The sequence below is a fragment of the Amia ocellicauda genome, chromosome 6 (genome assembly GCF_036373705.1).
Source record: "Amia ocellicauda isolate fAmiCal2 chromosome 6, fAmiCal2.hap1, whole genome shotgun sequence".
Lineage (NCBI taxonomy): Eukaryota > Metazoa > Chordata > Actinopteri > Amiiformes > Amiidae > Amia > Amia ocellicauda.
The window spans coordinates 48,470,770-48,613,825 of NC_089855.1; the positions used below are offsets into that span (position 1 = coordinate 48,470,770).

Below are 143,056 nucleotides of genomic sequence, written 5' to 3' on the forward strand. Positions count from 1 at the left end.
ATAATAATAATAATAATAATAATAATAATAATAATAATGAAAATCAATTCACATTTTCTACAGTGTGTTAAACTGAACAGAATTTGTAAAAGTAATAGTGGCATTAAGCTTCAATAGTGCTACAGTAGTTTCATGTTGGGGAACTATTTCTGGAATTGGGACTAGACACAGTTATCGTATTTTCAAGTGCATTGTGAGAATGCCGAGGCTGGATTTCTATCATTTAAGAGAATGGTCCCAAAATTATTTTAGGTCATATTGATAGTAGATAGGGTCCCCTTTAAACCTACAGTAATGTTATGCTGGGTCAGTGTTTGTGGAACTGAGAATAGGCACCCAAACAGGTGGTTTACCCCATAACACAATTTAGTGTCTTATAGTGCATTGTGAGCGTTCTGAGGGTTGTTCTCTAATAATTAAAAGAAAGCCACCAAAACCATTCCTGCTCCCTTTGATAGTAGAAAGTAGGGTTGGCCAGCTCCAGGACCAGAAGCCAGAGCGGAGCAGGACAGTTTTTGTTAGTTATGCTCTGGAGCTGGAGATCAGGGCTGGAGCTGGAGCAGAGGTAATGGAGCTGCTCCACTCTCCCCCCCCCCCCCATTAAACACACCCAGATTTTCTTGTACAGTTTTCTTGAATTAAAAAAATATATAACTTCATATGTATTGTTATATGGGGATATAAAATAAGATCAGTTCTCACTCCAGCTATTAGTACATAATATATATTTTTTTTGTATTATTAATTGTAATTATATGTGAAGAACCCAGTCTTGATGCACAGATGATAACATTTATTTATATAACATGCCAGGCCTGCGAGGGCCCAACATGGGAGCTCTCCAGCAGAGACTCTCACTGAACGACGATTTTATACACTGCATGACATGTGAGTCTGTGGGCAGGGACAGTCACTGGTTTCCCAGGGTGTTATCTTGAGGTCAGATTTCTGACCCTCGTAATGTTCATGGTAGTTTTCCTTGGGAGAGGTGTGGGATCCAAAGAACAGATGTCTTCCTTTGATATACTGCGAAAGGTTCTATCCCACGGATTTTATTTTAATAACTGTCAATCTCTCATTAACAAAGACAGTTCCTGCCTGTCTGGGGAAGCAATTTAAGTCCACAAACAGACTTTTAACAAACAGCTGTGGGTCCTCTCTCTCTCCCTGCAGTTTGATTATTTTATTATTGACAAGAATGTCTAGAAGATATGCCATGAACAACTTACAAAGTGGTTGTTGCTAGCATAATATTTACTTTGCTTGGTCTGCATATTATTATAAATATAAAACATAATACAGTTTACATAAAACATTAATAACGACTCTTCAATATGACACCTTCATTTTTTCACTCACCTCTGAAGCCACTCCACAGCCAGAGACAGCAAACTTGGAGCACTGCCAACCCTAGTAGAAAGGGTCCCCTCCTGAAGTACAGTATTTTTTGGGTTGCAATTTGTGAAAGTGGTAATAGGCACCGAAACAGGTGTCCCCCATGCCTAGATGTAGTGTCTTACATTGGAATGGGAGCGTTCCGAGGCTGGCTTTTTATTTATTAAGAGATTGTCCCCAGAACCAGAACCAGAACCTTTGGATAGTAGAAAGCATCCCCTTTAAACTACACTGGTTACATGCTGGGGAGCTATTTGTGGGACTGGGAATAGAGAGCCAAACTAGTGTCCCCTGTGCCACCAGTTTGTGTCCTAAATTGCATTAGGGGTCCTCTGCCTCAAGTAACATACTCCTGAAAGTATGCAGAAAACGCCCCTGGCCACAGACTAGATGAGGAGAAGGTTATATTATTATTATTATTATTTTTATTTCTTGGCAGATGCCCTTATCCAGGGCGACTTACAACATAAGTGCAAACAAAGTGCAAAAATACAGAAGTACAAGGCGTCAATTAATACAAATTAAACTAGATAAAACATAGCAATTCAAAATAATACATTTTACAAGTTCCAATTTCAATTTACACAAGTACAGTAAAAGACTCCCTACATCCTGGACGGTGAAGCTAAGTGCTGTCAAGATGTAGGGTTACAGACGAGGACTACGGGAAAGGGAGCAAGAGGAGAACAATCAAGAATGCGAGGAGCATAATAATATATTGTAGAGCTGTACAGAGCCTCTCTTACCTGAAATGGCACTGGATACACCCAAAGCAGCAAGGCCCCACAGGCAACAGGTTCTTAACAGAGGACACTGTAAAATTTAACATTCAATAAAAGTCCACTGTTTTGACCATTTTCAGCTGAATTAATCATTATATATATATATATATATATAATATAATTGAATTAATAATTTTAAGCACTCTTGCTATTAGAAATAACTAAGATGAAGGCCTAAACTGGCTATAACTGGCTAGTAACAGTTTAGAAAGAAATGGTTTTCTGTGAGTGTGCTAAAGAATTGAACTTCTCATATCTACAGTGCATCTGGAAAGTATTCACAGCACTTCACTTTTTCCACATTTTGTTATGTTACAGCCTTATGCCAAAATTGATTAAATTCATTATTTTCCTCAAAATTCTACAAAAAATACCCCATAATGACAACATGAAAGGAGTTTGTTTGAAATCTTTGCAAATTTATTAAAAATAAAAAAATAAAATAGCACATGTACATAAGTATTCACAGCCTTTGCCATGACACTCAAAATTGAGCTCAGGTGCATCCTGTTTCCACTGATCACCCTTGAGATGTTTCTACAACTTGATTGGAGTCCACCTGTGGTAAATTCAGTTGATTGGACATGATTTGGAAAGGCACACACCTGTCTATATAAGGTCCCACAGTTAACAGTGCATGTCACAGCACAAACCAAGCCATGAAGTCCAAGGAATTGTCTGTAGACCTCCGAGACAGGATTGTATCGAGGCACAGATCTGGGGAAGGGTACAGAAAAAATTCTGCAGCATTGAAGGTCCAAATGAGCACAGTGGCCTCCATCATCTGTAAATGGAAGTAGTTTGGAACCACCAGGACTCTTCCTAGAAGCTGGCCGCCCGGCCAAACTGAGCGATCGGGGGAGAAGGGCCTTAGTTGGGGAGGTGACCATGAACCCGATGGTCACTCTGACAGAGCTCCAGCGTGTTTCTGTGGAGAGAGGAGAACCTTCCAGAAGAACAACCATCTCTGCAGCGCTCCACCAATCAGGCCTGTATGGTAGAGTGGCCAGACGGAAGCCACTCCTCCGTAAAAGGCACATGACAGCCTGCCTGGCACCTGAAGGACTCTCGGACCATAAGAAACAAAATTCTCTGGTCTGATGAAACAAAGATTGAACTCTTTGGCCTGAATGGCAAGCATCATGTCTGGAGGAAACCAGGCACCGCTCATCACCTGGCCAATACCATCCCTACAGTGAAGCATGGTGGTGGCAGCATCATGCTGTGGGGATGTTTTTCAGCGACAGGAACTGGGAGACTAGTAATGATCGAGGGAAAGATGAATGCAGCAATGTACAGAGACATCCTTGATGAAAACCTGTTCCAGAGCGCTCTGGACCTCAGACTGGGGCGAAGGTTCATCTTCCAACAGGACAACGACCCTAAGCACACAGCCAAGATAACAAAGGAGTGGCTACACGACACCTCTGTGAATGTCCTTGAGTGGCCCAGCCAGAGCCCAGACTTGAACCCGATTGAACATCTCTGGACAGACATGAAAATGGCTGTGCACCGATGCTCCCCATCCAATCTGATGGAGCTTGGGAGGTCCTGCAAAGAAGAATGGGAGAAACTGCCCAAAAATAGGTGTGCCAAGCTTGTAGCATCATACTCAAAAAGACTTGAGGCTGGTATTGGTGCGAAAGGTGCTTCAACAAAGTATTGAGCAAAGGCTGTGCTTTTTCATTTTTTATTTTTAATACATTTGCAAAGATTTCAAACAAATTTCTTTCACATTGTCATTATGGGGTATTTTTTGTAGAATTTTGAGGAAAATAATGAATTTAATCCATTTTGGAATAAGGCTGTAACATAACAAAATGTGGAAAAAGTGAAGCGCTGTGAATACTTTCCGGATGCACTGTATCATTACAGTGAACTAACTGGAATACGTAGTATACACCTAACAATTGCTTAGAATGAAATGCTTTTCTTTATGAAATGTAAGATTAATCTATATTTCTACCTGGTACTATACTAGGCTAGCAAAAGTAATTTAACCATAAATTTTAACATAGACAATCTACACAGTCTGAATTAAACCTTCTTGACTGTGTCTCACATGTACCAACTTTTAAAATCTCAATTTGACTTACTAGTAAAAGTTACAAAGTGAGAGGGATTTAACCAAAGACGAAGAACTGCATATTTTTTAAATTAAACCTTAATAATTTTTGCCATTATCAATAAGTTGAATACCTAAACTGAGCACAATGTCACCGCTTAGTTAGAAATGGTTTTATTTAAAGTGACTTTTGTCTTTACACAAAACTAAGTTGAAGACCTAAAATGTGCACATAACAGAAATATTTACACAGAAATGTGCTTCCTTATGAGACTAGTGAAGTAAATGCTTAAAAGTGATAATAATAATAAAAAAGAAAGAAATGTGTCAATATTGGGCTCTTAAAGGGAACTGTATAGAAACAACTCATTTGTGCTTGTAAAATAAGTCAACTGTGCGACAATAATTAAACTGCTCTGTAGTAAAAGCTATGAAACCCGGTCTGATTACATATTATTATTATTATTATTATTATTATTATTATTATTATTATTATTTTTATTTCTTGGCAGATGCCCTTATCCAGGGCGATTTACAACATAAGTGCAATAACAAAGTGCAAAAATACAGTTAAATATAAGGCATCAATCATTACAAATTAAATTTACATAGAACATAGCTATTCAAAATAGGAGGAAAACATGGGATGTGATGAGGGGGCCCAGGGAGTGAGTGTAAAGAGAGAACAGGAGCGGGCCCAGGACGGAGCCTTGGGGAACACTGGTGAAGAGAGGTTGGGGGGTGCATGAGGAGCCTCTCCATGTCACTTGGTTGGACCGGTCGCTGAGGTAGGAGGAGAACCAGGTGAGAGCAGTCCCAGAGATCCCAAGGTCAACGAGGCAGGAGAGGAGGATGGAGTGATCGACGGTGTCAAATGCTGCAGAGAGGTCAAGGAGGATGAGGGCTGAGGAGAGGGAGGCAGCCCGAGCACGGCTGAGGGAGTCAGTGACAGCCAGGAGAGCCGTCTCAGTGGAGTGAGCTGTGCGGAAGCCAGATTGTAGAGGACATTGTCCCATTGTTGGGACAGAAAGTCAGAGAGCTGACGGTGGACCTTCTGCTTGAGTTTCTTTGAGATATTTTTCTTTCAGTCTCGTATTTTGTTCAGCTTCGTGTATATATATATATATATACGTAAAACGAAATGGGAGGGAAGAAATACGAGACTGAAAGGAAAATATTTATTTAATGTTTAATATTTAATGAATGGCTTTTGCCAATTTCCCACAGTTGTATGTGTACGGGACAGAAGCTGTCTCTGCGCTCCTGTCCAGCTTCCTACACACTGTTTAAGATTCCCAGTGTTGTCATATATGAAATATATTAGGGCTGTCAATTAAACTATTTGATCGGTTAATCAATGGGCATTGGTTGATTAATCGGGCACTTATTAAAATAAGTGTAACAGACTAAGTGGTTGTGCCACACAATGATTTAATAAATACTTGGCATTGATAGTAAAGTATAACAACGCTGTGACATTAATGGTAAAATATATACAGTGAGGGAAAAAAGTATTTGATCCCCTGCTGATTTTGTACGTTTGCCCACTGACAAAGAAATGATCAGTCTATAATTTTAATGGTAGGTGTATTTTAAAAGTGAGAGACAGAAAAACAACAACAAAATCCAGAAAAACGCATTTCAAAAAAGTTATACATTGATTTGCATGTTAATGAGGGAAATAAGTATTTGATCCCCTATCAATCAGCAAGATTTCTGGCTCCCAGGTGTCTTTTATACAGGTAACGAGCTGAGATTAGGAGCACTCTCTTAAAGGGACTCTCCTAATCTCAGCTCGTTACCTGTATAAAAGACACCTGTCCACAGAAGCAATCAATCAATCAGATTCCAAACTCTCCACCATGGCCAAGACCAAAGAGCTGTCCAAGGATGTCAGGGACAAGACTGTAGACCTACACAAGACTGGAATGGGCTACAAGACCATCGCCAAGCAGCTTGGTGAGAAGGTGACAACAGTTGGTGCGATTATTCGCAAATGGAAGAAACACAAAATAACTGTCAGTCTCCCTCGGTCTGGGGCTCCATGCAAGATCTCACCTCGTGGAGTTTCAATGATCATGAGAACGGTGAGGAATCAGCCCAGAACTACACGGGAGGATCTTGTTAATGATCTCAAGGCAGCTGGGACCATAGTCACCAAGAAAACAATTGGTAACACACTACGCCGTGAAGGACTGAAATCCTGCAGCGCCCGCAAGGTCCCCCTGCTCAAGAAAGCACATGTACAGGCCCGTCTGAAGTTTGCCAATGAACATCTGAATGATTCAGAGGAGAACTGGGTGAAAGTGTTGTGGTCAGATGAGACCAAAATCGAGCTCTTTGGCATCAACTCAACTCGCCGTGTTTGGAGGAGGAGGAATGACCCCAAGAACACCATCCCCACCGTCAAACATGGAGGTGGAAACATTATGCTTTGGGGGTGTTTTTCTGCTAAGGGGACAGGACAACTGCACCGCATCAAAGGGACGATGGACGGGGCCATGTACCGTCAAATCTTGGGTGAGAACCTCCTTCCCTCAGCCAGGGCATTGAAAATGGGTCGTGGATGGGTATTCCAGCATGACAATGACCCAAAACACACAGCCAAGGCAACAAAGGAGTGGCTCAAGAAGAAGCACATTAAGGTCCTGGAGTGGCCTAGCCAGTCTCCAGACCTTAATCCCATAGAAAATCTGTGGAGGGAGCTGAAGGTTCGAGTTGCCAAACGTCAGCCTCGAAACCTTCATGACTTGGAGAGGATCTGCAAAGAAGACTGGGACAAAATCCCTCCTGAGATGTGTGCAAACCTGGTGGCCAACTACAAGAAACGTCTGACCTCTGTGATTGCCAACAAGGGTTTTGCCACCAAGTACTAAGTCGAAGGGGTCAAATACTTATTTCCCTCATTAACATGCAAATCGATTTATAACTTTTTTGAAATGCGTTTTTCTGGATTTTTTTGTTGTTATTCTGTCTCTCACTGTTAAAATACACCTACCATTAAAATTATAGACTGATCATTTCTTTGTCAGTGGGCAAACGTACAAAATCAGCAGGGGATCAAATACTTTTTTCCCTCACTGTATGTATATATTAAAAAAACACCAAATCATTATAATATAAACTAAATTATAATTGCTACAGCAAATGGGTGTTTTGCTCACACTGCCCTTGTAAGAAAAGCATTCCATGCAAATGAAACAGAAATCCTTTCCCTGTCTTCAATAATTCTTTACGAATCGAGTTTGAATCCGAAGTTTAGTTTCCCATTATCGTCTTGTAACCCTGCAGATACTGTACTGTAGCTCTAGTGATGGGATACCTTTATCATTTAATACTAAGCGCTCAGCTGTTTAGTTTGACACATTTAATTTGAATTACTGTTTTCCTGAATACACTGCGGATACTCGTCCATGACTTTTCCTAGATATACACTCACCTAAAGGATTATTAGGAACACCTGTTCAATTTCTCATTAATGCAATTATCTAACCAACCAATCACATGGCAGTTGCTTCAATGCATTTAGGGGTGTGGTCCTGGTCAAGACAATCTCCTGAACTCCAAACTGAATGTCTGAATGGGAAAGAAAGGTGATTTAAGCAATTTTGAGCGTGGCATGGTTGTTGGTGCCAGACGGCCGGTCTGAGTATTTCACAATCTGCTCAGTTACTGGGATTTTCACGCACAACCATTTCTAGGGTTTACAAAGAATGGTGTGAAAAGGGAAAAACATCCAGTATGCGGCAGTCCTGTGGGGGTGAAAATGCCTTGTTGATGCTAGAGGTCAGAGGAGAATGGGCCGACTGATTCAAGCTGATAGAAGAGCAACTTTGACTGAAATAACCACTCGTTACAACCGAGGTATGCAGCAAAGCATTTGTGAAGCCACAACACGTACAACCTTGAGGCGGATGGGCTACAACAGCAGAAGACCCCACCGGGTACCACTCATCTCCACTACAAATAGGAAAAAGAGGCTACAATTTGCACAAGCTCACCAAAATTGGACAGTTGAAGACTGGAAAAATGTTGCCTGTTCTGATGAGTCTCGATTTCTGTTGAGACATTCAGATGGTAGAGTCAGAATTTGGCGTAAACAGAATGAGAACATGGATCCATCATGCCTTGTTACCACTGTGCAGGCTGGTGGTGGTGGTGTAATGGTGTGGGGGATGTTTTCTTGGCACACTTTAGGCCCCTTAGTGCCAATTGGGCATCGTTTAAATGCCACGGCCTACCTGAGCATTGTTTCTGACCATGTCCATCCCTTTATGACCACCATGTACCCATCCTCTGATGGCTACTTCCAGCAGGATAATGCACCATGTCACAAAGGTCGAATCATTTCAAATTGGTTTCTTGAACATGACAATGAGTTCACTGTACTAAACTGGCCCCCACAGTCACCAGATCTCAACCCAATAGAGCATCTTTGGGATGTGGTGGAACGGGAGCTTCGTGCCCTGGATGTGCATCCCACAAATCTCCATCAACTGCAAGATGCTATCCTATCAATATGGGCCAACATTTCTAAAGAATGCTTTCAGCAACTTGTTGAATCAATGCCACGTAGAATTAAGGCAGTTCTGAAGGCGAAAGGGGGTCAAACACAGTATTAGTATGGTGTTCCTAATAATCCTTTAGGTGAGTGTATGTATAAAATGTGCCTACGATGTTTTAGCTGCACAAACACAAATCACATTCAAGTCGCAATCTATACCTCACCTACAGGCTACAGACTTTCATGTGCTTGAAAAACACATGCATTGTACAGCATTACAAGTGACTTCTTACAACTGTAGTCAGATTGAGTGGACACAGACGAAACAAGTATTTATTTGCGGTCTAATCACTCTAAGCGTTTTGACACATAGTTTTTGTACCCGTTTAGAAAATGTCATTTATAGCAATCATTGTTATGTTTAATGTTCATATTTCCATTTAAATACACTACTCAATTTGCACTAGTTTTATTCGATGGTTTGCCTATCATTATTATACTATAGTTTTGGCTCTTGTAGGTAGAAATGTCTACGCTTCTAGTGTTAACCATATAATCACCAGTCACTTAATGGACATTATTTGTACAATGTTTACAATATTGTTTTTGTTTTACATTAGTACAATATTTCATGGTTTACCTCATAAGGCCATGATTTCATGGCCAGATATTACCTTTGATATTTTATTTGCTCTATAATTACGTGAATATTTCCATTCACATGAAGGAATCAAGAGCATCTCTAACCTCTAGACACCTAATGAAGTTTAGACCCACAATGATTTAGTGCATTTGGAAAAGCTTTGAGAAGCAGCCAGAGCAGCAGTTTCCAGCTCAAGAGTGAGAGGACAGTGTAGCAGCTTTGGTCTGAAATCTCCTACAGGAAACCAGACATACAGAGGGACGAGGCTGCCCTGACATTTTTTAACATCATGTCATTTTAGGTTTCTTTGTTAGGTGTGCGTGTGCTAGATGAATACCTGTGCCAAACATATCTCTGTGGATAAACCAGTATAAACATGTTTACTGTGACATGTTTTTTTTTTAAGATTTCAACTTGTTCTTTAAAAAGATTAAAACTTGTTTACATTTAGGGTAAAATACTGCACACCCCAAACTGCAATACCGACTAAGATTACAAGAGAGCATAGTAAGTGTAGCATGGTAAAATAATAACGTACAAAATACTCATTCCATTTAGACAGATAGTGAGATACACATATATTTAAAGGTAATCCATATATACACAATTTAGTTAAATAGGGCATGTCTAAATTCCACGGTACACTATGCAATTTCTATGAAATCATATTTCATGAAATCCGAATGTGTGAAATTGCACGCTATATAGAGGTGTTTGGGATCGAGACACATGGTGCAGTTTGTCGTTTTGAAAGAGAAAAGCAAGACAGAAGATCCAGAGTGTAAATACTGTCTACAGCCATGTTCATGTCACCGCCTATGGGGTGCGTAGGGGCGACACGCTCACGCCACCTCTTTTGTTTGACGAGAGAGGACCTCATTCACCCCGTCAGTTCTCTCCCCGGGTGGCTCGACCGACCCCAGAACAGCACCACATGGAAGGCAAGTTCACAAGAAGTAACAATTTATTATATTTAGGTAGAACAGGGCATGAAGACTGTACTAGCTCAGAACCCTAGGAATTTGGCAAACATGTAATTCTAAAACCAATATTAAAATGCCTTTAATAAAATTGACACATAAAACACTAAAAACCCTACCCAGAATAACAAAAAAAGAAAAGAAAAGACTAAATGTGCTTTGATGTACACAGTCACATGGTTGAAATGGGTGACAGTCCTGCTGGGCTGGTTCAGTCTGGGCAGCTTTTACCTGTGAATGGACAGCTTCGATTGCATATGTTAGTCCCAATCAAAAATAAACAACATAGCATCTTCCTTACAGGTGTAGCGTTAAGGGCGGGGGGGTGTATTGTGATAAGAGCATTCTAGCCCTGAGCTTGAGCTCTGATCTAAAGAATCCAAAATTACCAGAATTCCTGAGCTCATCGGCCCATGAACTGTTCTACGTCAAAGTGACAGTTTAGGGAGTCGGCCCTACAATGGGCCAAATGGCTTGGAATCCCAGCTGTGAAAATGTCTGGGGAACATGGCCTGGAGGTCATAAACCCCTTTTGAAGCGGGCGAGAGCCGAAATCCTGAAACAGAGATGGCATGGATTGACATCAGGCATGAATCGAGCCTCCTTTGTTCCAAACCACACGGACCTCGTGCCGTGTGCTGTTATCTGAGCCCAAAGCCAGAGAGGCCTCTCTGCGACGAAGTTCAGATAAGTTTAACAGTCTGGAGTTTATTATTCATGACATTTGAGAAATCAATTAGAAATGTTATTCTGTGAGTCATAAACTTTAGAATGTGTAATATCATTTAGTTTGACAATTTTAGAAATAAAATCTGTCTTTGATTTGTTGATCTTGAGTGAATTTTAATTAGTTTTTCCCTTTTTGTATAACTAATGTTATATTGAGTTCTACAAGATTCTAGTCATCCCATAATAATCTCATGAAGATTTTTTTTTTTTTTTTCGATTTGCTGACAGTCTCATTGTCATTAGGGCTATAGGAAGGGCATCTGGACATTTGAGCCCTGTGTGCACATTTTAGCCAGTTTATTCTTTAGCACCCCTTAACAGTATTTTAACTACTGTACTGCATCAGCCTTCATACAGGGATTGGCTTTAACCCATTTTAGAAAACATTTCCATTATTACAAGTATATATTCATAACCAAAACATTTAGACATTTTGACACAATCTATTTGCATATGAACAAAAACACACCAAGGAGGAAGATTTGCAGTTGGTGTGAACTGTTACTATGAAACCTGGGACATATCAATTTAAAAAGACTGCTTTAGACCCCTACACATCTTCCCCCTCTTGCCCGTGTGGCCAACATGCGCCAGACAAGCAAGCCAGGGAAGGGGTGCCCGTGCGGCAACCTTGCCTTAGAATATATTTGAGCTCTCTTATGGAAAGTGCAGTGACCAGTTGCAATTTCCTGGAGCTTTTCACAGCGCATCGCAGATTGTTTTTATCCTGTCCGAGTCATAAGGGTCAAATATCAGTTTCATCTGGATATGATTCGCAATGTGCATATCAGATATATTCATAAGATCTTATTAATATCAGTTGTCATTATAGCAACTCCTTAGACAATATAGTTAATAATTATTAGGTCAATATTTGCAGTTATTAATCAATTATTATTGTTTCAGTTTGTTTTAAAACACTCCCATAAACATACATTTGTAATAATTTTCATAGTATTAGGAATAATTCCCAATATAATTTTGAATACATTTTTTTTCCATCTAGTTTTTTTCTTATTCGTCTGTATCAACATCAGTGTTATTATTATTAATAATAATGCATCCATTACTATCTCTCTCTGTCCTCTCAAGCTGCTTGGCAGGCAAGCGGGGGGAGCTGAGCCCACAGACACTGCACAGTCATTGCCCCCGCCCCCCCCCCGCCTTCTCTCTCCGATTGGGGGGGGGGGGGGTTCTTATTTCTTCTGCCTGCTTGATACTTTCTGAACCTGATAACTGCCAAACAGTTTCGTAACTTTAATCTTATTATGACTGTCTTATTGAATTATTTATAGGACATTGCATTAATTTACACCAAGCAAATTCCTTATTTTCCTTCGTATTCTCTGTCAATTACCTTCAGAACCTTGTGTGCTGAAAACAGCAGCACATTATTATTAGTCTTTTTCAAAACAAACTCCCTTTCCAGCTTCTCAAGCCTTACCAACTCTCTTACTCTTATTCTGTATCATGTAATACAAACATACAAATAAACACATACTAATTTATATCCAAAGTAAATTTGGATACTAGTTTTGTTGGGCATGTTTTGAATGTTGACCTGCAGTATCTCAAATTACTCTTATTTATTATTATTATTATTATTATTATTATTATTATTATTATTATTATTATTATTATTATTTATCTATTCAATTCCCACAGTATCTTGAGGACTTTCACTAATACAAAAGACTTATTTTTCATTTGTCTTCGGGGCATTCAGCTTAGACTAGATTGTATTTTGCCTTTTTTGTTATTTTCTTTTTTCTAATGAATGTTCTAAGTTAGTTAGCTTTAGTTTCTCATTTCTTACCACTGTATATTACATATAGTTTTGAAGGTTTCGTTTGTGTCCTATACACAGATTTTTTATTTTCAAAGTCGTATTGTTTAACTGATACAGTGTACTATGAGAGATAGACACTTAGCTTCTAGTCTTTAATTTACTCTTACATCTTATTTTTCTTTCTTTGGTCGTAAGCCAGCTTCTGTCTTCATTACACATGTAAAAATCCTGTCTTGTAGTACAATTAATTATTCCCACCGATTCTCAGGTACTGCTTCAATTCAATTCCAGTCATAACAGCAACACATAAAGACAAACAAGAAGAGTGATATACTCACAAACACAAAGATTTCCTGCTTCAGATGCCACACATCAGCACAGCACAATATCTTAGTACAGCCATCTAGTCCAGTATATTTTGAATACAATTAGTCAGCAGCTCTTGGTTACAGCACTAAAGCATTTGGAGTCTGTTCACGTAATTCTAACAGCCCTCTAGTCCATCATCCCTGGACTAGGATAACAGTGCTGTCAGTGCAGGATGATGGATCCTCCACAGGACACGACTTTAGACACTTTGTTTCTCCTGCATCAAGTCTCAACTGTTACGCGCAAGATACAGTATCGTACTTCGATACAATCAGCCTCTGATTCACACCCAGTGAGCAGTTCTTAGGGTACAGCACAAAGGCAATAAAGAGACCACTCACAATTTGCAAGGATACAACCGGCAAGCAGTTCTTAGGAAACAGCACAAAGGCAATAAAAGGAACTATTCACCGATTGTATCCCGGACGAGCCCCTAATTGTTAAGGTACAAAGCTTCAGTTGAAGCAACCCTTCGGATCCCAGTGAATCAGGCACCCCAGTGAGCGCTTCCAGTAACAGTGTAGACTCTCAGCAGGAACAGGCCCAGGAAGTAAAGTCACTGACACAATGTCTGTTCGTTTATCTTCATTTATTGAAAGTTTCACACAGCCGTTTATACATCTATAAGCAATATTTCAAAGGAGGATCGGGGCCGTCCCGAACCTGGATGATATTTTCTTGGCATATGTCCCGGGGCAGTTCATAAGGTATTCTTTCTAATTGGGGAAACAATATTTCAGTCAGACATGGAAGCACTGGTACCAAGGACACAGCACACACTATACTGATAAGAATGTGTTATATAGTTTCGGTTTGTTAACTAATGAATGTCCATGGCAGCAGAAATGATCTCTATCTGCCATACAGATAAGTCTGAGCAGAGAAATCCTAATAAGAACAAGTTTCAACTAGTAACTTAATGGAAAGTTTCTTATATTTTCTAACAGTTTACAGTGGGTACGTACAATACATAGGGGGCAATTGTAGCCCAACACTAGGTAAATGTGTATAGAACTTATTTATTTTCATGTTTATGCAGTTAAAACGCAGTAGAGATATTTATTACATAAGCTCTGCGCTTCTAGTTTTAAGTGTATGTCAAAGAAATTATTTTTTTCAAATAGACTCTAGGGCCAGAGCAAACAGCCTCAGGGGTCGTATATGGCCCGGAGGCCGGACGTTCCCACCCCTGCCCTAATTTAAACAAGTAAACTGTCTAACCAAGCAGTATTAGAAGGATATTTGTATGCTATGTTCATATTTCCTGTGCAGGTTTGAGAGCTGAAGTAGTTTTCATTAACTGTGTGCAACTGGAAACTATTGTCCCCCCATACTCTATACTGCCCTGGGTGACTTCTAATCAGAAATGTGTGAATCATGATGATTACATATTCTATCCAATCAAATGCAGGTTGCTATGTTATTAAATTATATTATTTATTTATTGGCAGATGCTCTTATCCAGGGTGACTTACAAAACATAAAAGCATAATAAAAGTGCAAAAATACAGTACAGTTCAAAGCATAGTACAATTTATGAATTCCAATTTACATGCTTGTATAGGAAATATACAGTAAACAATACAAGTTCTACATCCTAGATAGTAAAAACTAGTAAGTGCAGGCATAATTAAGAGCTAAGGGAAAGGAGGCATAGGGGACATAGAAATAAGTAATGCCAAGCAAGGGGTATGTCAAAGCATTATGTTGAATAAGTGCAATTTTACGGGATAATAAAGGACTAGATTACAAATAGAGTCTGAACAGATGTGTTTTGAGTAAGTGCTGGAAGGAAGTCAGGGACTCTGCTGTCTTGGCTTCAATAAGAAGGTCATACCATCACTTGGGGGCCAGGGATGAAAAGGAGCGGCTCTGGAGGAAGGGGAGTGGAGAGGAGGCAAGATTAGTCTTCTGGCACCAGAAGACCACAGTGGTCTGGAGGGGATGTACAGAGAGATGAGGGACTGAAGGTAGCACGGCGCAGTCTGGTCGAGACAGCTGTAGGTGAAGGTCAATATCTTGAACTGATTGCATGCCGGGAGCCAGTGGAGGGAGCGGAGCAGTGGAGTAGCATGTGCGAATCGGGGCAGAGAGAATACCAGACGAGCCGCAGAGTTCTGGATGAGCTGGAGCGGCGGGTGGTAGTTGCAGGCAGGCCGGCCAGGAGGGAGTTGCAGTAGTGGTGTAGATCACTGCTGTAGTGGTGTAGATCACACAGTGTGTTCTAGTGATAAGGAGACCCGCATGGTATCTTGCCTGCCTGGTGCTCAGGTTGCAGATCTCCCTAAACGAGTAGACGGGCTACTGGCCAAAGCCGGGGGTGAATCCACTGGTCATGGTCCACATTGGAACCAATGACATAGGAAAAGGTAGAACAGAGTTTGTGTAAGACAACTTTAAAGAGTTAGGAAAAAAACTAAACAGCGGAACCTCCAAGGTAGTTTTCTCCTAAATATTTCCGGTACCTCGTGCCAGGCCAGGGAGACAGGCAGAGATTAGAAAGTTTAACACGTGGCTGAATCTTGGTGTAGGGAAGAGGGTTTTAGATTTATGGAGCATTGGTCTTTCTTCTGGGATAGATGGGACCTGTACAAACCGAACAGTCTACATCTAAACAGAAGGGGGGCTAATACATTGGGAGAGCGAATGGGCAGAGTAATTGAGCTATAGAGCTCTGACAATGGGAGATTTTCCACTAAGGAAAGAAAACAAAGGGAAACTGCTGGGATGTCCTGAAATGTTTGTACCTCAATGCCAGGAGTATAAAGAACAAGATGTTAGACCTAGAAGCCATAGTGCTGGCGTGTGACTATGATGTTGTAGTAGTGACAGAAACATGGCTTACAGAAAATGATGGGGATGAGTACAAGTTGAAAGGATACACTAAGTTTAGGAGAGACAGGCAAAACCGAACTATCTGGGATAGTTGGCAAACTTGTCAAATTTGCAGATGATACTAAAATAGGTGGCTCAGCAGATACAATCTCGGCAGCACAGGCTATTCAGAGGGACTTAGATAATATTCAGTTGTGGGCGACACCTGGCAGATGAAATTCAATGAGGACAAGTGCAAGGTATTACATGCAGGTAACAAAAATGTCCACTATAATTACACTATGGGAGGAATAGAACTAGATGAAGTAACGCATGTGAAAGACCTAGGAGTCTATGTGGACTCCTCACTTTCTCCATCCACACAATGTGGGGAAGCAATAAAAAAGGCAAACACAATGTTAGGGTATATTGTCAAAAGTGTAGAATTGAGAACAAGGGCAGTGATGTTCAGACTGTACAATGCACTAGTTAGAGCTCATCTGGATACTGTGGACAGTTCTGGGCTCCACACTTCAAGAAAGATATCGCTGCTCTAGAGGCAGTTCAGAGGAGAGCAACCAGACTTATTCCAGGTCTGAAGGGAATGTCCTACTGAGAGACTGAGGAACTGAACCTTTTCACCCTGGAACAGAGGAGACTACGTGGGGACTTGATCCAAGTCTTCAAAATCATGAAAGGCATCGACCACATCAAACCAGAGGAGCTTTTCCAGATCAGCAGGGACACACGCACCCGGGGACACAAATGGAAATTGGGCTTCAAGGCATTCGAGACAGAAAACAGGAGACACTTCTTCAAACAGAGAGTTGTCACAATCTGGAGAGGTCAGCAGAAGGTGAGGGGGAGTGGGGGAAAAGATGAGATCCAATTTGTAGAGGTTGAGCTTGAGATGATACGAGTACATACAGGTGGAGATAGCAGACAGACAGGAAGAGATGCGAGAGGGGATGAGAGGGTAAGAGGAGGGAAAAGACAGGAAGATCTGGGCATCATCTGCATAGAAATGGTAGGATAAACCATGGGATGTGATGAGGGGGGCCAGGGAGCAAGTGTAGAGTGAGAACAGGAGGGGGCTTTGGTGTATGCCTGTGAGGAAAGGTTAAGGTGTGGACAAGGAACATCGCCATGCCACTTCATAGGTCCGGTCATTGAGGTAGGAGGAGAACCAGGTGAGAGCAGTTCCAGAGATTCCAAGGTCAGCGAGGAGAGGAGGATGGAGTGATCAATGGTGTCAAATGCTGTGGAGAGGTCAAGGAGGATGAGGACTGAAGAGAGGGAGGCCACCTGAGCACAACTGAGGGAGTCAGTGACTGCCAGGAGAGCCGTCTCAGTGGAGTGAGCTGTGCAGAAGCCGGATTGCAGAGGGTCTAGAAGTGAGTAATGGGAAAGAACTGATGGTGGACTGCACGCTCGAGGGTCTTTGAGAGGAAGGGAAGTAGGGAGACAGGGCAGTAGTTCTGAGGAGAGGTGGCATCAAGGGTTGGTTTCTTGAGCAGTGGGATGACAGCAGCTTGTTTAAATGCAGAGGAGAAACAGCCAGAGACGAGTGAGGAGTTGAGGAGGGAGGAGATGAAGGGCAGAAGATCAGGGGTGGTTGCTTGGAAGAGGCGAGTGGGGAGAGCATACCAATACATGCTGCAAGTCATGATTATAGATAAATTATATAAGACAATTACCCTAGCTTTCTGATTGCCTGTTCCGGATTTTCCCTATATGGTCTTTAATTTATAATTAAAAAAAATACTTGAAAAACAGTCAATTCAGTTGTATTCTGGTGACGTCCTCAGTGATCAGAAATAATTAACCTAACAAGTAACATAGTTTAGTTAAAAAAGAGTTACATGTAAGTTTTGATTATATGTCAGTGAATGTGTTAGAGAAGACATAACTGAAGATATTGTAGCGACCTGGCAAATTGACTGTAAATAGGGGATGGGGTAGGGCTGTGTGTATGTGTATGTGTGTACTGTCTGTGTATTGGGGGTGGAGAGGTTTATAGTGCTGCGTGTTCTACTCATGTGGTGCGTGTGCTTGTGTTATAGCAGGAAAGTTCCAGGGTTAAGGGTTGGCCCCTTGCAGGAACATGGGAGGCGCCGTGATTGGAGGAGCCACTCACGGGGCCAGAGAGCATAAATAGGGAAGCCTGGTTCCCGCGCAAAAGCAGTTCGGTCTGTGCAGAGTTCCAGTCAGTTCAAGTTTTGGAGTGAGTTAAGTGGGAGAGCTGAGAAAGACGGTCGCTCCAGCCTGACAGTGCACTGTGCTCAATAAAGTTCCTGTTGTTCAAATCCTGTGTCCCCTCCATTATTTGCTGTGACGATTTGTGACATATTTTCAAGTGAAGAGTGTCCAGTAGAAATAGCATAAAGGGTGGCCTTACACTCAGTCACCCACATAAAACTCGGCAATAGCGAGCTGTGCAGCAACTGACCCGATCAACTCACCAGTGCAGACTGTCGCTGAACTATAAACGAACAGCGATGGAGCCTGTTTTAGGGGAGCAGTCCCTTGGTGGTTTGAGGATCCCTCTCCTCATAACAATATTCTTAGTCGGGCATTTGGTTTCAGATGTTGCTATCACCCGTGACACTTGGATTGCAAGTTTTGGATTGTTAGCTGTTTGTCGTGTTCATCATTATGTTTAGTGAGGGATCTGTTTCTATGTGTTTAGGTGTACTCAAAGAGTAGTTTCTATCTGTTTTTGTTTTGGCTTCACTTGCTCACTGTAATAAACTTGCACTATGGCACTTTGTATATGTTTTCACTGCTTTCAGTTTTTCTGTTCTGGCTAATACAGGTGCCCTGTATCTTACGCCCCAAGAACAAGCAGGCACTAAAGACAGCTGCAGTGCAGGCCTTTCAGAGCATCACCAGGAAAGAAACTCAGCATCTGGTGATGTCTATAGATTCCAGACTTCAGGCCGTCATTGACTGCAAAGGATTTATAACCAAGTATTGAAACTCACAATTAAATTAATTATTATGTTTGTATTTCCAAATACTTTTGAGCCCCGAAAATTGGGGGACCACATATACAAATGGGTTTAATTCCTACACCGTTCACCCAATTTGAATGTAACTACCCTCAAATTAAAGACGAAAGTCTACACTTAAGCAGATCTTGATTGTTTCCTTTCAAATCCACTGTGGTGACATACAGAGCCAAAATGATGACCATTGTTTCACTGTCCAAATATTTATGGACCTAACTGTACTTAGATTTTCGATTTTATTATTTATTATTTTATGGCTGTGCTCTTAGCAGATTGGCAGTACTTGCATTTGTATTTTTTTTAACAAGCAAGATGAATATCATTTTCTGCATCGTCAGCTGCCCCTGATCCCTCTGCTGATGCTGCTCTTGTACTTTCAAAGAGCGGAACTGCTTCCCCTCCGAGCATTGAGCGAACAGTACTTCTCCGGTCCATTCTTTCATAACGGTGTCTCCTACTGATATGTAATTTAATTGCTAGGTTTCTTGCTGCTCTGCGTAGCCACTGTCTAAATCGTCTTGCCAATCTCTGCAATATGTTTCCTGAAGGTCTTTGACTTGTGTTTTCATTCATGAAAAGTTCAGCCTCACTTACAATCCTCTCCTGCTCTTCTGCAATGCCTGATTCTGCCTCCTGGAACATTTCATTAGAGTAAAAGTCTCCATTGCTCCTAAGCATGCTCTCTATCTTTTCTAGTAGCTCTCTGACCTGAGGATGGCTGCAAAGGTTGTTGTTAAAAAGGTGATATCTCTTCCCACACTTCTCTACAAGCTCTTTTAGATGGTCATTTTTCTCAACAAACTCCTCAATAGTCTGGTTTCCCAGCTCGTCACCTCTGGTGAAAAGAACCAGACTGAACCTCAGAGCCTGTGCACCAAACATCTCCAGGAACTGCTTGACTGCTTTAATTTCTTCATTTGTCTGTCGTCCAAGCTGTTTGACCAGCAGGAATGTATGTGGTCCAGGGGCAGACAGAACAATACATCTAAAAATCTCCTGCTTTAAACTGTCGTCTGAAAGCTCTGTGTCAAAAAACCCTGGTGTGTCAACCACAGTGACCTCTCTACCTTCAATTATTTTCCTTCTACTTGCACACTCCTGTGTAAGTGAATTAGGAGACATTGAATATTCAAACACATCTTCATTCAGGATAGTGTTCCCTGTTCGACTTTTTCCACTTCCGGTTTTTCCAAGCAGCACAATCCTGATCTTTCTTAAGGTGTCGGATGATTCTGTGAACAACATTATTATTATTTGCCTGCAGATAATTGCATACTCCATTTATTGTATAGCAAACAACACTGTTTCTAAATGGAAACATGCATATCATTTTAATGCATTATTTGTGCATAAAGTTGTGTGGTCCCATTCAATTTCACAATGCATTTTACACCTGATAATTGCATAGTGCTCTCCACTTCAGTAAAGTTCAGACTTCAAAGACATTTTACATTCTTGGCAGAAGAAGAACAAACAATCAATAGAAAGGTAACCAGCTTATCTGGAGTGATCTATTAAACTTCACTCTTCTTTAAAAACTATTATTAATATTTGAGGATCATGGAATTACTGGAATAAAACAGTAAAAGTGAGCCATTTATTTGTGAAACTTAGATGTTGTTATTAATTATGTGGCTAACCTTCAATATCGATGGATGCTCCATTCCCTGTCACCATGCCATCTATCTTGTTCAGCAGCTGTGTGACCTGAGTGCGGTCAGCAGTGTCCCTGTTCCTGAACACGTGGGTCCGGCCCCCACAGGCCTTTATGAGCTGCTGCAGCCCCCTGCCCTGGCTCTCAGTGTACTCCTGCAGGGTCTTGTCCTCCAGGTCCTCCCCCCTGGTGAACAGCACTAGGGTGAATCTCAGAGCATCCTGCCCAAAAACCTCCCTGAAATCCTCCAGCAGCCCCTGCAGTGCATCTGTGGGGGCTCCCACAGGAAGCACCAGGAGGAAGGCGTGGGGTCCCAGGGCAGAGAGAATTTTACATCTATATTTCTCTTTTATGAGCTCTTCTTCAGGGAGCCCTGGACTGAACAGGTCTGGAGTGTCGATCACACACAGCCGCCTCCCTGCAGCATCCCCTCTGCCCTCCTCGCACTGCCTGGTCACCAGCTGGGCCCAGGGCCTGGATGTGAACTGCTTCCTGCCCAGGATGGTGTTCCCAGAGACGCTCTTCCCCACTGCAGTTCTGCCCAGCAGGACCACCCTGAGCTCAGAGCAGCCCTGAGGGTTGGGGGCCTCAGTGGACAGTGAGGAAGGGTTAGCACCTGTGGTGGAAATTAAAAATGTGTAAATAAGGCAATACTAAAAAAAAAAAAAAAAAGTTATTGATACATTATGTTACAATTGACTGTAATGTAACAGTACATACAGTTATAAAGTTAATCGTTTAATTTTTAATGTTTCTAATATATGTTGTGATAAGGGGCAGGTGCCCCCCCCGCTCTCACGGAAGAAAACTCCTCCGCACGACTTCACCATCAGGATCTATTTTGCCTGGGGCCCCCACATACCCTAGAATCGCCTCTGATCAGGGGCCCACTGGCAATCGGGAAGTATGGGAGAATCCCCGTTGGACTGGTCTGTTTGAACCTGCGTAGGCTGTAGGTGTATATTTTATGTAGCCTCAATAATATAGTCCATTCATACATGGTGTCACAGGCATAATGTGCAAGATCTTTTTAAGCACACAAATCTTAGTTTGTGTAGTAAAGCAACTGATCACAACAGCGCTGTTGCAAACACACAGCAACCGACCACGAGAAACAAAGTCAGCACTGTGAAGCACAGCAGCAACTCATGAAAAACATAACTGATTGACAAATACAACTCACAGATTTTAACCTGGATTTTTTTTATTTATTTTTTGGCAATTGCAGTACAGATAAGATACACTACACTACTCCGGAAGACTGATTAAACATTTATCGAGCCCTACCAATGGTCACGGCTACAGACCAACACGCTTCTCCAAGTCCAAGCACTTCCACTTTCCACTTTCCACTAGATGCCGCCATCCCCCTTCCTTGTCAGTCACTTCTCCCAGCTCCCTTCAAATCAACATTCCTGAAACCCTTGTGCAGTCCTGTGATCACTCCGTGCTCCCATTCGCCCTGCACCTGTCATCTTGTTTCCCTGCTCCACATATAAACCCTTCACTCACTCTCAGTCACTGTGATGTTTTGTCAGTTTACACTACATTTCCAAGCATTCTCCGTGAACCTTACAACCTTTTGAATCATTGACGTCTTGCTTTCCCCCTCGCCTGATCGCCTGACCCTTGCCTGTGACCATGACCATGTCTTTGCCTTGTCCTTAATTGCCCTGTCGTGCCGGTACCTGACCTACGCCTGCCTGACCATCCCTCTACCATGGCACCACAACTGGGTTCCCCTGTTCCCACTGTAACGGTTCCACTAAGTTGGGCACCAGGTGTGATAAAATCACACCAGAAAAGACAGATAGTAAGGGAAAAGTGTAAGAAATTGTGGAACATCACCAGGACACAGGTATAGCGAGAGCTTAGGAAACAGGAAGTGAGAGTAAGAAAAGACCAAGAAAGAAAGATCACATTACCTGTACCCTGTGCTGACTAACCAAAGCCTAAGACCTATAGGGTCAATAACTATACACGCATTTAAACTTTTCAGTTCATAAGTAGTTTAAATCAAGAAAAATATAAAGGAAAATACAAAAACAAAATTCAAATTCAACATTTACATTAAATAAACACTGTCCCAGTCAAAAACAAACAAAAATGTTCAATGAGTAATGATGAATCATAATAACACATTTACAACACACAGCACAAAACAAAGCATTCAATTTCACTTTTCAATTCAAAGATATGTTATTATTTCCCTCTCCTAGGTGAGCTTAACCTAATTGTAAGGTACACAAAATAGGAAAAAAAATTCAAAAAGAGAGAGAAAGATGTATGATTGTGTGTGGGTGAATGGGTGCATGTGTGTGTGAGAGAGACAGCAAAAATACACCTGCAGAAAATTGACAATTACAAGAACAGCGAACTCCAGAGAGCAGTGGGGTGAAGATAGCAGACCAAGCCTATAATGTGCCTGCACTATAACAAACACACACAGACAGGGTGTACAAGAGAATAAACAAACTACAGACATATTATTAATGTAAAGTATTATAGGGAAATAAGCCTAATAAAAGAGAAGAAAATAAATAATTAAACTTCTAAGTAGAGATATGAGAAATTGGGTTTTGATCCATGGAGTAAAGACAAAGGAAAGGTTTGGCAGTGTTGGGCCTAGAAAACACACACGAGAAAATACAAGAAGGGCAGAAAAGAAGAAAGAAGAACATGGGAAAGTCACGACAAAGAATAATAATGATAATGATAATAATAGCAGAGAGGCGCAGGGAATGGTAGCGGCAGTTCAGGGAAGAAAAATATAGAAACAAAGTCAAACCAGATGCCAAGTAGAGAGTGCCAATGCATGATCCAGTCCGCTCCCCATTAGCAGAGGTCCTCTTCCAAAGACTTGGAGCCAGGATACGCAGACAACGTTAATTTGTGGCAACGTGATGAAGAGAAAAAACGAGGGCTGCTCGAAATTCTGAGAGAAAGTCTTTTGCAACGGGTCGTAGTAGGGACATTTTATAGGCTTCACAAAATGCAAAAAGTCAACTGCCATAAAGTGACAGGGGCGAATGCAAATCGTCACACCATGCCCTGTGGTACATTACACCAATGACTGTGTTTTACAGAAAAAAAAATACTGACTTTTTAGGTTCGAGGTGTGGGAAATTGTTTTGTGTGTGTGTGACGGGGAGTATTGTATTAATTATATTGTCTGCCTATGTATGTGTGCATGAATGTGTATGGGTGTTACGTGTGGGGCATTATTGTGTTGGGTTAGGGAGTAATGGAGAGCAACCTTTAAAAAGGCGAGGTCGCTACATTTTGTGTCAGAATAAAGGATATGAATTACACATGCAGAAGGGAAGGAGAATGGCCATTCCACCGACAAAGGGAGAACAACTACTGGGAGCCATGCTGAGGAGGCACCCAGAAGGAGAGAGTGCATGAAGAATATTAGAGGAAATCCAGCAAGAGGTGGAGAGGAAGAGAGAGGTGCAATGAGACATGGCGCAACAGTGGAGAGAGGAGATCGGCCAGGAGGCGCAGGATGGGACCAGGCCCACCATGTTGCCACGGGCGGAAATACAGCACCGGAAGAGCGTCCATCATGGTTTGCAGGACAAGGCGGCCCCCGTGGAAGACGCAGCACTTGGTAAGCCTACAGAAGAGCAGCCTAAAACCGAGATGGGACAAGACCCGTGGACTGCGCATACACAGCTTTTACAGCTGATCAAGAGACTGAGTCCCACCGAGCCCGCACTGATACAGCCGCTAATAGAAGACAGCCTGTAAGTACTGAAACTGTACAACAATGTGTGCATGTGTTAGCAGGGGGGGTACATAAGCCTCGATATAGGCACCTTTCCGATAGCGGCGGGGAAGTAGGGCATGAGACTGTCCGGGTCTCGATTGCACAAGGCGCCGCTCAGGCCCCGGAACCACGCCCTTCACCGCAGACCTCATCCCCGGGCTGCCCTGTGCCAATGGCCGTCCGGAAGGAACTGAAGGCGGAGCGTTATGATGGAAAGGTCTCCTGCGAGGCCTACAAGGCCAAGTTTGAGATGGTGGCTCAGGCCAATTCGTGGACTGCTGAACAAAAAGCCACACAGCTCTCGGCCGCATTAGAAGGGGAGGCATTGCAGATATTGTTGGACATTGGAGACGACGAACACCTCGACTATGAAGTGGTCAGTCAAGCTCTAACCTACCACTTTGGGGGTGCCAAGCCCGCCCTTCTCCTGCATCAGCGACTGTCTGCCCGTTTACGGTGCCCCAGGGAGCTTTTAGGCCAATACGCCACGGATATTCGCCACCTAACACCTAACACCTAACCTAGCTGTAGATGCCTTCCTCCGCGGCCTCACTCCCGATGTGGTCCACCACCAAGTCTACCTTGCCACCCCCCTAACACTCGACGCTGCACTGAACCAGGCCAAGCTGGTAGAGGTTATCCTGGAGGAACAGTCACCGCGGCCCCGGGCTGTTCCTTCGCTGCCCCGCTTCAATGCTTCAACCCGGCCACCTGCACCTCTGCTAGCGGAAACCCCACCAGTGCTGAAGAAACCTGACACCCGCATTTGTTGACAATGCGGGCAAATAGGGCACATCCATCGCGACTGCTGTAACGTCCAACCTGTGCTGCCACGTCCCCTGTTGGGAAACGAGCTGGGGCCGGTGTAAGAGGGACGCCGCCGGTCCAGAAGGATGTCCCAACCCCGTCTTCGTCGGCCTTGCCGCCTGCTCCAAGCCTGCTGGAAACTTCGGGCCCGGTTGTGCCCCGGGTCAACAACCTATGCCCCCGGAGCAGCATGGGCCGGTCGCTGGGTTAGTCTGGGATGGTGGGATACAATGACTGTTATGTGATGCTCTGTGTCGACGGTGTCCCTTGCTACGCCCTGCTGGACACCGGCTTGACTGTCACCCTTATTAACCCCGGTCTCTTGAGGGAGAGCAAGTAATTGCTGCCGGTGCGGGCTGCCCTCATCACTGCGAGAGGCAAACAGGCCACCATGCACGGACGGGCCTGGATGCGTTTGGACATCGGAGGCAAGACCTTCCTGCACGAAGTCTGAGACGCTGCCATACAAGAACCTTTTATCCTAGATTTTGACTTTTTATAGCCATCCGGAGGCCTATTGGATCTGTGGGCTCGCAACATGCGCTTTGGAGAGGGACTGGTCCCACACCTCGTACCAGGAGCGGCGCAAATGCTGCGGGCCCAGGCCATCCTCATGATGTCTCCGAGACCCCCCCTTGCTGACAAAACCACTGCTACTGCTACTGCGGTCGCCAGGCAGGTATGGGCCACAAACCAGGAAGGCCTGCAAGAGGGACAAGGTGAGCAGTTGTGTGCCCTGTTACTCGAGTTCCGCCACAGTTTCGCCACGTCCTCTGCACATACTGGCAGGACTCACGTTTTGCAGCATCATATTGACACTGGTGACGCCCACCCCATTAAACAAATGCCCCGCCGGATCCCAGTCGCCCATCAAGCTGCAACTGACCAGGCTTTAGAAGAGAAGGAGGCCGCCGGCATCATCGAGCCCTTTCACAGTCCCTGGACCTCCCCCGTGGTCCTGGTTCCGAAGAAAGACGGGACCTGGAGATTCTGTGTGGATTACCGGCAGCTTAATGAGGTGACGGTCGAAGATTCCTATCCCCTGCCCTGGATCGACGAGTCACTGGATTTAATTGCCGGCTCCACCTGGTACTCCTCTCTCGACTTGCGGAGCAGTTATTGGCAAGTGGCCCTGACTCCCGAAGCACGGGCCAAGACTGCTTTCTCCACCGGTCGGCGGCTGTGGCAGTTCTGCGCCATGCCGTTTGGTCTCTGCAATGCCCCTGCCACGTTCGAGCACCTGATGGAGAAGGTGTTGTCGGGGGTGCCATCGATGGAGTGCCTGGTCTATCTTGACTACGGAAAGTGCTGGAACAACTGCGCCAGGCAGGCCTCAAGTGTCGGCTGTTGCGACGAGAAGTCTCGTTCCTGGGCCACCGAGTCAGTCAGGCCGGCATCGAGGAGGACAAAGTGGAGGCTGTGAGAGACTGGCCCCCCCTGCCTATCTCCGCCAGTTGCGTGCTTTTCTTGGCCTCACCTCTTACTACAGGCCCCCTTCACAGTCTGATCCGCAAAGGCGCCCCCTTTGAATGGACAGCTGCCCGCCAAGAGGCCTTCGACACCCTGAAGCAAGCCCTCTGTGCTGCCCCTGACCTCACTGCACCTGACACCCAGAGGCCCTTCATCCTCGACACGGACGGCGGTGATGACGCCATCGGAGGGGTGCTGGCTCAGGAAACGCCGGAAGGTGAGAGGGTGGTGGCATACTTCAGCAGGATGCCCAGAAAAGCCGAACGCAACTACTGCGTCACCCACCGGGAGCTGCTTGCTGTGGTGGAGACCACCCGTCATTTCCGCCATTACCTGTGTGGGTTGCCGTTCACCATTAGGACAGACCACGCAGCGCTACACTGGTTTATGTCTTTCAGGGAGCCGGAGGGGCAGGTGGCGCGCTGGATTGAGCAGCTACAGACCTTCCAATACACTATCCAGCACCGGAATGGAGCGGCTCATCTGAACACCGACGGCCTGTCCAGAAGACCCTGCGCTGATCCTTGTGCTGGTTGTACATGGAAGGAGACTCGGGAGCAGGAACTGACGGGAGAGGCGACACTCACATGCCGGGTCCTACTTTCGCCATCGGGGCCTGATTGGCAGGCCCGCCAAGAACAGAACCCTGAGCTCAGAGAGGTCCAACGATGGGTGGCCAGCGCTTGTCAGCCCAGCTTGGAGGAGGTCGTCACAGGGACAGGTTAGCCTACGGAGCCTGTGGACCCAGTGGCCGGGGAAGTGCTGAGAGCATGAAGGAGTGCTGAGACGCAGGTGGGTGGAGCCAGCCACCGGGGAGGAACGGTGGCAGATTGTGGTCCAAGGGGCCTTCCGGGAGTTGGTGCTTGCGGTCCACCATGGCACCCAAGGGGCTGGCCACTTTGGAGTGACGAAAACACTCCGCCACCTGTGACAGGCCTTTTACTGGGGGCAGTGTCAGTGGGATGTCACCGATTATTGCTGCCAGTGCGATGCCTGCACTGCCCGCAAGGACCCCCAGGAGCAGTCACACGCCCCTCTCCAACAGCACGTGGTCAGAGTGCCCATGGACTGGGTGGCGGTGGATGTGCTGGGCCCCTTTCCACGCTCAGCCTGGGGCAACAGATATGTGCTGGTGGCCCTCGACTATTTCACTAAATGGCCTGAGGCATACGCCCTTCCGGACCAGGAAGCAAAGACGGTGGCCGTCGCCCTGGTGGAGGGATTCTTTAGCTGATTCGGAGTCCACACGCAGCTCCATTCAGACCAGGGAAGAAACTTCGAGTCCCGGGTGTTCAAGGAGCTGTGCAAGCGCCTGGGCGTTCAGAAGACCAGAACCACCCCGCTACACCCCCAGAGTGATGGCCTCGTCGAGAGGTTCAATCGTACCCTTGGAGCTCAACTGGCCCTGGTGGTGGCAGCGTACCAGAAAGACTGGGAACTCCATCTGCCCCTGGTCCTCCTGGTCTGTCGCATGGCCGTACAAGAGTCCACGGCCTGCATCCCTGCACTCCTCATGCTGTGATGGGACCCCCACGGCTGTCGCTTTTGGACAACCCCCAGACGCACCGACAGCCGACGCCGGACCCGAGAACAACCGAAGGCTGCAGGACCAGCTCAAGACAGCCCACCAGTTCGCTAGCCAGCAGTTGGAGGCTGCGGGGGTGCGACAGAAGCGGGGGTATGACCTCCGCTGCAAGGGGCCACACTTCAGCACTGGGGACCTGGTCTGGGTCTTCAGCCCGAAGCGGGTGAAGGGATGCTGCCCGAAGCTGGACAGCAAGTGGGCAGGCCCCTGTCTGGTGCTGGAATGGTTGGGGGAGGTGGTGTACCGGGAAGTTACACTGTATTCCTATGATGCACACATCATTTGAAAGCTTATTCTCTTGGCTACCAGTGCGCTTCATTCTCAACCACATCCGATCTACATTTTCCATGTTGCCTGCTGTCATTCAGAGCCCGGGGGGTGAACGTACAGTCTGCTCTGGGGGGTCTCATTCAGACGATCACAGATCACTCAGTTTCGATCGTATTTCTTTGCAAATAGGCTTGTTTTGTTCAGAACAATCCAGTGTATATTATTTGATGTTCTATCAAACACAGAGAAGTTCAGATCCAATTATGTACTGTGGCATTTGGGGGTTTGTTGTCTGCCACAAGGGTTAGTATAGTCTCCACGCCACCCTCTAGACGATCAGAGGAGAGGGACCTCTCGTTCCAGATTAGTAACCCAAGATTCCCCACAACAAGTATACTTCAATTAAATGAAGAAACCAGGAGTAGGTGCACTGTAAAATGGTATATATACACATATATTTATTTAAACAAACTACAAAGACTAAAACCATACAAATAAAAAACAGTTAACACTTAGCATAAAATACCAATTAAACCCCAGTTTAGTCTGATCAGTAAAAGGTGAACTTTTCGGTTCTTACTTAAACGTCTCATCAAAACTGAAGCTGAGAAAGAACAGCTACCACAGTGCAAAATGAACTAACAATAATAATAGTGAAAACAAGTGAATCAAACCACAACCATGTTACCAAAGAACTACTAACAATAAGGCAAGTATAGAAAGTTAAACAGAATAATAAACACCAACACCATACAAATAAAAAGACTAAAATCAACACACCAAGTGAAGCTAATGGCCAGGTACAGGAAATGCAAGAATCAGGTGTCAAAAGAGAAAGCAAAGGTCTGGAACACAGGGAGGCACAACTCAGAAGTAAAGGCTCAGAAATGTCGCTGAAGGCAGAACAAAACTGCACAGAGTAGTAAGGGAGCAGTGGTGTGTCAATGCAGGGGCAGATTAGCTGGGAGATGAGAGACAGATGAGGTAATTGATAAATGACAATAATAATTCAATAATTGAGTGACTGAAGAGAAAGATTAAAGGAGAAAATTTGACAGAACTGGAGCAAGTCCGACATCTAGTGGTGAACTGAGGGGGAAGTCACAGTTAAGCCCTGACAGGGTGGGTGGGGGTAATGACTATTTGAATAGTTGCAGAGAAAAGCTGTGGAATTATCGATAGTCAAAATATTTGTCATGCACATCCCTAGTTTAAATGTACATTCTCTGTATTATGTACAAAAACAAAAAACAGATACAACAATCAATGAACAATCATACAGACACTGGTAAAAAATACCTAAGGGTGGAGACCTGACAAAACAATTCATATATTTATGGACTTATACTGATCAAATCTATTTGATTAATGTCATCACAATCTGGAACAAACTCCCTAGTGATGTGGTAGATGCTGAAAGTTTGGGAACATTTAAAAATAGACTGGATAGGATCCTTGGATCACTCAGTTATTAGTGGACACCAAATGAGCAGGATGGGTCGAATGGCCTCCTCTCATTTATAAACTTTCTTATATTCTATGCTCTTATGTAATGTGATGCTGTATTGTAATATTGCAGTGTATCTTTAAGATGTTTATTCTGTCTTGAGATTTACTGAGCATGGGATATTTTTCTATGAACAATCATACAGACACTGGTAAAAAAGACAGGTGAAGACCTGACAGAACAAAACAGACAAAATAAAGTACTACAGTACTGTACTGGTGGTCATTAACTTAGCAGGGGTTGGTATAGTGTGGGAGCACAGTATTCTAAGTACCACTTTCTATCCACCAGTGCCTTCATACATCATAATCAGACAGAGCTCAGAACCCACACCTTGCTTTTTGTTCAGCAATTTCTGGAGCACCATCGTATTTTACAGAAATGTCCTTTTCCACAACCCCGTGGTCAAAAGTGATTGTTGTGTCTACTATTTAATAGTATTATTTTCTGCTACCATATTAATTTCTAGCGATCTCCTGCCGAGTTCTACCTTCCACCGGATAGGTGGCAGTATACCTTACACAATATACATAATCATATACTGTACTCTTTTGTTGAACAGATATAGTACAGTAAAGGAAAGTGCTGCCATAATGAGCTAGTTTCTGACATTACAAAATAAGCTAACTGCAATATGCTTGCTCTTATATTTTATTTACTACATCGGTCACTACAGGGATGAATCAGGAATGCTAAAACCCCCGAAATGTCCTCCTATCTTATTTACCATTGATCACTATAAACTATGTTGTCAGCTGGTTATTAGTTGCTCAATTAACACAAACAGCCTTGTGATATTGACTGCAATTTGAACTCCAAACTTGTTCACAAAGCTTGAGATTTATCAATTTATTGATTTAAAAGAAAATAAACATGAAACAACATGAAATACAAAAAATAATAGATATGGATGGAACTGCAGCTGTTAAGGCTACTGAACCAGCCCACACACACACAGTACCTGAATCAGGGAGTCCTGCACTGTCTCTACAGGCACAAAGCCAGAGAATCTGAGACGCTCACCTGTTCTGGGCGTCTCTGTGTTCGGGAGTCCTGTTGTGTGGAAATCCTCAGGATGATCTGACAGCACAGTCACAGCTTTCTGCACAGCCTGGACACAGACAGCAGGGACACTGGGTCAGGCCGTGGATTTATAATGTCACATTATGTGACCTGAACAAACAGTAAATGAAGCACATTCATGCTTTGTTCATATTCCAGTGCTGAAGCTGTGATCGTTAACTATATTGATTAACACTGCAAAAATTACTTAATACTGAATTACATCTTAATATTAACAACATTAGTCTGACACAAATATCCACTTGCATTACGAATCTCACTAATATTTTAAACAACAGAACTAACAGTAAAAGTAAAAAATCACTATGAGTGGATTCACAGGGTACTGTTTTTTAACCACCCCCCCTGAAAGTGTACAACTAAATGTTGATGATCTATTGTCTACTAGATTTGATTGATATAAAAACATTAATTTAATATTTAATGATATTGTATATATTATCATTAAAATAATAAAAAAACTCCATGGCATGTCAATTTGAAATATTACATTACATATACACTCACCTAAAGGATTATTAGGAACACCATACTAATACTGTGTTTGACCCCCTTTCGCCTTCAGAACTGCCTTAATTCTATGTGGCATTGATTCAACAAGGTGCTGAAAGCATTCTTTAGAAATGTTGGCCCATATTGATAGGATAGCATCTTGCAGTTGATGGAGATTTGTGGGATGCACATCCAGGGCACGAAGCTCCCGTTCCACCACATCCCAAAGATGCTCTATTGGGTTGAGATCTGGTGACTGTGGGGGCCAGTTTAGTACAGTGAACTCATTGTCATGTTCAAGAAACCAATTTGAAATGATTCGACCTTTGTGACATGGTGCATTATCCTGCTGGAAGTAGCCATCAGAGGATGGGTACATGGTGGTCATAAAGGGATGGACATGGTCAGAAACAATGCTCAGGTAGGCCGTGGCATTTAAACGATGCCCAATTGGCACTAAGGGGCCTAAAGTGTGCCAAGAAAACATCCCCCACACCATTACACCACCACCACCAGCCTGCACAGTGGTAACAAGGCATGATGGATCCATGTTCTCATTCTGTTTACGCCAAATTCTGACTCTACCATCTGAATGTCTCAACAGAAATCGAGACTCATCAGAACAGGCAACATTTTTCCAGTCTTCAACTGTCCAATTTTGGTGAGCTTGTGCAAATTGTAGCCTCTTTTTCCTATTTGTAATGGAGAGGAGTGGTACCCGGTGGGGTCTTCTGCTGTTGTAGCCCATCCGCCTCAAGGTTGTATGTGTTGTGGCTTCACAAATGCTTTGCTGCATACCTCGGTTGTAACGAGTGGTTATTTCAGTCAAAGTTGCTCTTCTATCAGCTTGAATCAGTCGGCCCATTCTCCTCTGACCTCTAGCATCAACAAGGCATTTTCCCCAGGACTGCCGCATACTGGATGTTTTTCCCTTTTCACACCATTCTTTGTAAACCCTAGAAATGGTTGTGCGTGAAAATCCCAGTAACTGAGCAGATTGTGAAATACTCAGACCGGCCCGTCTGGCACCAACAACCATGCCACGCTCAAAATTGCTTAAATCACCTTTCTTTCCCATTCAGACATTCAGTTTGGAGTTCAGGAGATTGTCTTGACCAGGACCACACCCCTAAATGCATTGAAGCAACTGCCATGTGATTGGTTGGTTAGATAATTGCATTAATGAGAAATTGAACAGGTGTTCCTAATAATCCTTTAGGTGAGTGTATATCAATGTAAATTAACTTCATTATCGCTCATGTTGGGCTCAGATCTAATGCATAGATCTATAAGAACAGGGGTCAGCAAATTGCGGCTCTTAAGACCTAGGCTAACATGCAGCTCCCGACAGCAATCAATTTATCATTATTATTATTATTATTATTATTATTATTATTATTATTATTATTATTATTATTATTATTATTATTATTGCCAGCATACATTTAGTTAGTAGTTTTTTTATTGAAAAGACAATATTATTATTATTATTATTATTTTTATTTCTTGGCAGACGCCCTTATCCAGGGCGCAATAAGTGCGAAATACAGAGAAGTACAAGGTATCAATCATAACAAATTTAGCTAAGTTGAATTTGTTATGATTGATACCTTGTACTTCTCTGTATTTTGCACTTATGTTGTAAGTCGACCTGGATAAGGGCGTCTGCAAAGAAATAAAGAAAAATAAATAAATAATAATAATAATAATAATAATAATAATAATAATAATAATAATAATAATATTGTCTTTTCATTTTGAATCAGATGTCTAAAACTTGTTCATGGGTGGATTTAATACTAGAAGCGCTGACGTTTCAAATTAGGCTACCTAGTACAAGCAACAAAACGATAGGTTGTGTATGCAACCCCGGTTATCTGAAAAAGGAAGCACTGCCCAAGGGGGTGGGGTTTCTGGGCATTGCCATAGGAACCTGATCGAAACGTCACTCTATCAAAGCTGCCATTGGCCCCTGCGCTCATCACTCAAACAGGTCCCTTCCCACATCCTGTTCCATAAAACATAATGTCAGCGCTTTTGCTGGGAGCCAGGACTCCCGCGCGACCTTGCAACCCTTGGGCAGTGCTTCCTTTTCAGATAACCGGGGTTGCATTTGCAACCTATCGTTATCTTTCAAGTCAGAAGCACTGCCCAAGGGGGAGGGGTTACTGTATAATAAAACCGTCGCAAGGAAGGAGGCAGCAAGCTGAAAAGGGAGCCTGCCCTGAGGTGCACCGCTAGGGGCCTTGGCAACACAACTCCAGACAGTAACCTCAGAGCCCCCATAGGGCCGCACCTGAGCCACCCACAATATCAAGCAACTTGTGCAGTCTCCACACATTATCATGGCAGTGGATCCCTGATCCAATAGCAGCGGGGCCACAGACCCAATGAAAAAACAACAGAATACATAGCCGGCTAGTCAACGGAGTAGCCAAGCTGAAAAAGAATATACAATATGTACACATCACATGACAGCAAGACCTTCATGCTTGTCAGCACGCAGCACAGGAGCATCCAACTCAATAGTACAGTGTGGAAGAGCTCTATTGTACTGACAATTAGATTTCATACAAATGAACTATATACACCACGGGGTGCAGGAGCCTGCTCATGTGCCACACGTGGGATGTCATAGTGGTGACCGCTTGCTCCACTAGCACAGCTAGATCCAAGGCCAAACCAGCTTGACCATGTTGTGACAAATTAACTATATACATCACGGGGTGCAAGAGTCAACTTATGTGCCACACGTGGAAAACAGGAGCAGTTGACACCTGCCGAATAGCGCAGCTAGCGCTGGCCAACTACAGCTCTTACCGTGTGAATAAATTAACTATGTACACAGAGGGGCACTGGTGAAACTCAAGCTCCATCCGCTGGAGGACAACAGCAGCGGTCCCCTTGCTCCATGGCATACATAGCCAGAGCGGGCTACAGACCTGCTGACCAAGGAACTATATACACAGCGAGACAGTGAAACTCAAGTGCCAGCAGCTGGAAACAGCGGCAGTGAGCTCTCTGCTGCACAGGTCACACGGAGCCACAGTCCTGCTGTCTAACACATATTATACATATATATATATATATATATATATATACAGAGTGGATACAGGCCAGACACATGCACCACCGCAACACAATGCATAATGAACGAACTACATACAGGGTGGCCTCGTAAGGCAACGTGCCTGTAGGTCGCATAACAGACCCTGGGAACACATCGACAGTGCTGTCAATAAATCCAGGAGCAGCTCACTTGGGTGCTCGACTGGAAGGCATAGTCCAGTGGAAGGGAAGACACTAGCTCCCTCAGGATGCACTTAACAGGTCTCGACGTCTCGAGTCGAGTGGGCCACCAGGTGTTCAGGCACTGGGGTCCCGGTAGACTCGTAGGCCATGGTAATGGTGTCCACAATCCAATGCGAGAGACGCTGCTTTGAAAGCACCTGGCCCTGTGTCCGTGCTCCATAAGACACAAACAAATGGTCCGAGCGCCGAATGTCCTTAGTGCGTTCCAAACAGCACCTGAGGGCCCACACAGGGCAGAGCAGGTGAAGCCGACTCTCTTGCTCTGAAGCGAAGGGAGGAGGATGAAAAGCCATCAACTCAATAGGCCTGTTGACATGGAATGCAGACAGCACTTTCGGGAGGAAGGCAGGGTTAGGTCGTAGCGTGACCCTGGAGCCATCTTCCACAAAACAGACACACGATTTTAGAAAAGCAAACCTTGAAGGTATGAGGCAGCACTTAGAAGAGGTAGACTGGAGCACACTGGATACAGAGTCCGTTGAAAATGGATGGGTATATTTTAAGAATATACTACTTGGGGCTCAGGAGCAATTTGTACCAAAACTTAGCAAATTGAGGAACAAAAAACACTGGCCAAAATGGTTTGATAGAGGTATGCAAAAAAATATAAAGAGGAAGAAAATGTTGTATAGCGCATACAAAAGGGATAGTTACAAAACAAAATACATAGAATATCTTGAGCTGCAAAGAAATCTTAAGAAAGGGATCAGAAAAGCAAAGAGGGAAATAGAAAGAAACGTAGTTCTTGGAGCTAAAACTAATGCAAAGAGATGTTTTCACTATTACAAAATTATATTAAGGGCAAAAATGTAGGTATCTTGGAAAATGAACAAGATGTGTCAAATGTTCTAAATGAGTATTTCACAGAGGTTTTTACAAAAGAAAAAACAGATGACATGCCACAGGTTAACAATCAGTCCAGTCAAACCCTAAGAGAGATCAGGATAAATGAGGAGGAGGTACTAAAGGGACTAGCAGAATTAAAAACAAACAAATCACCTGGGCCAGATGGGATATTTCCAACAGTACTTAAAGAAATTAGGGAAATGATTTATAGGCCGCTAACTCAAATATTCCAAATGACACTTAGAACAGGGGATGTGCCCACTGACTGGAAGACAGCAAATCTCATACCAATCCACAAGAAAGGGGACAAAACTGAGCCAGGAAATTACAGACCAATCAGTCTCACCTGCATCACCTGTAAAATGTTGGAAAAAATGATTAGACAGAAAATAGAGAAGCATCTTAATGAAAACCATATTCTTGGAGATAGTCAACATGGGTTTAGACGAGGCAGATCATGTCTTACTAATTTATTCAAATGTTTTTAACATGCAACTGCAGCTGTAGATCATGTGAAAGCATATGATATGATATACTTAGATTTTCAGAAAGCTTTCGATAAGGTTCCACACCAGAGACTGATCCTCACATTGGAAGCTGTAGGCATTCAGGGTAATGTAAGTAGATGGATTATGAACTGGTTGATGTCTAGGAAACAGAAGGTGTCGATTAGAGGAGTTGCTTCTAACTGGAGTGAGGTTGTTAGTGGAGTTCCACAGGGATCAGTACTAGGGCCTGTGCTTTTTCTAATCTATATTAATGATCTGGACTCTGGGATAGTTAGCAAACTTGTCAAATGTGCAGATGATACTAAAATAGGTGGCTCAGCAGATACAATCTCGGCAGCACAGGCTATTCAAAGGGACTTAGATGATATTCAGTTGTGGGCGACACCTGCCAGATGAAATTCAATGAGGACAAGTGCAAGGTAATACATGCAGGTAACAAAAATGTCCACTATAATTATACTATGGGAGGAATAGAACTAGATGAAGTAAGATGAGAGAGACCTAGGAGTCTACGTGGACTCCTCACTTTCTCCATCCAAGCAATGTGAGGAAGCAATAAAAAAGGCAAACACAATGCTAGGGTATATTGTCAAAAGTGTAGAATTGAGAACAAGGGCAGTGATGTTCAGACTGTACAATGCACTAGTTAGAGCTCATCTGGATACTGTGGACAGTTCTGGGCTCCACACTTCAAGAAAGATATCGCTGCTCTAGAGGCAGTTCAGAGGAGAGCAACCAGACTTATTCCAGGTCTGAAGGAAATGTCCTACTGAGAGACTGAGGACCTGAACCTTTTCACCCTGGAACAGAGGAGACTACGTGGGGACTTGATCCAAGTCTTCAAAATCATGAAGAGCATCAACCACATCAAACCAGAGGAGCTTTTCCAGATCAGCAGGGACACACGCACCCGGGGACACAAATGGAAATTGGGCTTCAAGGCATTCAAAACGGAAAACAGGAGACACTTCTTTACACAGAGAGTCGTCACAATCTGGAATAAACTACCCAGCAATGTGGTTGAAGCTGAAAGTTTGGGAACATTTAAAAATAGTCTGTATAGGATCCTTGAATCACTTTCATATTAATGGACAATAAACAAGCAGGATGGGTCGAATGGCCTCCTCTCATTTATAAACTTTCTTATATTCTATGCTCTTATGTAATGTGATGCTGTATTGTAATATTGCAGTGTATCTTTAAGATGTTTATTCTGTCATGAGATTTACTGAGCATGGGATATTTTTCTATGAACAATCATACAGACACTGGTAAAAAAGACAGGTGAAGACCTGACAGAACAAAACAGACAAAATAAAGTACTACAGTACTGTACTGGTGGTCATTAACTTAGCAGGGGTTGGTATAGTGTGGGAGCACAGTATTCTAAGTACCACTTTCTATCCACCAGTGCCTTCATACATCATAATCAGACAGAGCTCAGAACCCACACCTTGCTTTTTGTTCAGCAATTTCTGGAGCACCATCGTATTTTACAGAAATGTCCTGCATGATGGGTCGAATGGCCTCCTCTCGTTTGTAAACTTTCTTATGTTCTATGTTCTTACGGACAGGGCGTGTAACTCGCTCACGCGTTTTCAGAGGTGATTGCCAACAAAAACGCAGTCTTAAGTGACACCAGCTTCAGCTCAGCTGAGTTCAGTGGCTCAAATGGGGCTTGGGAAAGTGCGTCCAACACTACATCAAGACGCCATGCGGGCAGTGAAGGAGTGCAAGGAGGTCGAGCTCCCTTTAAAAACTGCACAGCCAGGAAATGAGACCCAGGAGGCTCGCCATCAATCCAGACATGACATGCGGAGATGGTCGCCAGATACACTTTCAGCGTGGACGGGGACTTGCCCTGGTCCAACAGCTATTGCAGTAATTGAAATATGACCCCGATGGGGCAATGAATTGGGTCTTGACCGCCATTTTGGCACCAGGTGCTAAACGTCCGCCAGCGGTAGGAATACTGCGACCTCGTAGAGGGAGCTCTCTCTGACAGAATAGTGGGTAGATGGCCTGGGACATGGTGCGCAGGTTGAGCATCTTGAAGTGCAATATCTTGAGGTGGCGGTTCAGGCGCCTCAGATCCAAAATGGGGTGGAAACCGCCATCTTTTTTGGGCACAAGGAAGTATGGGGAAAAGAATCCCTTGTGCTGCCCCAGCGGGGGCACTTCACGGATTGCTCGCTTCTCCATGAGAGTGGCGATTTCGACGAGAAGCGCCACACACTGCAACAGGTTCCTCACTCGTATCCACACCACACCCTGGAAGGGAGCCAACTGATATAATTTGGAGCAGTGTTGCCAATTCGAGAGTTGCTGGGGGGTGTAAGGGTGGGCCAGAGGCTGCTGGAACGCCTCAGGGATAGGGCTCGGGTGGTGGAGGGGTTGGGGTCTGGCCGGGTCCCCTCCTACCACGAGCCGCCGTAGGCTTTTTAGGCTGCCTGGGGGGGCGCCTGCCTGCCAGTGAGACGCTGGCGGAGATCGGCAGGTGGGCGGAGCTGTGACCTGGGCTGTGGTCCGGCTTGTGGCTGTGGCCTGGGAGCCGCGGTTGGGGCGCCTCCCTGCTGGTGAGCTGCCGCAGACAGCCTACGCTGCTGGGCCTGAGGTGCAACGGGATACACCCAGGCCAGCTGCAGGGACTGCTCCCTCTCCTGGAGGATGCGTGTCAGCATCGCCTTCACATAGGGACCAAAAGTGAAGCCTGGTGAAATAGGGGCATCCATGAAGCGAGTCCTGTCCACCTCAGGGACCCGCCATGCCTGGGACAGTCCTGTTGCCCTTGCCCCCTGGCGCCTCTCAAATCTGGAGCGAGGCGGGCAGGGTCAGAGGGCCAGGGGAGCTAGAGAGACTCCACAGCCCTCTGACTGCCCTCTACTCCCGGTCCTGTCCTGTGGGAGGAGGAGGGGTGGGAGCCACCAGCTCCTCCTCCATGAGCTCCACCACAAGCACTGAGTGCTCGTGGGGACCCAGAGACAGGCTGTCCTCCTCCCAGGTGGCACGTCCACTGTCCTCATCCTGAGATGGGGCAGACAGACTCCCCTTAGTCTCCAGTGGTGTGTAGCGTCATGGTGTGGGGGGGGCACCTGTTGCACCGCGGGGACTGCAGGCAGGAGGGGTGCAGCTGCCGCAGGGGGCGCAGCTGGTGTGGCAGGTGCGGTAGCAGCAGCCGGTGCGGCAGCGGAAGCAGGACGAGACACAAGCATGAGGGGCTCGGGGAGAAAGGGAGATCCAGCACCCCCAAGGCCCCCCCGTCACTCGCTGCCACGCCCGGTGGAACAGCGGACCTCCGGGCACACCGTAGCGGACCCAGAAGTCGCAGCCAAATTGCGCCCAATGATACATGGGGCATAAGACCTCCAAACTCCAGGCGGGCAAGGTGCGCTGCCACAGTGGCGGGGGCGAGAGGAGCTCATCACCGAGCCGAGCGCACACGCAGACTACTTTATGTGTTTATACATGTGTGTATATTTGTAGCAACCTTATGATTTATTTGTATAACACAACAAAACAAAACAAACCAATGTTAGAATAATGTTTGGTCTCTAATTAAAAACACAGCACTTGGTACTGTCACAGACGTGACTATTTAGTTTTTTCTTGTTTGGTTTTTTCACGTGTTTTGTTATGTTTGTAAAATTCTACAAGGGCCTGCATTCTTTTTTTTCTACCCACTCGGAGGATTATAACAGAGAATTTTATGAGGTTTTGTTTTTATTGGTAGTGCTTTTTATATATTTTTTTACTTTCTTTGTTTGAAGAAAAGCAACTCTTCTTCCCCTGGATTTTAACTTTGGAGTATGGACACAGCAGGTTGAAGGAGGGGGTTGTAGTGACTATTTAATTGGCATCCCCTTCTCTGGCTTTTTGTTTTTCTTTCCTGGGACTTATTTGTTTTGAACTTTTTGTTTTGGGTTTGTCTGTTGACTAGCATAGTCAGACTTAATTCAGATTTTCTTTATAAACGCATCAGATTAAGGGTTTGTATATGTATGGGGTGGTCTTTGTATTTTGTTTGCTAGTTTTCTGAGGCGGGGGCTTAGGAGTGTTTTATAGAAGTTTTATATTGGGTTTTTGAATTAAGTGTATTTTAGAATTATTACATTCAATACTTGTCTACTGCTGTGGAGACCTCATCAGGATTCACTGCAACAGTTTTTTTTGTCTGAATATTGGTATAAAAAAATCTTTGTAACTGGAGTTCCCTGTTTGCATCTTGTGCCAGAAGCAGTGATCAAAGAAACACCTGTTAGCGGGGCAAAAGGAGTGTAGTGCGGTAATACCTAATATAGAGGTCCTAGCCCTCTTAAAGCTAGGTGGTGTAGACGGCTACATTTGTGACAGTACTAAGTCTGCATTAGGTAGAAAACTAAATCTTCATGTGGGTTCTGTCAACTGAAGAACTGAGTTCCACCAGCTGAGCAAAACTTCTCATCTTAATAAACCCTGCAACGGCGGTCATAGAGCAGCTCCAAACCAGCAGCATTACAATGTGAATCGGACAGAAACAGTAAATACTCAGTGTAGTTCTGCTCTTCTATTGCAGGTGAGAGACTGTAGCCGCCTACCTGATCCACATCAGTATGATGGCCGTTGTGCTCCTGCACGGCACACAGGCTGCAGATCCAGGTCTGGTCGGTCTGACAGAACACCTCCAGAGCTCTGCGGTGCTGCTGGCACAGTCTGGTCTCCAGGTCTCCAGTTGTGTCCTCCAGTCTGTGTGTCTGCAGGGCTGGCGCTGTGTAGTGCTGCCGCACGTGTGTCTCACAGTAGGAGGCAGCGCAGGTCAGACAGGATTTCACAGCTCTGCTCTTCCTCCCAGTGCACACATCACAGGCCACGTCTGCAGGCCTGGCAGAGCTGTGAGAGAATTGAAAAGATCAGGTAAGTCAGTAATTTGTCAGTAATATTACTGTATTGGTACATAACTATTATTCCCATGCAGCTTAAGCTGTTTGCTTGTAACTATTACGGATGACTGTTCTGCACTTTACTACATGATGGTTTGTATTTTGTTTTGTTGTATTTTGCATAACCAGATGGTAGATAAATCCTCTGTAAGTTATTATTTTAGTATATAATTTAATACAGAATACAGAAATTGAACTTTAAATCCAAGTGCTATGACTGCTGATGTTGACTTGTTTACTACAGAAGCTGGTTCAGATGGCCTACACCTGGGAACAGAAACATGATATCCTCACCAAAGACATGTACAATTTCAAATAATACAATGAATTCATAGAGTTTATAAAACCTACTACTGTACTTTAGTATTTTTCTTTACCCATCTATATTAGCGCATGCCCTTATCTGGGGTAACTTACAGATTTCACAAAGTGTTTTTTAAAGTGTTACGAATAGAAAACACTAAGTGTAAGTGAGCTAAAACAAGTGTAGAATTGAATAGGGTCTTATCCCTGGTGTGTCAAGTGCTCAAATAACCAAGCAATCAGGAGCACAAGGGAGCATATCAGTGCAATGAGACAGAGCTTTAGTGCTGGGATATCCAGAAGATTACAGGTGCAGTCAGTCCAGGTGTGTCTGAGCAGAGACTGGAAGGGGCTGAGGGACTGTGCAGTCCTGACCTCTGGGCTGGTTCTTCCATCACTGAGGGGCGAGGGTGGAAAAGGAGAGGACTCTGGAGGAAAGGGAGTGGAGAGGGGGTACAGCGAGTCTCCTAACCAGGGATTTGGATGCACAACATTTCTGAACTGGTCTGCTCCAGTCAGTTAGTACAGCTCCAGCTCCACTCCATGCTCCAGCTCAAATTAAATAATTATACAATCATTATTTGATTAACAGGATACCACTGATTTGTGAAAAGCATGTATGCTCAAAAGAATGCTGTGCTGCAAGGCCTTGTCTTTTTGTTAATGTTTGTACATTTTATTACTATAATTTTGTTTGTTTTGAACATGTTCTCTTTTTAAAACTAAAATAGTGACTCTAGATGGTATCAAAGGAGAGAAACAGTCAGTCTGACTGCAGCTAAAAAATTGTGCTTTGTTTGATTTGTGGCTCACATTGTGGATTTGAATAATTTAGTTTTTAGATTAGGTACCATACCTGACCATTTTTTAACAGATGCATCATCTATCTACATTTTAGTTTTACTAATGTTTGATATTGTAATGATTTGTATAAGTGTATTTTAAAATTAATTTATTCACGAATCTGAGCAAAGCAGGGAATATTTCTACCAATAAGTTAATTGTGAGATGTTCGCATAAGAAATTGTCCAAACAAGAGGAGGCCATTTGACCCATCATGTTCGTCTGGTGTCCATTAATAACTAAGTTATCCAAGGATCCTATCCGGTCTGTTTTTGAATGTTCCTAAATTGTCGCATCGTATTTCAACTCTGTGAAATACAAATTTAGAACATTTGCTACATCTTGTCCATTTTCTAAGATTCTTCAGTTTTAAGCCTATATCTGTTTTACTTCCTCCTTTATTGACCTCTTGCTGTTATAGTATTGAAAAAAAGATTACATTAGTTTTAGCACCAAGAGCTATGTTTCTTTCTATTGTCCTCTTTGCTTTTCTGACTTCTTTCTTAACATCTCTTTGCAGTTCAACATATTCTTTGTATTTTGTTTTGTCTCTGTCCCTTTTGTATGCGCTTCAATCACATTGCTAGGGAGTTTGTTCCAGATTGTGACACCTCTCTGTGCGAAGAAGTGTCTCTATTCCTCCCATAGTGTAATTATAGTGAACATTTCTGTTACCTGCATGTATTACCTTGCACTTGTCCAGTGTTCTATGACAAATCTAGCCTGAAACTTCGCCTTAAAGGGGAACCGAAAATACATATTTTCTCAGGGCTAGGGGGCATAACTGTCACATTAGAGCAAGGTTCCTGCAGGTTAAGGACACTGTCAATTGTGTAATATGTGCAGTGCAACGAAACTACCACACATCTACAGCTCGGCGAAACACCCTTGTGCAAAACTAGCAATGACAGAAAAGGGAAGAGGAGCAACAAACACATTCATATTATTAAACTACACGCACAGCAGCTATTGCCATTTATTTGGTATTGGCTGAACTCGAGCGCACTGTGTGTATCTGAGCGCAGAGCAGTGTCTGTGTGTTGAGTGTGTTTGGAAATGTGGAAAAGTAAATCGTTTAGTTAAATAGATTGTATAAATTAGTTAAATAGATACTCTAATACATTTTGTATTTTGCTGTTATGACCAGAAAACATTGCCACAAGGTCACTAATGTTAAGGCATTTTCGATGCAGCTCACATTGCTAAACTATTAGGCTATTGAATTAAACATAAATTGAAACAAATTGAAGATCTATAAGTGAAAACTTAAATGTATGACTTAGGACTAACACTGGAGATGCTATTTATGTTAATGTTAAGTTAAGTTACATTCTACATTGATTTTTTTTTCCTTTACTGGAAATGCTTATATATATATATATATATATATATATATATAAAGTGAGGGAAAAAAAGTATTTGATCCCCTGCTGATTTTGTACATTTGCCCACTGACAAAGAAATGATCAGTCTATACTTTTAATGGTAGGTGTATTTTAACAGTGAGAGACAGAATAACAACAAAAAAATCCAGAAAAACGCATTTCAAAAAAGTTATAAATTGATTTGCATGTTAATGAGGGAAATAAGTATTTGATCCCCTATCAATCAGCAAGATTTCTGGCTCCCAGGTGTCTTTTATACAGGTAACGAGCTGAGATTAGGAGCACTCTCTTAAAGGGACTCTCCTAATCTCAGCTCGTTACCTGTATAAAAGACACCTGTCCACAGAAGCAATCAATCAATCATATTCCAAACTCTCCACCATGGCCAAGACCAAAGAGCTGTCCAAGGATGTCAGGGACAAGATTGTAGACCTACACAAGGCTGGAATGGGCTACAAGACCATCGCCAAGCAGCTTGGTGAGAAGGTGACAACAGTTGGTGCAATTATTCGCAAATGGAAGAAACACAAAATAACTGTCAGTCTCCCTCGGTCTGGGGCTTCATGCAAGGTCTCACCTCGTGGAGTTTCAATGATCATGAGGACAGTGAGGAATCAGCCCAGAACTACATGGGAGGATCTTGTGAATGATCTCAAGGCAGCTGGGACCATAGTCACCAAGAAAACAATTGGTAACACACTACGCCATGAAGGACTGAAATCCTGCAGCGCCCGCAAGGTCCCCCTGCTCAAGAAAGCACATGTACAGGCCCGTCTGAAGTTTGCCAATGAACATCTGAATGATTCAGAGGAGAACTGGGAGAAAGTGTTGTGGTCAGATGAGACCAAAATCGAGCTCTTTGGCATCAACTCAACTCACCGTGTTTGGAGGAGGAGGAATGACCCCAAGAACACCATCCCCACCGTCAAACATGGAGGTGGAAACATTATGCTTTGGGGGTGTTTTTCTGCTAAGGGGACAGGACAACTGCACCGCATCAAAGGGACGATGGACGGGGCCATGTACTGTCAAATCTTGGGTGAGAACCTCCTTCCCTCAGCCAGGGCATTGAAAATGGGTCGTGGATGGGTATTCCAGCATGACAATGACCCAAAACACACAGCCAAGGCAACAAAGGAGTGGCTCAAGAAGAAGCACATTAAGGTCCTGGAGTGGCCTAGCCAGTCTCCAGACCTTAATCCCATAGAAAATCTGTGGAGGGAGCTGAAGGTTCGAGTTGCCAAACGTCAGCCTTGAAACCTTCATGACTTGGAGAGGATCTGCAAAGAGGAGTGGGACAAAATCCATCCTGAGATGTGTGCAAACCTGGTGGCCAACTACAAGAAACGTCTGACCTCTGTGATTGCCAACAAGGGTTTTGCCACCAAGTACTAAGTCGAAGGGGTCAAATACTTATTTCCCTCATTAACATGCAAATCAATTTATTACTTGTTTGAAATGCGTTTTTCTGGATTTTTTTTGATGTTATTCTGTCTCTCACTGTTAAAATACACCTACCATTAAAATTATAGACTGATCATTTCTTTGTCAGTGGGCAAACGTACAAAATCAGCAGGGGATCAAATACTTTTTTCCCTCACTGTATATATATGTATATGAGGTTTGAGGTATTTATATTGTCATCTTTTAATCCAGGGTATGACACTAGAATTATATATATATATATATATATATATATATATATATATATATATATATATATATATATATATATATATATATATATATGTTAACTAAATGTTGTGATTTGAATTTTGCACAGTTGTACATTCAGTGATATTTCAGTATTCATTTTGAATGTTTATATGCTACTTAAATATATATTTTTTCATTTAAAATTGTATCACTAAATAAAAGGAAGCAGCATTATTGCATAAGTCATGTTGTTGTGGGCTTTGTATTTTTTCCTTTAAGGAAATAGAGAATTTGTTTCATATTGCATCCATACATATGGCATATTCACAGCTTAGTAGTAAACAAAAATATCGGATCAGTATCGGTATCGGCAGATAGTAAAGGTTGAAGTATCAGTATCGGAAAAGAAAAAGTGGTATCGAGCCATCCCTACTTTTGTATACGCTATACAACATTTTCTTACTCTTTATATTTTTTGCATACTTCTATTAAACCATTTTGGCCAAGTTTTTTGGTCCTCACTTTGCTTTGTTTTAGTACAAATTTCTCCTGAGCCTCAAGTAGTATATTCTTAAAATTATATAACCATCCATTTTCAACTGAATCTGTATCCAGTGTGCTCCAGTCTACCTCTTCTAAGTGCCACCTCATACCTTCAAGGTTTGCTTTTCTAAGATTGTAGACCATTGTTTTAGGCTTGTTCCTTGTTTTTTGAAAGAATGCCTCAAAACTAACCATATTGTGATCACAGTTTGCCATTGGTTCTCTAACTACTGTCCCTCTTACTTGATCTTGGTCATGAAAAGTCAATACATGCACTCTCCCTGGTTGGTTGCCTGCCAAAATTGGGTTAGACATTTCAGGACTTTCCTACTAGCAGTTTCCCTTGGTTTTCTTTCCTTGGTGGAACATCTCCCATTGTCAGAGCTCCCTGCCCCCCGGTATTTAGTTTAAAAGATTCTCATTTACTCTGCATATATGCTCTCCCAATGCATTATCCCCCCTTCTGTTTAGATGTAGACCGTCCGGTTTGTACAAGTCCCATTTATCCCAGAAGAAAGACCAATGCTTCATAAACCTAAAACCCTCTTCCCTACACCAGGATTTCAACCACGTGATAAACTTTCTAATCTCTGCCTGTCTCCCTGGCCTGGCACGAGGTACCGGAAGTATTTCAGAGAAAACTACCGTGGAGGTTCTGCTCTTCAGTTTTGTTCCTTACTCTTTAAATTTGTCTTGCAGAACTTCTGTCCTTCCTTTTCCTATGTCATTGGTTCCAATGTGGACCATGACCAGTGGATTCCCCCCGGCTTTGGCCAGTAGCTACTACTTTAGTTTACTACTCTACTAGTTTAGGGAGATCTGCAACCTGAGCACCAGGCAGGCAAGATACCATTCAATTTCTGCAGATTTTTTTTTCTTTTTTTTGATGTTATATATATAATTTTAACTTTAAACTCAAGACATATTTATGGCACAAAAATATATAGCTAGAGCTAAATTGCATTTCCCATTTCACTTTATGTTGCAGGGGGTGTGGGGCAGTGTGGGTGTGTGTAATATTAGGTGTGTGTGGGGTTTTCTTTTATATTAATTATTTAATTTATTGGTTTTGTTTATTTTCTTTTTCTGTCACTTATTCGTTATTCTTTAAACTTGATTGTATCTTTATTTCTTGTATTTTACATTCTTTTACATTCATCGAGCACGTTTGCATTCACTATGCACATTCCACACTGTGGCATGCACACATTCCAACACACTTCTTATTGGACGATCCCCTACTGAGCAATCAGCCGAACACTCTCCAACCAATCACCTCCCTGCTCCAGACTATGAACTTGGCTTAAAGGTAGCCAGCCTGCATTGTGAAGGAAAACACCAGAAACAGAGCAAGCAGGAGGCCAGACCCGGCAGCAAAGCCTGAACATGCAGGATCAGTGGAGAGACTGAAGCGATCAACAGAATCGGACTGATGCAGAAGGGAGCATATAAGTTAAGTATTCGGACTGAGTTCTAACTTATTCGGAATGCACCTATTGGCTTCTGTCAGCTGCCGGGTCGGAGTCTTGTCCTGTTTACCTGCAAAGGAAATGCTCAACCACAGGAGAATTACAATTATGGAGACTGCCGCTGTCTGTACTATTTTGCAGGAACGGTGGAGATGGGAGGGTCCTGTAGAGCAGTGCTGATGGCGAGACAGGCTGGGAGGAAGGAGAGCTGAGGGACATACATCATAAGTTCAACTGGCGGTATACATTTTTACTTATCCAGCTCGATCCGTTAAGTAGTCCCTCTGAGTCTCCATTCTTCTCATTTCTCTCTCCCTTTCCTTGAAGGTCGTGGTGCCACCGTTGAGGACCTACATCGCAGCCGGGACCCACTGCACTGGCCTGAGAGGGAATTTTTGGGACACATTTGGGGGGCTCCCCTCAGCCCGGGGCCCCAGGCAATTGCCTAGGATGCCTATCCCCTTGCGACGCCCCTGTGAGTGTGGGGAAACCGGACAGTAACGCTTTGTTCTTTTTCTGGACTAGGTACATTAGACCTGTTTTTATATAAGCCTACCGTAAGGATAGGATTCGTTTAGATTTTACTGGGTTTTAATTAGGTTTTATTAGTTTTAGGTTAGAGGTTGGGTGGGCCTATAGTTTTTCCTTTCCCTTTTCTTTTTATTTCTGTGAGTCCCTCCCACCTCACTTTAAAGTAAACTGGGAGTGGCACAGTCGTGGTTACTGGTGGTTGCCTCTCGCTGCCAGTGCCACACTTTATTTACCCAAACGAGAACCAAAAACATTATCTAGACTAAACATTTAATACTTTGGTCTGAATTATTTTAAAGAAAATTAATGGGTGTGATGCACAGGTGGAGGTTCGGAGATGACGTCTCCCACAGCGCAGACCAACAGCACCCCGCTGAACAGAGCTGGAGTGGAGCCGAGAGCTTCTCCTCAAGTGAAGCTCTCAGCCCTGTCTGGACACAGTATACTACTATACTATACACTGAACAGCCATTACATTATAACCACTGACAGGTGAAGTGAATAACACTGATAATCTCGTTATCATGACACCTGTCAGTGGGTGGGATATATTAGACAGCAAGTGAACATTTTGTCCTCAAAGTTGATGTGTTAGAAGCAGGAAAAATGGGCAGCGTAAGGATCTGAGCAACTTTGACAAGGGCCAAATTGTGATGGCTAGACGACTGGGTCAGAGCATCTCCAAAACTGCAGCTCTTGTGGGGTGTTCCCGGTCTGCAGTGGTCAGACCTATCAAAAGTGGTCCAAGGAAGGAAAAGTACTGAACTGGTGACCGGGTCATGGGCGGCCAAGGCTCACTGATGCACGTGGGGAGCGAAGGCTGGCACGTGTGGTCCAATCCAAGAGATGAGCTACTGTAGCTCAAATTGAAGAAAAAGTTCATGCTGGTTCTGATAGAAAGGTGTCCGAACACACAGTGCATCGCAGTTTGTTGCGTATGGGGCTGCGTAGCCGCAGACCAATCGGTGCCCATGCTGACCCCTGTTCACTGCCAAAAGTGCCTACAATGGGCATGTGAGCATCAGAACTGGACCATGGAGCAATGGAAGAAGGTGGCCTGGTCTGATGAATCCCGAATTCAAAGTGTTGACTTGGCCTCCAAATTCCCCAGATCTCAATCCAATTTCACATCTGTGGGATGTGCTGGACAAACAAGTCTGATATAATATACGAAGTCAGCTATAGACTACATAGAGCACAATTGTATTATAACTCCATATTATTAATATAATATACAACAGTTAGTTCCGGTCCTCGAATCTGATTCTGAAGGTATGACACCATCAGCACTCGGACACTTCACTGTGTGTATCACTCTGCTACATTAACCTTTGGTTTTGAATCGAGTTATGAGCAGTTCAGTTACAAAAGTAGCCAAAACCTTGTGATTTTTCACATTTTGTTCCCCTTAGTATGGTACTATCCATAGTCAATCTGTAGCTGGAGTAGGCCTAAGTTAGTCCCATACTTAGTCTCATCAAGAGGCAGCAACAGTGATTTTGTGGTTCGTTGCAATGGAGACCAGTTTTAGTCTGCAGCTGGAGACCAACTTCAGCCACTGAGTTGTTGCAATGGGTATTAATAGAGCCCTACCAAATTCATGGTGGATTGCCATACATTTCACGGTCATAGCACTTGAAAAATCTTAAATTTCACGGTTTCACATATTTAAATCATACATTTCATGGTGTTGTAACAAAGCAATTAAAATACATATAGGCCTATATGTATTTAAAAAAAAAATGCAATAGCCTATATAAAGAGCCCTTAACGTAACATAAGCATGTGTTATTAATTATACTTACAGTATATAAAAAAAGTGTGAAAATGGTGAAGGTACAGAAATCAGTGGTTGAAGGTGAGCATGGAGCATCCTGCAACTATATCTTTCTTCATTCCCTGTCTCTGTGCTGAAAACACCTGTCTGTGTTTAGACGCAGCTCTCTCTGCATCCACGGAGTTTGTTGGAATTGATAGACAGCGCCGAGCTAGCCTTGCCAGGTGGGGGATTCTGCTTTCAGCTGAGTTCCAGAACTGGAGCACAGGTAAACTACAGTCCAATTCTTTAGCAATGTTTTTAAAAGCAGGAATCTCTAGCCTACAGTTTTTGTCAAAGCCAGGAATTGCATTAAGCAATGGGAAATCCACCTGCAACAGTTGTATTTGTGCATGGTCAAAATTACGCACAGCTTTTAGGAATTGTGATGCAACTTTCAGTTTTTTTTTCTGTATTGCTTGACTCTTTGCTGTAGCAGTAATATTGTCTTAGTTTCTTTACCATGTCCCAAAACACCTGCTGAGCACTAACATTTAATTCAGCGTTTTCGGAGTGATTTTTGCTTGACTGTGCTTCATCCCAGGACAGCAGATCCATGACTTTGTTGTAAGCTTCGTGGATCGTGACATGGCGAGATTTGAACCAAGTGATTAAGTCGTGTAGCATGTGTTGCAACAAACTGATTTCCTCATTCAGGAGAGCATTGTTTAGAAGGGTTGAAAGTTCTGTTAAAACCTAAGTTTTCAGGGTGAGCGCTAGCTCTTCTGAGACCAAATTAGAGTAGTACTTCAGGTGAGCTGCATGGTACTGTACAGCTCGAAACCACAAATTCCAACGAGTAATTACTGGATCTGGGGGAAGTGCAACTTTTTGTTCCCTGATTTCATTTGTATCTGTGTCGTTTTCTTAAAAAGTGATGAAATTGTTTTTTGTTTTTACCTTGTCATTTACCAGTGCATTGCAATCTGCTGCCCTCTTTCTGCTTTGATAACTTTCTGAATCTAACTGGCACTGAATCGTTGCCCGTCGCGTGTGATCCAAAGAAACATTGCAGCTTGTACAAATCATTATACCACCATCGGCATGTAGAATCTCATTTCCAAATTCTTTGACATGATCTGCTGCAGTAATCACTGTAGAGGTTTTTGACTTCCTTTGGACACTCATTTTGAAATAATTTCACTTTTTTATGGTAGACTACAAATTGAAATTACTATGATATAAACCTGCCCCAGATGCCCATATCTACCAATCAGTGAGTTAAGCCCTGAGTGTTATTTGCATCTGAAAACTTTGAATCAATTAATCCTGTCCAATTATTTTTTTTTCTACTTAACGAAACAGAATATGAATCATGCCTAGAACACATAATACTGCTGCATTGGATTTTATAACATGGTAAAAATTCCAACAATTGTTTTAACATTTCACAGAGGAGACCATATTTCACGGACCATGACATGTTTTTCATCTGGATCATCTCCAGATAGTATGCAGCTTTAAGTTCGTTGCAGTTGACCCATTAAGACTAGTTTGTCTGAATGACTGGCTCTGACCTGCACTACTAATGTTTTAGTTGCTATACTGACTCTATGACTTTAAAAGTCTGTGAAGCTGAATGGACACCATTCTACACATTGCTACTAATGGGTTATTTTTTGTTGTTGTAAAACTGACGTGCATTCTACATTCTTGAGTAACTTAGTTGCTTGCAACATTATCACATTTGTTTTGATTTTGTAGAATCAAATGTACATAATACTTTTTTTTTTGTTTCAATACAAACTCGTCAACATGCGACAAGATGAATTGCTTTGGAATTTGTTTAAATTCATTTCTGTTAAGTGTGTAAGATGGCACATTGATGCTAAATTGATGGTAAATGTTCAGTATTGTTGCACAAATGTTATTTTAGTGTGTGCTGGTGTTACCCGGATATATAACACTGGATGTTACCCACATATACAGAGATATGTTCAACATGGCTTGTTATTTGCACAAGGGCTCTGTCTCATCATTTAACTTACAGACATGGTGTTAGAAGTGGCAGAAAACTATTTATGATCTCCGCAAATCATAGCGAGTTATTTTGGTTTGTTATTTTGCAGTTAGCCTCAGTATTATTGGTTAACAGAGCATGGTCATGGCTGCAAATATTCCGATTATCTCGGATACGTTTACAGGAGAATGGGAGGATTATGCACTGGCTATGGGACTTCTGGAGAAGGATGATGCTGTAGTGGCTGCCACTTTGAGGACTGTAATGGGTGCTGAACGCCAACATGTGTACAAACACAACTTGAACCTGACAGAACAGCAGCAAGGTAACGCAAAAGCAATTCTTGATGCTCTTAAGCACTATTTTAAGCCAGCAAAGAGTGTTATTTACAAGCATTATGTGTTCGGCTGTTGCAAACAGGAGGATGGGAAGTCCATTGACAGCTTTGTTACCAGGCTAAGGGAAAAGGCAACCACATGTGACTATGGCGCTTTGAAAGATGAATTGATCAGGTATAAGATAGTGCTCAACATAGCTGATGAGGGCACCACAGACGTCTGTTCAGAGAACGGGACTTGATGCTGGTCTTGGCAGTGGAGACCTTGGCAGCAGAACTTACTGATATACGGATGAAGTCCATGGAGTTAGAAAGGCAGCATATGGATAATGTTAATGCTACATTCAGACAGCCAGACAAGAAATTCCCCTCTGCCATAGCAAACTAATACTTCAGCCAACGTGGCAATGGACAGCCCTAATACCTGCAGATATTTTGGCATTTCACACAGATGTGGAAAAGAACACCAGCCTATGGGAAAATGTGCAAATCATTTTGCAAGGGTTTGCATGAAGAGCAGAAGACAAGAGGGTAAAGTACACTACATTGAAATAAATGCAGATAAAGAAAACCGCACTGAGAATGATATTTATGCTAATAAGTGCATAGGGGCAATAAGGGGAAAAGGAAAAAAGTGGTCTGTCACTCTTTAGCTTAACAACAAACTACAACAATGCCAGCTAGACTCAAGGGCCACATATAATGTTATGAGCCTTAAAGACAAAATGAGACTTGCACCCAAAGACAAACTCACACAGAGTTACAGCAAGCTGAAACTGTATTCAGGCCAGTTGATGACCTCATTAGGTCTGTCTGTTACTGTGTATTGTGCCTGGCCAAAAGCAAACCCTGGAATTCGAAATAGTTGAGGCTAGCCAACAACCATTACTGTCAGGATCTACATGCGAGAGCCTTGGGCTTATTAACTTCACCATCCCAGCAAACCTTAACATCATAGAGAAGGTTCAGGCTGGGACTTTGAGCAAAGAGACATTTCTAGGCAAATACCAAGATGTCTTCAATGCACCAGTTGAGTCAGTTCCCAGCGAAGTCCCTTTTGCGACGGACCCAGCAATCCAGCCAGTCCAGTGTGCACCCTGCAATGTACCTGTGACTGTGAAAGCAGCTGTGAAGGCTCAACTTGACAAATACGAAGCAGATGGCCACATAATATCCATCACTAAGCCTATGGATTGGATTAGTAATATGGTTATTGTCAAGAAACCAGGAAAGCTATGCATATGCATTGATCCAAAATACCTGAATCAAGCTCTACAGCATTCACATTACATTATGCCCATGTTAGAAGATGTTCTTTACAAGCTCCCAAAGGCCAGAGTCTTCACGCTCGTGGATGCCAGAGATGCCTTTCTGCAGTGTATGCTTGACGAGGCAAGCAGCTACATGACCAGCTTTTGGAAACCATGGGGCAGGAAGAGCTGGTTGAAGCTCCCGTTTGGGGTCTCCGTGGTATCAGCGGAAACAGAATGAGCTGCTGGTGGGACTCGGTGGCGTGGAACCCATAGCCGATGACATCCTCGTACTGGGCTGTGGGGACAGTGATGAGGAGGTGGGACATGATCATGACGCCAAGCTGCTAGCCCTGATGGACAGGTGCAGACAGGTCAAGCTAAGGCTGAACATAAACAAGCATAAACAAAGTCTGCTTTCACGGGCACATCTTGTCCTCTGCTGGATTGAAAGCAGATCCAGAAAAGTGAAGTCTGTATTGGATATGCCCCCTCCAGCTGACATGAAGGCAGTACAGTGCTTCATTTGATTCATCAACTACCTGGAGAAGTTCATGCCACAGCTCTCAGAGGTGTGTGAGCCACTGAGGAGGCTCATGGACAAGGACCTCATGTGGCATTGGCTCCCAAAACACGACGCCGCTGTGAGGGAAATAAAGCAACAGACACCTGTCCTATGTTACTATGATGTGTGCAAACACTTTGTGTGGTCACAATTCAGAGTGATTCGAGACAGTATGGACTGGGTTGTTGCCTCATGCAGGAGGGTCAGCCTGTGGCATTCGCAAAGCTATGCCCAGATAGAGAAGAAGTGCCTTAGCATTGTGTTTGCATGTCAGCGCTTTCACCACTACCTCTATGAATGTGACAACATCAGCAAAGAGACTGATCACAAGCCCCTTATCGCAATATTCAACAAATCTCTCCTGAGTGCCCTGAATTGCCTGCAGAGCATGCTACTGGCCCTCCAAAGCTACAACCTCAAGGTAGTGTAAAAGCCAGGGCCAGAGATGTACATGAGTGACACGCTCAGCAGTGCCACAGCATCAGACATGCACACACGCGCCATGCATGAACAACACAGAGTGTGGAGCTTACAAACAGAGCAAGTGGATATTGAGCACATCAACCAGGTGGATTACCTCAATGTTACAGACCAGCGCCTTGTGCCTTGTGCAGACAACACACTGACAGGGACGATCACCTGCAAGCACTAAGGTCAGTGAATCTGATGTTCTGGCCTGACTACAAAGAAACTGCTCTAGCTGTCAGAGAATATTGGCCAGTCAGAGAGGAACTTATGCTTTGTTTCCACTGGCGGATGTGTGCTTGGGAAGAGATCAGATACATTGTGTCGGAAGATATAATCTCAAGTGCCGTGTGCGATCACGAAGAAATTACAGTTTTATTACCAGAGTAAAATCCATGTTCAGAAACAATTAAATGTTTTACTGCTTACAGTTAATATCCGAGTGCATTAAACACTTGGATTTCACAGGACCGGTGCAGTGCAGGGACTAGTTAAAAATAAACTGAAGGATAATAATCAGATGGTAGCAGCCAATGTTATTAATATTTCATGAACAGCTGTCCGGTGTTTCAGGCTGTGTTGTGTGAATGATGTGCAGGACAATCCCCAGAGACAATCAGTATGAAGGCGAACACGATTAGTTAACGTGTGCTCATTTACAAGTTCAATTAATGAATAAATAAATACAGCAGATCTGGGTTTCCCTCTAAAACATTAAGGACTGGTTTAATAAATGCATCCATAAGTCCATAAACGCCACGACTGAGACGCGCACACTTTAGTTAAATTATAACCTGCTATATTGTATCTGAATGATTCATCGTGAAATGTGTGTATTTTGTTTCAACTGTAACTTGCCCTGGTTAAGGATGTCTGATAAGTAAATTATAAATAATAAGGCAAAAAGTATTTTTTGCAGTTACAAATCTGTAGTAAGAGTAATAAGTGAAGGGAGTCACGTTGTGCCATTTAAAATACATATATACTAGCACAAATGATGACGATAATAATAACAATACATATTTGCTATTTAGTATTATTGTTGCAGGTGGAAACATATTCTTATGGGGACGTGCTTGTCTGAATATAATGTTGTCTACAAGTTTAGCTCTTCCTAATATCTCTGAACAGAAACATGTATTTATTACGCTGTTTACAATTATGTAAAGCAGAAAGAATAAACTTGACACAAAAGTCCTCTCCACGTCAGGCTGTTTCGCTCATAGTGTTGTTCTCTGTCTCTGTTTTTAAATTGAAACAAACCAAACCCACAGTCGCTGCACCACCCAGAAGAGGGATGGACTTCACAACGGCCTGGTTTTACAGAAAAAGCTCTGGGACAGCACGGCACGGCACGGCATGGATGCTTAAGCCAGTGGAACCGAGGCAATAGTGTTCAAAATGGGGATCTATTCAAAGGTCAGAGAGTCATTATTATTCCCCGGTCCCTACGCACTGAGATGCTGGTGCAAGTACACACAAGTCACATTGGGGTGAGGCCTGCTACAGACAATCACGGGACACTTTGTATTGGCCAGGAATGCAGAATGAAATCAAAGACTATGTCAGCAAATGCACAATCTGCAATGAATATGCCATTGAGCAGCAGAGACAGACAATGATGTCTCATGAGATACCAACACGCCCCTTGCAGATAGTTAGTCTCGATCTCTTTCAGCACAGTGGCAAAGACTTTCTCCTGTTAGTTGATCATTATTCTGAATTCTGGGAGATTGACCTTTCAGCTGAGACAACGATCAAAAATTGCAAAGCTCAATGGCAATTGCAATGGCCTGTCTGACAGGGTAATTTCAGATAATGGACCCCAGTTCGCTTGTTTAGAATTTTGGAAATTTGCTGCAGACTGAGAATTTGAGCATGTCACCTACTCACCACGGCACTCAAAAGCTAATGGGAAGGCCGAGTCAGTGGTCAAAATCATGAAGAACCTCTGCAAGAAAGCTCTGAGAGAGGGCAAAGATGCCTGGAAAGCTATCTTACAGTGGTGCAATGCTTCAGCAGAAGGCATGGACAGCAGCCCAGCCAAGCATCTCATGGCACGGTGCTTAAAAGCAACTCTGCTGGAGGCCAACATTCTCCTGGAACCCTGTGTGGTGATAGGTGTGCTGGAAAAGCTTCGTCACAGGAGACAGATGTCTAAGTTCATCTAAGACAAGCCAGCAAAGGACTTACCTGAGCTCAAAGTGGGTGAAGCAGTGTGGATGAAGCCACTAACCAGGGACCAAACAGGTCTCTGGAGGCTCGGATCATATGTGCAGAAAGTGGCACGTTGTTGCCATCTGATGGTAAATGTTATGTACTGTCGTACCTATGTTATTTTACTGGGTGCTTGTGTTATTCGGATATATAACACCAGAGGGGTATACTATGAAGGGAGTTTAACCTACTCAGATTTAACTTGCGGTTATCAAGGAAAGTCAGGGTTGACTGAACTGGCGTTTGTGCGCGATCACGTGAAAGGGGCGTGTTTGGCAGCCCATGCTCAGTGTGTGCGCAGTGTCTGTGTGCCGGACTGTCCCCGGAATAATGCAGCTGATAATGTCAGGATATGAGGGTTAAAGAAAGGTTAGTGGATAAATGTAACACCATGGCAGCCAACACAGCCAGGGAGGCCTGCTGGCAGCGCAATGCAGACAGAGTCAATTCGTAGAACAGTGTTCTTGTCGTATGTTCTCTATTTTGTCTTACGGATTCTTATTTTATTTGTAATATGATTGAGATGTAAGGACACGTAAAATAGTCTATCTAAATATGTGACAACAGTTAGGATAATTCAATTATAGCCTACACATGCGCTACATCTCTGAAATTGAATTAAGATCTACTAAAGCACTAGGCTGTAGGGCTGCCTGTATGTCTAACAATCATTTAAGCTGCAGCCCCAGTGGAAAGAGCACCTGCAACAAGTCCGGATGAAATATACAAATATTCTATCAGGTGGTGTATATTCATACTTCATCATTAATACACAGTACAGATGTGCTGTATAACCTACACTTATAATAGCCTATTCATGTGTTCACAGCAAACAGAAACAGGCAGAGAGTGAAAACTGGAGGAGGGCATGATTCACGCATATTTCGGGAATCCGCTCTTGGTCGTGGCTCACCACCTAATGTGTCTTTAATTGTCTTGAATATAAGTAGAAGTTTTAAGGACAAAATAATGTAGGCTAGCCTACATGTCAGATCAAATACGATATGATCAAATACCTGAACACTGATGCTGTGAAATGATTTCCTATTCCATGCCTGTAGACAGGGGGGTTTGGGTAGTTCGAACGACCCCCCCCCCCCTCACTGCCAAAGGTCCAGAATTTAAGTCCATTTTTTGCATTCATTAATATCATCCTTTAAAGGGGTATTGCAACTGATGTTATGCATTCATAGCAAAATCTGTGAGGCCAACAACATCCAGCTGGATAGTGAGTATGGGGCAAAAAGAGCAGGAGAGACGGAAGAAAAAGCAGGCAGCAGAGTCATTGTATATATATATATATATATATATATATATAATATATTACATAACTAGTAAAATTGTATAAAATGGAAAGAAAGTGTTACTGTATCTTCTGTAACTATGTTGATTCAGGCTCATCCGTACTAGATTGAGTAAGAATAGAATAGAGAGATTCCAATTGAAATGGACAAATAAAATTGTGAAAAGTGAAATGAAAACATGTTTTAAAGTATATTAATCTTGGGGGGGGCGACCTGTGACCCAAATGTTTTTGGGGGGGCGCCACCCAGAAAGTTTGGGAACCACTGCGCTAGTCCACCAATCAAGACGGGGGCCTCCAAATGTCTAGAACACCTGGCCCTGGATACATGAAGTGTCCTCTGGCAAAATACCGCACAGTCTATTCACAGTGCACTAGAAGCGGCAAAGACACCAGATTCCCTCAGATGAGACTCGTATCTTTCATAGAGAGCATGATCGGGGTGAGCTGGAGGAGCTGCCTGGTCTCTCAGCCCCTCTCACAGCCCGGCACAATGACAAGGCTGGCGGAGAGGCGCTGCTTCTACAGGGTGACAGTTAAGCAGCAGACCCCTGGGGAAACTTACCCTCCTCTCTAGTGCAGGTTAACCAGGAAGACATACCCAACACACCTCACACAGTTACTGCTGAACTGACCTAGATCAGCAGGTACCCCGCTTCAGAGTGCAGCCCTCAAATACAGAGAAATGTTATTTGTTAACTTGTTATTTTCACAAGGTTTCTGTCTCATCATTTAACTTACAAACAATTTCCTTGATTGACTCGATTCAGGATTGTAACTAATCATGTCTTTTGCAATATTATAATGATTAAGTTGAACTGACACTGGACAAATTGTATTTTTTATATAATAATTAGCATGAAGCTTGGATTTGTGTCGACACGTTCACTTTAATCAACAACGGCACATGAAACAGCGCGCATCTCTATTGTATCTATGGAAACTAAACTATAGTCGAAGTATAAAGCGTATTTAAAGCATAAAGTTCCTACTTTGTATTGTTATGATATCTCTGTGTATATAACTTGTGTATATCCTAAGAGAACACATTGTAAAGGGGTTGAATATTAGGGATTATATTAGGGTTTGGTTAATTGGGTAATGATGGACAGATGACAATGCTTGAAGTATTGCTGCACCTGTATAAAAGAGGCAGGACTGTGTCGGAAAGGCAGAGAGTGCCAGGGAAAGCAGAGACACACGCCGGGACGAGGTGTCTGAGAGGTGTCTGAGAGGTGTCTGAGAGGTGTCTGAGAGGTGTCTGAGAGGTGTCTGAGAGGTGTCTGAGAGGTGTCTGAGAGGTGTCTGAGAGGTGTCTGAGAGGTGTCTGAGAGGTGTCTGAAGCACAGTTAACTGCTCTATGTGGCTTGGAGAGTTTTATAGCGACAACATCGCTGCATTATTGTGGGAGTTTGGTGGAAAACTATTGATAGCCTTGAGGAGGCAACTGGGGTGAAAATCTGATCCGGGAGTTTGACTGGAGGGGTAATGTCTGTGCTGCCGCTGATATGAACGTAGTCCCGTAAGCAGTGGATGGGTGTGTCTGGGTTCTCGCAAACCCCGTTGTGGGCTGGGTTTCGGACTGTAAACTTGCATTGTATTGATGGGAATATGTGGATGGGTTTTTATTAAGCATATTGGTATATAAATGGGGTTAGATAAGAGTTCAAACTGCAGTTTCTTAAGAGTTTGTATTGGGGAAATTATATTTATAATTGTGTGATTTATTTATTGTGGTATTAAATGATTATTATTCTCCACTATATGAATTAGTTCTGGTTAAGTGCAATATTCAAGTGCATGTATAGTATGGCTGGCTTAAGGACACGTTGTGTGGTATCCCAGGTGTGTGTTAGTGTGCTGCCAATTTTATTACTAATTATTCCTTTCTGTAAAATAAAATACCGGCAACCAGCATAAAAAGGTAAAGTGTCTCTTTGGTCTATATCCCAGTTTTATGTAAGCTCTATAGAAAACGAAGATGTGGCCTAGCCTAATATGAGTTGATTGAATATCTCGTGTTAATTATCAGCATAGCCTGACTGGCGTAGTTGGATGGATGTTTAGATTCATTGATTACAGACGGTTTGTGTGTCTGGTTGGTTGTGGGTTTACAACATGGTGCGCAATGATAACTCATTAATTGCATTGTTTAATGATATTACAGTAGAAAACCACATGGATTTAAACTTCTTCCTATTAACAGTTGGGTTCATTAACATGTTTAATTGCTCAGTGATTAATTATAGCCTAGTAAGAGAAACATGGAGTATACATATTCAATATTTAATTGTTAATAATATAATGGTCTACGTGTCTCATTCCACGTTCTCTAGGTAATTGTACACCGGTGTCCCCTCAGCTTAAGATGCAGTGCAGATTCTTTGAACTTTATTCACTTTTTCAGTTTAGTTCAATTAATCCCATCCCATTCATTCTAACCCTGTCTCTCACATTCCCCAGCATCATGAGCAATCATCCAATTAACATGCCCCAGCTCCATGTGCACTTGCACCATGAACACTCTGCTCCCATAGGACCAGCACTACACAGCCCTGTCTCCTGCTTCCCTCTGCTCTGCATTTAACCCCCTGTTACAGCAAGTCAATGCTCAGTCTTGATTGTTTCCAGCAGCATTGCTCAGTGTTATTCCTGCTGACTATATGCCTGTGGTCCTGGCCTTGAACTTCTGTATACTCTGACCTCTGGATTGTCCTCTAACTTCTTGTTCACCTGACTGACCGACTGACCCTTTGCCTGCAAACCCAGTTACGACTCTTTCCTTGCCTCCATTACCTGCTTTGTCCTGCACTTGAGTTCTCTACATCACTGGCTGCTTGTCAAGGCAGTCATTACACACATCTAATGTAAATGTTTGATGTCATTTTAACATGCAATGAAATAAGTGATTAATTGTGATTAATCATTGACAAATTGTGATTAATTATGATTAAAATAGTCCTTTGACAGCCGTAATTTTAATGATATCCCCAATCAAGACCAGAACAATGTAGTGTTGGAGAGTTGTATAAGTGCCACAGGATCATCAGTGACAACACTGTTATTCTGAGTCTTGTATGCAGATCCTGAAGCCACACACACAATACCCACTGATATTTTAATGTCTGAAAAATGATCAGCAGTGCAACATGTGGTGCACAGAACACACTCCCATCTCTCAGTGCTGGTAGAGATGGATGTGCAATATAAACTGTAACCTCACCTTGGGTCGCGGGGGAAGGGGTCTTGTCTGAAGGTAACTGGCAGCTCCATTGAGTGGTCACTCCTCATGGACACACAGCTGGGCACCGGTGACTCTGCTTTCCTCAGTGGGACCCTGTGAACACACATGGACACAGGCCTTCATTTAACTCTGTCTACACAGCTGGACAATCAGTTCAAATCAGTTCAGGCAGCACTGTGGAGTAGTGTTTAGGGCTCTGGACTCATGACTGGAAGGTTGTGGGTTCAAATCCTGGGTGGTACAGTGCTGTTGTACACTTGAGCAAGGTACTTCACTTTTGCTCCAGTAAAATGCCCAGCTGCATAAATGGGTACAAATGTAAGTCACTCTGGATAAGAGCGTCAGCTAAATGACAAAAATAATAATAATAAATGAGAGGATAACAATGCAGGGCCTCAATAAAACAGCAAGCCCACCGTGATAACAATGTGAAGCACTGCTGCTGTAAACCAGGCTGACCCTTTCAATCTGTCACTTGAAGCACAACTTTGGGCTCTGCTGACACTCTCATACCAACACAGACAGGATCACTTTGCAGTGCTGGTATTGCTAAAAAAAGGCTGTACAACAGGTTAACAGACGCCCCCCCCCAGATCCATCCCACTGCTGTCTCATTTCAACACGCCTTCGCACACGTATTGCCACAATGTTTTAACTTTTTCAGATACAGTCTCTCCCACGCCATCCTGCCCTCTATCGCACCCTCCTGTGCCACCTGGCTGGTTACCAGATTCATTACCAATCCACTCCACAACAATTCTTCCGCTTTACTCCATTATTAAATATCAGTCAGTTCCTCTCAGCCTCTCTGTTCCCGGGACTCTCCCCATTCAATGCCTCGATAGCTTTTCAACTCCTTCTTCCATCTCCACATTCCAGGCTTCCTTCCTTACCCCATGAATTCATAATTCTGTCTTTAAACAAATGAAATGGACCCAGCAGAAAATTATTTCAAACCAAACTCATTTTAGACTCAAACTCAAACTCAAACTCGACTCATTCCCAATGAAACCTCTGACCCCTTTCATGCAACTCCATTACTTCCAGGAGTCACTCGTTCAGTGATAAAACGGATGCATAATAACTCAACACGAGTTCATCATCTTAATTAAGAATCCATCTTCTTCGGCGGCACACAAAGGAATACCAGATCACCTGATGAATTCTTGGACGTCGGTCATCCGAAGCTTACCAAAAATTACATCCAATCTGACATCCCAGACATTCAAGCTAGACTTTGCTCCTAAATTCTGCGTAGGTGGCACAGAGAGCCATTTCGCACTTTGTGGGGTTAGGCTTCAGGCTGTCATTCCCGTAGCCAAGAGAATAAGCCAAATCAAATCACCTTCCTCCGCCCCAACACAAATCGGTGGTGTTAAACTTCTGAAATGCCTCTGTAGTGCAAACTGAGGAGTCTTGACACAATGCACAGTGGAAACACATCCATGCATGTACTACACCATACGCTTCAGAACTGACTCCCGGTACAATATTCTGCCACAGCTGGGTTTGCTGCTGTCTTTTGAAACCAGGAGCAGCAGCTCCAAGTAAGTAAGAGCTGCATTATGTTCTGAAAATATTAAGACTAGTTTGTCTGAGCTACTGGCTCAGTGAGAAGAAACAGGTGACCTGCACTACTAATGTTTTAGTTCTTATACTTTAAAAGCCTTTAAAAGTCTATGAAGCTGAGGGGACACAAGTCTACACGTGTTATGTTCATTTCTGTTGTAAAAATGACGAGGATTCTACATTTTTGAGCAATTCAGTTTGGACAGATTAGTCTCTCTCTTTTCAACATCGAAATGTATACAAATGAAAACAAGCAATGAAAACAAAATGGTCAAACATGATTAAAATAATAATATAAGAATGAACTCTGTGTCCACTCTCCATAAGACACAAACAGTTGGTCTGAGCGCTGAATGTCCTTAGTGCGTTCCAAATAGCACCTGAGGGCCTGCACAGGGCAGAACAGATGAAGCCAACTCTCTTGCTCTGAAGCGAAGGGAGGAGGATGAAAAGCCATCAACTCAATAGGCCTGTTGACATGGAATGGAGACAGCACTTTCGGGAGGAACGCAGGCTTAATCCGTAGCGTGACCCTGGAGCCATCTCCCACAAAATGGACACGATGGGTGTAAGTGACACCAGCTTCAGCTCAGCTGAGTTCAGTGGCTCAACTACATCAAGATGCCATGCGGGCAGTGATGGGGTGCGAGGAGACCGCAGCCGTCGAGTTCCCTTTAAAAACTGCACAGTCAGGAAATGAGACCCAGGGGGCTCACCATCAATCCGGACATGACATGCAGAGATGGCCACCAGATACACGGGGACTTGCCCTGGTCCAACAGCTCTTGTAGAAATTGCAATATGACCCCCATGGGGCAATGAATTGGGTCTTGGCACCAGGTGCTAAACGTCCGCCAAAAGTAGGAATACTGAGACCTCGTAGAGGGAGCTCTCGCCGACTGAATAGTGGCTACTACCGCGTCTGACAGACCCCAGGCAATCAGTCACTCCTGCTCAGGGGCCAGGCCCAGAGCTGGAGGAGGCCCGGACTGGGGTACCAAAGCATGTCCTGCACCTGGGACAACAAGTACGCTCTCACTGGGAGCTGCCAAGGCTCTCCGTGGAGTAGGGCGATCAGGTCTGCAAACCAGAATTTGCAAGTCCACTTTGGGGCTATCTGCAGAACTGTCACTCATTCTCTCCTGACCTTCTACAGGACCACCGGGAGAAGAGGGAAAGGTGGGTACGCGTATGAGAAGGATCCTGTTCGTGTGGCAACAGACGACTTAGAAGAGGGGGAGGGAGCCCATGGGCGTCACTCCACCACTCTTCCCTGTCATTCACGTGCTTGTGCAGGGGCACTGCAGGCACGTCAGGCTAGGGGGGGGTGTGTGGGGGGGTGCCCGGTGGAATGGCGGACCTCTGGGCGCACCGCAGCGGACCCGGAAGTTGCGGCCAAACTGCGCCAACAAAAAACCAACACAGCAAGCAGTCGGAATATACACCGATCAGCCATATCATTATGACCAGTGAATAACACCGATAATCTTGTTATCATGGCACCTGTCAGTGGGTGGGATATATTAGACAGCAAGTGAACATTTTGTCCTCAAAGTTGATGTGTTAGAAGCAGGAAAAATGGGCAAGCGTAAGGATCTGAGCGACTTTGACAAGGGCCAAATTGTGATGGCTAGACGACTGGGTCAGAGCATCTCCAGAACTGCAGCTCTTGTGGGGTGTTCCCAGTCTGCAGTGGTCAGTACCTATCAAAAGTGGTCCAAGGAAGGAAAAGCATAGCTGCAGACCAGTCAGGGTGCCCATGCTGACCCCTGTCCACTGCCGAAAGCGCCTACAATGGGCATGTGAGCATCAGAACTGGACCATGGAGCAATGGAAGAAGGTGGCCTGGTCTGATGAATCACGAGTTCAAGGTGTTGACTTGGCCTCCAAATTCCCCAGATCGCAATCCAATCGAGCATCTGTGGGATGTGCTGGACAAACAAGTCTGATCCATGGAGGCCCCACCTCACAACTTATGGACTTAAAGGATCTGCTGCTAACGTCTTGGTGCCAGATACCACAGCACACCTTCAGAGGTCTAGAGGAGTCCATGCCTCGACAGGTCAAGGCTGTTTTGGCGGCAAAAGGGGGACCTACACAATATTAGGCATGTGGTCATAATGTTATGGCTGATCGGTGTATATATCACTATATAAACACGACTATTATTTTTAAAAGGCTCTTCTTGTGAGCTGAAACCAAGAGTCCGGTGCACGGACGGGACAGAATCGGGATTAGCTATCAATAATAACAAAACATACACAAGACAGAGACGATGTGTAGCGAAAACGGTGGTGGTGAACAACACTACGTGAAGCCAGCCACCCAGCCAAAATATGCAGTTTGAATGTTTATTACAAACAGACACAGAGAGCTTACGTTCTCGAGTTCAATGTAAAGAGGACAACCTGCGTTGATGTCACGTTTTATAGAACAGGAAGTGGAAGGGACCTGTTCCGAGACATGAGCGCAGGGGCCAATGGCAGCTTTGATAGAGCGACGTTTCAATCGGGTTCCTATGGAAGTGTGCAGAAACCCCTGCGCTCTGGAGCAGGTTTTCATCAATGATGTCTCTGTACATTGCTGCACTCATCTTTCCCTCGATCCTGACTAGTCTCCCAGTTCCTGCCGCTGAAAAACATCCCCACAGTATGATGCCGCCACCACCACGCTTCACTGTAGGGATGGTATTGGCCAGGTGATGAGTGGTGCCTGGTTTCCTCCAGACATGATGCTTGAGTTCAATCTTTGTTTCATCAGACCAGAGAATTTTGTTTCTTATGGTCTGAGAGTCCTTCAGGTGCCTTTTGGCAAACTCCAGGCAGGCTGTCATGTGCCTTTTACTGAGGAGTGGCTTCCGTCTGGCCACTCTACCATACAGGCCTGATTGGTGGAGTGCTGCAGAGATGGTTGTTCTTCTGGAAGGTTCTCCTCTCTCCACAGAGACATGCTGGAGCTCTGTCAGAGTGACTATCGGGTTCATGGTCACCTCCCTGACTAAGGCCCTTCTCCCCCGATCGCTCAGTTTGAGCTCAGCTCTAGGAAGAGTCCTGGTGGTTCCAAACTTCTTCCATTTATGGATGATGGAGGCCACTGTGCTCATTGAGACCTTCAGTGCTGCAGAAATTTTTCTGTACCCTTCCCCAGATCTGTGCCTCGATACAATCCTGTCTGAGAGGTCTACAAACAATTCCTTGGACTTCATGGCTTGGTTTGTGCTGTGACATGCACTGTTAACCGTGGGACCTTATATAGACAGGTGTGTGCCATTCAAAATCATGTCCAATCAACTGAATTTACTACAGGTGGACTCCAATCAAGTTGTAGAAACATCTCAAGGATGATCAGTGGAAACAGGATGCACCTGGGTTCAATTTTGAATGTCATGGCAAAGGCTGTGAATACTTATGTACATGTACTTTTTTATTTTTAATAAATTTGCAAAGATTTCAAACAAACTTCTTTCACATTGTCATTATGGGGTATTGTTTGTAGAATTTTGAGGAAAATAATTAATTTAATCCATTTTGGAATAAGGCTGAAAAAGTGAAGCGCTGTGAATACTTTCCAGATGCACTGTATACTATCATTCCCTTTCAAATAGACAGTCATTACCTAATGGGAAGACTATACCAGAGTTGCCGTGAGTCCTGACACCTGACTAAGCCACAATGACAAGGATAGCAGTTTGAAGTACCTGGGAGCCAAAACTTGGGCACAGCCAGTCCGCCATGTTGAGGCGATAGAACCTTTTGATAGTCTGTTGATCAGACCAGGTCGCAGCATTGCACACATCTTCAAGTGTGGCACTGTGAAAGAGAGCTGACGATGTGGCATGTCCCCTCGTTGAGTGCATGAATTTCACTAATTCTCCTTGCCGATGTTAATCGCTACCAAGAAAGCAACCTTGAGTGACAGGAAGCGGAGCTCCATTGTGGAGATGGGCTCAAGGGGAGCACCGCTCAGTCCTTTCAGCACTAATTCCAAGTCCCAGACTGGAATTGTGTCCTTTATTTGTGGTCTCCACTGTGTCGCACCCTTCAGAAACTGGTTCACCAGGAAATGGGCTCTTGGTGCGAAATTGTCAATCTTATCATGGCAAGCTGAGATGGCAACCAGATACATTTTCAGTGTGGATGTAGATTTCCCGTCTTCATGCAGCTGTTGCAAGAAGCTCAGGATGGTCGATATGGGGCACGACACCAGATCCACACATCTCTCTAGACACCAGCTCTGGAAAGCTGACCACTTGTACATATATTGGGCCCTGGAGGAGGGGGCCCTGGCCAATTGCAGCATTTCCACAACATTCACAGGCAGTCCCAGAGACATCAGGTGGTGCCTTTCAGAGCCCCTATTGGGCAGCTTTGGTACGTTTTCAATGATTGGCAGGTCAGAAGGCTCTTTCCATTCGAAAATGGCTGTCTTTCGATTTGAAAGGGAACTTGTGTATATCCTAGGAGAACAGATAGTGCACAACGATAACTCATTCATTGCCTTGTTTAATGATGTTATTGTAGAAAACATGGTTTTAAACTTCTTCCTATTAACAGTTGGGTTCATTAACACGTTTAATTGCTCAATAATATTAATTATTATAATAATTATAGCCTAATAATAAAGACATGGGGAATACATATTCAATATTGAATTGTTAATAATATATCTACCCATCAGCGTACGATCTACACTATCTACACAATGTAGACTGCTGTCCTCTGAAAGCAGAAGCACAATTGTAGAGGCAACGTGTCTCATTCCACGTCCTCTAGGTAATTGTACACCAGTGTCCCCTCAGCTTAAGACATAGTGCAAATTTTCTGAACTTTATTCACTTTTTCAGTTTAGTTCAATTCATCTCATAATCCCAAGGAAATTCTTCACTCATATTGATCGCCTCCAGAAGTCATCATCACCTGCATTCTAACCCTGTCTCTCACATTCCCCAGCATCATGAGCAATCATCCAATTAACATGCCCCAGCTCCATGTGCACTTGCACCATGAACACTCTGCTCCCATAGGACCAGCACTACACAGCCCTGTCTCCTGCTTCCCTCTGTTCTGCATTTAACCCCCTCCCAACCTTTAAACCAATTTGGATGTAACTACCCTCAAGTTAAAGATGAAAGTCTACACTCCAAGCACATCATGATTGTTTCCTTTCAAATCTATTGTGGTGGCATACACCCACTGGCCCAGCACTCTCCTTCACTGCCCTCTACTACACACACATAAACCCCTCTGTAACTTCCATTCACTGTAAATTCTTGTCTTTGTTCTTCAAAATCATGAAAGGCATTGAGCACATCAAACCAGAGGAGCTTTTCCAGAACAGCAGGGACACACGCACCCGGGGACACAAATGGAAATTGGGCTCCAAGGCATTCAAGACAGAAAACAGGAGACACTTCTTCACACAGAGAGGCGTCACAATCTGAACAAACTCCCCAGCGATGTGGTAGAAGCTGAAAGTTTGGGAACATTTAAAAACAGACTGGATAGGATCCTTGGATCACTCAGTTATTAATGGACACCAAACCAAACCGGTCAAATGGCCTCCTCTCGTTTGTAAACTTTCTTATGTTCCTGTTGCATTTCTAATTTGTTATTGATTGCCTGTTTACAACCTCCACATGTACTTTGACCACCGATTCCCGGATTCTCCATACCAACCTGTTTGCCTGAGCCCCTGCTTGCCTTATCGACCATGATTTCTGGATTTCCCTGGACATTACTGTTTGCCGGCATTGACCCCAGCCTGTTCCAGACCACCTCTCACTCTGCACCTGGGTTCCCCGCCACGGCAGTCCTTTGTTTTTACTCAATTTCTTAGCAGACACCCTTATCCAGGGTGACTTACAATTGTTACAGTATATCACAATATTTTTATATTTTACCTATTTATACAGCTGGGCATTTACTGGAGCAATCTAGGTAAAGTATGTTGCTCAAGGGTACAACAGCAGTGTCCCCCACCTTGTTACAATATCGCACCTGAGAAAATGTTAGGCTTGCAATTACAAAGGGTATAAATACCTTTTTTGATTTGATAATTTCCTTTTCTAACTTGTAGTAAATTGTTGAAAACTTTTGGGATTTTTCTTTTGATTTGACATGGTGCTCAAGACTTTGAAGATCAGTGGGGAAAAAACCTAATTTAATCTATTTCAAATTCTGAAACAAACTGGTGAAAAACTGTTGGGGGGGAATACTTTTCAAGGCCCTGCAGATGCTCTATCAGACTGACAGATACCCTTATATATTCAGAGACACTCTGCCCCTCACATCTCCTCTCACCTCTTGGTCTCAGGGCCCATAACTCCATCACCAGCCTCAGGCAGACTCATCTCAGAGGCAGCTCCCCTCCTCAGCAGCTGACAGAGGAGTCCTGATCCGGATCAGTGGACCTGGACACACAAAGCACAGCCACAGCGAGACACACTGATCACACAACAACAGCATCCATTACAACAGCGCTGCCATGTGACACAGAGCTCTCAAGTGTTCAAAACGTCAATGTGTGAGATTAGTCACGGTGACAGAAAACGCTCCTGCTGGCTGAAGGCTGTGCGCTTTTGTGTTTAACAAACAGAAACATGTGGGCCAATGAGTGAGATTTTAGCAGCAATGCTTGAGAGCGTGAGATGAGTCGTGAAACCTTCAACATTGGCTCAGTGTTGTGTTAAAAACATAATAAGACTGACTATAGAACAAAAAACCCTTTAAAAATAAAAGTTTGCACACACAAAACTTTCTGTTGTTGATTTACAGCAGCAGATTGTGTTTAAAATCAAGTGTCTTAGTTGACCAGGATCCTAGATCCATCGACATGCTCGTACAATTTGAATATTTAAAGTACTTACCGGATTATTGATTTACTAGGGAATCCAATATTCTGTCCCCTCAGCTCGTTTAATGGCAGCAGTATATCTGTTCTACATTTTACCTGTACTTTCGATTTCACTCAAAGAATGATAAACATTGTTCAGGGATTCTTGAAAAACAGGACAAACCAGTTTTGTTTTGTTTTTGTTAAGTAGTTAAATTATTTCCTGTTAAGGCGTCGTGGAATAAAGTGTTTAAATACAGTGTTTAAAGTGTTCTTAAGAACAGTAGTAGGACAAGGACAGATGAAGATAACTCAACATGTAAAAGAAAAATCAACATGTAAGTAACAATGTAAAACCACAGTTGTTTAATATTGTCATAGCTTCTGCTGGAGCATTCCGTAACTGCTGACATAACACGCAAGATTTCACACAATCTTCCACAGCAGCATCCAATCCAGGCCACCAAAAATATGCTCGAACTGTTGCTTTCATCCTAGAGACACCAGGATGCATCTCATGGAGCTCGTCCAACAGCATCTGACGGCCCTGTGGCGGGACCACTACCCTCAACCCCCATAGAAGGATGCCATCCTCCACACACAGCTCACCTCGCTTATTAAAGTAGGGCTGTAAGTCATCGGAAAGGCTCCTAGCAGGCCAATTCTCTCTCACAAACTGACATACTTTTGATAGGAGGGGGTCTCTGGATGTCCAGTGCTTAAGCTGTTGGCTGGTGATAGGGGCTGATTGTAACTGCTTCAGCAAACACACCAGTTCTGGAGGTGCTGGTGGATCCAGTGGCATGTAAGGCAAGGGTAACCTGCTCAACCCATCTGCGTTGGATATTGTGGGTCCTGGTTTATACACCAGCATGTACTGGTACTGCGTCAGCATGAGGGCCCACCTTTGCAATCTACCCGATGCTGTTGACTGAATGTTCTTCAGCTCTCCAAGAAGCCCCAACAAAGGTTTATGATCTGTTTGGATGATAAAGCTATGCCCGTAAATGTACTGGTGAAACTTCTTAACTGCAAATATTATAGCAAGGCCTTCCTTCTGCAGTTGAGAATATCTCTTCTCTGCAGGAGCAAGCGAGCGTGATGTGAAGCAGATCGGCTCCTCTGTGTTGTCATACCTGGTGTGCAACAAAACTGCCCCAACTCCAACAGGGGATGCATCACTGGTAATGACCAACAGCCTTGAGGGATCATAATGGACCAACAACGCAACAGACGAAAGTAAGTCCTTGGACCTCTCAAAAGCTGATCATTGAGGAACCCCCCCACACCCACGGGGCACCACTCCTCAGGAGTTCATGCAGTGGGGCTAACTCGGAGGCTAAGTCAGGTAGAAAACGTCCGTAATAATTTAGTAGTCCAAGGTAAGCACGTAGCTGTCCTACATCCTGTGGCTCTGGAACGTCCTTAATTGCCTTTACCTTTTTTTTGAGAGGCTGTAGGCCCCTCACGGACACCTTGTGACCCAGATACTCCACCTCAGGTACCTGGAAAACACACTTGGACTGCTTCAGCCTTAGTCCGGCATTTTCTAGCCGAGACAAAACAGCTTCCAGGTTTTTGAAGTGCTCCTCTCAGTGAGACCAGTCACGAGGATGTCATCAAAGTAGATAGCAGCATGGTCAATTCCAGCCTATAGTCCCTCCATGGAAAATAGAACAAGCAGAAGAAATTCCGAAGGCCAAACGAGTGTACTGGAACAAGCCTTTGTGTGTATTCATGGTAACTACACTGCGAGACTCTTCAGCCAACACCAACTGTTGATAAGCATGTGACATGTCGAGTTTGGAGAAACTGGTACCACCCGAGAGCTTAGTAAACAGTTATTCAGCTCTACCATGACTAGTAAAGAGTTGGGAGACTGCGCTTTCACAGTGAACAGAGAATATGCCGCCTCCGCCTGTTCCCCTTCCTCAGGCGAAGATTCCTGTGTCTCTGTAACTCTGTGTGGCCTGAATCCAGCCTTCTGCTTGACCAGGGGTGGCTTGCCCTTCTCCTGTGATTTCTTGCAGCATGCACGTGCTAAATGACCACGTTTTTTGAAGTAATGACACTCCGCTTCCTTGAAAGGGCAGGCATCTGCTGTGTGGTCTTCGCCACGCCGGTAGCAATGCTGCGTCCAAGCTGAGTGCTTAACCCTATCCTTCACCCGCTCGGCTGGGAGTGTCAACGCAACCTTGTTGACAGTTTTCGTACATTGTAGGTCTTGGGTTCCCTTTTCTGCCGTTTCCATAGCAACTGTAGTCTCCCTAGCCTTCAACCAAGTCAGATCTGGCAGTGCCAGGAGGCGGTTCTGCATCAACTCGTCTCCTATGCCCCAAACCAGCTGATCTCTGAGACGTTCTTCCAGTGTCTCCCCAAACTCACACCTAGCAGCTTGATGTTTCAATCTGGCCACAAAACTGGCCACTGATTCTCCTGGGGTCTTGGTGCAAGACTGGAATTTGAACCGTTCCACTACGATAGAGGGTGCAGGTTAAAAATGGTGTCCCACAACTTTGACCAGTTCAGCAAAAGACACCACTGATGGCTCTTGTGGGGATATCAAAACTCTCACTAAGACATATATATATCGCTGCTGCAGGCACTTAGAAGAATGGCTCTATTCTTATCTTCTATAACCCCATTAGCTTAACAGTAGGAATCCAGCTTCTTACATATCTACTCCAGGGCTCAAGATTAGTGTCATATTCATCAATCTTCCCAAAATGTGCCATTTTGTGCATCTAAGTCCTGTTTTTTTTTTTATTATTATTATTATTGTGATTATGTGTAGGCGCCCTCCTGACCATGGGGCGGCAGTGGCGCTGTTTCGCTAATTCTCGAGGCTCTGGGTTGCCGGTATCTCCTCGAACAGCAGGGGGAAATGTCACTTACCTGAGCGGTGCACAGCATCAACAACGCAGGGCAATTCTCAACAAGAGCCGGTCACGTTAGCTTGGAAACAACCTGTTTGTGTTCTTGGGCTTTGTTCAACCTCTGGGGAGTCTTCATAAGGTTTACCTCATCGCCAAAATGTTATAAAGGGCGGATCACACCAGGAACACACGAACACATTGAGTTGAAGGTAATAGGACTTTATTCTGGGGAGTCCCCCCTTACTTCCTGCGTCTGCGCCATAACGTAGCACGCACACATAACGCAAATAATGAACCCCTGAGGTTACCACAGTTGCCCACTGCAAAACAGCCTTGTATGTGTGCAGCAAATGTGTATTTTATGTGTGGTTCATATTTTTAAAACGAATTTATTGTATTTCTTAATTGTATTAGATGCTATGTGTAATTGTATCAGGGGCTCTATAAATCGGAAGTTTCTCCCTTTAGCTGCATAAACGTGAAAATAAATAAGTTATAAACACATTTACCTAGAGTAGCCAAAATCAAGTGATTTTGACCAGTCATTTAAATACATAATAACTCAAATATAGCGCATAATCGTGCCTGCCCTTTAAAATTGTCAGTCTGGCGCTCCAGTGGTGATCTCTACCTGTCTACAGTCTTTCATGTGCTTGAGAAACACACACATTGTACAGCATTACAGGTGTTTCTTACAGCTGTATTTAGATTGAGCTGATACAGTGATTACCCGCAAATAAACCTGGATTGGCAACAGAGACTGAAGAGAGCTCATTTTGGACATGCCATGTATATGAACATGACTGATGCAGGGGATCAGTGATACTGGCAATGACAGATATTTATTTTTGAACTATAAAATATTGCTTTTGAGCATTATTCCAATATCTACATCTACACTTGTTTCATTCTCTTATTGTATGCCGTTTTTGAGCTTTTTGCTTATTGTAGGCTATATATATACTTATTTCTGTTTTGACTGAATTGTGCGTGTTTAGAAAAAAGTGCGTTGTTATTTTGAGCAATAATATTAATGCTTCATGATCATATTTCAATTTAAATACTACATTTGTGCTATGTAAATGTTGGATTTGATGTTCATGAATAAAACGTATGAGTTTTATACGATGGTTTGCCTTTGATTGTCATATCACAGCTGTTTAAGAGCTATCGGTTGCAATGACCGGCTTTGGCGCTTGTAGGTAATTAGAAATGTCGGCGCTTCTAGTGTTAATAAACTTTTATATTTTAAATTATAGTTTTAGCACAACAGACTATATTAAACCTACTATTTGATCTCTAAAGATCTTCCTGTTTAGTGGTAGGGCTGGTATTGCAGCTTTTTACACTGCTCAAAAAAAATAAGGGAATACGTAATCATCACAGTATAACACCAAGTCAATTAAACTTCAGGGATGTCAATCTGTCCAATTAGGAAGCCTAGGCGATTGTGAATCAGTCACCTGTTTTGCTGCAAATGAAAGTGACAGCAGGTGCACTGGAGAGGCAACAGCAAGACAACCCCCAAAAAGGGAATGGTTTTGCAGGTGGTGGCCACAGACAATTGCTCTCTCCTTATCCTTCCTGAATGATTCTAATCTAGTTTTGCATTTTCCTTGTGTCCTTGTCACTACTGGTAGCATGAGGCAGTACCTGCAGCCCATTCAGGTTGCACAGGTAGTCCAGCTCCTCCAGGATGGCACATCCATACGTGCCATCGCAAGAAGGTTTGCTGTGTCTCCCAGTACAGTCTCAAGAGCATGGAGGAGATACCAAGAGACGGGCCATTACACGAGGAAAGCTGGACAGGGCTGTAGAAGGGCATCAACCCAGCAGCAGGACCGGTATCTACACCTTTGTGCGAGGAGGAACAGGAGCACCACTACCAGAGCCCTACAGAGGGCTACTGGTGTGCATGTTTCTGAGCAAACTGTCAGAAACAGACTCCGTGAGGGTGGCATGAGAGCCCGACGTCCTCTAGTGGTACCTGTGCTCACAGCCCAGCACCATGTAGCTCGATTGGCATTCACCAGAGAACACCACAATGCTGTTATGCTGCCTGCAACATCATCCAGCATGACCGGTTTGGCGGTGGGTCAGTGATGGTCTGGGGAGGCACGTCCTTGAAGGGTCGCACAGACCTCCACGTGCTAGCCAACGGTACCCTGACTGCGGTACCAGGATGAAATCCTCAGACCCATCGTCAGACCTTACGCTGGTGCAGTGGGCCCTGGGTTCCTCCTGGTGCAGGACAATGCCTGGCCTCATGTGGCCAGAGTGTGTAGGCAGTTCCTGGATGACGAAGGCATTGATGCCATTGACTGTCCCTCACATTCCCAGACCTGAATCCAATTGAGAACCTTTGGGACGTTATGTATCGGTGCATCTGATGCCGTCAACTAGCGCCATACTGTCCAGGAGCTCACTGATGCCCTGATCCAGGACACCATCCGCCGTCTCATCAGGAGCACGCCCAGACATTGTCGGGAGTGCATACAGGCTCGGGGGGGCCATACACACTACATGCGAAAGTCGATCTGATGAGTGTTCAAACAAATTGGACGTATTGCCTTCTTTTGCCTGAATTACTTTTAGACATTTTCTACGTTTTGTCTTAAATAATCCCAAATCAAAGTGGTAGCATGGCTTTTTTATTTTACAAATGGAGCAACATTTTGGTAGTTCAGAGGGCACGGGCGATTTCATGATCGTCCACCAGTACTATCTTTCACAGTGGAACCGGTACTCCTGTAAGTCCACTGTATCAGAACCGCTACATTTAGGTACCGCGGTGCACCGCTGTTACTTGTACTACCACCCAACACTGGGGCCACACTGAACTGCAGTGACAGACAGAGTGTATAGAAAGAGCCAAGAAGAGTACATATCAGAGATAAAAATCAAGGCAGACAGACAGGCATGAAAACAAGAGAAAGAACCAGAACCCCCCCCCCCCCCACACACACACAAATGACTCCAGACACTGTAGTTCATCCAGCTGTTTAATGACAGGGGCTCTGAACAGGGCCCTCAGACACAGCAGGGTAGGAGCCAATATATACAAAACTCAACACTATACAACTATATACATGTGTGTCTGTGTGTGTGTGTGGTATAGTGTTGGTCAGTGTTCCAGTGACACTGTTGGGTGTGTGTGTGTGTTATTGCTTCCGTGAGTGTGTGTGGTAGTGTCACAGTGACACTGTTGTGTGTGTGTGTGTGTGTGTGTGTGTGTGTGGTAGTGTCACAGTGACATTGTTGTGTGTGTGTGTGTGGTAGTGTCACAGTGACACTGTTGTGTGTGTGAGTGTGTGTGGTAGTGTCACAGTGACACTGTTGTGTGCGTGAGTGTGTGTGGTAGTGTCACAGTGACATTGTTGTGTGTGTGTGTGTGGTAGTGTCACAGTGACACTGTTGTGTGTGTGAGTGTGTGTGGTAGTGTCACAGTGACACTGTTGTGTGCGTGAGTGTGTGTGGTAGTGTCACAGTGACACTGTTGTGTGTGTGAGTGTGTGTGGTAGTGTCACAGTGACACTGTTGTGTGCGTGAGTGTGTGTGGTAGTGTCACAGTGACACTGTTGTGTGCGTGAGTGTGTGTGGTAGTGTCACAGTGACATTGTTGTGTGTGTGTGTGTGGTAGTGTCACAGTGACACTGTTGTGTGTGTGAGTGTGTGTGGTAGTGTCACAGTGACACTGTTGTGTGTGTGAGTGTGTGTGGTAGTGTCACAGTGACACTGTTGTGTGTGTGAGTGTGTGTGGTAGTGTCACAGTGACACTGTTGTGTGCGTGAGTGTGTGTGGTAGTGTCACAGTGACACTGTTGGTGTGTGTGTGTGTGTGGTAGTGTCTCAGTGACACTGTTGTGTGCGTGAGTGTGTGTGGTAGTGTCACAGTGACACTGTTGGTGTGTGTGTGTGTGTGGTAGTGTCTCAGTGACACTGTTGTGTGTGAGTGTGTGTGGTAGTGTCACAGTGACACTGTTGTGTGCGTGAGTGTGTGTGGTAGTGTCACAGTGACACTGTTGGTGTGTGTGTGTGTGTGGTAGTGTCTCAGTGACACTGTTGTGTGCGTGAGTGTGTGTGGTAGTGTCACAGTGACACTGTTGTGTGCGTGAGTGTGTGTGGTAGTGTCACAGTGACACTGTTGGTGTGTGTGTGTGTGTGGTAGTGTCTCAGTGACACTGTTGTGTGCGTGAGTGTGTGTGGTAGTGTCACAGTGACACTGTTGGTGTGTGTGTGTGTGTGGTAGTGTCTCAGTGACACTGTTGTGTGTGAGTGTGTGTGGTAGTGTCTCAGTGACATTGTTGGTGTGTGTGAGTGTGTGTGGTAGTGTCACAGTGACACTCGGTTGTCCTTGGCCCACTTCCTCATGACTCTGATGATGTATTCCGCCTGCGTGTTTCCCGTGCTCCTCAGCAGGGGCAGCACCTCCCGCAGCGTCTCCCTGCACACACATTACACACACAATATACACGTTACAGAGTAACACATTCTAGTGAGACTTAGAGACAAACACACAGACAGTAAGTCAGTCAGTGTATTGTTTATTGTGTGTGGGTCACGGTGTGCTGCAGTCAGTGTGTGCAGCGGTCAGACCTGGGCTCTCTGCCGGCCACTATGAGCTGGAAGATGCCCACACAGGCGCCCCTCTTGCCCTCCCAGTGCTCTGGGCTCGGGTCCAAACGCTCCAGAACATCGAAAGCCTTTGCCGAGTAATAGAACTGACCCATCTGACAAGAGACAGAGAGAGACTTAATATACACACACACAAACACACACACACACACACACACACACGCGCGCGCACACACACACACACACACACAGGGGGAGTGACGAGACAGTGATGGAGTGAGAGAGACTGACAGAGACAGGGTTGGAGTGACAGATAGTGATGGAGTGAGAGACAGTGATGGAGTGAGAGAGACAGGGTTGGAGACAGTGATGGAGTGAGAGAGGGAGTGAGGAAGGGACAGAGAGGCAGGTGCAGTGACCTTGTAGCAGTCGTTGGCGATGAGCTGTAGGAGGCTGAAGGACTCTCCTGACGTCTCCATCTTCAGGTACAGCTCCCATGCCAGCCGAGCTTTCTGTGTCATGATGTCTGCACACACAGCAACACCGCAAGAAAGTTACTACTGTAGTAAAACAACTGCAAACAACAACCGCACCAAAACAGTGGAGCACAGAGAGGTGAGTAGAGTACAGTGTAGTACAGTGAGTGTAAAGAGTACAGTGTAGTACAGTGAATGTAGAATACAGTGTAGTACAGTGAGTGTAGAGTACAATGAGTATAAAGAGTACAGTGGAGTACAGTGAGTGTAAAATACAGTGTGTATACAGTAGGGTGTGTAACAGTGTGTATCTGGGCACAGGGACTCACAGCAGCGGGCCAACCAGCTCAGGTAGGTGTAGTCATTCTTGATCTTCTCACTCTGGATCAACAAGAACACCTGAACACACAGTCAACACACTGAGCATACAGTCAGAGAAATACATCTTTGCACCATCAATATTATAATTATTGTTATTATTATACCTCCATAGCCTCTGTGTAGTTGCCCACAGCAGCCTTGGACTGCGCATAGTTGAAGTTGAAGGTGTCGTCATTGTAGAAATAACTCTGGAGGGAGAGACAGAAATACACCCTATATAATCAAGATTGAAAATACAAAAGAAAGACCAACATTGACAAAGTACAGACTCAGTGACCACAGCCTGGCCATCGAAAACTGGCCGACACAGCAAGTCGTGGGCAGCCAGAGAGGCGCGGCTGTGCCTCCACTGTCGGGGGAGGTAGAAACAGAGATGCACTTCCTGCTGTCCTACTCCAAATACACACACACACAAACACACAGCAGATATACACGCCTGAATTTAAAAACCTAACCTCCTGTCTGACCACAATAAAATCCCCATACGACTGGGAGAGGAGAAGTGGACCGCCAGGCTACCAGCACAACATGTGTCTACCAGTGTGTGACACCCTGACTGCCACAGCCCGAGGGACAGTAAGACACCTTGCCTGCCACAGCCTGAGGGATGGTGTGTGATATATTTTTTCTGTAATATATTTTCCCTTAAAGCTTTGGCAATACCGTTGTGTCATGCCAAACAAAGCTTATTTGAATTTGAAAGAAGGAGAGACAAATACAGCAGCACAGTCACATTCTCAGTCACACACACACACACACACACACACACACACACAGAGTACTGACCTTGACTGAGTTGAGGTAGATGAGGACGTCCTCAAACTGCCGCAGCAGGAAGAAGCAGGAGGCCATGCACTGCCTGCCCGGGATAGTGTCTGAGAGAGAGACCAGATCAGAGGCGTAGGGTGAGACAGGACTGTAGTCCACATCTACATCAATGAGTTGGCAACGGTGCTGGAGCCGTCTGCCGCCCCTGGACTCACCCTACACGACACTGAAGTCAAGATCCTGCTCTACAGATGACCTGTATCACACAGTTCACACACCCCACACATACAGTACAAACAGCACACACTACACACACCTGGGCCTGATCACACTGCGAGACACAGAGCCAATCAGAGCTGACCACACTGCGAGACACACACTGCTACACACAGAGCCAATCAGAGCTGACCACACTGCGAGACACATAACCAATCAGAGCTGACCACACTGCGAGACAAAGAGCCAATCGGAGCTGACCACACTGCGAGACAAAGAGCCAATCGGAGCTGACCACACTGCGAGACAAAGAGCCAATCGGAGCTGACCACACTGCGAGACAAAGAGCCAATCGGAGCCGACCACACTGCGAGACACAGAGCCTATTAGAGCTGACAATGGTCCTGGGAGAAAGACACAGCCCCACTAGCTGTAGGAGAGCAGCCTGTCCCTGCCTGAGTTATTAGAATTTGAATTACTCTGTGTTCCTGAATACACTGCGCATACCCGTTCATGACTTTTCCATAAGACCTTCTTCAAGTCTTCAGTAGTCCACTGGCGGTCCTTCATGGCCCAAGCAAGCCTCTTGTTCTTATTTTGCCATCTTAGCAATGGTTTTCTTCCTGACATTCGACCTGTCAAACCTGCAGCTTGATGTCTTCTCTTCACAGTTGACACTGAGACTTGCTGACTTCGACCAGTGTTAAGCTGTGCTTGAAGCTGTTGTCCTGCGAGCCACATATCACACAACCTGTTGACCCTCAGAAACTTGTCTTCTGTTTCCGTTGTGTCTTTGGGTCTGCCAGACCTCTTCCTGTCAGTTTCCTCCAGTGTCCAATTGCCTTCTGATGGTGTAGGAAACTGTACTCACTGACACATTGGCTTTCTTTGCAATGTCTCTAAAGGAAATGCCTACACTTGTAAGGGTTATAATGGTCTGTCTTTCTTCCTTTGTTAATTGTCTTTTCCTCGCCATTGTGAGAGCAATATACTACTTCCTGCACTACAATACTGTGCAAATAATGCTTAAGAGGGTATAGTAACACAGTCTGTTCCATCATTGTTTTCATACAGACAGAGGGTTTGCAAATAATCAACAAAATTTGGCACACCTGTAGGAATTGTTAGCATCAACTTTCAAGGCTTCATTTACTTCCATTGCTGCAGAACACCTGTAAGTTGTTAACCCATTACTGGCCTTTTTAATAACTCTGAAATCTACATTATTTTTCAGTTTTTGGTAACCTAAACTTTTTTTTTTTTTTTTTTACCTGTGGCAGTTTGGACCATTTCAGATTATTAACGCATAAACGCAAAAATACATAAGTTATAAACATGTTTACCAAGAATAGCCAAAATCTGGTTATTTTGACTGGTCATTTACATACATAATAAATCAATTATAAGAAATAATCTTGCCTGCCCTTTACAATAGAGTAATTCTGGCGCTCCAGTGTCGATTTCTACCTGTCTACAGTGTTTCATGTGCTTGAAAAACACATGCATTGTGTAGCATTACAGGAGTCTTACAGCTGTACTCACATTGCCATGTATATGAACATGACTCTGACTTAGGGGCAGCAGTGACACTGGGATTGACACATCATTCATGGGATTGTGCCAGTGTTGTGTAAACATTGTGAGTGAGATGCAGGTCCAAATGGCACTGCATCAAATGCACAATAATGATTAATGTTCATTATCAGTGGAGGAACATTATTGCAGTGCTGTACAGTATATTCATGGCTCAGAAGCGTTCACCTGGAGAGGCTGTCAGACTGCAGTGTGAGGTTCGAGCTCGTGCAGGAACAGTGAGAAACTGTCCTGTGTGGACTGTGCCGAGTGGAAAGCTGACAGAGTGCAGGCTACATATACAGTAAATAGTTTATTGAAATACAAAGCCACGGTGAATACAAGCATTCTATTTTGAAGAAAAAGTTTACATGGTGTTGAAAATGTTTACTTTGGTTACTTTATTATTTTTGTGATAAATGCAATAGTTATTTTTGATCAATAAAATATTGTGTTTGAGCATTATTCAATATTTACACTTCTTTCATTTGTGTATTGTATGTATTCATTTATGTTTTAACATTGCAGTGTATGCGTTTAGAAAAAATATGCTTTGATGTTATTTATACCAATAATTGCAATGTTTTATGATCATATTTAAATTTAAATACTCCATTAGTATTAGGTAAATGCACCACATGAATAAAACCTCAGTGTTTCATATGATCGTTTACTGTTCATGATTACATCACAGCTGTTAAAGAGCTCTTGGTTAAAATGACCAGCTTTGGAGCTTGTAGGTAGTTTTATGTGTTAAAATGATTATATACATATATATATATATATATATATATATATATATATATATACACACACACACATACACACATTTATGATACTGTATTTTGCACTGATATTCAGTTTCACTGTGTGCTCTGGCAGCACTGCTCCTGTTGCTCTTGTCTATAGAGCACTCTTTGAAGTGAGAGAGGAGGGAGCAGCACTCACCACACTCGCTGGCCGACCCTCCAACCAGCTGGAAGAACTGCTGTGCGATCTTCAGATGATCCCTCTGAGAGAGAGAGAGAGAGAGAGAGAGAGAGGGGTTAATACACACACATCCTGTCCAGCTGTCTGTGTGTCAGTGTGACTGTCTGTTACTTACCGATCCGATCTCCTGTCCCAGAGCTGCATTAACCACCCCCTTCAGTATATACTCCTGAGAGACAGAGAGGGGGGGGGGGTTAATACAGCACTCCTTCTGCACACCGACAGAGCAACAACACCAGAGGGAAGAAGGGAGGCAGAGGGAAGAAGGGAGGGAGAGATGGCGATATGGAGGAAGTGAGACACACAGAGACAAAGGGAAGAAGGGAGTGAGAGACAGAGATACGGGATACGGATAGGAGAGGGAGAAAGCGAGGGTTGATGAGGGGGACAGACCCGCGCTGCAGGCTGGTCAGCAGGCTGTACCTGAGGGGAGGCTGGCTCTAGGTCCTTAATCAGACTGTAGGACTCCTGGACATCATCTGGGAGAGAGAGGAGAGAGAGGGAGAGAGAGAGGGAGAGGACCATGTGAAGTGGCAGCCACACAGAACCGATTCACCGACACACACAATCACACGCAAACACAAACACACATACACAAACACACGCACACACACTCACCCTGACGCAGGTAGTAAATGACCAGGTTGAGTCGGGCCTCGGAGATGACATCTATCAGGGGGGGCAGCACCTGTAGTGCCCCCTCACCCCCCCGGAACACCACCTGAGAGAGGGAGAGAAAGAGGGAGAAGATGTATTGTAACCAGGGCTGGGTGATTTGGGGAAAATATCTAATTGCGTTTTTTTCTGACAGATATTGCAATTGCGATTTGATTTGCGATTTAATTTTGTAAAGTCAAGCTTCAGCTCAATATTCTGTGCAGCACACACTCTAAATTAGAGAACAACATGCCTTTAACTGTAGACCTTCCACTGCCTTGTAGTCTTGTACAGGGGTCGGCAACTCGGGCCAATTGTGATCTGAGCTAATAGTCGCGGGCTGACTATAAGCTCGCATTTTCCAGACTTAATGTAATTAACAACAATAATAATTAAAAACTTGTATATATTTTTTTAACAAGAGCAGAGTGCTTCACAGAAAGCAATGCAATTAACAATAAGTGAAATATAAATCATAAAGCAGGTACTTAGGTTATACAAACAATTTGTGTCAAAGTGATTATATTCAAAGAATAACATCTACAAGACAAAATCAACACTTAAAGATAATAAACAAGCATAAACACTGCCTTAGTCCACGGGCAATATTGTGTCCCGTGTGGTCTACAGGGAAGTCTGCCGTTTGCAGACAGCGGGTGCACAGTGAGACTCAGACACGGTCACTCGTCCTGCTGGATCACAAGTCTGTTGTTGTGGCGTAATATCCCACGTGTGCCAACTCCGTCCCAACTTTATTCGTGCATTCAATGCAAAGATCTGTGGGATTGCAACTCGGCTACAATATGTGCGAGAGGGATTGTACATCTCCAGTCCAGCGGTCGGATGAGTTTTTAAAAACCCCTCTTTGGTCACTGCATTAAAGGCACTATCGAGGTAATGGGTTATGGTGTTAGTTGTCTCCTGGTGCCTTCGTGAGGTCTTTTCATACGGTGTAACAGCCGCAAACAACTCTGAAATTGTACTCAATTTTTAGCAACGCTTTCCTCAAACAGCCGCTGCGGCGCTATTTCCAGTGCTGGTGCAGGAGCTGTATTCACACGTGTTGTGGCAACAATTCCACACAGCTCTTGCAAATAACCTTCTTCTGTTCGGTGTCTATCACTTTGAAGCCGAAATAATCCCATCTTACTGTTTTTCTTTGGTATTAATTCGCCTAATGATCGCTCTGACTCTGCAGTCGCCATAACCCCACTGCACCGCGCTTTGCTGTTTGTTTTGAATGGTGGGCGTTTATGCAGTCGGCTGGACAGCGCTGACTGGGCAGGACGGAGGTGCGCTCACTCTATTGCTTAGTAAGATGCCACACAAAGAGGGCAGTCATGCTTTTGCTCTGGGACACTCGCTGCATATTTTTCATGTCGCCTCCATATCGCAACCTTTTCCGATTAGCTAATCGCAATGTTTCAAATCGCGATTGCAGTTCGATTTTGATAAATCGTTCAGCCCTAATTGTAACTGCACTGGAACCCATGAATCAGAGCTCAGCCCAGTAGCACTGTCAGCCCAGCCCAGCCCAGTGTGAGTCTCACCAGGTTGTGTCTGATGAGCTCCTTGGCAAACTCGAAGGAGCTGGAGGAGATGTCAATCAGGTTCTTCAGCTCCGCCTGAGGGAGAGAAAGAAAGAGAGAGTCCCTAGGTGCACGTCTGTCTATATAGCTGTGTCACCTCAGCAGCCTTGCTGTTGTACAGCCGGTAGTGGTTGCAGTGTGTCTGTGTCTAGTTGTGTGTGTGTAGCCGCGTCACCTCGGCTGCCTTGCCGTTGTACAGCCGGTAGTGGTTGCAGTGTGTCGGTATGTGTGTGAAGTTGTGTGTGTGTGTGTAGCTGTGTCACCTCCGCGGCCTTGCCGTTGTACAGCCGGTAGTGGTTGCAGGCCTTGAGGTTGAGGGCGATGGTGCTGTCAGGGAAGCTCTGCAGATACACGGCCAGCACCTCCTGAGACACGTCATAGTAGTCCAGCTTGTAGTAGCACAGGGCCACGTACACGTTGAGGGCCAGAAACTCCCTACACAACACACAGTAACACACTGTTACACACTGCGCAAGTCCAGCTTGTAGTAGCAGAATTTCCATGTGTGACAGGGTCCGTGTGTGACAGTCACTGTGAGACGTTCAGTGTGTGAGGGGGTCACCTGTTCTCCAGCAGGATGCGCTTGTAGATGTCTATGGCCTCCTGGTAGTGGGACCTCATGTAGTGGATGGAGGCCAGACTCAGCTGGTCTTCCGTCACATCCTGCAGGTTCTGGTGAAAACCCATGAGCTTCTTCTCATCATTGAACTGGAGGAGAGAGAGAGAGGGAGGGAGAGAGGGAAAGAAGGAGAGACAGTCAGCTGACACACACTGCACGCCACAGCGCCTCTATCTGAACACAACAGTCAACTCTGTAGGGCAATATGGGAACATGTAACATGGGAACTGCATCTCTGCTCTGGTGTCATTTCCTCCTCTCTGTACAATGGGAAACCTTCACATGCCAGCTCTCTCTTTAAAAACAAATGCGGTGCTTGAAAGTGTGTTTCATCACTACTTATGACCAATTATTCATGCGTGTTGTGAATGATTGATGTTTCAATTAGTATGTATTCAAGTGATGATGTTAATGATGTGTAATTGATCCATGTATTGTATTTTGCCTTTAATGTCTATACACATACATGTTCTTGTTGTATCAGCTGTATCGCACATGCCTGGACAACACTGGTATAAACACGTCCTGTGATAGAGCTGGGTTTGAATTGAGAGAGAGGGAAGAGAAGAGGGAATGAGGAAGAGACACAGATGTGGGCATATAAATACAGAGACAGAGACAGAGAGAGAGAGAGAGAGAGAAAAATTGGCAACAAAAGAACAGTTCTTCACTCAGGGGCGGGGAGTGAGGCAGGGCTGCAGTCTGAGCCCAACACTGTTCAACATCTACATTAATGAGTTGGCAACGGTGTTGGAGCAGTCTGATGCCCCTGGCCTCACCCTAAATGACACAGAAGTCAAATTCCTGCTCTATGCAGATGACCTAGTCTTGCTGTCGCCCACAGAGCAAGGGCTTCAGCAAAACCTGGCACTACTAGAGCAGTACTGTCAGTCCTGGGCCCTGGCAGTAAACATGAAGAAGACAAAGATCATGATTTTCCAAAAAAAGGCCAGACCTCAGGGAAATAAATACCACTTCATGCTAGATAACACTACCCTAGAACACACCTCACACTACACCTACCTGGGCCTGACTATTAGTGCGTCAGGGGGCTTTAACCTGGCAGTGAAGGCACTCAAAGACAAAGTAAGAAGAGATTTCTACACAATCAGAAGAAGATTCTATAACATTAATATTCCAGTCAAAATCTGGCTCAAACTAATTGACAGTGTGATCCAGCCCATTGCGCTGTACGGTAGTGAAGTATGGGGTCCACTCAGTCAACAGGACTACACTAGGTGGGACAAACATCCAATAGAGACCCTGCATGCTGAACTCTATAAAAACATACTGCAGGTGCACAGGAACACACCAAACCATGCATGCAGGGCAGAATTAGGCCGCTTCCCAACCCTCATTAATATAAAGAAAAGAGCACTGAAATTCTGGATGCACCTGAAGAAAAGTGAGTCAGATTCACTCCAGTACAAGGCACTCCAAACCCAAGAGCTCAGCCCTGAAAAGAGGCCCCTGAGTCAGCTGGCCCTGAAGCTCACGGCACTGACCCCCGCTAATACTGCGAACAGAGACCAGCTTCAGGTCAGCACTGCTTACCTGCCCCCAATTAGAGTCAACCAAATCATAAAGATAACCAAAACCTCCTATCTGGAACATTGGAACAATGAAACCAAATCCCAAAGTAAACTGGATTGCTATCGGGCCCTAAACAGAGAATACACCCTGACAGAGTATCTCTTCACTGTCAGAGATACGAAGCAGAGACGGATCCTGACCCAGTACAGGCTCAGTGACCACAGCCTGGCCATAGAGACGGGCCGACACAGGCAGAGCTGGCTGCCCAGAGAGGAGCAGCGCTGTGGTCACTGCGAGACAGGAGAGGTCGAGACAGAGATGCACTTCCTCCTCCACTGCAATAAATATCACAAATTAAGGGAAACATTCTTTAATAAATATTATAAAATCATTCTCTGAATTGATAAATGAAAAAAAAATAGCTATCCTCCTGGGGGAGGGACACACAGCCCCCCTGGCCGCCCAATATGTAGCCGCCTGCCACAGCCTGAGGGGCTCACTGTGAAAACATACATGAGCACCAGCTGTAAACTATAAATAAAGTAAATGTACATGTCTATTAAGATTTTATTTATAAATTATAATGTTAATGTTTCATTTTTTTATTTATTATTATTATTATTTTTTTTACCTTTTATTATTTTTCAATGTATGTATATAATATCAACTGCTTTGGCAACACTACGAATCCGTTTGTCATGCCAATAAAGCACCCTTGGATTGAATTGAATTGAATTGAATTGAATTGAATTGAGAGAGAGAGAGAGAGAGAGAGAGAGAGAGAGATAAACTCACCTTGTGGGCCAAGTGGAACAGGAGGCGATTCTGCAGCTGACTCTTAGGAGCTGAGAGACAGAGAGAGGAACATGAGAACACAGCTGCGATACTGTGAGCTGATCTGTGTGACTGTCAGTGCCAGTGTGTGTGAAAGTGTCGTTGTGTCAGCTTGTGTGTATGGGTCAGTGACCTCTGACCTCTCAGTGCCGCCTCCTCAGCCTCTCTGTACAGACCCAGGAAGAACAGCGTGCAGCCCAGGTTCACCCACACCTCCGGGGGGCAGCCCTCCCGCACACAGAGGGCACGGTACTCCTGAAACACAACACACACTGTCACATACAGGACACGGTACGTCTGAAACACACACACAGTCACACAACACACACACTGTCACACACAGGACACGGTACTCCTGAAACACACACACACACACACAGGGTGTGTCCAGTCTGACCTGCATGGCCCTCTTGTAGTCCCCCAGGTGGAAGGCGCAGTATCCCAGCCACAGGTCTGAGTCCTCCTCCGCCGGGCCCACGCTGCGCTGGAACTGCAGCACACACACACATTAATACACACCGTGACACAGTGCAGAGTGTCAATACAATGCAGTATATCAGCTTAGTGTGACGCAGTGCAGTGTGTTGACCTCCAGCAGGGTGATGGCGCCCAGGTAGTCCCTCTGGCTCAGGTACTCTGCCAGCCGGGGGGGCCTCCTGCCCGTCTTCTTCTTCTCACTGGGCGGGGCCTCGGCCCCCACTGCGGGCTTCACTCTGGACAGGATCTGCACACACACACACACATTACACACTGCACAAACACACAGTACACATATTACACACACATTATACACTGCACACACACATTACACACTGCACAAACACACAGTACACATATTACACACACATTATACACTGCACACACACATTACACACTGCACAAACACACAGTACACATATTACACACACATTATACACTGCACACACACATTACACACTGCACAAACACACAGTACACATATTACACACACATTACACACTGCACACACACATTACACACTGCACAAACACACAGTACACATATTACACACACATTATACACTGCACACACACATTACACACTGCACAAACACACAGTACACATATTACACACACATTACACACTGCACACACACATTACACACTGCACAAACACACAGTACACATATTACACACACATTATACACTGCACACACACATTACACACTGCACAAACACACAGTACACATATTACACACACATTACACACTGCACACACACATTACACACTGCACAAACACACAGTACACATATTACACACACATTATACACTGCACACACACATTACACACTGCACAAACACACAGTACACATATTACACACACATTACACACTGCACACACACATTACACACTGCACAAACACACAGTACACATATTACACACACATTATACACTGCACACACACATTACACACTGCACAAACACACAGTACACATATTACACACACATTATACACTGCACACACACATTACACACTGCACAAACACACAGTACACATATTACACACACATTATACACTGCACACACACATTACACACTGCACAAACACACAGTACACATATTACACACACATTATACACTGCACACACACATTACACACTGCACAAACACACAGTACACATATTACACACACATTATACACTGCACACACACATTACACACTGCACAAACACACAGTACACATATTACACACACATTATACACTGCACACACACATTACACACTGCACAAACACACAGTACACATATTACACACACATTACACACTGCACACACACATTACACACTGCACACACACTGTAATTACACACACAGTACACACACTATGTAACGCCTATCAGTATCTGAAAGGTCCGAACATTTGAAAAAGTGCAAAATTGCTGCTCACGTTTTCAATCTTCCGTTAGTTTGTTTTTTAATTAGAAAAACATGGAATTTTGGATAAACACTGATATTTTATATTTATATTTTTTCTGTAAAAAGATCAAATAGCAAGTGAAATGCGGAGCGCCGTGCTGTGCGGTGTCCGCCGTGTCAGCGCTGACGGAGTGACGAGACCCGGCCGGAGCGGCGCCGAGGCTCACACTGCCGCTTCACCAGCCCGCTGCTCCGCTGGACAGACTTACCATGTCGGGTCAGCTCCGCTCAGAGACCCGGCGGCTCCCGGAGACACGGAGGAGACAGGGACGAGGACGAGGACACGGAGGAGACACGGAGACACGCAGCTCAGCCACCGCCGCGTCCGTGTTGTGAGCACGGCAGGCAGGGCCGTCTCCTAGCAACAGCGCCCGCTGCACAGGAACAGGAAGCGCAGCTGCAGGAAACACAGGCACGCGCGCACGCGGCTCTGCGGCTGCGCTGGCGATGCGCTTCATCCGGGTTCTTACGCGCTGCGTGTGTGACACCCGCTCGCGTTTCGGAGTCGCTAGTCAAATCCCTTCGTCTGGAAGCTGCGGCCGCAGTGCATCACCCGGGCGCCGTGGTTGTGAGTTTTAGGTGCTCTTATTATAGCCCCTTCCAGGTGACATGGCCCCAGTGACCTAATGCATAAGGCATTGGCTTCCTAAACCAGCGATTGTGGGTTTGAGTCCCAACTGGGTTGGCTCTGTTTTGTTGTTGTGCCACATTTGTATGGCTCAATAAGGACTTTACTTGTATTTGTAATCAAATCTTTATTTCCTGTCTCTCATTCCTTTGCCAGTCTCCGTCTCTCAGTATCTACCCCTCTCTGTCTCAGTTCAATTCTATTAATAAAATAAGCTTTATCAGCATGCATAGCAGTGACAGACAGGTCCAGTGCTCAAGAAGTGTGTGTCTCGCTCTCCCTCTCACTATGATGTGTGCGACAGGTGTTTGTGTAATGTGTTCTGCACCTGTGTTAAATTGGCATTAGAGTGGTTCATTGTGATCTGTGCCAGCATCCACAGAGCTGCCCCAGTGGTGCTGTACAGGACAGAGAGCAGCACACAGGGACACCCACACAGCACAGGGACTCACTGGGGTCCTGGTGATGTCAACATCTCTCTCTCTCTCACCCCTCTCGTTTTTTTGGTAGCTCCATTACAGTGACAGTCAGGCCTGTTGACCAGTTGAGTTTGTAACGTTAAGTCCTAGGGATGTGCTAAAGCAGGGGTTCTTAACCAGGGCTGCCTGTAATGTGTCTTGAGTCATGACACGAGTCTGGAGTTTGTCTGCTGTTTATATTTCCGGTCTCTTTACATTACAAGCTTTACGACACCTTCACATTACGACATATCAATACATCTTTCCTCTTTAGTTTTTACATCAATATTACAAAAAAAGCATCTAGGGAAAGTCTCTCAGTCTTTGCTTCTGAACATAGGGCATCCATGACAAAAGGAAACAAATTTTCCCTCTCCCTTTTTTTATAGTTCCTCAATTAAATGCAGAGGAGGTCGGATGATGGCGTCTAAGAGTCCGACTTTTCTGTTTCCACCAGGAAAGACCGTGGAGCTACCTGTGTCAGTACCTTTGATCTTTCTTCCCATCCACTTCTCCCTCTTACTCTAACAATGTCACACATTTTTGTCATAATGCTTCTTATTCCGTGAAGTAATCTTAACCCATGCCTTGATCTGTTGAGCTCTGTTGGCTCTGGGAAGCCACGTGTTTATCCTCCTATTCATGAGCAACTCAGCTGGAGACACATTCCATTGATGGTGCTCTGTAGGTCAACAGGCCTAAATTACAATCCTCATCTGTCTCAATGGCCTTCTTGAACATCATCTTCACAATTTGAACCCCCACATCTGCCTATCCATTTGATTGTGGGAGTTGTGGACTTAGGTGAGTAAACACATGCTCTACTGCAAACTGTGCAAAAACTCCAGACTGCTGAACTGTGGGCCATTGTCACTCATCATGACAAGAGGAATACCATGCTTTGCAAAAATTGACTTGTGCCCAATAACTGCACTGGAGTTCCTATTTGACAATGAGACCATTTGTGGATGATTGGAGTAATAATCAGTAAGAAGTAGGTAGTCTGGTGGTCTCTGCAAAAAGTCTCCACTGAAACAATGTGCCTGAATTTCTTGCCCCATAGTGCTTGCTCCCTTGTATGTTAGGTATCTCCTTGACGGTGCATCATGTAAGAGAATTTGAATGCTTGGTTTTTCAGTCTAATCTAAATAAATAGTTGAACTGAAAACTCATAGGTCAATTGGTTTCTCTTTTAAGATTATTTTTAGAGGGAAGATCCGGTCAAGTCACAGATGTGCATAATAATTTATTTTGACAAAAATAGGAAACTAATATCATTCAATTATATTACTGAAAATAAGTAATATTAAGCTTCTGCTGGATTACAGTAAGAAACAGATAATACCCATTTTCTCCTTTGTCCTCTCACAGGGCAGCTTTAGGTCTGGTCAGGCAGGATGTGGTGTGTCTCTCTGTCTCTCCTCTCCAGCTCTTTCTTGTGTCTTGTTGCAGAATTAAGAAGTTGAGACTAAACTTCTCTTTGTTTTCCTTCCAACCAATCACATTTTGCCACCACCATGACTTGGGTGCTTTATGCTAAAGTAATTTAGAAGTGGGGGTCATTTCGAATTTGGCTAGGAGCCAATAAGAGGACAGGTCCCCTTTGGTCTTCTGGACATACAGATAAGGTTACCAGGGGCTACCAGAGGCTACCAGAGGCTACCAGTGGCTACCAAGGAACTTAGATAAAAGGAAGGAAGTCTGTTTCCTCTACCGAACCAGATAGAACAGAATCTCCCAAAAGAAAAATACATTTTAACAAATAATATCTTACACACCCCACATACCGCCACCACTAAACTAGTTGTGCCAGGTGGAGCCAGTTGGAAACAGTTAGGTGTGAATTGGGGGCAGGCAGACTAAAAAGGTACTTAAAGCTGCTGTTGAGAAACAAAAAAGCACTGTGCTGTTTCTCAGCAACAAAAAGGTCAAGCAGTTGACCAGGGGACATACCAAAAAAAAAAAAAAAAAATTTGCCACAGTGTCAATTTTGCAGAATGATTGCCTTCTTGGATGAACTCATACAAGAAGATTTCATTTTGAATGCTGTCAGCATGTTGTTTTCTAGTGATAAGGAGAACTGCATGGTATCTTGCCTGCCTGGTGCTCAGGTTGCAGATCTCCCTAAACTAGTAGACAAGCTACTGGCCAAAGCCGAGGGGAATCCACTGGTCATGGTCCACATTGGAACCAATGACATAGGAAAAGGTAGGACAGAGGTTCTGCACTGCAAGACAATTTAAAGACTTAGGAATGAAATTAAAGAGCAGAACCTCCATGGTAGTTTTCTCTGAAATACTTTCGGTACCTCGTGCCAGGCCAGGGAGACAGGCAGAGATTAGAAAGTTTAACACGTGGCTGAAATCTTGTTGTAGGGAAGAGGGGTTTAGGTTTATGGAGCATTGGTCTTTCTTCTGGGATAGATAGGACCTGTACAAACCTACATCTAAACAGAAGGGGAGCTAATGCATTGGGAGAGCGTATGTGCAGAGTAATTGAGAATCTTTTAAACTAGGGACCAGGGAGGCAGGGAGCTCTGACAATGGGAGATGTTCCTCTAAGGAAAGAAAACAAAGGGAAACTGCTAGTAGGAAAGTCCTGAAGTGTTTGTACCTCAATGCCAGGAGTATAAGGAACAAGATGTTAGACCTGGAAGCCACAGTGCTGGTGTGTGACTATGATGTTATAGGAGTGACAGAAACATGGCTAACAGACATTTTGGGGATGAATACAAGTTGGAAGGATACACACAGTTTAGGAGAGACAGGCAAAATCGAAGAGGGGGTGGAGTAGCATTATATGTCAGAAATGACATTGAGGCAGAACTAAAATTAGATCGCAGTAACGGAACAGAATCTTTGTGGGTGAAACTTTTGAACAAGAGATCTGGGGGATTAGTGGTAGGAGTGTGTTACAGGCCACCCAACTCAGATATTCAGAAAGATGTTGCATTGTACAGTGTAATCAGGACTGCATGTAGCAAGGATGTGGCTGTTATAATGGGGGATTTCAATTTCCCAAACATAGACTGGGAAAGCCCTGTTGGGACTACAGAAGCAGAAATAGAAATAGTTGAGATGGTAAATGACTGCTTTCTAACTCAATTTGTCAGGGAACCAACCAGAGAGAGCGCATGCATTGACTAGATCTTTTCAAATTATTATTATTATTATTTTTATTTCTTGGCCAACGCCCTTATCCAAGGCGACTTACAACATAAGTGCAAAAATACAGAGAAGTACAAGGCATCAATCATTACAAATTCAACTTGGCTAAAATATAGCAATTCAAAATATATTTTACAAATTCCAATTCCAATTTACACAAGTACACAAGACTTCCTACATCCTGGACGGTGAAAGCTAAGTGCTGTCAAGATGTAGGGTTACAGACGAGGGCTACGGGAAAGGGAGCAAGGAGGAAAACAATCAAGAACGCGAGGAGCATAATAAGCTGAAGTGCAATCTAGCAAGGATAGAGGACTAATATTACAAGTGCTGTCGGAAGAGATACTTCTTGAGTAAGCGCCGGAATGAGGTCAAGGACTCTGCTGTTTTGACTTCGGTGGGCTGGTCGTTCCACCACTTAGGGGCCAGGGATGAGAAGGAGCGGCTCTGGAGGAAGGAGAGTGGAGAGGAGGCAGAGTTATTCTTCTGGCACTGGAGGAGCGCAGTGGTCTGGAGAGCAAATGTATGGAGAGACGAGTGTCTGAAGGTAGCTTGGTGCAGTGTGGTCAAGACAGCGGTAGGTGAGGGTCAAAGTCCTGAACTGAATGCGTGCCGCTATCGGGAGCCAGTGGAGGGAGCGGAGCAGTGGAGTAGCGTGTGCGAATCGTGGCAGAGAGAATACCAGACGAGCCGCAGAGTTCTGGATGAGCTGGAGCGGCGGGTAGTGGATGCAGGCAGGCTGGCCAGGAGGGAGTTGCAGTATCCAGGCGGGAGAGGACCAGGGACTGGACGAGCAGCTGAGTTGAGTAGATGGTGAGGAAGGGGCGGATCCGGCGTATGTTGCTCAGGAGGAATCTGCAGGTGCACGTCAGCGTGGTGATGTGCTGGGTGTAGAAGAGCGCAGGATCGAGGGTGACTCGTAGATTTTTACCGGACGAAGAAGGAGAGAGTGTGGTGGATTCCAGGGGGATCGAGATGGGGAGGTCAGCAGAAGGTGAGGAAGAGTGGGGGAAAAAGAGGAGATCTGATTTGGAGAGGTTGAGCTTGAGGTGGTGCGAGTGCATCCAGGCAGAAATGTCAGACAAGCAGGAAGAGATGCGTGAGGGGATGAGAGGGTCAGAAGAGGGAAAGGATAGGAAGATCTGAGCATCATCAGCGTAGAAGTGGTAGGAGAAGCCGTGGGAAGCGATGAGGGGGCCCAGGGAGCGAGTGTAGAGAGAGAACAGGAGCGGGCCCAGGACAGAGCCTTGGGGAACGCCTGTGAGGAGAGGTTGGGTGGTGGATGAGGAGCCTCTCCATGTCACTTGGTAGGACCGGTCGCTGAGGTAGGAGGAGAACCAGGTGAGAGCAGTCCCAGAGATCCCAAGGTCAACGAGGCAGGAGAGGAGGATGGAGTGATCGACGGTGTCAAATGCTGCAGAGAGGTCAAGGAGGATGAGGACTGAGGAGAGGGAGGCAGCCCGAGCGCAGCTGAGGGAGTCAGTGACAGCCAGGAGAGTCGTTTCAGTGGAGTGAGCTGTGCGGAAGCCGGATTGCAGAGGATCAAGGAGTGAGTTTTGAGACAGAAAGTCAGAGAGCTGTCGGTGGACTGCCCGCTTGAGAGTCTTGGAGAGGAATGGAAGTAGGGAAACAGGGCGGTGGTTCTGAGGAGAGGTGGCATCAAGGGTTGGTTTCTTGAGCAGTGGGATGACAGCAGCTTGTTTAAATGTAGAGGGGAAACAGCCAGAGAGGAGTGAGGAGTTGAGGAGGGAGGAGATGAAGGGGAGAAGATCAGGAGCGGTCGCTTGTAAGAGGCGAGACGGGAGAGGGTCCAGGGCACACATTGTGGGATTGTGACGTAGGAGGAGAGCAGAAACTTCAGCATCTGAGAGAGGTGAGAATGAAGAAAAGGAAGCTTGGTTGGTGGGAGGTTTTGGTGTAATGGGAGATGAGGGTGGAGTATTGAAGAGCCTGCGGATGTCTGCAATTTTGGAGGAGAAGAAGGAGGCAAAATCATCAGCAGTGAGAGATGAGGGAGGAGGAGGGGGAGGGAGGGCAAGGAGGGAGGAGAAAGTGGAGAAGAGCTTGCGAGGGTTGTTGATAGTGGATTCGAAGAGAGAATGGATGTAAGACTTCTTGGCTAAGGTGAGAGAGGACGAGAATGTGGACAGTAGGGAGCGGTAGAGTTCGAGGGCAGCTGGGAGTTTGGTCCTTTTCCACTTTTGTTCGGTGGCATGCAGACTAGTTCGGGTTGCACGGAGAACAGCAGAGAGCCAAGGCTGAGGAGGGGAGGGACGGGCAGGACGAGACATGAGAGGACAGAGAGAGTCAAGGGAGGAGAACAACGAGGAAGTAGCACAGTTGACAGATAGATTTGAAAAACAATCAATGGAAGGCAAGAGAGTGAGGGCAGTGGAGGCAAGGGTGGAGGGGGAGACAGAGCAGAGATTTTGGCGGAAGGTGAAAGAGGGAGTGGATGGAGAGGGGAGGGATGGAAGGGAAAGGGAGAAGGAAATGAAGTGGTGCTCCGAAGTGGTGGTGGTCCAAATGACCAGGATAGAGACAGAGGGACACTAGTTAGAGAACCAATGGCAAATTGTGATCAAAATATGGTTAGCTTTGAGGCATTCTTTCAAAAAACAAGAACCAAGTCTAAAACAATGGTCTACAATTTCAGAAAAGCAAACCTTGAAGGTATGAGGTGGCAATTAGAAGAGGTAGACTGGAGCACACTGGATACAATTGAAAATGGATGGTTATATTTTAAGAATATACTACTTTGTACCAAATTTATACCAAAACTTAGCAAATTGAGGAACAAAAACATTGATGAAAATGGTTTAATAGAGGTATGCAAGAAAATATCAAGGAGAAATGAATTGTTGTATAGCGCATACAAAAGGCATAGAGATGAAACAAAATACAAAGAAAGTGTTGAGCTGCAAAGAGATCTTGAGAAAGGGATCAGGAAAGCAAAGAGGGAAATAGAAAGAAACATAGCTCTTGGAGCTAAAACTAATGCAAAGAGCTTTTTTCAATATTACAACAGCAAGAGGCCAATAAAGGAGGAAGTGAAACAGATAAAGGGCAAAAATTGAAGTATGTTGGAAAACGAACAAGATGTGGCAAATATTCTAAATGAGTATTTCACAGAGGTTTTTACAAAAGAAAAAACAGATAACATGCCACAGGTTGACAATCAGTCCAGTCAACCCTAAGAGAGATCAGGATAAATGAGGAGGAGGTACTAAAGGGACTAGCAGAATTAAAAACAAACAAGTCACCTGGGCCAGATGGTATATTTCCAACAGAACAGTCCCTAAGAAATTAGGGAAAATATTTATAGGCTGCTAACTAAAATATTCCAAATGACCCATGTCTTGTTATTGCTGTGTTCCCTGGTGTCATGCTGTCTGCCTGCACCTTCCCCAGCTCACCACCTGATGTCACCCTTCACTTCTCATGTCATTATTCCAATATCTCTAGCACCTGTTTGTGATTTCCCTCACTCAACTCCCAGTGTATTTAAGCCCAGCTGAAACCACGGATCTATGCAAAGTCACTGTTTGCTCTAGCATCAATCTACAAGCCTATGTTAGACCTTTGCTTGTCCTTGACCACTGTTCTTTGGATCTCCTTATTGTCTTGCTTCCTGACCTTTTGCTTGCCTTTCTTCAACTATGTTTCTGGATTCTCTACATTGCCCTGTTCGCCTGTGACCTGACCCCTGCCTGTTCTCCTGACCACGTTTTCGGAACTGTCTTTGCAACTCCTGTTTACCGGCCCCGACCTCCCTGCCTGGATAGAGCTCGCTCCACGCTTGGGTCCCTGTTCGCCTGGTCAGTGCACCATGACCGACCTAACACCTGGATTCCTTGCCTGACCTCCCAACCACAACTGTGGACATTCCTCATTACTCTGTTTGCCTGATTGCCTGACCCTTGCTTGTGACCACGACCACATCTTTGCCTTGCTTTGATTGCCCTGTCCTGCCAGTACCTGACCCACGCCTGTCTGACCACCCCTCTCAGCACCGCAACTGGTTTCCCCAAAACACCTATGTTACTATAAAAGTTCAGTTTTTACATAATTTGACAAAATACAAATATTACACATTATCCACATTGTCAAGGAAGATAAATATGACTCACCATAAGCTTCCAAGTGCTCCTGCCCAAACAGTTCCACTCCACAATAATTGACATGTTGTTCCCCCAAATAGAAGCATTGTACAGCATTGCCTATGTAATCTCCCATTCCAGTTTAGCTAATGTTGTTGTGTTTTTCCTTTTTGTTTTTGTTGTTAATTAGTCTTTTCTTTTCGTTATTTTGTTTTCCTTTTTATTGTTTTGCACTTCAGGGCCACCGTAAGTATGCTATAAAATATATTATCATATTATGGCAAAAATAAACATGTCTAATATATTTATAATTTGTAATAATGACATATCACAATTCATAATATGTTAATAGATTATTTATAATGGATACTTTAAATAGTGTTACCGTCTCAAATATATTTACCTGTTTGCTTAAGTGAGAGGAGAAATACAAATGCAATTAACTTTTTTTCACTTTAAACAGTAGTGTGCTGTGCATTATTTTGGACTTTACACCTGTCTGCAATTATTGACCCTGTGGGTCTTATGCTCTGTGTAGCTGGTACAGGTCATGTGAACTTCCCTCTCTATTTTTACCTTCTATTTCAGTGCTCTCACTACCTGTGTCCTGGTGACGTTTCACCAGTTACCTGTCCTCTTTACTTATTTATTTTTTGTTCGTCTTTATTTGTTCTTCTTTTCTGGTGTGCTCTTTCCACACCTGGTGCCCAACCGAGTGGCCCCGTTACAAGTCTGAGACACAGTGTTCCACTGAAACACACTGACAGCAGTGACAAAGTCTGCACAAGTCTGTACAATCCCCCAAAAATATATGTATTTATTTATGTCTTCATCAGGAATAAGGAAACACATCACATGGTTTAAAGATATACACATTAGTTACAGATGGAAAGCAATCATGTGAGAATGTATCTTTAACAACAATTATATCATTGCACTGCATTGAGAATGTATAAGACTCATGCATGTTAATGTTTTATAGTATTAATGTGAGAATGTTTTAACAACCAGTTAGATCATTACAATACATTAAAAATGTTTCAGCTTCATTCGCATACATTTTTGATAGTAATTCCTAAATCAAACATTAAATTACATGGTTGTGATTACAATACAATTACAATTACAAAGAGGTATAGAGTTCAGATAAAAGACATGTTAAATTACAACACACACTTTAGTGAAACACACTAACTTTGTTAATTTTGTATTTATATTCCCCTCTGAAATCATCTCTGCACAATACACCCTATGTGCTTGAATGAACACATCTGTCGTCCTGCTGTCACTACTTGCGGTGTCTGTGTTTTCAGTGGGACAGTGATAACTCCTCTGTGAAGACCTATAGCAGGATGAGTCTAACTGTCAACACCACCAAGACAGAGGTGGTCTGCCAATGCAGCACCAACCCTCCACCCACAACGCCTGTCTTCACCATAGATTATAGACCACTAACAATAGTCCCGTCCTTCAGATATTTGGGCAGCATCCTCACTGAGGACTGCAACCTCAATGATGTAATTCACAACCGGACGAAGCAACCCTCAGCTACTCTGGAAAACTGAGATGCAAGGTCTTTCAAAACAAAGATCTCCACCTCCACACTAGAGTTGCTGTTTATCAGGCTGTTGGTGTTACTATACTTCTCTACAGTTGTGAAGCCTGGGTCACCTAAAGTCGTCATATCAAGCTGCTAGAGCAGTTCCATATAGGATGCCTGCAGCGTATCCTAGGAGTCCCTTGGCGTGACCGTGTGCCCCCCACTGAGGTATTTGCTAAGACCAACTGCAAGAGTATGGAGGCCGTGGTCACACAGCACCAACTGTGCTGGCTCGGCCACATTGTTAGGATGCCTCAGGAGTGCCTGCTAAGAAAAGATCCTCTACGACCAGCAACACCATGGCCGACGCTCCGCGGGAGGGCAGAAAAAGCGCTACAAAGATCAGCTTAAAACATCACTAAAGAAGTGCAGGATGAACCCAAAACATGGAGAGCATCGCCGCCGACCGCTCCACCTGCCGGCAGCTCTGCCATGTCACTACTGTATCTATACTGAGGAGTGCAGAGGACAGACAGGAGCTCCAGACACAGGCTCTTCCAGGATGCCAGGCTACTCCAGCTGGCACAGGGACACACTGGAGCCAGAGCCATAAACCCAAAACCCTGGATAGAGGGGCTCAGTGAATGTGCTGTGGAAGGTGTGCAGGGGGGTCAGTGTGTCAGAGGAGATGCTGTAAAACGTCAGAGTGCCGGCTGCCCAGTCCAGATACACTCCTACTCTGTGTGTGGGGGGAGCAGGCATGTCAGTGTGATTGTTATTGTGCCAGGCTGAGCAATTGGAACCCTCACAGCTCAAACTCCAGGACTTGTCATTGCGTCCAAGACGACAGTCAGCATGGCTTCCTTCCCTGCTGATTCCTTTACATGTGACTCCTATATCAGCCCACTCCCCACTCCACTCAGCCTCCCAGTAACAGAGACCAGTCAGACCCTCTCTGCACAGCACTTGGTCATAGCAGTCAAATCTCTCTATGTGATCAGGTTGTGGCTGCTCCTCTGACCCCCATGTTGCCTTTCTGTTCCCCTTAGACAGAGACAGGCGTCTGTGCACTGTGTTGGGGTCCAGTGTGAGTCGACAGACATCTGCAGACAAGAGGGAGGTTAGAAGAGCGAACATCTACACCAGAATCAACTGGAGCACCAGCAGGACTCCAGTAATGATGATGATGATGATGATGATGATGATAATAATAATAAAAACGGAAGAAGAAGAGGAACAGAGGGAGAATAGAGGAAACAGATTGTGGGGGGTGTAGAAGGGAAACGGTCCGCTTTGTATGCTTCCGGGGCATTTTGGAAGTAGATACAAAAACATGGAGGTAGATGGGGGGGGTGAGGAAAAGAGAGAGAAGGTAGATGAGGAGGAGGGAGGGAGAGGAGGCTGACCGACAAGAGAGAAGGGGAGTTGGATGGAGATGAAGGAGGGAGAGAGGAGAGGTTGATGGAAGGAGAGGTGAGGCTAGTGAAAGGTCTGGAAAATGAGTGTAACCCTGTGGATTGAGAGGATTCTTCAGTCCAGACAGACTTACATTTCAGGAGTCTTCGTCTGCTCCTGCTCTCTCCACTGTCAAAGCTGTAAGAAACCAAAACAAAGAGCAGTGACTCAGGGACACAGATCCTCCTGCCCACAGCCTGTCTATGAAGTGTGATGTGATTCATGAGCCTCCCTCTCCACAGCCCTGAGCCACTGGAAGAGCTCCACACACCAGCAGGGCTGTTATATATCCATCACCATGAGACAGCGCCTCTGCCAGTGTCAACTGAGCTACGCACTCTGAGGCTGTGTCCAAAACACCACTCTGCACAGCCACACAGAGTCCCCCCGAGTGCTTAATCAGACTGGGTTGTGTCCCTGATGCTCTGAATGGGTCAAGCTGCCTGGTTAATCACAACAGGGAGTATCCTTCTGTTTCCAGTAAACTGCATCCATCTGTGCCCACCTGCACTAGTCTGTAACCTGCTGCTGTAGGATCTTGTTTCCTTTCACTAGTGATTGAATTTGCATTGTCTTGTGAATATCGTCCCAGAGCAATGTGGATATAACTCTCCAGTGTGAGAAATAAGGCTCTACCACCCGGCACAGGTGGCCTAGTTTTATGTATTCAGGCTGGAGGTCTACAGGCAGACACAATCCAGGCAGTGCCCAGAGAGGTTGCTGGGTAAACTGACCCATGTGTTAGAAAACAACATCATATTAAAAAGAGAACTTCCCCAGAAGAAAAATATATATATTTCCCTTAGTTTGGTGACTTAGTACTTTTTATTTAACGGTATTGTCATTTGTTTGGTGAATTGACTGTACGAATGTTTGAAAGCCCAAACTATCTGCTGGATAACTAAGAGCTGGATCTAGAGGGAGGGCAGCTCCTCTGTATCTTGTGGTCGGAATTGCACTCTCTCTCGATACATAGTTTTCACTGCTAAGGTTAGCTGCTATGAACAGACTTGTATTACATATTATCCCAAATGTATTGAAAGCTTCTGTATGATTTTGACAAGTAAAATGGGGAGTGGGGAGGTGGTTGGTGTCCAAAAAATGGTCCGGCCCTTCTCGCATTTGCCAGAATTGCCACATGGCCAGTTCGCCAATGGGAGTATATATAATGTATTGACAGTTCTCCATTTTGACCACAGACAGCACTTGTTCTCTGAACACCTTCTTATAGAGAGAGTGAGTTAAACTGACTCTTTAGACACTAAAGATGTTCAAGTCAGCTATTAAGGGTGTTCTTGTGAGATCCACACATCCCTTCCCCAGTTCACCTCCACAGGTCACTATATAAGAATTCTGAACAGCATTATGTGCAAATAAGAACATAAAAACATAAAAAAGATTACAAACGAGAGGAGGCCATTCGACCCATCGTGCCCGTTTGGTGTCCAAGTGATCCAAGGATCCTATCCAGCCTTATTTTAAATGTTCCAAATTGTTCAGCTTCTACCACATCGCTGGGGAGTTTGTTCAGATTGTGACGCCTCTCTGTATGAAGAAGTGTCTCCTGTTTTCTGTCTTGAATGCCTTGAAGCCCAATTTCCATTTGTGTCCCCGGGTGCGAGTGTCCCTGCTGATCTGGAAAAGCTCCTCTGGTTTGACGTGGTCGATGCCTTTCATAATTTTGAAGACTTGGATCAAGTCCCAACATAGTCTCCTCTGTTCCAGGGTGAAAAGGTTCAGTTCCTCAATCTCTCAGTAGGACATTCCCTTCAGACCTGGAATAAGTCTGGTTGCTCTCCTCTGAACTGCCTCTAGAGCAGCGATATCTTTCTTTAAGTGTGGAGCCCAGAACTGTCCACAGTATCCAGATAAGCTCTAACTAGTGCATTGTACAGTCTGAACATCACTGCCCTTGTTCTCAATTCTACACTTTTGACAATATACCCCCTCATTGAATTTCATATGCCAGGTATTGGCCCACAATTGAATATTATCTAAGTCCCTTTGAATAGCCTGTGCTGCCAAGATTGTATCTGCTGAGCCGCCTATTTTTGTATAATCTGCAAATTTGACAAGTTTGATATCCCAGAGTCCAGATCATTAATATAGATTAGAAAAAGCAAAGGCCCTAGTACTGATCCCTGTGGAACTCCACTAACAACCTCACTCCAGTTAGAAGCAACTCCTCTAATCAACACCCTCTGCTTCCTATACATCAACCAGTTCATAATCCATTTACTTACATTACCCTGAATGCCTACAGCTTCTAATTTGAGGATCAGTTTTTGGTGTGGAACCTTATCAAAAGCATTTTGAAAATCTAAGTGTATCATATCATATGCTTTCACCTGATCTAGAGCTACAGTTGCATGTTCAAAAAATTCTAATAAATTAGTCAGATATGATCTGCCTCGTGTAAACCCTTGTTGACTATCTCCAAGAATATGGTTTTCATTAAGATGCTCCTCTGTTTTCACCCTAATCATTTTTTCCAACATTTTACAGGTGATGCAGGTGAGACTGATTGGTCTGTAATTTCCTGGCTCAGTTTTGTCCCCTTTCTTGTGGATTGGTATGACATTTGCTGTCTTCCAGTCAGTGGGCACATCCCCTGTTCTAAGTGTCATTTGGAGTATTTGTGTTAGCGGCATCATAAATCATACTGTTGGAAATATCCCATCTGGCCCAGGTGATCTGTTTGTTTTTAATTCTGCTAGTCCCTTTAGTACTGTTGGGGTAAAATTGCTTTCCAGTAAGATACTAGTTAAAACTTGCTCTTATAAGGGTTTCTTTGTTCTTATTTCTCTGCTCAGACTTATCTGTGTGGCAGAGATATTTTCTACTGCCGTGGACATTCTTTAGTTAACAAACCGAAACTATATAACACATTCTTATCAGTATAGTGTGTGCTGTGTCCTTGGTACCAGTGCTTCCATGTCTGACTGAAATATTGTTTCCCCAATTAGAAAGAATACCTTATGAACTGCCCCGGGACATATGCCAAGAAAATATCATCCAGGTTTGAAATATTGCTTGTAGATGTATAAAAGGCTGTGTGAAACGTTCAATAAACGAAGATAAACGAACTGACATAGTGTCAGTGACTTTACTTCCCGGGCCTGTCTCCTGCCGAGAGTCTAAACTATTACTGGAAGCACTCATTGGGGGGCCTGATTCACTGGGATCCGAAGGGTTGCTTCAACTGAAGCTTTGTACCTTCAGTCCGTGATACAATCAGGTGAGTGGTCTCTTTATTGCCTTTGTGCTGTACCCTAAGAACTGCTCACTGGGTGTGAATCCGAGGCCAAACGTATTGAAGTACGATACTGGATCTTATGGGTAACAGTTGGCGTATCGAAGTACGATACTGTATCTTGCGCGTAACAGTTGAGACTTGATGCAGGAGAAACAAAGTGTCTAAAGTCGTGTCCTGCGGAGGATCCACCATACTGCACTGACAGCACTGTTATCCTAGTCCAGGGATGATGGACTAGAGGGCTGTTAGAATTTCGTGAACAGACTCCAAATGCTTTAGTGCTGTAACCAAGAGCTGCTGACTAATTCTATTCAAAATATACTGGACTAGATGGCTGTACTAAGATATTGTGCTGTGCTGATGTGTGGCATCTGAAGCAGGAAATCTTTGTGTTTGTGAGTATATCACTCTTCTTGTTTGTCTTTATGTGTCGAGACTGTTATGATTGGAATTGAATTGAAGCAGTACCTGAGAATCGGTGGGAATGATCAGTGGTACTATAAGACAGGATTTTTATATGTGTAATGAAGACAGAAGCCTGACTTATGTCCAAAGACAGAAAAATAAGATTGTAAGAGTAAATTAAAGACTAGAAGCTAAGTGTCTATCTCTCATAGTACACTGTATCAGTTAAACAATACGACTTTGAAAATAAAAAATCTGTGTATAGGACACAAACGAAACCTTCAAAACTATATGTAATATACAGTGGTAAGAAACGAGAAACTAAAGCTAACTAACTTAAAACATTCATTAGAAAAAAAAGTATATATATATATATACACTCACCTAAAGGATTATTAGGAACACCATACTAATACTGTGTTTGACCCCCTTTCGCCTTCAGAACTGCCTTAATTCTACGTGGCATTGATTCAACAAGGTGCTGAAAGCATTCTTTAGAAATGTTGGCCCATATTGATAGGAGAGCATCTTGCAGTTGATGGAGATTCGTGGGATGCACATCCAGGGCACGAAGCTCCCGTTCCACCACATCCCAAAGATGCTCTATTGGGTTGAGATCTGGTGACTGTGGGGGCCAGTTTAGTACAGTGAACTCATTGTCATGTTCAAGAAACCAATTTGAAATGATTCGACCTTTGTGACATGGTGCATTATCCTGCTGGAAGTAGCCATCAGAGGACGGGTACATGGTGGTCATAAAGAGATGGACATGGTCAGAAACAATGCTCAGGTAGGCCGTGGCATTTAAACGATGCCCAATTGGCACTAAGGGGCCTAAAGTGTGCCAAGAAAACATCCCCCACACCATTACACCACCACCACCAGCCTGCACAGTGGTAACAAGGCATTATGGATCCATGTTCTCATTCTGTTTACGCCAAATTCTGACTCTACCATCTGATTGTCTCAACAGAAGTCGAGACTCATCAGACCAGGCAACATTTTTACAGTCTTCAACTGTCCAATTTTGGTGAGCTTGTGCAAATTGTAGCCTCTATTTCCTTTTTGTAGTGGAGATGAGTGGTACCTGGTGGGGTCTTCTGCTGTTGTAGCCCATCCGCCTCAAGGTTGTACGTGTTGTGGCTTCACAAATGCTTTGCTGCATACCTCGGTTGTAACGAGTGGTTATTTCAGTCAAAGTTGCTCTTCTATCAGCTTGAATCAGTCGGCCCATTCTCCTCTGACCTCTAGCATCAACAAGGCATTTTCGCCCACAGGACTGCCGCATACTGGATGTTTTTCCCTTTTCACACCATTCTTTGTAAACCCTAGAAATGGTTGTGCGTGAAAATCCCAGTAACTGAGCAGATTGTGAAATACTCAGACCGGCCCGTCTGACACCAACAACCATGCCACGCTCAAAATTGCTTAAATCGAATTGTGATTGGTTGATTATATAATTGCATTAATGAGAAATTGAACAGGTGTTCCTAATAATCCTTTAGGTGAGTGTATAACACAAAAATGCCATCCCCTGTGCCAAATCACTATTGACATCAACTCTGCGCAGAGAGCTAAACTCACATTAATGGCACCTATGTGTGTGTGCACACACACACAGTATTGTCTGAACTGTAACGTTTTAATGTTGAGCTAATAAAATCATGATCTTCATTAATGTGAAATCAATCCTCTTATTTTTGTGTTAACATCAGCCTTCTGGGTTAGTAGTTTGCAAACACTGTCTGTAGGCTATTTAATTTACTTGTTATTTATATTAACTCACCAACACACCATGTGCATGGCACTTGCTTTAAGAAACACGTAAAATAGGCTAACTTTGCTTTATATTATTATTTATTTCTTAGCAGACACCCTTAAGGGCGTACAGATACCAGTTTGCTTAGTGTTTGTTTGCGGTTTCCTGTTCTTCTCTCAAGGTTGAAGATGTTACATTATAGTGATTGATTAACTCATTGTCCATTTTTAAAACTGTGACATCTGGTGCTGGAATATTGATGGCATTCTGCACAACGTAACGCATACTATTATTTGGTTAGTCAAATGTGTTTAAACTACTATATGTAATTACTGTATTACCTTCATATATATTTGTTATTGTACGCGTCATGCTGCTATTTCTCATGTGCACTAATCATGTAAAATGTAAATATCCTGTGTTTTATCAATACAAAATGAACCGAGCTCACATGCTTATTGCAATGTGAACACAAGTGATCTCAGTCCTGAGAAAACACGGAAGTGAGCCACGAAAATGAACCTGAGTTCAAACTCAGCAAGTTTTTACAGAAGACAAGTGTGAACACCTAGCACAATGATACATTGTTCAAAAGCAAATTAACCAAACCGAGTTAGTTTGAAACAAATACAGTGTGAATAGGGGGTAAGTGATCAAAGGATCCTATCAAGTCTATTTTTCAATGTTAAATAGATTATTGTCTAAACTAAATTATTGTCATAAACCACATCGCTGGGGAGTTTGTTCAGATTGTAACAACTTTCTGTGTGAAGAAGTGTCTCCTGCTTAACGTCTTGAATGCCTTGAAGCCAAATTTCCAGTTATGTCCCCGGGTCCGTGTGTCCCTGCTGATCTGGAAAAGCTCCTCTGGATTGATGCGGTCGAAGCCTTTCATGATGTTAAAGACTTGGATCAAGTCCCCACGTAGTCTCCTCTGTTCCAGGGTGAAAAGGTTCAGTTCCTCAGTCTCTCAGTAGGACATTCCCTTCAGACCTGGAATAAGTCTGGTTGCTCTCCTCTGAACTGCCTCTAGAGCAGCGATATCTTTCTTGAAGTGTGGAGCCCAGAACTGTCCACAGTATCCAGATGAGCTCTAACTAGTGCATTGTACAGTCTGAACATCACTGCCCTTGTTCTCAATTCACACTTTTGACAATATACCCTAGAAATGTGTTTGCCTTTTTTATTGCTTCCCCACATTGTTTGGATGGAGAAAGTGAGGAGTCCACAAAGACTGATAGGTCTTTCTCATGTATTACTTCATCTAGTTCTATTCCTCCCATAGTGTAATTATAGTGGACATTTTTGTTACCTGCATGTATTACCTTGCACTTGTCCTCATTGAATTTCATCTGCCAGGTGATCCCTGTGGAACTCCACTAACAACCTCACTCCAGTTAGAAGCGACTCCACTAATCGACACCCTCTGTTTCCTGTACATCAACCTGTTCATAATCCATCTACTTACATTACCCTGAATGCCTACAGCTTCCAATTTGAGGATCAGTCTTTGGTGTGGAACCTTATCAAAACCTTTCTGAAAATCTAAGTATATCATATCATATGCTATCATGTGATCTACAGCTGCAGTTGTCATTAATTAGTAAGACATGATCTGCCTCATCTAAACCCATGATGGCCCCGGTGATTTGATTGTTTTTAATTCTGCTAGTCCCTTTAGTACCTCCTCCTCATTTATCCTGATCTCTCACATTTGCCACATCTCGTTCATTTTCCAAGATACTTCCATTTTTGCCCTTAATCTGTTTCACTTCCTCCTTTATTGGCCTCTTGCTGTTGTAATATTGAAAAAAGCTCTTTGCATTAGTTTTAGCTCCAAGAGCTATGTTTCTTTCCATTTCCCTCTTTGCTTTCCTGATCCCTTTCTTAAGGTCTCTATGCAGCTCAACGTATTGTTTGTATTTTGTTTAGTCTCCATCCCTTTTATATGCGCTTTACAACATTTTCTTTCTGTTGATATTTTTTTGCATACTTCTATTAAACCGTTTTGGTACAAATCTCTCCTGAGCCTCAAGTAGTATATTCTTACAATATACCCATCCATTTTCAACAGACTCTGTATCCAGTGTGCTCCAGTCTACCTCTTCTAAGTGTCGCCTCATACTTTCAAGGTTTGCTTTTCTAAAACTGTAGTCCATTGTTTTAGACTTGGTCCCTGTTTCTTGAAAGAATGCCTCAAAGCTAACCATATTGTGATCACAGTTGTATTTAAAATACCAAAACCCACAGATGTTTACAAATAATTGTGCGAGAGATATTGTCAGTTTTGCAAGGAGCGCAGCTGTCTAGAAGCCCGTCAGAAATACCCGGCAAAACAAACTCAATGGGCCATCGGTTGTGCTGTGTTCAATACATATAAAAGCATCTTCAGATGTACTTATTATTGTTGTTGTTGTCCTTATTACTACCAGTAACATTTAATCATAACAGTGATAATAATACATGTACATTGCTTACTGTGCATTGATTGTAATCGCATGTGTCGGACTTTGCTGGTCAGTATCAGTCCCACAACTTGTGTGCGCAGACCAGTTTTGACAGTACTGTGGAAGTGTTATGGCAGTGTGTTCATTATATTTATCTGTTCTGTCTTCATCAAATTGACATTACGTGCACCGAGTTCCGCCATCCGCCACCACTCTGTTATCCGGGACGTCTGAATTTTCAAATGAAGCACCGGATATTATAATTATTAAGTTGAACTGACACTGATTGGACAGAATGTGTTTTGTATGTATTAATTAACTTAACGTGGAGCTCTGATTTATATCGACACATACATTTTTAACAACAACGGCACAAGAAACAGCGCGCATCTCTATTGCATCTATGGAAAATAAACTAGAGTTTAGTCGAACTATAAAACTTATTTTAAGTTCCAACTTTGTATTGCTGATGATGTCTCTGTTTGTCTGTGTATATAACTTGTGTATATCCTAGGAGAACACATGGTGCACAACGATAACTCATTCTTACCTTGTTGAATGATGGTACTGTAGAAAACACAGTTTGAAACTGCTTCCTATTAACAGTTAGGTTCATTAACACGTTTAATTGCTCAATAATAGGAATTATTATTATAATGGTAGCCTAATAATGAAGAAACAAAGACATGGAGTATACTATTCAATACTGAATTGTTAATAATATAATGGTCTCATGTCTACCCATCAGCGTTCAATCTACACTCTCTACACAATGTAGACTTCTGTCCTCTGAAAGCAGAAGCACAAATGTAGGAGCAACGCGTCTCATTCCACGTCCTCTAGGTAATTGTACACCGGTGTTCCCTCAGCTTAAGACACAGTGCAGATTTTCTGAACTTTATTCACTTTTTCAGTTTAGTTCAATTCATCTCATAATCCCAAGGAAATTCTTCACTCATATTGATCGCCTCCAGAAGTCATCATCACCTGCATTCTAACCCTGTCTCTCACATTCCCCAGCATCATGAGCAATCATCCAATTAACATGCCCCAGCTCCATGTGCACTTGCACCATGAACACTGTGCTCCCATAGGACCAGCACTACACAGCCCTGTCTCCTGCTTCGCTCTACTCTGCATTTAAACCCCCTGTTACTGCAAGTCAATGCTCAGTCTTGATTGTTTCCAGCAGCATTGCTCAGTGTTATTCCTGCTGACTATATGCCTGTGGTCCTGGCCTTGAACTTCTGTATACTCTGACCTCTGGATTGTCCTCTAACTTCTTGTTCACCTGACTGACCGACTGACCCTTTGCCTGCAAACCCAATTACGACTCTTTCCTTGCCTCTATTACCTGCTTTGACCTGCACTTGAGTTCTCTATGTCCCTGGCTGTTTGTCAAGGCAGTCATTACACACATCTAATGTAAATGTTTTGTGTAATTTTAACATGCAATGAAATAGGTGATTAATAATTGACAAATTGTGGTAAAATATGATTAAAATAATTAATTGTTTGACAGCCCAAATTTTAAATGATATCCCCAATCAAGACCAGAAAAATGTAGTGTTGGAGAGTTGTATAAGTGCCACAGGATCATCAGTGACAACACTGTTATTCTGTGTCTTGTATGCAGATCCTGAAGCCACACACACACAATACCCACTGATATTTTCATTTCTGACAAATGAGCAACAGTGCAACATGTGGCGCCCAGAACACACTCCCATCTCTCAGTGCTGGTAGAGATGGATGTGCAATATAAACTGTAACCTCGCAGGGGAAGGGGTCTTGTCTGAAGTCAACTGGGCGATCTATTGAGTTCTCACTCCTCATGGACACAGAGCTGGGCCTCAATGACTCTGCTCTCCTCAGTGGGACCCTGTGAACACACATGGACACAGGCCTTCATTTAACTATTTCAACACAGCTGGACAATCGGTTCAAATGAGAGGATAACAATGCAGGGCCTCAATAAAACAGCAAGGCCACCGTGATAACAATGTGAAGCACTGCTGCTGTAAACCAGGCTGACCCTTTCAATCTGTCACTTGAAGCACAACTTTGGGCTCTGCTGACACTCTCATACCAACACAGACAGACAGGATGACTTGCATTGCTGTTCTTGCTAAAAAAGGCTGTACAGTGGGTTAACTAGGAATACATTTCCATTGAACTAAATAAACACCAATTTAAAACAGTTTTTGAAAACTATTTTTTATCTGAAGAAGTGGAATGTTCTGCAATGGTCAAGTCAATCACCTGACCTGAATCCAATTGAGCAGCATTTCACTTGCTGAAGTCAAACTGCCCCAAGAACAAGCAGGCACAAAAGCATCACCAGGGCAGAGCATCACCAGGGAAGAAACCCAGCATCTGCTGATGTCTATGGGTTCCAGACTTCAGGCAGTCATTGACTGCAAAGGATTTGCAACCAAGTATTGAAACTCACAATTTAATTCATGATTATGTTAGTTTGTCCAATTACTTTTGAGCCCCTAAAATTGGGGGGACCACTTAACAAAATGGGTGTAATTCCTACACCGTTCACCCAATGTGGGTGTAACTACCCTCAAATTAAAGATGAAAGTCTACACTTAAAGGACATCTTGATTGTTTCCTTTCAAATCCACTGTGGTGGTGTACAGAGCCAAAATGATGGCAATTGTGTCACTGTGTGAATATTTATGGACCTAACTGTATATCGTACCTAATAAAATGTTAGGCTTGCAATTACAATGGGTATGAATTTCCATTTTTAATTTGTAGCACATTGTTGAAAGCTTTGGGGATTTTTCTTTTGATTTGACATGGTGCTCAAGACTTTTTAGATCAGTGGGGAAAAAACCTAATTTAATATGTTTCAAATTCTGAAACAAACTGGTGAAAAACTGTTGGGGGGGAATACTTTTCAAGGCCCTGCAGATGCTCTATCAGACTGACAGATACCCTTATATATTCAGAGACACTCTGCCCCTCACATCTCCTCTCACCTCTTGGTCTCAGGGCCCATAACTCCATCACCAGCCTCAGGCTCCCCAGAGAGACTCATCTCAGAGGCAGCTCCCCTCCTCAGCAGCTGACAGAGGAGTCCTGATCCGGATCAGTGGACCTGGACACACAAAGCACAGCCACAGCGAGACACACTGATCACACAACAACAGCATCCATTACAACAGCGCTGCCATGTGACACAGAGCTCTCAAGTGTTCAAAACGTCAATGCGTGAGTTTTGTCACACACAAAATGCGGTGACAGAAAACGCTCCTGCTGGCTAAAGGCTGTGCACTTGTGTGTGTAACAAACAGAAAGGTTTGGGCCAAATTAGTGAGATTTTAGTAGCAATGCATGAGAGCGTGAGACGGGTCGTGAAACCTTGAAAATTGGCCTAATGTTGTGTTAATAATAAGACTGACTATAGTGAAATAATGAAGCTATAACTCACTTCACTAGGATCTCCATTATTAAACAATTGTAATATATTTGTCAACCAATAAAAAGTTATGCAGTTAATCAGTCAGTGTAACCGATTGATAGCTTATTGTAAGTTTTATCTCGGACATTTTCAAAAGCACAAAAGTCTCAATTTAAAAGAGAAGTTCGCACACATAGACCTTTCTGTTGTTGACTTACAGCAGCAGATTGTGTTTGAAATCAAGTGTCTTAGTTGACCAGGATCCTAGAGACGACGACATTGTCGTACAGTTTGAATATTTAAAGTACTTACCGGATGATTGATTTACTAGGGAATCCAATATCCCGTCCCCTCAGCTCATTTAATGGCAGCAAATTTCACTCTAAGAAAGATCAACGTTGCTCAGGGATTCTTGAAAAACAGGACAAACCAGGGTTTTTTTGTTTTGTTTTGTTAAGTAGTTAAAATGATTTCCTGTTAAGGACTAAAGTGTTTAAAAACAGGGACTGGGTAAAACCCGGAACGCCGCAACAGTGGAAAGATTTACATTTTAAAAACTGAAGCTTTCAGAAACTTGTGATTTAATTGAACATATTGTACTACATAGTATTAACTTTAATACTAATAACAACAACAACAATAATAATAATAAAAATCAATACACATTTTCTACAATTTGTTAAAGTGAACAGAATTTGAACAGTAATAGTGGCATTAAGGTACAATAGTGCTTGAGATGAAGTGCACTGTAATGGGATCAGGGGGGGCATTACGGTCACACAGATCTATTAACTTTGAATAAATAACCTTATGACCCCATTTATTATATATGTAAGAAATGCAGATCACCTTAATACATGCCTGTGTTTAGTGAAATGAAAACCACATACCTGTACGAGGGGGGCTATGACGCGGGACGCAGCAGGTGTTTCTGTGTATTTTGGTTTTCCTTTTACAGGTGTGTTACTTCTGTTGCAGTCCTGTTAGGAGTTAGATATCAGCAAATAGGTGCACATTTTCCTGACGGAGGCTTTGTGCTGATTGATTGAAACTGTCGTTGGTTCTTTGTAGGGATGCACCGATTAATCGGCCAACAATCGGTATTAGCCGATTATAGGCACAAAATATAATAATCGGTATCTGCCGACTACTTTGAAATGGCCGATTACTTGCGACCGATTGTGGTGTCTGAAAAGGCATCACGCTTACCTACTTTTTATAATAGGCTAATGTTGTTTTCTCCAGTCATCTGTCGATGACAGATAATACAGTGCCAGGCTGCTGTGTTGTATATAAGGTGAGAGCTTTCACACTTATGCCCCGTTTCCACTGGTTTCAGCATCCGGACGCATCCAGGTTTTGTGGCCGGTTAACTGTCTGCTGCCAGACGTAACGTCCGTCACCACTGAGGAAAAACTGCGCTTTCGGCAGCGGAGCTGTGCGCTGGACTTGTAGACAGACAGCGAGGAGATCAGATACATTGTGTCGCAAGATATAATCTCAAGTGAAGTGTGGGAACACGAACAAATTACAGTTTTATTAGCAGCATGGAGTGAAATCCACGTACAGAAACAATGACTGATTACAGTTAATATCCGAGTTCATTAAACACTTGGATTTCACAGGACCGGTGCAGTGCCGGGACTAGTTAAAATAAACTGAAGGATAATAATCGGATGGTAGCAGCCGATTTTATTAATATTTTATGTATGTAACCCGTCTACGTTTTGATTAAATAAAGTTCTAAGAATCAATATTCAGCAGAGTCTGTAAGTACAGCACTCACGGTACAGTCTAGCTGGGAGGTTACAAAATGCAGAACGCTATTGGTTAGAAGGAACCATGAGCCAATCAGAGAGCGAGTAGTGCAGTGGTGGGTGGGACTTGCTGAGGAAAACGAGCAGCGACGACAGAGCAAGGGCGAGTGTGAGGAGAGAGATCGGGAAGGCAAGCTGTGTGTTAAAGTAGAAAGTTAAGGAAATAGGAAAAACTGTATGGTTTATATCAAACGATATATGTAAAACATATAGGCTAAGGTTTTAAAAAATAAAACCTAGCTGAGAACCAGATAGCGCCCAGAGCGACCGAGATGAAGCCCCTGTGGCCCCGGGAGGAGAGGCCCTGCAGACGCCATGCCTGTGTCCTGAGGCTCGTAAGCGCTAGTGAGAGACTGGACTCGCCCGTCCTTCATAAAACACAGCGTTTACAGTGCAACTGGCTTGAATAAGCGAAGGGGCATTTGTTTCTGCCACAATGAGCACAGGCATCCATACAGGCCTGCAACTTGTTATTTTATTTTATTTTGCAACACGTGTAGCAGCTAAGTTGTTGTGGGGCCCAATTCACGCTTATAGCAAAAATACCTTCGGAGCATTTCCTAAAAACACCTATGAATATGTAATATAGACAAACGCATGAATATATCTAATCAAAATTAGGCTTGTTTCCCATTGGTTTACCTTTAGAAAATATGTGTTAAAGCGAACACACGTGCTTTTCTTGTATTTCTATTGGTCTGTTTGTCTGGAAACAGTTACCGCCGTGTTGGTACAACCCTCTCCTTTACATTGAGTGGCAGTTTAGCAGTCAAATCACAGTGGCTCACGGAGGCCAGGGCATAAAGACGGGGAGTGACCGACATTTTCGGTGCCGCCTGCCGGGACAAAGCGCCGCTGCGGCTCATTGACTGAACTGAGTGAGACGCCCGTAGGGAACAACGTCCAGCAGCAGACGCGCTCACTCTAGTAAAATTGAATATTGTTGTTCATCGATATCACAGTCTATTGTTTGTTACAAAAGAGAACAACTAATTTAAATTTCCATTATTATTATTCTTTTGCCACTGTTTATTTTCGAATTCCTTCTGTATCTTAAAGCCTTTATTATCTTGAGGTGTTAACAGTAAACCAATGCAATTAATGTAACTGTGTGCATGGGAAAAGTGAACAGTTACCAAGTTATTTAAAGCTGGGGTTTTATTATTTGTTTAGTACTCTTATTCAAGGTGAAGGTATTATATAGTGTAAGTTAAGAGTCTATCAGACAGGGAAATCATAAAAGCTTGAAATAACAGTTCAGCGACATTTACAAAAGAACTCGGGGCCCCGACACAGTGTATCGATTCGATTAGGGTCATTTTGTTAGGCATGGAAGGGGCGTTAAATGAATTAATACAGCAGACCTGGGTTTCCCTCTAAAACATTAAGGACTGGATTAATAAATGCGTCCATAAACGCCATGACTGAGACGCGCACACTTTCGTTAACTAGTTACAATAACAACAATAATAATAATAAATGACAAATATTGATTTTTATTGTTGCACATGGAAACGTTTTCTTACGGTAATGTAATGCTTGTCTCAATATAATGTTGTCTACACGCTTAGCTCTTCTTAAAATCTCTAATTACAGTTCAGTTGAGACGGAAAACAGGAGACACTTTGTGGCGGAGCGCGGGAACAGGGGACACGGTTGCGGTGCGTCGTAGAGTGGTCAGACTGGCCTGGGTCAGATATCGGCAGAACAGCACAGACAAAGGCAAGGTGAAGACGTGGTTGTGTCACAAGCAAGGGTCAGGCAAACCGTAATGAGGAAAGTCCAAAGTCGCGGTTGGGAGGAAACGCAAGGGGTTTATGATTCAAAAGGTTTTTGTAAGGCACAAGGCAACTGTTTGAAAATGTAGAATAAACTGACAAAACTTCACAAAGGCTGGGAGTTAGTGAGGGGTTTATAAGTGGAACAGAAAAACAGGTTGGGAGGTGCAGGGTGAGTGGGAGAAGAGGGTGATTGCATTGGATCACTTAGTTTTAATGGACACCAAACGAGCATCATCGGTAGCATTTGATCCTGGCAATGTAAACGCTCCACCGGCTCATATTCTGGCATGCACTGCTGCGGTGTTTGGTTCACAGGCAGGCGGCAGACAAACACCATCAGCATCAGCGGAGCAGATAAGAGAACACTTCCCTTATCAGTAAAATATTTGTTAAAATTAACAGTAAATGGCTTGTAATTTTATGTTTGCAAAATATATATTGTGTTTTTATTTAGTAGGAAATTTAAGTATTTTACTTGTTATAAAAAATCATGAGATAAAACAACAGTTTTGTTCTGTGTTCTAAAGGACTAATTTAATATATATATTTCTGATTTTTTTTTAATTTACCGGTAAATTCTTCTTTTCCACCAATAATCTGTGCATCACCCAGTTAATGGTGCATGTTTGAACAGTGGTAGGTCAGTGGATTCGTTTGACAGACTTTAGTTATTCTGCACAGACTTGGACCAATTTAGTCATTAGTCTTCTAAGAATCTTGTGAAAGGTTGCGTGCCGTGGATGCACCCGAAATCAGTCTGACCCTTGTGTTGAGTCATTCCTGTAAGGTGGCTCTGCTGTCAGGAGTGATGAACCCAAGTGCGGAGTGAGTAAGCAAACGGATCTAGAAGGGCAGTACAATCGTTGTCCAGGAAATTGGCTAAAGGGTCAAGGGCACCGGCAAAGGGGGCTTACGACGGAAATCCGAAGGTCAGTAATCAAAGCGATTTACTAAGGAACATGGTGAATCAGTACATTTGCACATGGTGGTGAGGAATGGTATGGCTGGGATGCTGTTCAGAATTCGGGAGATGGTGACCTCTGGAGGTGAACTGGGGAAGAGTGGACCTGACAGTTTCTGAGCATTGCCGAAGTGAAAAAAGACAAGGAGACATCATTTTCTGCATAATGACCCCCTAATTTCAGAGCCGTGTGATTGAGCGACGCTGACCTGCCGCTGTTCAAATGTGCATATCTGTCCACACAAACTGGGAGATGCACAGATTATCCATGGTAAACCCACATTTCCTGTGACTTTATACATTTTTCTTTTAAATTTGTACATTTATACATTTACCGTTTTCACACATTTACCATAACGCATACATATAATGAAGTCTGGGCTGGTGTGCATGCGAGGACCCCTGTGGCAGCTGACAGTTGATCCTCATCAAATGTCAGTGTAGACGCGACACCACTGATCCTGATCAAATGTACCGATGCATTTGATCCGGATCAGAAATGGCTGTGTAAATGCTCCTAAAAAAGTAAGCAAGAGCATAAGGATGCACACTTATATAAAGTGCAAAGTTACAAGAGTGCTGAACAGGAGAATAAGCTGCTGTATTACAGATGTGTAATCTGCTGTTTTGACTTCGGTGGGCAGGTCGTTCCACCATTTAGGGTTCAGGGATGAGAAGGAGCGGCTCTGAAGGAAGGAGAGTGGAGAGGAGGCACAGTTAGTTTTCTGGCACTGGAATGGTCTGGAGGGGATGTACGGAGAGGTCAGGGTCTGAAGGTAGAGGTGCAGTCTGGTCCAGACAGTGGTAGGTGAGGGTCAATGTCTTGAACTGGATGTGAGCCTAGTTTATCCTTAAATGACCGTCCCATCTGGTGTGCCACTTTGTAGGGAAAAATTGATCGTGCTTTTTGTTAGTTACATGTTTAAATAATCACAGATCAACATAACTTGACATAACATTTATTGTACAGTAACAATTGCATTAGACAGTAAAGGAAATACCAGCGTTTACAGCAGTACAAATCAGCTTGTTTACCTGAACCTACTGGGAGAACACGTGAGGCTCTCTGCAGCGGAGTCAGCCTCAGGGACTGTCTGTTTTGTTTTGATGGAGAGGAGTTACTCCCGGCTGAGTTACAGCACTATCTGGGTTATGCAAAACCTCTGGCAGTACCCCCATTTACAGTCTTGTGACTGTCGCACGATTTGTGTCTGAGTCCCTTCAAAGGGATGTATGTGATGTTAGATAAGGTAACAATTTGCTTTAATTTGACTTGTGTCCTAAAGTGAGAGGACCTGGCAGGTTAGGCTTCTTTTCTTTTTGCTCCCTTTGATAGTCCTTTCTTGACCAGCACTTTTAGAACATGTTTAAGACAAATATTACAAATCCAACAACTGGAAATCCAACAACCACTATAGGTGTGCCTTTGTTGCCATGCCTCCTTGTTGTGCTGCTTGTCCTTCAGATGAGTCCCCCTACCCCAGGTGTTAATTACTATTACATATATAGCTCACATAATAAGAACCTGGCAGTACATCTGTGTACCTCTGTTTTCTGTGTACCGCTACTGCACTCACCTCTGACCTGTCTCTGCTAAGCATAGCACCACTGGGACCAGAAGATCGGGTGACCACACTGCCTGTGCTGGGCCCAGCAACATCCTAGTTGTGATTGAATAAACACGTATATGAGACATGGACGATCACTAAATAAAAGCAAAATACATGACATGGGGCTCGTAATACTTTACAAGGGCCCTGTATTTTGGTTGATCATGTCACATGACCAGAATTTGAATTATTATTTTTTTTAAGGGTTTTCATCAAACTGTCCTCTTTATGTTCGTGTCAGATGGTCCAGCACTATCCTCAGACTGTTGCTTTCAATTTTATTGTAATATTATTTATTTATTTTTTGCTTAAAATAAAGGTTCAAATCCAGGTCTGGTCAATATAATAACAATTTTGACAATTTATAATTTCTATCTGATGAAGGCTTTGGTTTTATTTTGCCAGCAGCATTTGTGAAGGAGTATATTGCCAATTTCAGGATATCATTGTTGACGGATCACTTCTACTGCCTGCCATGTGTTCTCCCCTGAATCCCCCGTTGCTTAACTAGTCTACTGTTAGACTGGTCACTTGTTGCTCTTTTTTTTTTTTTTTTTTATCATAAATAAAGGTGTTGTATATTGTTGGGTTAGCTTTTGCCTTAACCTAGATATATGCAATACAGAAACAAATATGTATTTTTACGCACATTTTTTCTTTTATCACGTCCACCATGTTGGATTAAACAATTTATCAGTAAATATATGCGTTTTTATGTATTAAATAAATGCAAACCAAATTAAACATTTTTGACATTTAATTATACTATACTGTATTAAAAGTTAAGTTTATTTTTAGTAACATTATATATTAATATTTAAACCACTAAACCTCTAACAATTAGTCTACATTCTATGATAAACGTTGTTATTGTTAAGGAACGTGTGACCTCCCTACTGTTACTGTACCACTAGCTATTTCATACGATAGACAACATATTAACTTCAGCAGTAACTAACGATAGATATGTGCCAGTGTGCACCAGTTTCCTCCCTGCCTGCCTTATCTTTGACTTCTGCACTGTTGTCTGCTGCAGCAGTAGAACCAGAACTTTTTGAAAACCACTTCATTCATTTGGCATATTTAGCAGCTTCTGCCTCAAAAGGTTTTTTTGTTTGTTTGTTTGTTTTTTAATCTTTCGCTTTTTTCGGCACCATTTCTTCCTATTAGGGTTGGCAATGCTCCGGGTTTGTTGGCTTTGGCTCCAGAGTGGCTCCAGAGCTGATGGAGGCCCCCTGCTCCAGCTCCAGGCCGTCACCAGTATGGTGGGTACAGAAGTGTACATGTGGTCTCGGAAATAGCACGGTAGCCAATGAGTTCATGTATGTGTGTCTCCCAGGTAATACAATTATTATTATTGGTCAAGTTACAGATGCATGTGTTTTGGAAAAGAATGCATTTGTTCATGCAAATGTGCTATGAGTTCTAGAAATGTATGTATGAGAAAAACTAATCGTTGGTGATATATGTACATTTTCAGTGTTTATGTGAATCTTTATTCTTCACTCACTCAAGGAAAATTTGATGTTTTATTTTGGTGCAACTGTACAGAGTTCATTCTCTTTTTCTATGTAAAGGTTGGCTGAGTTGTTACATCTGTCAATCAAGTTTCACTGACTGTGATTCATTTGAAATTTAAAGAAAATGTTTGAACTGTTAAATAGACATTACAGAGACTGATGAAGCAGCAGCAGCATTCCTGTGTCCTGTGATTATTGAATATAATTTCCCCCTCATCAGGCGGTGAGGGTACTACACCAGCAGCCCCAGCTCCAGATTAAAAGCAGCCGGAGCCGGAGCAGCAGTGCAGCGCTGCACTAGAGCTGCTCTGGCTCTGGCTGGAGTGGTGTAAAGCTTGACCCTATTGGACTCTGGAGCAGTAGAAACGCATTCTCTGGAGTGATGAATCACGCGTAACCATCTGGTAGTCCAACAGACAAATCTAGAAAGCTATCTGTCTGAATGCATAGTGCCAACTGTAAAGTTTGGAGGAGGAATATTGGTCTGGGTTTTTCATGGTTTGGGCTCCACTGAAGGGAAATCTTAATGCTACAGCATACAATGTTATTCTAGATGATTTTGCACTTCCAAATTTGTGGCAACAGTTTGGGGAGGCCCTTTCCTATTTCCATGACAATGCCCATAGCACAAAGCGACGTCCATACAGAAATGGTTTGTTGAGATCGGTGTCCCCAAACACACTGCTGCTCTGAGGTCACTGTACTGCACTATCCCCACAACACCCTGCTGCTCAGAGGTCACTGTACTGCACTGGCCCACAACACCCTGCAGCTGGAGCAGAGAGGTGTAAGACCTGGCTCTCCACTCAGGGCTGGGGTCAACCCTGCATCAACTGTGCTGTGGTCACTGTGAGACAGGAGAGGTGGACAGAGATGCACTTCCTCCTGTGCTGTAATAAATACTCCAAAATAAGGGACATTTACAGTTTTGGTTACACGCATGTCTCAGTACTGAGTTCACTTTTTCAAAACTCTTCACACAGTTCTCTTTACCAAACATGCAGCCTGGCACAGCAGTACAAAGCACTACAACTACCAAAACACTTCATACATGTCTCAAAATCAACTCATTCTAGTGTAACAGTAGCACAAGTTCTCTCCCAACAAAAACCCTTTGTCACTCATAACACAATGACCTAAAACAGTAACAACGGGCAGCATTACAAGATCATTTTGTCTTTAAAGTATCTTTGATATTTTACATTAACCAAGATTCCTTTACAGTAAATAGGTGCCATTCTTGTTTTGTAGAGAGTGTACTGCAGTATGTGTTACAACAATGAATCAGAAATGCTGCTATGCTTCATTTTTGCATTTGATTTGCATTGAGTAATTACAAAATACACAGCATGAAACTACAGTAATTCCAGCAGAATAATACAAAAACATTTGTACACTATACATGGGATATCTACCAATTGATACAGTATAGATATATCACAATACTAGTCAACCCTGTCTTCTGCATTTGGCCACAAGTTCACACGTTATGTACTCTCTTGCAATACACCTGGAAAAGAATCTCTTTGCAGCCTGATCCATCCCTGGCAATCTTCTGCAGATCTCTCCAGGCATCCAGCATTCATTGCATTCAGGAGGGACATCTGTTCATGTGGACAGTGTTCATAAATGTTCCACCTCCATGAGGAAAATAATTCCTCCATGGGGTTGAGGAATGGAGAGTAAGGTGGGAGGAAAAGTGACAACATCCTGGGATGGGCTGCACACCACTCTGACTGCATGGGATTGGTGAAATGCCACATTGTCCCATACAAGTAGAAAGGTTGGGATATCGCCTCACTTGACCTCTTTCCTCACCTGGCACAAGCCTTCCATAGACCCGACTGCAGCTCTGGTGGACATTCCTGACATCAGCAGCCAATCACACACTCCCTCAAAACTTCACACGTGAAATCCATAGATTGGGGCCAAGTTAATTTATTTCAAGTGACTGATTTCCTTATATGAACTATAACTCAGTAAAACCTATGCATTTATATTTTTATGTTTACATTTGTGTTCAGTAAATATTGTTACTTATCTTTTTATTTATTCATTCTTCTTTCTCGTTTTTAAATTTGTTTTCAAACTCCATTTAATCTTTTACTATATTTTCTAAAACAGTGCTTGAAATGTCACATGTTCATGTATGTTTATGCTGCTTTGGCAACACTGGTGATTGTAAGACAATAAAGCCGATTTAATTGAATTGAATTGAATTGAATTGAGAGAGAATGAGAGGCACAGATTGAGAGAAATGTACCTGATCATACTCTAGCGACCCGGCAAACTGTACTGTGTGAGGAGGGTGCAGAAGATTCAGTGTACACAGTTCTGTTGCGCATGCTTTGTTCTGTGTGTTCAGGTTATGACCCCTCTGGGCGCGAAAGAGCTGCCTGTCTGTCACCCCGGGCGCCTGCCAGTGGTGGTTGTGCATGGTGTTGTTTTGGAATGCGTGCTTACTGTTGGTCAGCGCGGGGGGACAGGGCGGGCTGTAAAAGGAGGTGATAAATACGGGTGTGCTGGGAACAGAGAGGTCCGTGGAATTAATGCAGTGTGCAAACCTGCTTTCTGATAGCTTAAAGAAGAGTGCATTCATCGTCCATTCTTGCTGTCCTGGTGTAGACTACGGCCATCAGTAACCTCTGTTATTTCCATATTGAAAGAATAAACTATATTTTATTTTTATTTATTCATTTAATTATTTTAATGATGTTTAACCTGTTTTTATTTTTATTTTTTTTGTTTTACTTTATTTTCTGTAATTCTATATTCCTGTTTATATGCATCAATTATATCACATGCTTTGGCAATACTTGTATACAAATGTCATGCAACTAAAGCTGGCATTGAATTGAATTGGGAGAGAGAGAGAGAGAGGGAGGGAGGAACAGGGAGTGAGAGCAAGTTATGCAGCTGGCCCTCAGAGAAGACATGAGGTAAAGTAAATCTCCACATGACTGACACACAGCGAGACACTGGCAGAGACTGCTGGTGTAATACTGAGGCACAGAGTCAAAATCAGAAAATTCACTTTATTACAGAGCAGAGAGCAATGTTATCAATGTTATTATTAGTATTATTGTGATGGGTTACTCCAGTAGTATAGGGATAGTAGCTACAGTGCAGAATTAGAGTAATGCAGGAGCACAGGAGTAGTGCAGGAGCAGCAGTACCCGCTCTGGCAGGAACCCTACGGCTTGACACAGAAGTCAACAATCTGGTTTCCCTGCCTGCAAGCCTGGCACTGGCCCTGGTCGCAGCGGTACAGATCGATGTTGGTGAACTGAGTGAACTGTGTCCGCCGGTTCTCTGTGGTCTCCTGTGTGTTGTATCCTGCTCTGCCCAGGTAGACCTTCTCAAACACAAAAGCCTTGGGCCCTGTCCAGTTGCTGAAGACTGCCAGATGAGGCACAATGCTATACATTGTTTGGGAGAGGCAGTGGGTCAGGCAGGGGGAGTTGAGGGTAAAGAATATCAGGCACTCAGTGACTGCGTGTTTGGCGCTCAGTCTGTCCATGGGGCTTCTGCCACCTGAAGGAGTGAAGAGCTGATACTCCGAATGTTGACTGATATGTCTCCCATTTTCGATGGATATGTTATTCACGAGTGCAGCTGCTACATGCTGGTCCTCGTAGACAGGGTTGTTTTTATCCAGCTTGTTCCTAATGTTCTTTAATTCGTTCTGTATTCCCTGCTGGTCCTGGATATGCTTTGGCTCTGTGCAGACGGCCGCAGGCAGCACCACTGCGACGGCGTGCTGGTTTTTTATGTTGTACCTGGTGGAGAGAAGCAGCTCAGTCAGTGTCTTCCTTTCCCTCATCCTGTGTCTGCAATAGGCCAAATGTTAATCAGCTCCCAATCACCTGAAGCCCTCTTGTGAAATCACAGGAGCCATACACACTCACACATACACGTCTACCTTACTAAGTGGGGACTCATTTTTCACAGCCAAGTGGGGACCTCACTTTCCCAAGACTTTCATCAAACAAAACATATATGGAAAATTATGTTTTGAGCTCAGTATTGATAAGATTTGTTAAAATATATATTTAAAAAAAAAAGCCAAATGCTCTCTGCACTGAGCATGCAGCTGTTTGCTCCATTAACTGTAAAAATAAATGTTAATAAAGTCTAACATACCACAGTTTATCACAATTTCAATATACTGCAGTGTTACTTTTGAGAAGAATGTGAAACATCTCAAATGAATACATAACAAAACACTACACATTTGAAACATTGCTCAAATATTATGTCAGATTGTTATGACAGTCTTCTTAAAGGGGAACTGAACCCCACATTATTGTATTTAAATTCTGTGTCGGCCCACAACTGAATATTATCTAACTCCCTCTGAATAGCCTGTTCTGCCGAGATTGTATCTGCTGAGCCACCTATTTTAGTATCATCTGCAAATTTGACAAGTTTGCTAACTATCCCAGAGTCCAGATCATTAATATAGATTAGAAAAAACTGGAAACACGTCACTTGGATTGAGTTCCTACCATGGAGAAGGAATAAATGCGCCAAAAGAAAGTTACATAAAACTACAGAACATAATAATAATAATGATAATAATAATAGTAATAAAGCTATTTCTTCAACAATCTAGTAATAGAGTTAATTATTTAATTATGTATTTTTAATAATCATATTCAAATGTAAGATTATGCCAAACAGTACAATCAGCATATTTGATATTATTATTATTATTATTGTTGTTGTTATATATATATATATCACGTTTTATATTCTTGTTTAAAATAATTCTAATCTGTGACAGGCTCTCGGACATCTGATTGGATAATCTACTTCTTGAAGGCAGGATTTAGCACAGTAACAGCCAGAGAGCTGGACTTCAGAGTACATCACCCAATCAGTCGCGTTATGTTTGTCCTGCCTCCTCAAGGCAAGTAACCAATCAGAGTTCAGAGAGCTTGTGACAAGAACCCAATATGTTTTGAGAGTCTGAGTGCATTTTGCAAAGGATTTGTGTCATTTTAGCCAAACCTGTTTCAGTTTGGGGTACTTATTAATTGTTTTGAAAAAGTTAATACTGTTTGGAGAAATGTGCTCAAGCAATCGAGAAAAACTGTAAATTACCTCCTCCAATAAAAACATCATGGAGAGAAAGTTATGAATGACAACAAGGTGTGATTGTGGTTTCTCTACAGAAGCATTACCTTGTGCTATTATTCCCCTGGGAGAAAATGTAATTCCAATCTATGTTAATTTCTGAACAAACAGGTAAATAATTTCTACAGCAGGTGACCTGGAAAAGGGAATATCTACACCAAATTGCTGATTTACACAAAATGTCTTGACTGTAACTATGTGTAGCCAGAGCTCCCCACTCAGGATTTGAACCGCACACCACAGGCACTCTTTTGAGTGACTCCAGCCAGTAGAGGATTAAGCCTACTACACCAGAAGACCAGTTCTTCTGATATATGAGGCTAAACACTATACTGCTTTTACTGAGGGGTTACTTCACTTGTAACATGCTCATTTACCTAACAAGCCCCATTACATATGCAATTACTGAAAAATCATAGATGCAAAAGATCAGTGTGTTTTGCTCATTTTGCTTGTTCTCCAAGGACTATAGAATACCATCTAATGCCAACACTATAGCCAGCAATATCTGGGCACATCATTTTCTGAAAGAATACAAGCTGGTAGGGCGGGTGCACAAAGTACTGAAAACAAGGCTGCCAAGATGTTTAGAAACGAAAAGGAGCCTGTCCCTTTAATAAATGTCTGCTGCTGCTGCCGCTTGCTTGCCTCAATGTGCCTTAATAGCATGACTACCTGAGAGGATTAAAGGAATAAGGAGGTTATTAATCAATAAGTGGTTTAATTAAGCACACTACATGGCCACCTTGCGCAGGAGGAATGAAGTGCAGCTTTAGAAAGCAGGTTGCAGAAAGAGGCCCTAGTCATGAGTCGTGTGAGGTCATTCTACTCACATGCTTCTAATGTTCTGAATGATTGGCTGAAGGCGCTGGGGATCCACCACCGACTCCACCTGCCAGCAGCCGCCCCACAGCCACAGAAGAGTGACACACAGAGAGATTCTCTGGGAGGAGAGAGAGGGTTAATACACACCACTGATCACCAAGAGACACACAGATACACGCACACACCCCACCATTCTTCTACACACTGACAGCACAGCTCCCCCACTGACATAGACACACAGGCTGTTCCCAGGCCGGAGAGTCCAGACGCTGTGCTGCAGGAACACAGAGCGCAGACGTGCTCAAGGACTGCCCCTCAGGTACAGAGGGGAACATATCACGCTAACTATATCTGCACAGTTAAAATAGGCCTAACACATGCCTGGCTCAAAATCAATAAGAAAACCAGGTATGATGAAGACATATACATATGCACAGCCTACACCCCCCTCAGAATCCCTGTACTCCACCGAGGAGTGTTTCACCGTCTCCACACAGAGGTCAGCCAGCTCCAGGCCCAGGGACAGGTGCTGCTCTGTGGGGATTATTTATGCATGTATGTATGTATTTATTTATTTATTAGTTTTTAGTGAAATAATAAAACAGTATCACCATACAGAAATCATAAGCTTATGTTGATCATTACAAAAAAATCTAAGACTTTGTAATTACCCTAAGCATCCAGAACACAATATAGCACTACTACTACAAAAAACAGGGTAACAGTATAAAAGCAGAGAGGGTATAAACCAACACATACACAAACAGAAGATTAAAAAAATACCTTGGCATCAGGGACTCGCTGGGAGGCGGAGCTCAGGTTAATGATTGAATTTACAAATGTTCAATAAAAGGAAGGAAGGGCTGCAATCTATCATAAAACTTGTTGATCCATGCAGGGTGAAGTTATTTTTTCCAGTTTAAAAAATGGAATAACATCTCTAACCCAATGAATGTGAGACAGAGAGGGAAGTGCAGCAAAAGCCATTGTGTCAGATTCAGTTCTGGGCAAAGGGACATCACCAATCATCACTCCCAACAGAGCAGTAAGAGGGGAGGGTTCCATATGGAGTTTAAAAACCAGAGAGATACAATCAAAAAGAAAACTCCAAAAAGAAACTTAAATTGGGCAAGACCCGAACATGTGAAGCAGAGAGGCAGGAGCCTGCTTACATCTTTCACAGGTGGGGTCTCATTTGGGACAGATCCTTGACAACCTCACTTTAGACTAGAGCAAGTGATGTACAATATTAAACTGAATCAGAGCGCCTAGCACAAACACTGTGAACTTGCAACAAAATGGATTTCTATTCCTCCTCCGAGAACTGCGATCTAAGCTCCTGCTCCAGCAAGCTTCTTAATGCTGATAGAGGTGATATTTAACGAAGAGATAACTGAGTACATTTTAGAAATGGATCCTTTTAGATCAGAGTTCAACTCTAGAATAGAATCCATGTCAGATTTCGGAGGCTTAGAAGGAAAGGTAGCAAACCTGGAGCAAACAAAGTTACGAACTTGTAGATATCTAAAAAAACTGAGATAGTTGTACATTACATTTTTGGAAATGATCCACAATTATTATAAATATTTAAATCATTAAGCGATACAATACCTTTATTATGCCAAATACAAAAGGAAATAAATTAGGGGTGAGGCAGCGAGGGGATTAATACACACTCTACTGTCCACTGACTCAGAGAGACAAGAGAGAGGGAGAGAGACAGGGATACTGAGGGGTAATACTCACCAATCATCTTTGCATTAGTAATGATAATAATAATAATAATAATAATAATAATAATAATAATAATAATAATAATAATAATAATAATAATAATAATAATAATAATAAAATGTATAATAAATAATTGCATATTACAACAGTGCTCACCATGGTTGCGCTGGGTGTCGGAGTCAGGTGTGCAGCTCTGTCCAGGACTCTATTTCAGGAGTGACTCTTACCAGTGGGCTTTTATAGCACAGGATGGGGGGATTTCTGTCCCGCCCACCCCCACTCTGTGTCTGCCTGGCACTTCAGCGAGCGCTGACCAAAGTTGACCAGGGTTTGATAGTTGATGAGGCTTGGGAAGTGGGAAAAGGCGAGTTTGATGTGTGTGAGACAAATGTGCTGCCACTTGTAACACAGAGAGCTTCTGATGGTGATTGAATGGAACATGAGGGAAAATAAGACAGTTACTGAAGATATAACTTGATGAAAAATAAATAATTGAATGAGATATTAGGAAGGGAAACCCCCCGGCAAGACATACAGCACTGGGATCAGATCACTGTGTGTGTTCTACTGCAAACAGGTGCTACGGTGTCTTGGGATATAAGGAGTAGTTACATTACTAATGCTAATATTAATGCTGGTACTGACGGATAGGAAACTAACTACTATTATCTGTCTTCACAGGAGTCAGCCACACTGAATGTCTCCCACAGGTTGCTATACCTCTGCTGATTGCCACAGGAGGGTGGCCATGCCCATGAATAGGTGGACAGAGCATTAACAATTAATTTCTGGGGAGCTGAAACTTATCTTTATCTTCATTCGTATTTGGAAACGTATCGAGCAAATTAAAACAAGTCGAGTCCCGTACACCCGTACAGTGGCTGGTAAAATGGACAGATTTACCCGCATTTGGCGGGTGTTCATTTTATTCCCTGCTCGTAAGTTTGAATTTTGCGCAAGGTAAATGTCTGTATTTTGTATCTATTTTGTTTTCTTTTAGCCCAAAATAAGACTAAGAAAGTCATCGGTAACAAATACTTACAGAATTATACCTAAAAACGCTAGTTAACTGTATTGTAATAACAGCCTTTCAAGGAATTAAGCATTTAACTGTATACAGAATGCTATACAAAAATGTACTAAACTAAAACTATATCTGTTTTAGATTAACCACAAAATATATTTAAACCACAATGACATAAATCCTAGTTGTGTGTGGGATCTGAATTGTAGGAACGGGCAGCGTCATTATAATACTTGTTTGTTATTTTACATGTTTTGTGCCTCAAGTCAAAACTGGAGTATTGGATAGATCTCCTCTCACTCTCACTTTTAATATTATCCACCCTGCTTGTCTCTGTCCTATCTTTGCAAATACATGCTGTCTATTTACATTTTTAATAAACCTATATATGTATAAAGCAAAACAGCCTCAAGGTAAATTCAAGCTGATCAACCTCACCGCTAATCTGAATTCGTATTAGTAAAGTATTGTAACTTGCGTATCAACCCGGTCTTGTTTTCAGAGGACTAGACCGCTGTGGGTTGTATGTGTGGGGGTCACTAGATAATAGGACTTTATTCAACAATTATAATTTCTTCCGATATTTCATACCAGATAAAAACTAAAACTCCAGTTTAAAGTCCCGCAGTAACTCTTCATCATCACACCGCTGTAACAGCTTTCCTTTCATGAAAGCTGTGCTCAGTCTCTTCTGATTGCTGCATCTCCCAGCTCCTAACTAGTTAGGGGAGCTCGTGAACTCATCCAAACAGACCAGGTCCAGTGCATTGTTGTGTTCACCTCATGACCTCAGGCCTGGGCACAGGAGAGGCCCATGGTAAAGCATGCTCTCATCACTATGCAGCTCATAGTATAGAGATGTTCCAATAAGATTGGTTAAGAGGAACACTGAAAAAAGGAAGAACGAGAAGAACAAAGAGAAGAAGGACAAGAGGGACAGGAGGAAGAAGAGAGACACACCAGGCTGCCTGCTACTGACCACACTGACCACAGCTGCTCTGTGTGAGGAGGAGAGGAGAATAGGGGTATTATCTGTTTCTTTCCTGTACCTCAACAGAAGCTAATATTACTTGTTTTAGAAACATAATCAGATGACATTAGTTTTACATTAATTCCGTCACAAATAAAAGACTATTGCACACCTGTGACTGGACTGTGTCTTTCCTCAGAAAATAATATTTTTTAGATAAAATTGGCCTATGAGTTTCAGATCAATCATGCATGGAAAAAAAATCCTCTTATACGATGTAGTATAATACTGTTCAGGTACTGGTTCATTATATATACTTTTTATACAGTTGTTCACAAATTGTTGAAAATAAAAAATGAAAATGTCAATAAACAAATTTATTTTTTCAATTTCCTTTTCCTGACACACAACAATAATTAATACACAAATATATAAGATATACTTTTGCAAATACAGTGGGGGGAAAAAGTATTTGATCCCCTGCTGATTTTGTACGTTTGCCCACTAACAAAGAAATAATCAGTCTATAATTTTAATGGTAGGTGTATTTTAACAGTGAGAGACAGAATAACAACAACAAAATCCAGACAAATGCATTTCAAAAAAGTTATACATTGATTTGCATGTTAATGAGGGAAATAAGTATTTGATCCCCTATCAATCAGCAAGATTTCTGGCTCTCAGGTGTCTTTTATACAGGTAACGAGCTGAGATTAGGAGCACTCTCTTAAAGGGACTCTCCTAATCTCAGCTCGTTACCTGTATAAAAGACACCTGTCCACAGAAGCAATCAATCAATCAGATTCCAAACTCTCCACCATGGCCAAGACCAAAGAGCTGTCCAAGGATGTCAGGGACAAGACTGTAGACCTACACAAGGCTGGAATGGGCTACAAGACCATCGCCAAGCAGCTTGGTGAGAAGGTGACAACAGTTGGTGCGATTATTCGCAAATGGAAGAAACACAAAATAACTGTCAGTCTCCCTCGGTCTGGGGCTCCATGCAAGATCTCACCTCGTGGAGTTTCAATGATCATGAGAACGGTGAGGAATCAGCCCAGAACTACACGGGAGGATCTTGTTAATGATCTCAAGGCAGCTGGGACCATAGTCACCAAGAAAACAATTGGTAACACACTACGCTGTGAAGGACTGAAATCCTGCAGCGCCCGCAAGGTCCCCCTGCTCAAGAAAGCACATGTACAGGCCCGTCTGAAGTTTGCCAATGAACATCTGAATGATTCAGAGGAGAACTGGGTGAAAGTGTTGTGGTCAGATGAAACCAAAATCGAGCTCTTTGGCATCAACTCAACTCGCCGTGTTTGGAGGAGGAGGAATGACCCCAAGAACACCATCCCCACCGTCAAACATGGAGGTGGAAACATTATGCTTTGGGGGTGTTTTTCTGCTAAGGGGACAGGACAACTGCACCGCATCAAAGGGACGATGGACGGGGCCATGTACTGTCAAATCTTGGGTGAGAACCTCCTTCCCTCAGCCAGGGCATTGAAAATGGGTCGTGGATGGGTATTCCAGCATGACAATGACCCAAAACACACAGCCAAGGCAACAAAGGAGTGGCTCAAGAAGAAGCACATTAAGGTCCTGCAGTGGCCTAGCCAGTCTCCAGACCTTAATCCCATAGAAAATCTGTGGAGGGAGCTGAAGGTTCCAGTTGCCAAACGTCAGCCTTGAAACCTTAATGACTTGGAGAGGATCTGCAAAGAGGAGTGGGACAAAATCCCTCCTGAGATGTGTGCAAACCTGGTGGCCAACTACAAGAAACGTCTGACCTCTGTGATTGCCAACAAGGGTTTTGCCACCAAGTACTAAGTCGAAGGGGTCAAATACTTATTTCCCTCATTAACATGCAAATCAATTTATAACTTTTTTGAAATGCATTTTTCTGGATTTTTTTGTTGTTATTCTGTCTCTCACTGTTAAAATACACCTACCATTAAAATTATAGACTGATCATTTCTGTCAGTGGGCAAACGTACAAAATCAGCAGGGGATCAAATACTTTTTTCCCTCACTGTATGTAGTTCAGTAATAAACTGTGCAAATTTTCAATCTAAAACTCACAGTAGGAGGGAGGAAACAACAATCAGTGCAGAAACAGCAGCTTTGTGCTTCTGTGCAATTATTTCAAACCCTCCTGGAGTGCAGAAGGGCTCTCAAAGACAGGCAACACACCCAGCTTTGGTAAAGCCAAAAATCAACACTCTTGTCCGTCCACTGCAGTGACTCAATCTTCACAAGTACACCAAATACAGCAGACTGTCCCACTGTGATTGCCCAGCAATTTATAAAAAAGGCAAATCCTTATTTCTGTCCTGCTACAGTCTACAGTACAGGGAGAGACTGGGTTAGAGCAGGGAAGAGGAGGTGAGCTCAGAAACCACAGTCTCTCCCTGTCAGTGACAGTGACAGCCACTACTTACAGCAATTTCTCTAGTTTACAGTTGGGATCCTTCAGTCCAGCAGAGAGTTTCTTCACTCCTGATTTCCGTGGGCGATTGGAGCTCAGATCCAGCTCTCTCAGAGTTGAGGGGTTTGAACTCAGAGCTGAGGCCAGAGCTGCACAGCCTTCCTCTGTGACCCCACAGCCTGGACATTTTTGAACAAATTATTTTATTGTTGATAGAAACAGACATTAACAATACAAACCATACTTTTTTTTTAACCTGCCTCCCCAATGCCCCTGTTTCTCGGCTAATTAAAAACTGTATTTTATTGTAAAAGAGCTGTGTAATACTGTCAACAACAGAGTCCCATGCAGCCATAGTCCCAGCCCTGATCCAGGAGAGCTACAGAATAAATCTGCCAAAGGATGAGAACCCAAAGGAGCCGCTCCTTCTCATCCCTGAACCCTAAATGGTGGAACGACCTGCCCACCGAAGTCAAAACAGCAGAGTCCTTGACCTCATTCCGGCGCTTACTCAAGACACATCTCTTCCAACAGCACTTGTAATATTAGTCCTCTATCCCTGCTAGATGCACTTCAGCTTATTATGCTCCTCTTGTCCTTGATTGTTCTCCTCTTGCTCCCTTTCCCGTAGCCCTCGTCTGTAACCCTACATCTTGACAGCACTTAGCTTTACCGTCCAGGATGTAGGAAGTCTTTTACTGTACTTGTGTAAATTGTAAATTGGAATTTGTAAAATGTATTATTTTGAATTGCTATGTTTTAGTTAAATTGAATTTGTAATGATTGATGCCTTTGTAGCAGACTTGAACTTGTAGTGATGCACACTTCTTATAAAGTGAGGAATCAGCCACACCGAACACAGGAATATGGGCCACTGCTGTTCATTCTGCATAAAGGACAATAAAATAGCATGGGGCAGCGTTGGCACAATTTGCACACTTTCTCCCACTCCCTACAGAATGCAAAAAGAACATGATATGGCGATTATACCATTAAAATAATAATAACAATTTACACCGTTCAGCTCGTTGCAACAGGATCATGCATACTTCTACAATGTTTCAACAATTACATCAATGCACTTGTACACAGAAACAAGCAACATACATGATCGTATTGATATGTAAGTGAACACAGAGGAGCAGAGCTGACAAACACGTCCCACACGGTTGCGCGCTAAACCTGAGTGTCCAAACATGCGCTGCCACCGAGTGCAACACGAATTAAAGCCCCAGCAACAACATGCAACTAGGAACCCATTTACACCTTTTTATTACACAAAATCATTTCGGACAAGATACGATTAGTTTTGAAGAAGTTCACCAAGATAAGGAGAAAAGAAAAGAAAATAACATATACATTTGTAATACAATATCCCAGCTACATAATACAATAATAGCCCAGCTACACCTTTACTTCTCTGTATTTTGCACTTATGTTGTAAATCACCCTGGATAAGGGCGTCTGCCAAGAAATACAAATAATAATAATAATAATAATCCCAGGGATGCCCATGCACACGCAGCGATTTACACTTAAACAATTGCCGGCAGCAGGTCTGTATGAATGGAGCCGCAAAATGATTGCGGCTGTTCGGACAAACTGCGCCGCTTCTCACTATGAGCTGCCTGGCGAAGTACGCGTGCGCAGTGAACACGCCCATAAATGTGTTGGTAATAATTATGAACATTTAAAATGATTTTGACCGTGTTATTTCATAGTGACCAATTTGCTATTTACGCCTAGATGACAGGATTTGCTACATAGGGTTTGAAAGCTTCTAATACAGTAATAGTGTCAAACAGAGGGAAGCCCATTCTGACGGGTCCCTTCTGTCCGACAGGATGAGCTGCCTCGGATTTCAAGTCTTAAAATACAGTAATAGTTGAAGCGTTAAGGGGGGGTTATTGTGATACGAGCATTGTAGCCCTGAGCTGGAGCTCTGATCTAAAGAAGACCTCTCCCCCAAAGTCACCAGAATTCCCGAGCTCATCGGCCCATGAACTGTTCTACGTCAAAGTGACAGTTTTGGGAGTCGATCACCTAGAATGGGCCAAATGGCTTGGAGCCCCTGCTGTGAAAATGTCTGGGGAACGTGGCCTGGAGGTCATAAACCCCTTTTGAAGCGGGCGAGAGCCGAAATCCTGATACAGAGCTACGAACCCAGGCAAACCAGCATTTCCAAAAGATGTCATGGATTGGCATTGGGCATGAATCAAGCATCCTCCAATTGCACACTGGGGGCTGGTACAAATCCAACCTCGCACACTCAAGAACTAATCCTCTGTGATCTGAAGGCATAAAAGGCAATGCACTGCACTTTTTCTCTCTCTCTCACCTGAACTGGTAACTCGCTGCCACAGCTCAACCTGTAGCTCTGTTGCCAGAACCGGAACCAGAAACCAACCAAGTCTTTGCCGGCAACAGAAGAGTTAAACTGGGAGAAGGAGATTGAGCCGTACGAAGAATTCTTTTAAAGGACTTTATTAAATGAAGAACTTTACAGACTGCGCTGCCCGCCTGTGCCCACCTGATCAGTGGAGTTTTACAGCTGGACAATTGACTAAGTCGACTGTATACGAAAGTGTCAGTCATTTAAATAGCTACTTGAGTCTTTAGAAACTCAACCCTTGGAACCGAACAGGGCCCTGCTTTCCTCAAAGACTTTGTCTTCAAGTAACTACGGTGGAAACCCTGCTTACAAAGAAGATTTTGTGCACAACCTTGGAGCCTTCAAACCAGTGGAAAATCTGTTTGGAAAAGACTCTACATTCGCGAAACCCCAACTTCCAAGTGCATCGACTGAGTGTGTCTGACTAACAATACTAATAAGAGACTCACCTTCGTCTTACTAACTGGTATTGTAGTCAATGTGTTTGTAATTTTGTGTAACGATTTGTGTGTCATATGTGATTCCATGGTCTTTGATTTGTTGATCTTGAGTGAATTTTAATTAGTTTTTCCCTTTTTGTATAGCTAGTGTAGTTCTACATTTTATCTTTGTTTTTAATTAATTTGAGAATTGATATCTTTGGAATTGGTGTCTGCGTCCAATTATTTGCAGAAATTGAGTTCTACAAGATTCTAGGATTCTTGATAAGGTGATCACTTCTTTTACTGAAATGTATAAGTGTACCTTACACTACATAGTGTTGAAAGACAGCTGGTAGCCCATTCAGACAGGTCCTTTATGTCTGACAGGATGAGCTGCTTAATGTTTTCAGTTGTGGCAGCTCATTCCAACCAGTGGCCCATTGTTTTCAGATACCGGACAGCTCATCCTGATAGGGAAGCTCAGTTTGTCAGAACACCGGCAGTCTCTGTTTTCTGTGTGAATGGGTCCTTACTGGCAATTTCCATATTCAAATGCTATTCAAAGCCAGTGTGAATAGGGTGCAACAGGACAAAAGCCGGTAAGCATTGCCAGCAATTTTCCAGCATTTCAGTGAGAATGGGGCTATTGTCATTAAAGATATCCCCCAATATATGAAAATTGCATGTAGATGTAACCCAGGTTATTTGTACACGTTGTAGATAGTCCCTTATTAAGAATCCCTTAACACTTTTCGATGGGAGTTAGAATTTATTGGTGACCCATTCAGGGTTTTTTTATCAGCCAGTTTAGTTTTTTCTCTACTTGAGTGGTGAATTCATGACTGTCGCTGACTGACTGAAAAGAAATGATCATATTAATAGCTTTATTGTAACTCGCTACTAAAGCTTCCACAGTTAATTACCTGTGGAAAAGTGGTATTTAATTTTCGCTAGAAATATATGTTTGTACTCTTTGTTTTCTACCAATAATAAGTTATACACTCGGTAAGTTTTGCTTTCCACCATTATCTGGTTATGGTTCAATGTAGACTATTTGATGTACTGTGAGTTAATTCATGTTAAAACCAGTCGAGATGTTTGTATACAGTGAGGGAAAAAAGTATTTGATCCCCTGCTGATTTTGTACGTTTGCCCACTGACAAAGAAATGATCAGTCTATAATTTTAATGCTAGGTGTATTTTAACAGTGAGAGACAGAGTAACAACAAAAAAATCCGAAAAAACTCATTTCAAAAAAGTTATAAATTGATTTGCATGTTAATGAGGGAAATAAGTATTTGATCCCCTATCAATCAGCAAGATTTCTGGCTCCCAGGTGTCTTATATACAGGTAACGAGCTGAGATTAGGAGCACTCTCTTAAAGGGAATGCGCCTAATCTCAGCTCGTTACCTGTATAAAAGACACCTGTCCACAGAAGCAATCAATCAATCAGATTCCAAACTCTCCACCATGGCCAAGACCAAAGAGCTGTCCAAGGATGTCAGGGACAAGACTGTAGACCTACACAAGGCTGGAATAGGCTACAAGACCATCGCAAAGCAGCTTGGTGAGAAGGTGACAACAGTTGGTGTGATTATTCGCAAATGGAAGAAACACAAAATAACTGTCAGTCTCCCTCGGTCTGGGGCTCCATGCAAGATCTCACCTCGTGGAGTTTCAATGATCATGAGAACGGTGAGGAATCAGCCCAGAACTACACGGGAGGATCTTGTTAATGATCTCAAGGCAGCTGGGACCATAGTCACCAAGAAAACAATTGGTAACACACTACGCCGTGAAGGACTGAAATCCTGCAGCGCCCGCAAGGTCCCCCTGCTCAAGAAAGCACATGTACAGGCCCGTCTGAAGTTTGCCAATGAACATCTGAATGATTCAGAGGAGAACTGGGTGAAAGTGTTGTGGTCAGATGAGACCAAAATCAAGCTCTTTGGCATCAACTCAACTCGCCGTGTTTGGAGGAGGAGGAATGACCCCAAGAACACCATCCCCACCGTCAAACATGGAGGTGGAAACATTATGCTTTGGGGGTGTTTTTCTGCTAAGGGGACAGGACAACTGCACCGCATCAAAGGGACGATGGACGGGGCCATGTACTGTCAAATCTTGGGTGAGAACCTCCTTCCCTCAGCCAGGGCATTGAAAATGGGTCATGGATGGGTATTCCAGCATGACAATGACCCAAAACACACAGCCAAGGCAACAAAGGAGTGGCTCAAGAAGAAGCACATTAAGGTTCTGGAGTGGCCTAGCCAGTCTCCAGACCTTAATCCCATAGAAAATCTGTGGAGGGAGCTGAAGGTTCGAGTTGCCAAACGTCAGCCTCGAAACCTTAATGACTTGGAGAGGATCTGCAAAGAGGAGTGGGACAAAATCCCTCCTGAGATGTGTGCAAACCTGGTGGCCAACTACAAGAAACATCTGACCTCTGTGGTTGCCAACAAGGGTTTTGCCACCAAGTACTAAGTCGAAGGGGTCAAATACTTATTTCCCTCATTAACATGCAAATCAATTTATAACTTTTTTGAAATGCGTTTTTCTGGATTTTTTTGTTGTTATTCTGTCTCTCACTGCTAAAATACACCTACCATTAAAATTATAGACTGATCATTTCTTTGTCAGTGGGCAAACGTACAAAATCAGCAGGGGATCAAATACTTTTTTCCCCCACTGTATACTGTATGAAACTTGAATGTTATTTTTGTATTGAACTGAGAGTGGAGTAAGAAACAAACGGCGCTTTACTAGTCTAAAGATCAGCAATTGTCTGGCAACACGTCTGTCCGAATGGAGCAGGAAAACAAATGTCTGTTGTCGACGCAGTGTGTTAGCTAACTGGCGTGACCAATCAGAATAGGGGCGCATTTTCAAGTTTTGACCACAACACAACAAGGTTAGACGTAATGAAAAACGGACATTGCAGTTCTGAGTGTTATTGATGAGCCAACAGGTTGGTGACTTTCAAATTAATTAATCACTTGCATGTGTTAGAGTTGATACAGCGATGTAAAGCCACTCCCCTTCCCCTCCCAGCAAAAGGGAAACAACGATAGAGCTGGGTTGTCGACAGGAAATGTATCTGTTTTGATACTGGGATATTTCAGTATTTCACAGCGATAGTTGCTCCAGCACTGCAGCTACATATATTCTTGAATGTATGTTTTGATATTATTTTGTAGCTCAGACCTATGTACTACTGCTGGTTTCTATTAAAGTGTTCAGGTGTGTTTAACAACACCCATGCATAGAGAAACAAAAGGAAACATAAAAGCAACAGACAAGGACAATAAACTCACAATTATAATGAGAACACAAGGCAATCAGTGGCAGAGCACTGCATGGACAGCACCCATCAAGGGGACCCAGCAGACTGGAGAATGTAATGTTATGTTGTTGTTCATGCATTTATCTTTCTGGTTACACAGTTAGAATCTAATACAAAGATGTTGATAGGTAAAGGCTTTGTGCACCAAACCTGCTATCTTAAATAAAGCAGCATATTTGAAACAGGAAAACAATTGTTTTAATAATTGTCTTTCAATGAGCTCTGGATTAAAGTTGAAATTGAAAACAAGACAAATAAATAAAAAATATATCTCAAATAGCTCGCAAAGGAAATACTGGACATTGCTGCATGCAACAGCAAGTGTTGAACACTCATGACAAAGCTGCCAATAAGCTCCTGTGCGCTGTCACTCAGAGGAGCACTGCCCCTGCAGCACTCAGACTGCACTGCCTGTTTTGCCGCTCAGCCTCTGGGAAGACGCTTGTATGTGAGCGCTGCCTCGCTATTTCTGTTTATCTCCATTGAAAACAAAACATGAAATAAAGTGGTTTATATAGCAACACAGCTAAACAGCTTATAGGCTACATGCAGCCAGGAGCGTATAATAATACAAAAATAAAACTACAACACAGAAATGCATCTTTCCGCCTATTCAGGTATATCATGATTATAAAACAAATATTTAAAAGTAATTATGAACAAAACGTTGAAAATAAATGTTTTTTGTTATGTGTAAAAACAATATAAATATAGGTAAATACAGACTACATGCAGAGGAAAGGGGAGCTGCAGCATGGTGACAACAGAGACAGGCTCGTGTCACAGCAGAGCTCCAGTGAAATCCACAGTCTGGACATATTCTCAATCCATCTCAAGTCACTAGTGTTTTGTTGTTACTGTTTCTTCATAGATTTATATTTGTACTATTTTACCTTGTTATACGCACACCAGGAATTGTAGTTCAGTGTTGGAAAAAGGACGAGCAGGCAAATCACTGACATTTATAGATATTTAATAAAAGGAGCTTAAAGGCCCGAAAAAAAGGACATGTCCGTGAAGAAACTGTGGTAACGATTAATATTAACTGAAATGATTTGTCTTAACATGTTAAGGGTTACCAATATATGGTTTTGCAAACTAAAGCTATTCTATGAAATAAGCTGATTCTGCAAAACGTCCTCTTGGGGCATCCTTTGTGGACTTCCTGTTTTTCCACTAAAGGCTGGACGTGTACTGAAGACAATGGATCCATCCCGTTTTCATGACAGGAGAAACAAACGGTCATATTGCCCAGTCGATGAGCCAGAAAGTGTATGAAAAACTTGTAAATCCTTCCCAAAGTTACCCCCACCAGCATGTCTGGCTCTTGTTGCTATTGGGAAACGGCCCCCGGGTCAACAAACACAAAAAAGATATGGAAATTTCACAAACACAAAGGAATCCGAGAACAAAAAAGTATTTGACATCATTAGATTGAAGATTCTATAATGACATTGGCCCAGTTACAGTACATGGATAATATAGACCAAGACCTAGAAGACCAAGAGGGACAAAATACCAAAGTATCCCTTTCTAGCCAGCTTTTAATCTATAGCCTAACAACATATATTTTATTGAACTATATTAATTGTATGTACATAGGCTACAGTACATAGTCATACATATGTAGAGCCATTGGACTGTCAGGCAAGCCAGCAGAGCAGTCGCCTAGCTCAACCTAGTTAAGTATCGTTTTTTTCACGTGTTTACTAGTTTAGTTTAGAAGGGCAGGGATTCTAGCTATGGGACTCACAAGGGCCATAATTCCAAAGGGCAGGGACTTTAGCTGCGGGTCTCCAGCGAGGAGAAGACTGTGAGGAGACGCCGCACAGCAACAGCAAGAAGCCATGAGGTTCTCTTTGATTCCAGGCCTGCTCTCTCCTTCCTCCTGGCATGCACCTGCATGCCATTGCCTCCCTAATCCCTCTAACCTCATCTCCCTGTCCCTCCCCTCCTCTTCCCTGCCCTCCATTCCCCTCTCTGGAGGCCTGTGGAACTGCCACTCAGCTTCCAACAAGGCTGACTTCATCTCTGCCTTCGCCTCCCACTACTCACTGGATTTCCTCGCTCTCACCGAGACATGGATCTCCCCAGACAACTCTACCACCTCTGCTGCCTTATCCTCTCTCTTTGTCCTGTCCCACTCCCCCCGTCTTACTGGGCGGAGAGGAGGAACAGGGCTCCTGCTCTCCCCTTCTCTCCTCCTCTCTGTCCCCCCTCTCTCTCCTCTATCTCGACCCACAGCTTTGAATTCTACGCAGTGGAACTCACCTCTCCTTCTCACCTCTTTCTTCTAGTTCTCTACCATCCCCAAGGTCCAATCACTTCCTTCCTGGATGAACTTGACTTTCTCTCCTCCCTCCCCTCGTTGTCCTCACCTACCATCCTCCTGGGAGAATTCAACATCCAACCCCTCCCACTCTGCCGGATTTCTTACCCTCTTTCTACCTTTCCCTCCCCTCCCTCCCCACTCCACCCACTCCCTCCCCTGCCTCCCCACTCCACCCACTCCCTCTTTCATCTTCCACCATAATCTCTGCTCTGTCTCCCCTTCCACCCTTGCTTCCATTGCCCTTACTCTCTTACCTTCCATTGACTATTTTTCCCATCTATCTGTCAACTGTGCTACCTCCTCTTTGTTCTCCTCCCTCACATCTTGTCCTGTCCGTCCCTTCCCTCCTCAGCATTGGATCTCTTCTGTTCACCTCAGCCAAGAAGCCTTACTTCCAATCACTCTTTGAATCCTCTGTCAACAACCCCCACAAACTCTACTCCACCATCTCCTCCCACTTCGCCCCCCCCTCCTCCTCCTTCCGCTCTCTCTGCTGATGATTTTGCCTTCTTCTTCTCCTTCAAGATCACAGATATCTGCAAGCTCTTCAACAGTCCCGTCTCCTCTCCCATCACGCCCAAACCTCCCAGCGATTAAGCTTCCTTTTCTTCATTCTCACCTCAGACTCAGAACTTTCCTCTTTCCTCATAAACCTACAACATGTCCCCTGGACCCTCTCTGACTGTTTCCACTCTGCTTTTAAACAAACTGCTGTCATCCACTCCTCAAGAAACCTACCCTTGAAGCCACCTCTCCTCAGAACTACCTACTCCCCTTCCTCTCAAAGACTCTCGAGCGAGCGACAGTCCACCGTCAGCTCTCTCCATTTCTCCCTCCACTGGCTCCCGATACCAGCACGCATTCAGTTCAAGACATTAACATGCAAATCAATTCATAACTTTTTTGAAATTAGTTTTACTGGACTTTTTTTTGTTATTCTGTCTCTCACTGTTAAAATACACCTACCATTAAAATTATAGACTGATCATTTCTTTGTCAGTGGGCAAACGAACAAAATCAGCAGGGGATCAACTACTTTTTTCCCTCACTGTAGTTATAGTAGGAGACTCAATTCTTAGAGGCGTAGATCACATAGTGATACCCGCATGGTATCTTGCCTGCCTGGTGTTCAGGTTGCAGATCTCCCTAAACTAGTAGACTAGTAAACTAGTAGAGAGCAGAACCTCCAAAATAGTTTTCTCCAAAATACTTCCAGTACCACATGCGTGGCCAGGGAGACAGGCTGGAATTAGAAAGTTTAACATGTGGTTGAAATCTTGGTGTAGGGAAGAGGGGTTTATGTTTATGGAGCATTGGTCTATCTTCTGGGATAGATGGGACCTGTACAAACCGGAGAGTCTACATCTAAACAGAAGGGGGGCTGATGCATTGGGAGAGCGTATGTGCAGAGTAATTGAGAATCTTTTAAACTAGGGACCAGGGGGGCAGGGAGCTCTGACAATGGGAGATGTTCCTCTAAGGAAAGAAAACCAAGGGAAACTGCTGGAAGGAAAGCCCTGAAATGTTTGTACCTCAAAGCCAGGAGTATAAGGAACAAGATGTTAGATCTAGAAGCCACAGTGCTGGTGTGTGACTATGATGTTGTAGGAGTGACAGAAACATGGCTTACAGAAAACGATGGGGATGAATACAAGTTGAAAGGATACACACAGTTTAGGAGAGACATGCAAAATCGAAGAGGGGGTTGGGTAGCATTATATGTCAGAAATGACATTGAGGCAGAAAAACTAAAATTAGATTCCAGTAACGGAACAGAATCTTTGTGGGTGAAACTTTTGAATAAAAGATCTGGAGGATGAGTGGTAGGAGTGTGTTACAGGCCACCCAACTCAGATATTCAGAAAGATGCTGCATTGTACAGTGTAATCAGGACTGCATGTAGCAAGGATGTGGCTGTTATAATGGGGGATTTCAATTTCCCAAACTTAGACTGGGAAAGCCCAGTGGGGACTACAGAAGCAAAAACAGAACTGGTTGAGATGGTAAATGACTGCTTTCTAACTCAATTTGTCAGGGAACCAACCAGAGAGAGCGCATGCATTGACTTGATCTTTTCAAATGACCAAGATAGAGTTAGGAGGACAGTAGTTAGAGAACCAATGGCAAACTGTAATCACAATATGGTTAGCTTTGAGGCATTCTTTCAAAACACAAGGTCCAAGTCTAAAACAATGGTCTACAATTTCAGAAAAGCAAACCTTGAAGGTATGAGGCGGCACTTAGATGAGGTAGACTGGAGCACATTGGATACAGATTCAGTTGAAAATGGATGGTTATATTTTAAGAATATACTGCTTGAGGTTCAGGAGGAATTTATACCAAAACGTAGCAAATCAAGGACCAAAAAACACTGGCCAAAATGGTTTAATAGAGGTATGCAAAAAATAGAGAGAGAAAGAAAATGTTGTATAGCCCATACAAAAGGGATGGAGACAAAACAAAATACATAGAAAATGTTGAGCTGCAAAGAGATCTTAAGAAAGGGATCAGGAAAGCAAGGAGGGAAATAGAAAGAAACATAGCTCTTGGAGCAAAAACCAATGCAAAGAGCTTTTTTCAATATTACAACAGCAAGAGATCAATTAAGGAGGAAGTGAAACAGATAAAGGGCAAAAATTGGAAAATGAACAAGATGTGGCAAATATTCTAAATGAGTATTTCACAGAGGTTTTTACAAAAGAAAACACAGATAACATGCCACAGGTTAACAATCAGTGCAGTCAAACCCTAAGAGAGATCAGGATAAATGAGGAGGAGGTACTAAAGGGACTAGCAGAGTCAAAAACAAACAAATCACCTGGGCCAGATGGTATATTTCCAACAGAAATATTTATAAGCCGCTAACTCAATTATTCCAAATGACACTTAGAACAGGGGATGTGCCAACTGACTGGAAGATGGCAAATGTCATACCAATCCACAAGAAAGGGGACAAAGCTGAGCCAGGAAATTACAGACCAATCAGTCTCACCTGCATCACCTGTAAAATGTTGGAGAAAATGATTAGACAGAAAATAGAGGAGCATCTTAATGAAAACCATATTCTTGGAGATAGTCAACATGGGTTTAGACGAGGCAGATCATGTCTTACTAATTTATTAGAATTTTTTGAACATGCATCTGCAGCTGTAGGTCATGTGAAAGCATATGATATGATATACTTAGATTTTCAAAAAGCTTTTGATAAGGTTCCACACCAAAGACTGATCCTCAAATTGGAAGCTGTAGGCATTCAGGGTAATGTAAGTGGACTCCTCACTTTCTCCATCCACACAATGTGGGAAAGCAATAAAAAAGGCAAACACAATGCTAGGGTATATTGTCAAAAGTGTAGAATTGAGAACAAGGGCAGTGATGTTCAGACTGTACAATGCACTAGTTAGAGCTCATCTGGATACTGTGGACAGTTCTGGGCTCCACACTTCAAGAAAGATATCGCTGCTCTAGAGGCAGTTCAGAGGAGAGCAACCAGACTTATTCCAGGTCTGAAG

The 143,056-nt window shown here is 43.5% G+C and overlaps 3 protein-coding genes across 5 annotated transcripts; all 3 read right to left on the minus strand.

The window, feature by feature from the left end:
- Nucleotides 1–14,672: 14,672 nt before the first annotated feature.
- On the minus strand, nucleotides 14,673–69,729 carry LOC136751650 (GTPase IMAP family member 8). 2 transcript variants are annotated; one of them, XM_066707432.1, is made up of 7 exons: nucleotides 69,626–69,729; nucleotides 69,060–69,169; nucleotides 61,171–61,284; nucleotides 40,963–41,254; nucleotides 31,170–31,257; nucleotides 20,722–21,351; nucleotides 14,673–20,313 (listed from the first exon to the last, which is right to left on the minus strand). In XM_066707432.1, exons 2-7 carry the CDS (start codon nucleotides 69,107–69,109, stop codon nucleotides 19,382–19,384), a joined length of 2,106 nt encoding a protein of 701 aa, XP_066563529.1. In that variant the 5' UTR covers nucleotides 69,110–69,169; nucleotides 69,626–69,729; the 3' UTR covers nucleotides 14,673–19,381. The 2 variants fall into 2 exon arrangements, with proteins under 2 accessions (XP_066563529.1, XP_066563531.1); XM_066707434.1 differs by having other exon boundaries at nucleotides 69,060–69,721.
- A 5,727-nt stretch (nucleotides 69,730–75,456) lies between these two features.
- ift56 (intraflagellar transport 56) lies at nucleotides 75,457–88,981 on the minus strand. Its single transcript, XM_066707435.1, has 18 exons — nucleotides 88,821–88,981; nucleotides 87,266–87,400; nucleotides 87,074–87,166; nucleotides 86,817–86,931; nucleotides 86,638–86,687; nucleotides 84,253–84,398; nucleotides 83,954–84,125; nucleotides 83,652–83,726; nucleotides 82,063–82,165; nucleotides 81,868–81,923; nucleotides 81,560–81,613; nucleotides 81,403–81,466; nucleotides 78,685–78,773; nucleotides 78,003–78,086; nucleotides 77,847–77,916; nucleotides 77,461–77,567; nucleotides 77,063–77,196; nucleotides 75,457–76,910 (listed from the first exon to the last, which is right to left on the minus strand). The coding sequence occupies exons 1-18, from the start codon at nucleotides 88,821–88,823 to the stop codon at nucleotides 76,799–76,801; spliced, it is 1,662 nt and encodes a 553-aa protein (XP_066563532.1). The 5' UTR covers nucleotides 88,824–88,981; the 3' UTR covers nucleotides 75,457–76,798.
- Nucleotides 88,982–97,589: 8,608 nt separating this feature from the next.
- On the minus strand, nucleotides 97,590–111,764 carry LOC136751652 (stonustoxin subunit beta). Of its 2 annotated transcripts, XM_066707436.1 has the most exons (4): nucleotides 111,554–111,764; nucleotides 110,820–110,938; nucleotides 100,054–100,097; nucleotides 97,590–99,607 (listed from the first exon to the last, which is right to left on the minus strand). In XM_066707436.1, exons 2-4 carry the CDS (start codon nucleotides 110,876–110,878, stop codon nucleotides 99,075–99,077), a joined length of 636 nt encoding a protein of 211 aa, XP_066563533.1. In that variant the 5' UTR covers nucleotides 110,879–110,938; nucleotides 111,554–111,764; the 3' UTR covers nucleotides 97,590–99,074. The 2 variants fall into 2 exon arrangements, 1 of the variants encoding a protein (XP_066563533.1); XR_010817044.1 differs by lacking the exons at nucleotides 97,590–99,607; nucleotides 100,054–100,097 and adding an exon at nucleotides 109,248–109,708.
- Nucleotides 111,765–143,056: the final 31,292 nt, after the last annotated feature.

Excerpts from the sequence above, each read along its gene's own strand:
- LOC136751652 (XM_066707436.1), bottom strand. The coding sequence starts at position 110,878 with ATGAGTCTCTCTGGGGAGCCTGAGGCTGGTGATGGAGTTATGGGCCCT. Across the intron at positions 100,098-110,819 it reads ATGGGCCCTGAGACCAAGAG|CTTTGACAGTGGAGAGAGCA; the intron begins GTGAGAGGAGAT and ends GGTTTCTTACAG. Across the intron at positions 99,608-100,053 it reads CAGACGAAGACTCCTGAAAT|ATGTCTGTCGACTCACACTG; the intron begins GTAAGTCTGTCT and ends TCTTGTCTGCAG.
- LOC136751650 (XM_066707432.1), bottom strand. The coding sequence starts at position 69,109 with ATGAGTCTGCCTGAGGCTGGTGATGGAGTTATGGGCCCTGAGACCAAG. Across the intron at positions 31,258-40,962 it reads ATCATACTGATGTGGATCAG|GCTGTGCAGAAAGCTGTGAC; the intron begins GTAGGCGGCTAC and ends GTCTGTGTCCAG. Across the intron at positions 20,314-20,721 it reads AGCATCCATCGATATTGAAG|AATCATCCGACACCTTAAGA; the intron begins GTTAGCCACATA and ends TGTTGTTCACAG.
- ift56 (XM_066707435.1), bottom strand. Across the intron at positions 81,467-81,559 it reads TGGGACAGGAGATCGGATCG|AGGGATCATCTGAAGATCGC; the intron begins GTAAGTAACAGA and ends TCTCTCTCTCAG. Across the intron at positions 76,911-77,062 it reads GTGGCCGGCAGAGAGCCCAG|GGAGACGCTGCGGGAGGTGC; the intron begins GTCTGACCGCTG and ends ATGTGTGTGCAG.